The sequence below is a fragment of the Perca fluviatilis genome, chromosome 14 (assembly GCF_010015445.1).
Source record: "Perca fluviatilis chromosome 14, GENO_Pfluv_1.0, whole genome shotgun sequence".
NCBI lineage: Eukaryota > Metazoa > Chordata > Actinopteri > Perciformes > Percidae > Perca > Perca fluviatilis.
The window spans coordinates 10,496,372-10,612,495 of NC_053125.1; the positions used below are offsets into that span (position 1 = coordinate 10,496,372).

At 40.6% G+C, this 116,124-nt stretch overlaps 7 protein-coding genes, 1 long non-coding RNA gene and 4 other non-coding genes across 25 annotated transcripts; 3 read left to right on the plus strand and 9 right to left on the minus strand.

The window, feature by feature from the left end:
* Positions 1-17,865: 17,865 nt before the first annotated feature.
* tmem88b (transmembrane protein 88 b) lies at positions 17,866-26,947 on the plus strand. 2 transcript variants are annotated; one of them, XM_039822839.1, is made up of 4 exons: positions 17,866-18,448; positions 22,603-22,723; positions 22,959-23,363; positions 26,638-26,947. In XM_039822839.1, the coding sequence occupies exons 3-4, from the start codon at positions 22,965-22,967 to the stop codon at positions 26,920-26,922; spliced, it is 684 nt and encodes a 227-aa protein (XP_039678773.1). In that variant the 5' UTR covers positions 17,866-18,448; positions 22,603-22,723; positions 22,959-22,964; the 3' UTR covers positions 26,923-26,947. The 2 variants fall into 2 exon arrangements, with proteins under 2 accessions (XP_039678773.1, XP_039678772.1); XM_039822838.1 differs by lacking the exon at positions 22,603-22,723 and having other exon boundaries at positions 17,868-18,448.
* LOC120573244 lies at positions 23,248-26,696 on the minus strand. The gene is made up of 3 exons (XR_005641668.1): positions 26,570-26,696; positions 24,273-24,400; positions 23,248-23,358 (listed from the first exon to the last, which is right to left on the minus strand). It is a non-coding gene; the product is annotated as an uncharacterized LOC120573244 (long non-coding RNA).
* A 3,068-nt stretch (positions 26,948-30,015) lies between the features above and the next one.
* LOC120573725 lies at positions 30,016-30,179 on the minus strand. Its single transcript, XR_005641765.1, has one exon. It is a non-coding gene; the product is annotated as a U1 spliceosomal RNA (small nuclear RNA).
* A 2,638-nt stretch (positions 30,180-32,817) lies between these two features.
* On the minus strand, positions 32,818-33,001 carry LOC120573737. The gene has a single exon (XR_005641777.1). It is a non-coding gene; the product is annotated as a U2 spliceosomal RNA (small nuclear RNA).
* Positions 33,002-35,312: 2,311 nt separating this feature from the next.
* LOC120573713 lies at positions 35,313-35,476 on the minus strand. Its single transcript, XR_005641754.1, has one exon. It is a non-coding gene; the product is annotated as a U1 spliceosomal RNA (small nuclear RNA).
* A 3,256-nt stretch (positions 35,477-38,732) lies between these two features.
* LOC120573736 lies at positions 38,733-38,923 on the minus strand. The gene has a single exon (XR_005641776.1). It is a non-coding gene; the product is annotated as a U2 spliceosomal RNA (small nuclear RNA).
* Positions 38,924-42,007: 3,084 nt separating this feature from the next.
* On the plus strand, positions 42,008-45,762 carry si:cabz01076231.1 (calcium-binding protein 2). Of its 2 annotated transcripts, none has more exons than XM_039822840.1 (8): positions 42,008-42,145; positions 42,556-42,618; positions 42,915-43,041; positions 43,897-43,927; positions 44,143-44,286; positions 44,558-44,667; positions 45,151-45,298; positions 45,457-45,762. In XM_039822840.1, the coding sequence occupies exons 2-8, from the start codon at positions 42,557-42,559 to the stop codon at positions 45,483-45,485; spliced, it is 651 nt and encodes a 216-aa protein (XP_039678774.1). In that variant the 5' UTR covers positions 42,008-42,145; position 42,556; the 3' UTR covers positions 45,486-45,762. The 2 variants fall into 2 exon arrangements, with proteins under 2 accessions (XP_039678774.1, XP_039678776.1); XM_039822842.1 differs by having other exon boundaries at positions 42,021-42,136.
* Positions 45,763-45,828: 66 nt separating this feature from the next.
* Positions 45,829-68,820, minus strand: tdrd7b (tudor domain containing 7 b). Of its 2 annotated transcripts, XM_039822836.1 has the most exons (20): positions 68,644-68,820; positions 66,764-66,970; positions 66,364-66,508; positions 60,876-61,083; positions 56,239-56,321; positions 54,953-55,161; positions 54,239-54,607; positions 53,825-54,132; positions 53,076-53,268; positions 52,760-52,871; positions 52,379-52,581; positions 52,156-52,290; positions 50,633-50,716; positions 50,266-50,400; positions 50,008-50,118; positions 49,690-49,838; positions 49,345-49,577; positions 49,078-49,261; positions 48,781-48,941; positions 45,829-47,639 (listed from the first exon to the last, which is right to left on the minus strand). In XM_039822836.1, exons 2-20 carry the CDS (start codon positions 66,968-66,970, stop codon positions 47,419-47,421), a joined length of 3,450 nt encoding a protein of 1,149 aa, XP_039678770.1. In that variant the 5' UTR covers positions 68,644-68,820; the 3' UTR covers positions 45,829-47,418. The 2 variants fall into 2 exon arrangements, with proteins under 2 accessions (XP_039678770.1, XP_039678771.1); XM_039822837.1 differs by lacking the exon at positions 66,764-66,970.
* Positions 68,821-69,625: 805 nt separating this feature from the next.
* LOC120573171 (dynactin subunit 1-like) lies at positions 69,626-82,986 on the plus strand. 6 transcript variants are annotated; one of them, XM_039822686.1, is made up of 33 exons: positions 69,628-69,778; positions 70,468-70,585; positions 71,545-71,610; positions 71,728-71,922; positions 72,123-72,204; positions 72,309-72,340; positions 72,664-72,684; positions 73,742-73,765; positions 74,218-74,304; positions 74,751-74,900; positions 75,171-75,194; positions 75,841-76,038; positions 76,250-76,454; positions 76,570-76,648; positions 76,810-76,969; positions 77,132-77,236; positions 77,460-77,651; positions 77,818-77,934; positions 78,017-78,169; positions 78,282-78,442; positions 78,642-78,810; positions 79,117-79,185; positions 79,375-79,587; positions 79,728-79,889; positions 80,364-80,495; positions 80,624-80,749; positions 80,875-81,017; positions 81,103-81,269; positions 81,564-81,682; positions 81,762-81,957; positions 82,056-82,129; positions 82,220-82,309; positions 82,414-82,986. In XM_039822686.1, exons 2-33 carry the CDS (start codon positions 70,550-70,552, stop codon positions 82,549-82,551), a joined length of 3,885 nt encoding a protein of 1,294 aa, XP_039678620.1. In that variant the 5' UTR covers positions 69,628-69,778; positions 70,468-70,549; the 3' UTR covers positions 82,552-82,986. The 6 variants fall into 6 exon arrangements, with proteins under 6 accessions (XP_039678622.1, XP_039678620.1, XP_039678623.1 ...); XM_039822688.1 differs by lacking the exon at positions 70,468-70,585 and having other exon boundaries at positions 69,626-69,778; XM_039822689.1 differs by lacking the exon at positions 74,218-74,304.
* A 151-nt stretch (positions 82,987-83,137) lies between these two features.
* On the minus strand, positions 83,138-93,746 carry fam113 (family with sequence similarity 113). The gene is made up of 9 exons (XM_039822692.1): positions 93,391-93,746; positions 93,071-93,149; positions 92,703-92,782; positions 92,288-92,520; positions 90,619-90,769; positions 89,640-89,886; positions 89,002-89,058; positions 86,650-86,796; positions 83,138-84,403 (listed from the first exon to the last, which is right to left on the minus strand). Exons 1-9 carry the CDS (start codon positions 93,391-93,393, stop codon positions 84,255-84,257), a joined length of 1,146 nt encoding a protein of 381 aa, XP_039678626.1. The 5' UTR covers positions 93,394-93,746; the 3' UTR covers positions 83,138-84,254.
* Positions 93,747-94,626: 880 nt separating this feature from the next.
* rpgrip1 (RPGR interacting protein 1) lies at positions 94,627-106,125 on the minus strand. Of its 4 annotated transcripts, none has more exons than XM_039823260.1 (31): positions 105,756-106,125; positions 105,017-105,145; positions 104,731-104,784; positions 104,427-104,547; positions 103,878-104,083; positions 103,690-103,792; positions 103,371-103,511; positions 102,394-102,499; positions 102,193-102,216; positions 101,946-102,092; positions 101,779-101,852; positions 100,438-100,658; positions 100,089-100,195; positions 99,925-99,975; positions 99,656-99,835; positions 99,401-99,518; positions 99,068-99,231; positions 98,641-98,971; positions 98,312-98,472; positions 97,847-98,079; positions 97,512-97,627; positions 97,214-97,422; positions 96,965-97,015; positions 96,667-96,851; positions 96,458-96,512; positions 96,203-96,302; positions 95,923-96,017; positions 95,576-95,765; positions 95,398-95,482; positions 95,149-95,276; positions 94,627-94,976 (listed from the first exon to the last, which is right to left on the minus strand). In XM_039823260.1, exons 2-31 carry the CDS (start codon positions 105,102-105,104, stop codon positions 94,750-94,752), a joined length of 4,071 nt encoding a protein of 1,356 aa, XP_039679194.1. In that variant the 5' UTR covers positions 105,105-105,145; positions 105,756-106,125; the 3' UTR covers positions 94,627-94,749. The 4 variants fall into 4 exon arrangements, with proteins under 4 accessions (XP_039679194.1, XP_039679195.1, XP_039679196.1 ...); XM_039823261.1 differs by having other exon boundaries at positions 104,427-104,544; positions 105,017-105,270; XM_039823262.1 differs by having other exon boundaries at positions 103,371-103,508; positions 105,017-105,270.
* Positions 106,126-106,370: 245 nt separating this feature from the next.
* btr33 (bloodthirsty-related gene family, member 33) lies at positions 106,371-111,052 on the minus strand. 3 transcript variants are annotated; one of them, XM_039823266.1, is made up of 8 exons: positions 110,640-111,052; positions 109,643-110,215; positions 109,447-109,542; positions 108,209-108,442; positions 107,918-108,065; positions 107,770-107,796; positions 107,055-107,200; positions 106,371-106,976 (listed from the first exon to the last, which is right to left on the minus strand). In XM_039823266.1, the coding sequence occupies exons 2-8, from the start codon at positions 110,210-110,212 to the stop codon at positions 106,545-106,547; spliced, it is 1,653 nt and encodes a 550-aa protein (XP_039679200.1). In that variant the 5' UTR covers positions 110,213-110,215; positions 110,640-111,052; the 3' UTR covers positions 106,371-106,544. The 3 variants fall into 3 exon arrangements, with proteins under 3 accessions (XP_039679200.1, XP_039679199.1, XP_039679198.1); XM_039823265.1 differs by having other exon boundaries at positions 109,643-110,249; XM_039823264.1 differs by lacking the exon at positions 110,640-111,052 and adding an exon at positions 110,570-110,593.
* Between the last annotated feature and the right edge of the window lie 5,072 nt (positions 111,053-116,124).

Consider the following 116,124-nt stretch of genomic DNA (forward strand, 5'->3'; position numbering starts at 1 on the left):
AACGCAAAGACAATGTCGGACTCTGTAGTGTTCTCTGGACCCCTGCCAAACCTGACCAGTGATGAAATGTACACCCGTACTTCATCCTTCCACCGCTGGTTGTCGGGGTGGTGCCCAGCTAATGATGTGGGCTATGTGAATAACTGGAGGGCGTTCTGGGGAAAGCCTGGTCTGATTAGGAGAGACAGCCTCATCCCACCTGGACGGAGCCGGCTCTCATATCAAAAATCTGACTGAGTCTATTATCGGTCATAAACCATGACAACCCAAGTTTGATATTAGTAATCAGAGGTGCAGTGCTACACGCCCTCTGTGCTTGCGTTAGAGCAGTCGCCCACTCATAGTCTAATAAGCACGGTGTCTGTCCCCCGACTCAGATTGGTTAAACTGCGTAAAAAAAAAAGATGCGCTATACTTAACAACCTAATTACAATTAAAACGACTGCAACGATAGAACAAAATAGGAAAATTAGATGTGGACTATTAAATATTAGATCTCTGTCTTCTAAAGCAGTATTGGTAAACGATTTGATATCAGATAATAAAATTGATTTATTTTGTCTTACTGAAACCTGGCTGGGCCATGAAGAATATGTTAGTCTAAATGAAGCGACTCCTCCCAGTCATATTAATACTCAAATTCCTAGAGGCTCAGGCCGAGGAGGGGGAGTTGCAGCCATCTTTGATTCAAGCCTGTTAATTAATCCTAAACCTAAACTAAATTATAACTCGTTTGAGAGTCTTATTCTTAATCTTCAACATCCAAAATGGATTCGTTGTTATTTACAGGGCTCCAGGTCCGTATTCTGAGTTTTTATCATGTTTAGTCCTTAAATCAGACAAAGTACTTATTGTAGGTGATTTTAATATCCATGTGGACGTTGACAATGATAGCCTTAGCACTAATTTCAACTCATTATTGGATTCAGTCGGTTTCAGTCAGAGTGTACACAAGGCGACGCACTGTTTTAACCACACTCTCGACCTTGTGCTGGCATAGGGTATTGAAATTGAGGATTTAATAATATTTCCGCAGAATTCGGTATTATCAGATCATTCTTTAATTACTTTCGAATTCTTACTACCTGACTATACTAAATTAGATAAAAGCTTCTACACTAGATGCCTATCTGACAGTGCTATAGCTAAATTTAAGGAAGAGATTCCAACAGCATTTGACTCTTTGTCATGCCTTAACAGAACAGAGGACCTTTATGTTAACCTCAGTCCCTCTCAAATTGATACATTTGTAGACGGTGCTACGACCTGCCTACGGACGACTTTAGACTCCGTTGCTCCCCTCAAAAAGAAGATGATTAAGCAAAGGAAACTAGCACCTTGGTATAACTCCCAAACTCGCAAATTAAAACAAATCTCGCGAAACATCGAAAGTAAATGGCGTTCCACCAAAGTGGAAGAATCTCGTTTGGATTGGCAAGAAAGTCTCAAAACCTATAGGAAGGCCCTAAGAAAGGCCAGATCAGACTATTACTCATCACTAATAGAAGAAAATAAGTTATGTATGTTAGAACAACCCAAGGTTTCTTTTCAGCACTGTAGCCAGGCTGACAGATAGTCACAGCTCTACTGAGCCATCTATTCCTCTAGCTCTGAGTAGTGATGACTTCGTGAGCTTCTTTAATGATAAAATTATAACAATTAGAGATAAAATCTATCACCTTTTGCCCTCAACTTCTAACGGTTCACCTTTAAACGCAGGACCGCTAGAAAGAACGACTAGACCAAGATAAGTATATGTCAATATACTTAGACTGCTTTTATCCTATAGACCTTCAACAATTAATGTTAAAGATATCCTCAGCTAAGCCATCTACCTGTCTCTTAGACCCCATCCCAATGAGACTACTCAAAGAAGCGTTACCCGTGGTTAACACTTCATTACTAGATATGATCAATATGTCCTTATTAACAGGTTATGTACCACAGTCATTTAAAATAGCTGTGATAAAACCTCTTCTGAAAAAAACCACCCTCGAGCCTGAGGTCTTAGCAAACTATAGACCTATATCTAACCTTCCCTTTCTATCCAAGATCCTTGAGAAGGTAGTTGCTAATCAGTTATGTGATTTTCTACATAGCAATAGTTTATTTGATGACTTTCAATCAGGATTTAGAAAGAATCATAGCACAAAGACGGCACTCGTGAAAATTACTAACAACCTTCTGACTGCTGCAGACAAAGGACTTGTTTTACTAGATCTTAGTGCTGCATTTGACACTATTGATCATACCATCCTGTTACAGAGACTGGAACACTTAGTTGGCATTAAAGGAATCGCACTTAGCTGGTTTAACCCCTTAACGTTCCGACGGCCCGCCCACGGGCCGTCGGCGTCTTTTTAACACGTGATGCTATGTATACAGCTCCTATATTTAAGTAGTTACTCATGCCACACATCTTTAGAAAGCTAAAACTCTTGTGATTTCACTGATACAATCTATTCCAAGACACGATAACAACAGCAGGTACAAGCATCCCTCTGTCTGAGTAACAAACAACTACAAAATTGAGGTAACTCACCTTTGAAGCCTCATTGTAATCCACAGATCCGTAATATTCTGACAAAAACGGTCTTGTTACATTGACAAAGGTCCAGACTATCAAATCCAGTAAACTATTTAGTCCAAACATATTATGACATTAAAATATATCCACGGACAGCTGTTTTTAAATTTCAAATTTCGGGGCAGTTATTTAATATTTTACTGTATTTCCTGGAGTAAATCTTGTTTGCATATATTTCCTTGCCGGTATCTGATATCAAAATGGCCCCTGCACTCTGACCTTGTTTCGATTGACACCTCACTTGAACCAATAGGACCTTCCTGGCCTCGTCTACAGCCTTGAATAGCCAACGAGGGCCCGGTGAAAGAAGGTGTACTGCCTTTTATTTTGTGCCAATTGCAACTGGTTGTGCCGATGACTGACGTTTTGCATAGCCAATCAACTTTTCAATATGGGGAACTGATGCTTTCGCGGGTATTTACAATCCTAAACAAAGGAATGATCTGTCTAGTGCAAACACCGGGCAAAATATCGTCCCACTACTTTCTGCATCCTAAACGAACGGAAGTTGAGAATGGCGAAAATTAGCAAGTCAAGAAGATATACCCTCCAAGAGGCAGTGGAAGAGTGTACTCGGCCAGCGGAGTGAATCCGAGTCAGAGGAGGAAATGTCTGAGAAAGACAGTGAAATGTCTTGCATCGACTGCGTGGCAGAGGACATGTTTTTACAGGGAGGAGACATTACTCTCGACAAGTGAGTATTTTACGATATAACGTTACTGTATATTTAGACAGGCTGTGACCTGGAGCTCACCGTCTGCTTCAGTTTGACTGTTGAAGAGTGTTTAGATGATTTAAATGTTTACTAATTTAGAGAATGGACAGTTCGCTAAGCTAACCCTAGCTTGCTAATTTCACCAAACTATCATGCTAACGTAACACTAAATGAGCCAGACAAAGTTGTCTCTCATCTAAAGGCAACCCTGCTCTCTACTCTTTCGCTGAGAGCTCCACAGCTAATGTTACACATTTATGTTGCTCCACATTTACTGCAAGAAGTGTTGCAAAAGAAAACGTTTGAGTAAATACTGCATTACAAGTTTGGAGCTGTTATTGTATTTATGTAAATATCTATGGTAATATCTACACATTTGTTAATATTTTTGGTGGCTTCGTTCAGAACATTAGTTGTAATTACTGTTATTTCTTTATTTTCACATTATAGGAAATGTGATGTAGATATGGATTGGGAGCCAGCTACATCTGCACCAGTGAGCAAGTGGCCACATGGATTGGAGCAGCAGGACAGTTCATCAGGTGAGGAGCTTCCTTTCCACAGAACAGCAGGAGACCAAGAGGTAGAGGACAAGGTAGTGGAAAAGGGAGAGGCGGAGACAGCAGGACAGTTCATCAGGTGAGGAGCCTCATCTTCCAACTCCCCAGAACAGCAGGAGACAAAGAGGTAGAGGACGAGGAAAAGGGAGAGGCTGCAGTCAAGCCAGATCAACCAGCCCATCTGAAGAGAGGTGGAATGATGTTGACGTTCCAGACATCACACCACCACAGCCCACCTTCAGACCCAGAAATGTCCCAGGACCCCAGCTCATACGTACGCTACGTGCATACACAGCCCTCCAGTTGTTTCAACTATTTTTACCAACTCTGTTTTGAAGACAATACTTCAAAACACCAACAACTGTGGATCAACACACCATTCAACACCCTCTATCCCGTGGATTGATCTGACATTGCAGGACATGTTTGCATTCATGTCTTTAGTTGTTTACATGGGTGTAGTCAAATGCTTTTCTTTCACTGATTACTGGCGGGGGGGTCATCTTTATAGCTTGCCGTTTCCCGGACCGGTAATGACTGGTAAAAAGTTCCTCAGGATCTCCCAGTCCCTTCACCTCAGCAGCTCTGTGGGGGATGCTGCTAATGATGAGAGGAGAGGCACGGGACGCCTACCGACCGCCTGGGTAAGATAAAGCCGCTCTACGAGGAGATGAGGGACTCCTGTAGAAGAAACTATCACCCTGGCCAGGAAATCGCCATTGATGAGCGAATGGTTGCTTCAAAAGCCCGCACTGGTCTGAAACAATACATGAAAAACAAGCCTGTTCGCTGGGGTTATAAACTCTTTGTTCTGGCAGACTCCAGGAACGGTTATACATGGGACTTTTTGTTTATGAGGGAAAGTGTCAGGGGAAACAGTGGTAAGGGACTCAGTTATGAGGCAGTGATGGAGCTAATTGATGTACAGTTGCTGGGCACTGGCTATAAGGTCTTTGTGGACAATTTTTATACAAGTCCAATCCTGTTTCGTGACCTCCTTCTTAAGAGGATCTGGGCATGCGGAACCATCCGCACAAACAGAATCGGATTCCCAAGGTCAAAGGTCAACATTCTGGTCTCAAAATCTCCCCGTGGCAGCATACGCTGGATCAGGAATGGCTCCTTGCTCTTTGTTCAGTGGCGAGACACAAGGGATGTTTTTCTGTGCTCAACTCTCCACAGGGCCCGCAGAGGCCACAGTGCAGAGGAGGATCAAAGGTGCAGATGGGCAGTGGCAGCTGAAGGACGTCTCCAGTTCCACCAGTGGTGAAGGACTACAACCGGTGCGTTACTATATATTCAACTACATTTTCATGTATGCTCTTGGAAGTGTTATTTGTGTGCTGTATACATTAATGTTTTTGTATATTGTCTGTTCATCTACTGTAGGTGCATGGGTGGAGTGGACCACTCAGATGCCCTCATAGGGTATTACAAAGTCCTGCAAAAGACCCAACGGTGGTACAAGACTCTGTTTTACCACTTCATGGACATCGCAATTGTGAACGCCTTCCTCCTCCAGAAGGACCTTGCAATTGGCAAAGGAGAGGTACCTCTGCATCAGAAGGCATTCAGAGAGACGGCTTGCAGTGGAGCTGGCAGGCGAGGCGGGTCTTCCTCCACAGCCACACCGAACCACCTCCTGCTCCACGTGGAGCACATCACAGGCCAGTGTATATCAGTGGGCACAGCGCGGCTGGTCGGCTTAAGTGCAGGCAGTGTCATGCAAAGACACCAGTGAAGTGCTCCACCTGCGATATTCCTTTGTGTTTTGTCGCTGGCCGTGACTGTTATAATGACTGGCATGTTGCCAGTAACCTGTAATTGTAAATACTAGTACAGTGGCTGTTGAAAATGTGCCTGCAGCACATATCTGCGTTCATCAACCACCAGATGCGGACCGTGTGTGTCTGTGTGCGCGCAAAGAGAGAAGGAGAGATTGTGCTGTCTTATGTCATATGATCATTAACTAATTTAACACATCAGCACAGGTGCTCATTTTCCATACAGGTTTATTTAGTGGCTGCGCGGTTAACAGTGAAGTATGGATTTGATTTGCTGGGTTCCTGCAATTTATAGATATGTGTATGTAAAAGTTATATAATAGTACCTCGCAATACTTTTCAGCATAGCACTTGTTTTACTTTGTTGACCATTTTTACCAGCGGTTCCTTTATGGGTCTTCAAATGTCCTTTGTGCTTTGTCACTTGAGATTTTTACAATGTCTGGCATGTTGCCAATAACCTCTAAATATGTGGATTTAGATAATATGTAAATAGTTTTATAGTAATGCTTTTTTTGCACTACTTTTTCACCATAGCACTTATTTGAAATTTTTTACGAAAGGGTCCTTTTTGTGTCTTCAAACGTTCTTTGTGCTTTGTTGCATGTAGCAGATAACCTGTACATACATAATTGTAAATATGTTTATTTAGATATGTTAACAGCTGTAAATATTTTGTTACCTTTTTATACAGTACTTTTCCACCTTACCACTTGTTTTGACTTTTTTTACACACAAAGTTAGAAAACTGCAATTGATTGTGTTTATGCTTCTGTTACTCTGTGTCAGAAATACTGATAGTGATTCTGGATATGAGAGAGGATAGCTCTTAATGTAACCTTTCAATAGAGCCCTGAATGATGACTGTAATGTCAAATGTTCATGGGTAGCAGTCTTTTTAGTCTAGGTATGTGACCATCATTACCAAGGGTCCTTTTTAGAGTCACTAAAATGTCCGTTTTCGTGAACGCCTAGACATATACCCCTACAAAAACGGGTGTAGAATATTCATTTTATGAGATATTGATATGAAATTTCAACTGGGACTGTGTAAGACTTCATGCTATAGCCCCATTGTGTTTTCAGACTAATAGGTCCCAGCAAAAGTCATCTACAGGCATTTTGCTATAAAAAATAATGCAGACGGACATAAAAAAAATATTTTCCAGTATATTCAAACTTCTATTACTCAAAGCCAATAGCACTTACATTAATTCTAACTGTTGGGAAAGAAGCCTCAGAGTGTTACCTTTCAAATGAAACCATAGACATGCATGTAGAACAAATGGTTCAAGAACAGCTTCCAATTTACTATGGGTATGCCTTGGATAGGCGTTTTTGGCTAATTTTACAGGAGTGTTAAGGGGTTAAGTCCTATTTCTCTGAGCGATCTGTTTTGTTAACATTAATGATAAACCCTCCAAGCACGCTAAAGTTAGCCATGGCGTTCCTCAAGGCTCAGTGCTTGGACCAATTCTATTTTCCTTATATATGCTTCCTCTAGGAAATATTATTAGGAAACACTCAATTAACTTTCACTGTTACGCAGACGACACCCAATTATATCTGTCAATTAAGTCAGACGAAAGTGGGCAGTTAGCTAAACTTCAAGCGTGTATTAAAGATATAAAATCCTGGATGACCCACAATTTCCTGATGTTAAACTCAAACAAAACTGAAGTTATTGTGATGGGACCAACGCACCTCCGTACTTCATTATCTAAAAGATATAGCTACTCTGGATGGAATTACCCTGGCCTCCAGCACTACTGTCAGAAATTTAGGAGTTATTTTTGATCAGGATATATCCTTCAACGCCCACTTAAAACAAACCTCAAGAACAGCCTTTTTCCATCTTTGTAACATTGCCAAAATTAGGAATATCCTGTCTCAAATCGATGCTGAAAAACTAGTCCATGCATTCATTACTTCTAGACTAGACTACTGCAATTCCTTACTATCAGGTTGCTCAAATAAGTCCCTTAAGACTCTCCAGCTGATCCAGAATGCTGCAGCACATGTTCTGACGAAAACTAAGAGAAGAGATCATATTTCTCCTGCATTGGCTTCTCTGCACTGGCTTCCTGTAAAATCTAGGATTGAATTTAAAATCCTCCTCCTGACCTACAAAGCTCTAAATGGTCAAGCACCATCATACCTAGAAGAGCTCCTAGTACCTTATTGTCCTAGTAGAGCATTACGCTCCCAGAATGCAGAGCTACTTGTGGTTCCTAGAGTCTCTAAAAGTAGACTGGGGGCCAGAGCCTTCAGCTACCAGGCTCCACTCCTGTGGAACCAGCTCCCACTTTGGGTTCGAGGGGCAGACACCGTCACCACATTTAAGAGTAAACTGAAAACCCTCCTCTTTGATAAAGCTTATAGTTAAGGAGTGAGGAGTTGCAGCGTCCGCCTAACCGGCCCACCTGCTTCTCTTCGTAGTCATCAGTTTTATTTATTATATAATCAATAATATAGCGAGAGTAGAGGGAGGCAGGCCAGGGAGGCAGGCCAGGGAGGCAGGCCAGTACAGCGATCCGGTTGGGGAGAGTTCTAGCCCGACCAGGCACCTCTCTTTAACCTGCCTCTCTTAGTTATGCTAATAACTCTACTAACTAATAATTCTAGACTGCCGGGGAAGTTCCTTCCTTCCTGTGACACACTGAGCTGCTCTCTCATCTCTACTTGTTTCCTTTTGTATGCATCCTGTCCCAGAAATGCTTGTTACTAACCTAGCTCTGGGGAGTTTACTCCCCGGAGTCCTTATGTTTCTCTGCAATTCCTGGCTGCAATTCCTGGCTGCATCCTGCTGCGTCCTGCCGCATCAGACATGGCATGAACTTCCACGATGACCTTCGAAGTCACTGTTCCATTATCTTTAATGTGACTATTATGTGCCACTGTTCATCACACCCCCAACCGGCCCGTCAGACACCGCCTACCAAGAGTCTGGGTCTGCCGAGGTTTCTTCCTAAAAGGGAGTTTTTCCTTGCCACTGTCGCAATAGCCACTGCTAATGCTTGCTCTTGAGGGAATTACTGTAATTGTTGGGGTTTTGGAATTTATAGAGTGTGGTCTAGACCTACTCTATCTGTAAAGTGTCTCGAGATAACTCTGTTATGATTTGATACTATAAATAAAATTGAATATGCCGTTTTTATCACTTTTTTCGACATACTATACTATGGCTTTTTTATCCCTTTTTCGACATACTATACTATGTCATTTTCATCATTTTTTTTCGACATACTATACTTTGACTTTTTTTGACAGACTATACTATGACTTATCCACTTTTTTCGACATACTATACTATGGCTTTTATATCACTTTTTTCGACATACTATACTATGGCTTTTATATCACTATTTTCGACATATACTATGGCTTTTTCAGGAATTGTTTCGACATACTATACTATGGCGTTTTAATCACTTTTTTCGACATACTATACTAAGGCTCTTTTCGACATGCTATATTATGGCTTTTTCATCACTTTTATCGACATACTATACTATGGCTTTTTTCAACATAGTATACTATGGCGTTTTAATCACTTTTTTCAACATACTATGGCTTTTTTTAACATACAATACGATGGCTTTTATATCACTATTTTCGACATACTATACTACGGCGTTTTTATCACTTTTTTCGACATACTATACTAAGGCTTTTTTATCCCTTTTTCAACATACTATATTATGGCTTTTTTCAACATACTATACTATGGCTTTTTTCGATATACTATACTAAGGCTTTTTTATCCCTTTTTCAACATACTATATTATGGCTTTTTTAACATACTACACTATGGCTTTTATATCACTATTTTCGACATACTATACTATGGCTTTTTCAGGAATTGTTTCGACATACTATACTATGGCTTTTTTCGACATACTATACTATGGTATTTTTATCACTTTTTTCGACATACTATACTAAGGCTCTTTTCGACATGCTATACTATGGCTTTTTTATCCCTTTTTCGACATGCTATACTATGGCGTTTTTATCACTTTTTTCGACATACTATACTATGGCTTTTGCATGAATTTTTTCGACATACTATATTATGGCTTTTTTCAACATACTATACTATGGTTTTTTTCGATATACTATACTATGCCGATTTTATCCCTTTTTCGACATACTATACTATGGCGTTTTAATCACTTTTATCGACATACTATACTGTCTTTTTCATCATTTTTTTCGACATACTATACTAGGGCTTTTTTATCCCTTTTTTGACATATGGCTTTTTTTAACATACAATATGATGGCTTTTATATCACTATTTTCAACATACTATACTATGGCTTTTATATCACTATTTTCGACATACTCTACTATGGCGTTTTTGTCCCTTTTTCGACATACTATATTATGGCTTTTTTTAAACATACAATATAATGGCTTTTATATCACTACTTTCGACATACTATACTATGGCTTTTTCATAAATAGTTTCGACATACTATACTCAAGCTTTTTTCGACATACTATACTATGTCTTTTTCATCATTTCTTTCGACATACTATACTATGGCTTTTTTCGATATGCTATACAATGGCTTTTTTTCCCCTTTTTCGACATACTATACTATGGCTTATTTCAACATACTATACTATGGTGTTTTTATCACTTTTTTCGACATACTATGTCTTTTTCATCACTTTTTTCGACATAGTATGCTATGGCTTTTTTTCGACATACTATAGTAGGACTTTTCGACATACTATGACTTTTTATCCACTTTTTTTCGACATACTATACTATGACTTTTTTTTCGACATACTATACTATGACTTTAATCCACTTTTTTCGACATACTATACTATGACTTTTTTTCAACATATACTATGACTTTTTTTCCGACATACTATAATATGATTTTTTTTCGACATACTATACTATGACTTTTTTTCGACATATTATACTATGACTTTTTTTGTCCTCTTTTTTTCGACATACTATGACTTTTTTCCCCGACATACTATGACTTTTTTTTCCTCTTCTTTCGACATACTATGACTTTTTTCCCTCTTTTTTTCGACATACTATAGTAGGACTTTGACATACTATACTATGACTTTTTTTCAACATATACTATGACTTTTTTTCCGACATACTATAATATGATTTTTTTTCAACATACTATACTATGACTTTTTTTCGACATATTATACTATGACTTTTTTTGTCCTCTTTTTTTCGACATACTATGACTTTTTTCCCCGACATACTATGACTTTTTTCCCTCTTTTTTTCGACATACTATACTATGACTTTTTTCCACTTTTTCGAGATACTATACTATGACTTTTTTCGACAGACTATACTATGACTTTTATCCACTTTTTTCGACATACTATACTATGACTTTTTTCGAGAGACTATACTATGAATTTTATTCACTTTTTTCGACAGCCTATACTATGACTTTTTTCCACTTTTTTCGACATACTATGACTTTTTTTGACAGACTATACTATGACTTATCCACTTTTTTCGACATACTATACTAGGACTTTTTTAGAAATGCTATACTATGACTTTTTTTCCCTTTTTTCGACATACTATCAAAATTTTCGACCGCACGTGAAGGCAGCATGTGAAGGCAGTGGAGAAAAAGAAAAAGAGATGAAGCGAGAGTTGAAGCGACTGGTTTGATCACACTCAAAAAACACAAAAAGCACCACAGCAACTTTTCTGTTCCCTCTCACTTTTGGGAGCCAGTTCACCACCCTGAAATGTGTCAACAGCCCACCTTCAATTCATTTACACTCAACTCCTACAATAACAAGTCATATCCCTCAGCTGTGCCAAACATGTGTCACTCACATCTTAAAGTTGAGCTTGCTATTGTTAGATATGCGTGTGAAAAAATAGCAGGCTGAAAACCATAAAATAAGTTTCCATTCAGACATCAGCATCCAGGGTAAACCAAGAAAGGACACTGTCCTAGTGGGAAAAACTTCAGATAGCAGAGCAGGAAATAGAGGGAGTAGTACTGCTCAGACTTTAGATTCCTCACTAATAATTTAGCATTGGAAGGTCACTGTGTACTCAGGTCAACTTAAGGGCCACAGGGCCGGCAGAGGGTTAGAGCATTACTGGATAGACTAAAGGAAATCCTGCTTCAAATCCCACAGGAAGACCACCTCCGTCCGTCTATCTGTCCACTCTGCTGCAGTCAGGTGATCATGAGAGGATGAACGCTCTTTCCTCCGCAAAACAAATTTTTCAGCGGTCCAATCAACACACACAACACAAAAACTTTGAAGTTTGTTTATGCTGCTTTTGTTGAGCATGAGGAAATATTATGTAGTAACAATTTCATCAGTGATGAGTTAAAGTTCCCCAAAGGAGAGTTCATGTGAACTCCTCTGACAGCAGTGACTTAGTGACAAAGACTGCAATGCCAACAATGAAATGATTAAAATAACTAACCTCACCGGGTTCCTCCCTTCTACTGTAAACTATCATGCTGGATGTTGATATCAAAATACCGCATTTCAGACCAATATCTTGTAAGGGCAAGAAGAAACATCAATATCGTTATAGTTTCTAGACTTACGGACGCACACGCACATGCACGAACACACAAAAGGATAGCATGGGGACCAAAGGACTGTAAGTAAACAAACATTGCAGCTCAAAGCAGAGGAAAAAGGCTAGAAAATCAGGATCAGACAACACAAATTATTTAGTTCATGCTATGATCTTTTATCATTTAACTTTGTACTTCTTACTTCATCCTCCTTGTCTGATCCTGTAATTCCAGAGAATCCAAGCTTTTATCAAAATCTAAAATAAACATTTCCTGATAGCATGTATATGTCATCATACATTGTAAACAGTGCAGACTGACGTCTCTTGCTTGGCTTCACAACATCTTAAATCTTTACATCCTGTATCTGCTGTTAAACCCAAGGCTTGACTTCTGCTATAACGACTCACCATCTGAAGCTCAAAAAGTTTCTTAGCCTCGAGACTCTGCTTCCAAACCACTACGTAAAAGTTTCTGACAACTTTAAGCAGGATGTAAACCTAATATTGTTATACAGTCTTAACTAAATAATCTCTACACAGAATTTCCATGAAAGTTACATGGATGTTGGTCATTTATGCTTCAAAGCTTAAGGTTTGTCAAGTCCTAACAGGATGTTTTTAGAGCAGTAAGGGGACGTAGCGTTCAGAGACAATGTCCTTCAAGAGGAGGAAACAGGCTTAAAACATAAGGGTGGGAATCACCAGAGGTCTCACAATACGATATCATCACGATACTTATGTCACTATACGATATTATTGCAATTTTATAAATATTGCAATATTCTGCTATTTATCACAATTTATTACCTTTTTCCCAAATTCAAATTTTTCCCAATTTCAAAATATGTCCCCAAAAGGAAATTTTGTCAACATCTGTTTTATCTAAAAAGATACATTTCTGTTTGTTCATCTCTCTTCAATTTTGTTGCTGCAAAATGGGATTGTCAAACAGACAAACTGACCAACACATATATAATAATAGATCGATACTTGGCATCTGTGTATCGATACAGTATTGCCACGGAAAATATCGCGATACTATGCTATATGGAGTTTTTCCCCCCACCCCTATTAAAAACACGGTTTCCTCTTCTTTAAATTAGGCGAAAGTTTTTCAGCTCAGGTGCAAATTCGGTGCAATATTTGTTTTCCTAAAAGAATGACTAATTAGAAGATAAGAACGATAATTCTATTATTCAAAAGATGCAACTATATATGCACTGTATCATCTTAGAATTAGTTACTTTTTTTAAAAAGATTTTTGGGGGGCATTTTAAAGCCTTTATTTTCACAGGACAGATTAAGACCTGAAAGGGGAGAGAGAGAAAAAATACTTTTTGAAGACCAAATCTTGTTTTTATAAAGAAATAATTTTATTTGAAAATAATTCTAATAAGATGTAGATGTTTTTAACATCTTTTAAATAAAATTATATTTTCAATATCTTTTTAGATGAAAGTGTCACATTTAAATTAACGGTAAATATTTCCAAGGCCTTCAGCTGAATGACTGCTCTGGTAATGGTCATCCCATCATTCGGTTTTTCAGTCACGTAATCACACACTCTCCTGTCAATCTCTTGGAAGCGGCCTCTTTGAGGACCACAGTAAGATTTTCTCTGGCGGTTTGCATTTTTAGACGGTGTATCATCTCCATGACAACGCCTCGTTGTAGTTCCGTTCTAACTTCCGACTTTTAGGCTTTTTTGTAGCTGGATATATAATTTGTTGCGTCTAAATATGAATGTGGATAATGTTACTGATAGTGAGATGCTTGCTACAGTTACACTTCTAGTGATGAATCGGCAAAAACACGTTTTATTTCTCTGAGTCACGGCTTTGTTCCATTTAATTTCTATAGTTTATAGTTGACTTTACCAGCTGACTTCTCTATTAGCTGTTGAAACAGGTGACGTCCCTTACGTTCTAAAACCAGCCTCTGCGACTTGAACAGTGCGACCATCAGCTGGCCTGAGTCGAGCTGAGATTTAGTTTGAGACGATCGCTGTGTCTCCATGTTTCAGGCCCTGGCACTAGCTAGCTGTGACAGGTGATTGGCTTCAGGAGGGCAACATGCGTTTTCCTCGTTTCGTCTTGTTGGTGACATCTGTTGTTGTGGGTGTATTAACACAAAGTCTAGACCCCAAATATAAGATGACCCCACTTTTTCAGATGTATTTCCAGAAAAAAAATAAAAAAAACGTCATATATTCAGACCAATACGGTAATTGTTCATTTCTTACACTGCACCGTATCTTTTATTCTTGTATTTGTATCGTATTCTATTTTAACGGTTTTTATTTTCTATCTCTTTTTTAATCTGCTCTTTAATGTTTTATGTAAAGTGTTTTGAAGTGTCTTGTTGCTAAAATGTGCTATGGAAATAAAGTTGCCTCCCACCACAGCTCTGCGTGTGCGTGTGTGTGTGCGTGCATGTGCATGTGTGTGCCAGAACTGAGCCCTGCTCTCTGTCAACATGCATCATAAACTTTAGATCGGAAATTATTCTGATGAAGAAAAATGGATTAGACATGAACCCGACGTACATCAATGACGTTGCATGTGCCCAATTTATTGGAGTAATAGTAGACACATTTAAAAATAAAAAAGATGACTGTTGCCATCGCAAATTCCACATACATGTCATTTATGATCGACGGTGACACAGACATTTCCATGAAGGGAGAAGCAACGCACAGTCACTCTGTGCGTTGCTTCTTGCCCCTTGAATAGGCAGCTTGCTGATGTCTGGGCACATTAATCAGAGTGTCATTACAGCAGAAGAGTTATGAATAGGCTACAGTATTGTTGGACATGGGGACCGCTGGGACATGTATAAACCTGCTGCTACCCATGTTAGGTTCAGGGAAGTACTTTTAAACAGTAGTGCTTTCTATTTTGAAAGGTTTTATTTTGCTTAAAATGTTTGGCAGCTCAGTGAAGCAGTTTAAAAATTTTTTTTATTAAAGTGATGGTTCGGAGTAATTTCACCCTAGGGTCCTTTGCACCATGATCTCGAGCCAAACACCCCCCCAGAAGCTTTTTTCACCTGGGTCGAACATTGGGAGCGTTAGCGTAGCGTAGCGTTATCACTTGAATAGCTTAGCGCAGAGGCTAATGGATCCGAAGTGTCTCTTAACATTACCCCCACTAATAATGCATAGGTTATGCACTCATAAAACGATGGATTGTAAAATTTGTAAGTACACCAGAAGTTTATGTAAATAACACTTGCCTGCTGGCTTCTGCTCTCTGCTGCTGCTGTTACTACCGGGCAGTAAGAGTGCTTAGGGACATCTACAAATTACAACACCGAAAAGAGATGCAACAAAAATATTTATTAATTTAATGATTAAATAAGGTAATGTCTCCAAACTTACCTCAATTATTACTTGTCTCCTGCTAGTTATACTACAGCACTTACTTTAAAAAATAAGTTAAATTAAAAAATATTTTTGTTGCATCTCTTTTCGGTGTTGTAATTTGTAGATGTCCCTAAGCACTCGTCTTACAGCAGCAACAACAACAGCAGAGAGCAGAAGCCAGCAGGTGTTATTTACATAACCTTCTGGTGTACTTACAAACTTTACAATCCATCGTTTTATGAGTGCATAACCTATATATACACTAGTGTAGACCTTTGGTATCATTTCGGGCATTATTAGTGGGGTAATGTTAAGAGACACTCGATCCATTAGCCTGCTATGCTATTCAGCGACTAACGCTACTCTACGCTAACTTTCTCCAATGAACAATTAGACTCGGTGAAAGCTAATTTTGCTCGAGGTCATGGTGCAAAGGACCCTAGGGTGAAATTACTCCGAACCATCACTTTAAAGATTTTTATTTTTATATACAGTATAATTGTGCTTCAAATTAAAAAAAGTATTTACCTACACCTTATTCTTGTTTAAAATCATTTACATAATATACATGAATTGAGCTTGATAAAAAGGTGACCTTGAAATTGTGGCGTTACAGGCAACGTGAGGAAAAATTTGGGTGCATCTAAATTTTGTGCTGGTGCACCTAAATAAAAAAAGCAACCAAGGCAAAAAGTTAGTCTGGAGCCCTGCAATTATTGCTCTAGCACTGGAGATTCTCTCTCTCTGCATAATGGAATAATTTATAAAATCTGTATTTAAAAACACCATTGCATTAAAACACCACTGGAAGCAAACCCAACATGTACAGTACAAAACAGACTTGAACTCTCAGGTGCACACTACATAAACTGAAGTAAATGTGGGTCTTATACATATATTACCTTACAGCATATAACAGGAGGAGGGCCCTGTTCTTCCAACGCATTTTCCTATTATTCTGGCTGGTGACAAATGCATGAGAGACATACCATGTACAGCAGCTGGGCGATATGGAGAAAATCAAATATCACGATATTCTTTGACTAAATACCTCGATATCGATACCGCAACAATATTGTAGTCTTGGCTATTGGTGCTTTCACAAAATATGCACACAATAAGATTTTTGAGAAATAATCATCAGTTATGTTGATATAATAACTAAGTGGGTAAAGGCAAATAATGGAACAGCTAGAACAGTCTGGTGGGTTCAGAAAATGACATCACTTTACTGTAATGCAGCCTTTAAAACCAGGAAAAGACAACACTTACGCCATATTACGATATCCAAAATCTAAGACTATATCTAGTCTCATATCACGATATCGATATATCATCGATAAATTGCCCAGCTCTACCGCTCAGTTATATGAAGCACTAACAAATAAGATGAGATGAAGACTACAGACAAACCCTCAGCCTGGTTTTGATCATGGTAACTATACCTGGAGATCACGTAAATAGTTTCAACATCAACAATCCCATGTCTTAAAAACAAAAATGCTCCTTTAGTGAAGACAAACATAAGCTAATTCAAGGCTATCTGCAGGTAAAGCAGTAAAAGTCTGAGACATGTGCACAGGTTCATTTTAACTCATGGAGGTGAAGTCTTTTGATTTTGTTAGGGCACGGACATGTGACACATGAGGGGGGTGCGTTTGTGGAGGCTGATTTAACCCAGGCAGCTGGAGGTGTGTGGGAGACTTGTGGAGGACATTCAGATTCAGAAGGAGGAAGACGTAAGCAAGCACGCTACAGCTGCCAGCTAGGTCTCACTCTCCCATTAAATGCAGAGATTAATGTTATGAGCTAGGTTAGCCTTTTAGAAGTTGTGTTTTGTTGTTCAACGAGGCCAGGTTAGCTTAGCGTTGTAACAATCTTGAATTCTCTTCCTTACTTATACAACTAAAATAAATAACCATGTTCCAATTTGTTCAACACTTATACTAACCCTTTTGGACTCATATACAACCAAACGTAACAAAATAGACAACCTGAATAATGTGTTGAGCGCCATGGTACCTCTTCTCTACTACTCTTAACACAAGTCTGTGTCTGCTGCCCTTCCCCCTCATATTCTGCTCTCCTGAACCTTAACTTATCAGGCAAGCCGCCTCACTCTGACCCCCAACACACAACACCCAGCCCCCACTGCAATAGGGACAGGGTAAAGGGGGGTGTAACATGTCCTGGATATGTGAGGTGGAATGCTTATGCTGAGAGGATTTGCTGGAGAAAGGCAGGGGTCTGATAAGCCTGGTGGGTGGAGAGACTGTGGGATGGATGTAGAGGAGGGAGGGAAGGAGAGACAGCACTGTGGACTCAATCAAATGGGGAGGTACAAAGGGGAGGGCAGACAGACAGAAGTTTGACATACTTAAGACAAAGACCACAGCAATTGGGAGTTGTTTTCAGCCAATGATGAAGGAGCATCTGTGTGTAACTACTTTATCACAACAGCATAGGAGTTAGATTTTGCATGTGGAAAGAAAACGGAGACTCTGGGGCATAATCAGATCCACTGACAACTCTGGATAGTGAAGAGAAGAAACAGCAGGAGACCAGAGCTGCAGGAAGCCAACATACCAACATACCACTACGAAATAGATAAGGCTTTAGGAGGGAACCTCCAAAAACACACCAAACGCTCTTTCAACTTCACATAAGGACAGGAGGGTGAAAAGTAACCCTGTTTCCAGAGAGAGGAGTTGAGAGTTGAAGGGATAAAGAGATAACTAAAAACGTCTTTGTTAAAGTGTAAGGGGAGAACGTGTGCGTGGAGGACTGACTGGACAGAAGTGGTCTTGAGAAGAAGTGAGAAAAGCGGTAACAATCTGGAGAACGAACACCAAGAGGTCTACCGGGCCCCACAGCACAATGTGAGTACAAGTGCAGCTGCATCACTCAGACACTTTTAAATCATTTCATTAGGATATAACCGCTGAGACATGTGAGACAACTGATACAGTGAAAAAGAGCAAAAATATCTTATTTACTACTAATAAAGAACATAAAGCAACAAGTCTAAGAGGTTTGAGAGACATAGAATTAATTATTGCAGCTGATAGAATAAATAGAAACCATTCTTTTTTAACAATACAAAATCTCTCTGCAGCATCCAGCATGACAACACTGCAAGAACTAGCTGAGCATCTACATTATGGCGTGCAAACTATGAAGAGTTTAGAATCAATCAAGAAGATGTACTGGGTGACTACATGCCACGATGTGGCAGCTACCTTACCTTAGTTGCACAATAGTCCCTGATTTAGAATTCCTTAATTAAAACAACGACATGACGTATTATTTAAAAAATGCTATTCAAACAATAGCAAGAACAGTGAGTAAAATGGGTGGAGAGCCTAAATGTATTTTCAGTAAGGGGCACAATGAGTCACCTCACACACACATGCATGTGCGCATACACACTTTCCTGCCAGTCCTTCCTACGTGACCCTCCACCTTAAAACAACACTTGGGACAACAATGGGAAAGAGACGTGGAAAATAAACAACGCTCAAGCACCCAGGACAGCATCGTCAAGATTATCTTCCACCATCAATTCTGATGTGAAAAAGAAGCACAATCTGAGGAGTCATTTTACTTACAGTGGCTTGCATAACACACCCATGCTAAAGTTGACTAAAGTGAGGAATAAAAAAAATAAATAAAAAAAAAACATCTTTTGAAAATTGATCTTAATGTCTTGATTAAAAAAATTAGGAAAACTCCAACCTTTAAGGACACCAATTTTCTTTGTGAATGAATAATGTATCGTAAATAAATAAATGTTCTTCCTTAAAATACAGGGGGCATAAGTAAGTACACCCCTATGTTAAATTCCCATAGAGGCAGGCAGATTTTTATTTTTAAAGGCCAGTTATTTCATGGATCCAGGATACTATACATCCTGATAAAGTTCCCTTGGCCTTTGGAATTAAAATAGCCCCACATCATCACATACCGTTCACCATACCAAGAGATTGGCATGGTTTTATTTCAGTTAGCCTAATAGCTGGTTTGATTTGCATTGAGAGATGATCTTATGGAAAGTACCCCATGCCAATCTCTAGGTATGGTGAATGGTATGTGATGATGTGGGGCTATTTTAATTCCAAAGGCCCAAAGGGAACTTTATCAGGATGTATAGTATCCTGGATCCATGAAATAACTGGCCTTTAAAAAATACTGCCTCCTCAATGATTTTAACATAAGTGTACTATACTTCTCAGCTTAAGGAAAACATTATTTATTTATCCTGGATCCATGAAATAACTGGCCTTTAAAAATAAAAATGGAGTGTATGGCTGTTCTGTGAAGAAAATAACATTAAGTTGAACATGGCTTCATTTAATTTTCCGGAGCTAGCCATTACAGGCTTTGTAACTGTTTTAATAATCATAATCCAATTCTCGTAATTTATAAAACGGACGTCAACATTGCACATAGTTCTGATGCAGGGGATGCTAGCATTAACCCAGCCACATTATTCTGAGTCTGAACTGTAACGTTACACAGGGTGCGATTTGTGAATGCACAACAAAATAAAACATGCAAGAATAAAATCCCTCTTTCAATACCATGAAAATAGGGCCACTTTGCCAGCCATGCCAAAACACTTATTTATGCACTCCAATATTCAATGTAAAATAATCTCAAAATGAAATAGCACAACGTGGTGTCAACATAAAACACAGCGCTCTCAAGCCAGAGAGCGAAGTTCACTTTATGGCGAAAAAACATTCACACGGAAAACGCTTGTTTGTTCCTCAGGAGTGTTTAAATCCAAACCACAATCTTTTTTTCTAACCTTAATTTGTCTCGCCTCATGACGCTGACTTTTCCTGGCACAACTCAACTAACGTTACCATGTACGGTGGAGGACATGGGCAAACACACTGCAACTTAATGAAACACACAAATAGACAAAACACAAGCATATTAAGAAAACATCTTCATTCATTTAACACAGACGCGCAGCAAATACACACAACCAATTACAGAAATGCGTTGCAAATATAGAAAAGATGCAAAAAGAAAAGCACACAAACCCCGAAAACAAATGCAACAAAAAAAACACTGCATCCAGTTTACACAACGGAAGTTCTCCATGCCTCTAGGGGGAGCGCTAAGTGGAACAGCTGAAATGATACGTTGCGCATAGGGATGGCCGATATAGACGATATGCAATAGAAACGATTCAAAATTGGCCTACGATAGAGATTTTAATTATATTGCACTATCGCGATAATTCATGTTGATGAATCTACCCGCGAAGTTTAGAGCCACGAGCTGCAACGCGTCATCGTCATCTTGAGTAAACATGACTAAAAGCGAAACAAGGAGCTGGTGAAAAAGGCCGGTGCAACATCCATTATTTGGACTTGGGTTTGGATTTAAGCTGCTACAACGGAGCTGTGGTCGAGCCGTACCATGGAGCCTTTCACCAGCCTGATCATTCACTATATGACGGACGATTGGAGTCTTGGCAGCCGGTGTTTGCAGACGTTGTATTTCCCCGCTGAACATACAGCCGTGAGTGCGTGTGCACAGCGGCGGAGTGGGACCAAAAAATTTACCGGGACGTTTATGGCCCCCGCTGTACGGGTTGAGCAGAGGCTGCACCGTTTGACCAGCCAACTTGCAATGTATAACTATTATCAGACCGGCCCACCAGGAAAAGTCCCAACTCGTGTGTGTGTGTGTGTGTGTGTGTGTGTGTGTGTGTGTGTGTGTGTGTGTGTGTGTGTGTGTGTGTGTGTGTGTGTGTGTGTGTGTGTGTGTGTGTGCCCGCGTGCTAAAATGCGTTACATATAAGGCTGCAGGTGGGAAACTTTGTTTGAAATATGTTTTTATTTAAAGTATCTGTGCATCTTTGCCTAATACTGAAAGTATTTTCAGTACAGTGTCTGTTCCTTAACTAAACAGACACCAGTTTTTCCTGTTCTCTGCATCTCGGGTGGCATTTAAGAACCAAGGACTTAAACTTACTAAGTGTAGTGCCTTTTAGAATGGTTTGCACTAAAGAGAAGACACCCAATACTTTAAGCTTTTTCTTTGTCAAAGTCTCTGCAACTAGTGTACTTGAATTTTATTCATCTGCAACATTATGTTGTATAATTACAGTTTTGAACAATAAATGTTCTCAAAACTACATATTACGTTTCTTTCTCTTTTAAAAAAAATAAAAAAAAATACATTTAGCAGTTTTCCTTAGGGTCTATGGAACCTGGTCTGAAATGGTTTCATTATAATTTATATATCGTGATATATATTGTTATCGCAAGAGGCTGCAATGTATATCGCAATATGGATTTTAGGCCATATCGCCCATCCATAGTTGCACATGAACATAGTGTTTAAACTTTATGGAGACAACCAAATAAAATATTGACTACTTTTGAAATAAGAATTTTCAGTTTTGTAAGTTTTGATTTGTTTTTATATATATAAAAAAAAAGGAAGCCTCAACGTCAGAGCATTTTGGTGTTGCACACGTACAATAAAGTATACCAATATGGTACTTTATGATACGTCTTGAGCTATCAAATTACCTTGAGAGTTACCACCATTGAAATTTAACAAATAATTCATGCGTCCCCTTAAAAGCAAAAATATTAACAGTAAAGATTGCTGAACGTCAAAGCACCCAGCATTCATCGTTTTGGCTAAAAGGAAAGACAGACAGGTTGACTATGTCATCCTTACTGGGATTTTTCCAAAACTGGTTACTCAGAGATGGCCCCTGTCTAACTGGGACCTTTGAGAAGTAAGGATATCCTGTACCAGACACAGAACCACATAATCGGTCATAAAATTAAATGAATGCAAACTACAAGGTGCTTGTATCAAAGAATTTACATGGAGGACTTCTGTCTTTAATACCATCTCTACTTAACCCACAGGCATGACAGCACAAATAAACACAAACGCATGGTTGTACACAAATAGACTTTGATGCAAGTTAGCCTTCATCTCTCTACTACACAAACTACATTTAGCAATTATGTCCCCTTTCCTTTTGGACAATCAGCTCTCTGATAATCATCACCTCACAGAAGACATCACACAAGGCTTGCTTCCGGACAGATAAAACCTTCAACCTCTTTGTGAACCCAGAGCCACTAAGCCTCTGAAGAGTGGAATTTAATGAGGTACAAAAGTATTGTGTAATTATGGCACCAAAACACTGTACTCATCCAGTCTCTTAAGACATGTTTTCCACAAATATAGCCTCCAAACATGCTAATTGGGACTGACCAACAGTTTCAAAACATCTGCAGTAGCACGTGCAATTCTGTAAGCTCTGTCATTGATTCTGATAACATTTCTATTTCCATCTCACACTCCATCTCAATTTGTTTATTTGTCTATTATTCTATATTTTAGTTTACTATGAGTATGACTGGTACTCTAGAAAAGGGGGCCCACCACCAGGCATTGGACCTGTCCGAGGAACTGCCGCCTCATCACTACCATCACCATAACAACCACCACCAGCATCTTCACCACTCCAACTCCCTGGCCTCCACTACCGCTGTGGGTGGAGGCAGAGAAACACCTTCACGTGTAGTTGTACCTCCTCCTTATTCTGCAGCGGAGAGCGGCGGTGGGGGCAGTGAAGGTCCTCTGGAGCTGCGGGGGTCCCTGGACTGCTGGGCCTGCTCGGTGCTGGTGACGGCTCAGAACCTGATTATTGCCACGATAAACGCCTGCCTCGCTGGACTGGTGTTCGGGACCATCCTGACACCGGCAATTGTCATGGTGGTATTTGGCTTCCTCTGCCACTCTACAGTAAGAAACGGGGAGATAGGGGAGAGGGTGGATGAGTGAGCCTGAGCACTGTATGTATGTTGAAGGATTTCTTTTATTTATTTATTTTTATTAAAAAATTATGAGTCTGGGGGCTCTTTTTCTGCAAGGCTGTCATCTACAACTGGCCAATTAGCAGTCACACTGTAACTGGCTTTGTTTGGACAATTTTAATCTCAGCTCTAGGCTTCCCATTTATTCCGTGGGAGAATTCATTTAACAGAGCATATGGACATTTGGTGCAAACTTCTGTGCAGAAATTCGTTGTTTTACTGCTCTGTTGCAATTGAACACAATTTACCACTGGTTAATACTTCCATACTATTTTATCAGACACATAAATCATCTGTTGAGAATAAGTCTAATATTTTCCCTCAGAAAAAAAAAAAAAAAAGGATAAATGTTTATACACACATTTGCTACATCTAAACAAAAAATGAAAGTAACTGGGAGATGGCTACATCCATCTTTTTATAAAAGATCTAAACACAAAAAGTCCTAATCTCATAACTTTGATCCAAAAGTTTGAAATAGTTCTGTGGGGGGAACTAGGGTGGGGTTTGGCTCCGTCAGCGATGAGAGATTCTATAATCAGATAAGTCTGACGTTGTTTCAGATGTTGAGGAACTGGAAAAACTGGAGGGGGCGAGGGGTTAGGAGTCTAGGGAGCCAGACGTCAAAACCCAAAACTTTCAAAGACTGTTTGGTAGCTAGTTGAGAATTAAAGCATGCTTTGGAACAGACAAAATATAAAAATGCATTTCAGAACAGCTGAAAAAATAAAAGAGACATGTAACTCAAACAAAACCACCTACTTGACCCATTAGTCAGTAAGCATTAATCTGGGCTACCCTCAAATATCATCACGGTTCAGAGACTTTTAATGCATACCGATGGCATTTCTGTAGGCCGACGACCTCTTTAATGACTGGAGAGACCAGGATTCTGTTCTCCTGCTCTTTCACAATTAGGCCTCATGTGACAGCAGCTTAGAGAGGGATTAACCAGGACCTGGGAGGCTGGAGAGAGGGTGAGAAATCAAAAGAAAAAAGGGGTGAGAATAAAAAGCATAGAAAGAAAGATGGGATAAGTATTTAGGGTTCTTGGAATTGAACAGGCAACATTGAGAACACTTACTTGAGGGAATTCTGTTTGTCATCCAGAAACACACCAAACAATATTTCACATGAGCAAAAATAAACACACTCTAAAGAGGGTTTTCTCCATAAAACCTGGCTCAGATCTGGAGCAATTCAGGAAGCATACATGTCTACATCTTATCTGTTACAACCCTCAAAGCTGCCCTGCACCGTGTACTGCAGTTTAAACCATCTCTCTCCAACTCGCTTGTACTTACCCCCCAACTCCCTCAATGTTTTGCTTTCTCTCTCCAGCTGGAATTTCTTTCTGATCAGCTGTAACTCTACATCTATCAGGATATCATCACAATATAGATGCAACTATCAAGATCTGGAAATTACCATTTTAAGTCTTTTCACAAGTCACAAGTCTGAGAGTCCTTATATTATATAACAACTAAATTACTGCTTCATTTTCTCCTAAAAAATTAATCAAACCAGCTTAATCTTAAATACAGAAATGTTAAACTTTTTAGCTTATCATTACCTTATCAGCATGCCATCTACTATAATAAATACTCTTCTCCCCCCTGAACTACATCAGTCCTGAAAACTTTTACTCTCTGCACTTTCCTAATGCACTCGAGTGTTCCCTTCATCCTTCATTGGGCGATAAGGATGATTCAGGCCTGCTGTCTCTCCATTACTCTCCCACACTCAAATCCTGACCCTTTTACCTCCTCTCCCACTACCCCAGTGTTCGGCTCAGCAACACGTAAACATGCTTTAACATACAGTTTATACTGATCAACAGTAGTTTCTACCAAGTTCCTAAAAGTTTGATTCATTTTATTCATGTCAAAACAAAATTTAGTGGCCTACTGATTCAGTGCATGTGAGCATGTGAGAGATCTCCGACTACCAACTAGTGTCTGTCCTCACCTCAGACACACATACCACATAGAGCAGGTCTTCTTTTGTACTGTTCTTCCCTGCACTTCACACAAGTATTTAAAGAATAAAAGAAAAAATATCACCCATTCTGTGCTACAACTGTATCCATTTTAAAATATGACATGGCAAATTTTAAATATATAATGCCATTGCAGTAGAGGGCCCAAACAGTGTATCCATCCTGCCCAGCTGCTATGCAGCTGGACCTGACTATTGACCTCAATCTGAAAGTTTTTCCTCAGCATGAATAAACACAAGATCATAAAAAATTCAGTTTACAAGAAACAGGATTATTACTGGATAGTAGGGGTGGGCGATATGGACAAAAAATATAGATATTTTTGCCGATTTTGACGATAATTAGAAGATATCCTTTAAAAATGTGTTTTTGAGTTACTTAATCACTGATGATAATAATCGGCACAATGTTGAAGCAAACAGTTCTTATTTATTTTCTTTAAAATGTAAGTATTCAAGTAAAACATAATACTAATACTATACTAATTGACATAGTGTAGGAACATTGAACTCTTTAGTAAACATTCCGTTGTACACCTCTGCTGTAATGTAAATTGTGTTAGATGCCGACAACAACCCACAGAGCGCCCGGTCTGGCTATGTCCTCTGGGATGCCTGGAAGGCTCTCATAACGACTGTGTTGTATCGTAGTCCTGCATTGATTAGTTTAGTGTAGCTGTACTTGTATAAATATACACCGACGAGCTAGTAGCCGCTGCACAATCGCGCGCCGCCATCTTTGTTGACATGAGTGAATGTGTAGCGTTCCAATGGGTGTTTAAGTGTTTTTAAGTGTTTTTTTTTTTTTAAGTAATTTAAATACTCGATAATGTCAATTTGCACATCGTTAACAACAATGACGATATTATCGTAGACTATATATATATCGCCCACCCCTACTGGATAGAAACCAGTTTGATACCCAGACAGAACACAGTTCTGACAGTTATTTGGAAAAGCGAAATAGTACCTTTTTTTTTTTTTTTTTAATTGGACAACTTCCATGTATGAATGTGCAACTGTGTGAGAGTAGCGGATCCCTGAAACTGTATTACGCTCAGTGAAGCTACCCTGGTCAAATAAAGATTTATAAAACTTGTCGACACAAGTGGCACACTGATTAAATAACAAACTTACCTCTTATCTCTCCAACATCCTGCAGCCATATCATTACAACTGCTGTCTTTCTTCTCACGGCTCCCCAGGTCCGCCCTCACGGGACGACCCCCTACTGCTCAGACCTGCTGACTGACGGAGGCTGCGTGGCTCTACTGGTAGTGGGCTTCCTCTTGGTCACCCCTCTGCTGGTCCTGGCACTGGCTGCATACTGTCGCCTGGCCCGACACCTTCAGCTGGGCCTGTGCTTCATCCCGTACAGCCGGGCTGTGTACAAGAACCTACCGGCCACGCGGCACCGTGGCCTGGGCACAGGCTGCTGCGGCGGCCAACATGGAACCAATAGTAGCGGGAAGGGAAAGGTCTGGGTGTGAGATGAAGTTGGGAGGAAAGCATAAAGGAGAGACCATTAGATAAAGAATATGAAGAGAACTTGAGATACCAGGGTGGGGGGGATGACTACAAAGGACATGATGTGAGGAATAGCTAAGTGTACACCAGAGAAGGGAGGGCAATTACGGTAACAACCAGCTAAACATCCTGGAAGACAAGCTACCCATCAGTTAAAACCATCAAAAGGAACTTAACTGCTGGTGTTAAAGAAAGGAGCAAATTATACTTAAGTTGTCATAGAAATATAAGCATCTAATCAGACCTGCATACAACCTTACAACCTTGTTCCTGAATGAAACAGGAAATAGAAAAACTGAAAATATCAGCACACATCACAAAAGTTGTATTGACACTAAACATAATTGTATCTTATCACATGTATGTTATGAAAAAAATATTTTCCTTATGTAGTTTTCTGTTAAGTTGTTCAATTTCCTGTTATTTCCTTTTTATAAATAAAGTTTTTGGATTCAACTTGAGTCATGTCTATCCTGTATTAACATGGGGTGGGATGGGTTGAGTCTACTACTAGGAAAAGGAAAGGACTGTTCCCAGAACAAGTATCAGCCAACACCAATGTGAATGTAGTACACACAGTGCACTTTTCTGAGTGCCACCAGAGCTACAACGCACTTGGAAACACTCACTATTGTTAGAAAATGTCCCATGAGAAATAAGGTCTTAAAAAAATTATTACAGTGGAATTTATAAAATGCATGTAGGTAAAGCCAGCCTTATGAGCACACAAAACCTTTACTGTGATAGGCCTAACAGTGTAGTCACTGTCTCCCCCAAACTTTGAAAGTGTGACAAAACAAGACAAATATATTGGGAAAACTGGTCTCATTAAATCACACATGTACTATAACTATAAATAGTAAGTTATATGAAGAAAAAAAATTGGGGATGTTTTGGCTGATACCAAGTTGCAGTACTGAGATGAATACAAGTATACTATAAGCCTGTGGTTCCCAACCTTTTTGGCTTGTGACACAGTAATCCACAAGGGAAAAGATCCACAGGAAGTAGGCCCAATCTCCCTTTTAAATTTAGATGGAAAATTATTTGCCAAAGTCTTAGCTAATAGGCTCAATCCATTAATGACATAACTAATTCACATAGATCAAACAGGCTTCATACCCAATAGAAACTCAACTTTTAATCTGAAACAACCCTTTAATATTATTTACACCAAAAGACGAGGAAATGAAGATCTGGTCATACTCTCCCTCGATGCTGAAAAAGTATTCGACCAGATTGAATGGCCGTATCTCTTTGAGGTCCTCCGAAGGTTTAATATTGGAGGCAGCTTCCTAGCGTGGATTTAGCTTCTTTATAAATGCCCAACAGTGCAAATCCTTACTAATCAAACAATATCCCCTTCTTTCAAGTTACTCAGAGGAACAAGGCAAGGTTGCCCTCTGTCTGCATTAATATTTGCACTAGCCATAGAACCGCTTGCCCAAAGTATAAGACTGGATCCCTGGAAAGCATAATTAGAGAAGTCTTTCAGTATAATTTTAACTTGCTTATCATTCTACCTGGGTAACATGGACGCTAAATTACCAAAGAAAGACAGATACCTCCTAAAAATCTTCATGGCTGCGAGCAAAAAAGCCATAACAAGAGGATGGCTCATCACAGAACCTCCCACGGTTAACCAGTGGAGAGTCATAATTAAAGATATCCAAACTATGGAACTACTGACTTTTAGCCTCAGATTACAAAAGGGACAAAGGTGATGCCCTCTGTGAAAAATGGAACGCCTATATTATAAGATGGGGGGATAGCCTGCCTTGATGCCTAGTATATTTTGGCTAAGGAAAACATTGACCATATCGCTGTAATCAATGGCGACCCATTCGCATCCCCACAGTTCTCTCATGTTTCGTTCTTGTATATGTGCGCAAGTGTGTGTGTGTGCAAATAGAAGTATGTTTCGACTTTTTGGACATATGGGAGCAAGTGAACACGTGCACGTCTGTGTTCAGGTGCGCAGGCATGTGTGTGCCTCTTCTGTTTTTGTTTCTCGCTTTTCCCTTTTGTGTTGTTTCTTTTATTTCAATAAGGGCACTAGGCCTACGTGGCTAGCATTTGATTTATATTGTCTCATCATATTGTAACCATACTTACTGGCATTCACTGTATTGCTGCTACCCGTGCTTTGTACAAAGACTTGAAAAAAAAAAAGAAAAAAAAAGTGAGACTGGATCCCCAAATTCACGGCTACAATACAAAAGACACAAATAAAATGTTGTTATATGCAGATGATATTCTTCTGTGTGTGTGTGTGTGTGTGTGTGTGTGTGTGTGTGTGTGTGTGTGTGTGTGTGTGTGTGTGTGTGTGTGTGTGTGTGTATATATATAGCCATTTTTATTTTCTTTATTTCTACCCTCATTCTTTAGTTGTTTTTCGGTTTTGCACTGTAACCTTTAATTCTGTTTTTCTGTAACGAAGATTTTACGTATACAGATTAATAGTTGTAATTATACTTTCACAGTTCTAAAAAAATAAACGAGCGCTGACTTGACTAATTCACTGTCGGTACAATAATCTGTAGCTCAATAAAAAAAAAAAAGTGAAACTAAATGTTGAATGAATGTGACCCCATTCAAATGTATGTCTATTTGAGTTGTTAAATTAGGCAAAATGTTTTTCCTACTACGATTGATTTGGTCAGAATGTTTTTAAAGGCCTGATAATTTAAATGTGTCCAGTAATTGAAATTGAAAAGATGTTTTGCTTTCCTATTCTATCAATCATCTCAAGACCCACATGAGATTAATTATGGGAACCACTGCTATTAACCATTGGTTAATTGGCTATTTTCATTGGGATGGCCTTATCAATCGAAGATGCAGACTGCAAAGGGACTAAAACCCAATATCAATTACTTTACCTTCAGTAAATTCGTGAATATGTGGCACACAACACTATATACTTTAAACATGTCTGTACATCACAATCATTTTGTGCAACAGTATAGATAATTTATAGGTAACCTGGATTAATCAATCACCGAATTCTCAGGCACAAGTACACTATAATTTAGTTATTTTCTTTCACACATCATCAGGGGAGAGCGCGAACGCAGTCCCCCACTACCAGAAATTATGCAGTCGAGATTCCCACATTTGGGGAATTCGCAGAGGTCAGCTCAGCCGGAGTGCAATGGCCAAGCCTCACCCTGGGTGAACCACCTTCTTGATCATGGCATCTCCCCTGCCAGGTAAGTATGAGTTGTACAGATCAGAGACGGGGGAGTCTTTCACAGAAACACCACGCTGACTGATGGTGCTGACAATATAGAAATGACCAAAACCACTGACTGACTATGAAAGGGTGAGACTCTCCAGGAATTTAATACATAAGAAACAGGTTGGTACTAAGGCTGGCAAAGATTATTTAGATCAGTGTTTCTCAACGGGGGCGGTACCGCCCCCCAGGGGGCGTTCAGAAGATGATGGGGGGCGTTGGAAGCAATATTTTGGAAAAGGGGTCGTTGAGGTGCCGTTGGGGGGCGTTTGTTTGAAAGCTAGTTTAAACCAAAGATTCACAATAACAATACATGTTTACACTTAAAAACTACTAAAGAATAAGTAGTCTGCAACATTAAAAGCTGCCAGTTTACAGCACTGCGACTGGACCAGACGGGTATCTTCTCTGTGCTTCTGTCAGCTTTGTTTGGTGCAGCTCCGTGCTGCCTTCATGGAAACGGGCCGTCAGAGTATCGTCTTAAATGAGCTCTGTAGCTACTACGTGAAGCTGCGTTCAGATAAAAAAAAGCAATCGCTGCGACGTCCTGTTGTATTCTTTAACCCCCAATGTAGCACACCACAGTAACAGTTTTTGTCAGATGGTTTACACAACGTTTCCTACTGTACCTGAATGCAGCTTCATTTCACGGAGAAAGAGAGAAAGAAAAGAGACGTCGGAGATATATCGACTGTGCTTTGTTGTTTGGCAAACAGTCAGCTGTTCCATAAACTCGCGGGCAGTTCAGGGCTTATATTTGGTGTTTTAAAACTTTCTTATGGAAGCGATAGAGGAAGTGATGTCACTGTTTACTGTACGGGACTCTCACACCTCCACAAAACATAGCGCGATGTGGGAGTGCGTTTTCTCCAAACGTTTTTTTCTGCTATTTACTCCCAAGACAGGCGATAGCAAACATAGCTAGACTCTTCTAAGCATTAAAAAAACGCCTCTCACTAACTTTCAAAGGTTGTAAACTTATTTCCATTCGGCAGTAGGTGTCGTTCTTCAAGTCGTTGTCATCACCAAAATACGTGTGTGTGTGTGTGTGTGTGTGTGTGTGTGTGTGTGTGTGTGTGTGTGTGTGTGCGTGTGTGTGTGTGTGTGTGTGTGATCCTTCTGCTTTTACCCCTTGATAAGTGCCAGCTTGTTTTCCGTTGGCACAATTCGATTTTAGATTTGAATGAAAAATAGATTTGAATGTTAAATTGCTAGCTGTTTCTGATTGGCTACTGTTAGTGTTTGTAATAATAATAACAATAATAATAATAATAATAATAATATAATAATAAGCATAATACATTTTATTTAAAGCTAATTTCATGACACCCAAGGTCACTTCAAATTATAGTCCTCTTCTAAAGGTGCTGAGGTTCACACCATGCAGCAGGTCTTTTGATAATACCTATTTATAGTTTGAATGTTACATATCTAGTCGTTCTGATTGGCTGCTGTTATTTAATTTGAATGTCAAATGGTTGCATTTGACATTTAAAAACCGTAATAAATATATTTAATTTCTATTCATGTGTTGATTGTCATTCAATGATTTGATTTTTTTATTATTTTTGATAACAATAGTAACAACAATAATAGGCCTATATTAGGGCGTAATCATTAATATTCGGGGCATTTAGCCTACATAATATTTGATGGGGGGCGTTAGGGACCTGGATAATGGATAGGGGGGCGCTGGCACAAAAAAGGTTGAGAACCACTGATTTAGATGATCATTTTACTTGAGAAGAACTGGGACATCCCATCATGCAACGCTGTATTTCCATATCAAAAGCTTACCTAAAATCACCAGTTGTATTTATTTCACTCCAAAATAAAACCACCAAATGAGTAACAGCCCAACAGCAAGTTTAAATAAACATGAAAGCATACTGTAATCACAAGTTGTTTTATCCACATTTGAAATTCAGAGGAAAGAATAAAAACACGTGTTCCCTTACATTACAACCACTACTCCCCGTTTCTTTCTTTACTGCTGGTGGTCAACTGTCATTCCTGCTACTGCAGTGCCACCTGCTGGTCTGGAGTGTGAACAACACTATTTATTAAACATTGGTCTATGTGCTTCTCTGTATGCAAGTACAGAGACACAAAGAAATCATTTAGGTAACAGAAAATAAAGTGCACACATATTGAAAGTCTTTTTGACATGTAACCAGAAAGCAGACTGGAAAACAACAGTAAACTGAAATTATGCAGAGATTATTTTCACTTTTGGGGAATGAGCTAGCCTAATAATCAGACTGAGCTGTAATAAAGCTAAACAACACAATCCAACAAGACCTGTTTGAGGATCTACCAAGACATTTTTTTTTTTTTTTTTCACATTTTCCTCACATGTAGAGATTCATTTTACAGTGACGTGCATATAACATGTCTCCACTTTGCAGCCTCCTGCTCTTAAAACGAGAATTATAGACATTGTAGAAAAATGAAAACATACCATATACAAAACAAAATAGAGTATGAACAAATGTAAATATATAGTAATTATATATTTATTTAAGCAAAATGCAGCCCATAAATATTATTAAACGGAATTAATTAATTGAACCAATTAACAGTGTAATAACATGAATGACATTTATATTAAACATTTAGAGGGGGGTGCACCGTTCCTGGACTGTAATACCAGATTGATGCGTGGAGTGGACGGCGCAAGCCCCTATTCCATCTCCCAGTTCTAAAAATCTATTTATATACATTCCCTGGGTAGAGGACATATCAGATATTGAACTGATAAGAAACAGATACTACACATTCAACTGTGTGCATTTCTCATTAATGTTAACATTTTAAGACTGATCATGACAGAGTCCTCTGGGGGTGAAATATTGACCATTATAACATTGTCTCAGTTTTCAAAACAAATGGAGCTCCGACAGTCTCTAGTATGACCATCCTGCTGCAAAAACACAAATACTGCACGTTGTAGTGGCAAAGATACAGTGCCTTGCGAAAGTATTCGGCCCCCTTGAACGTTTCGACCTTTTGCCACATTTCAGGCCTCAAACAAAGATATAAAACTGTAATTTTTTGTGAAGAATCAACAACAAGTGGGTCCCAATTATGAAGTGGAACGAAATTCATTGGCTATTTCAAACTTTTTTAACAAATATAAAACTGAAAAAGTGGGCGTGCAAAATTATTCAGCCCCTTTACTTTCAGTGCAGCAAACTCTCTCCAGAAGTTCAGTGAGGATCTCTGAATGATCCAATGTTGACCTAAATGACTAATGATGATAAATAGAATCCAGCTGTGTGTAATCAAGTCTCCGTATAAATGCACCTGCTCTGTGATAGTCTCAGAGGTCTGTGTAAAGCGCAGAGAGCATCATGAAGAACAAGGAACACACCAGGCAGGTCCGAGATACTGTTGTGGAGAAGTTTAAAGCCGGTTGGATACAAAAGATTTCCCAAGCTTTAAACATCCCAAGGAGCACTGTGCAAGCGATAATATTGAAATGGAAGGAGTATCAGACCACTACAAATCTACGAAGACCCGGCCGTCCCTCTAAACTTTCAGCTCATACAATGAGAAGACTGATCAGAGATGCAGCCAAGAGGCCCATGATCACTCTGGATGAACTGCAGAGATCTACAGCTGAGGTGGGAGACTCTGTCCATAGGACAACAATCAGTCGTATACTGCACAAATCTGGCCTTTATGGAAGAGTGGCAAGAAGAAAGCCATTTCTTAAAGATATCCATAAAAGTGTTGTTTAAAGTTTGCCAAAAGCCACCTGGGAGACACACCAAACATGTGGAAGAAGGTGCTGTGGTCAGATGAAACCAAAATCGAACTTTTTGGCAACAATGCAAAACGTTATGTTTGGCGTAAAAGCAACACAGCTCATCACCCTGAACACACCATCCCCACTGTCAAACATGGTGGTGGCAGCATCATGGTTTGGGCCTGCTTTTCTTCAGCAGGGACAGGGAAGATGGTTAAAATTGATGGGAAGATGGATGGAGCCAAATACAGGACCATTCTGGAAGAAAACCTGATGGAGTCTGCAAAAGACCTGAGACTGGGACGGAGATTTGTCTTCCAACAAGACAATGATCCAAAACATAAAGCAAAATCTACAATGGAATGGTTCACAAATAAACATATCCAGGTGTTAGAATGGCCAAGTCAAAGTCCAGACCTGAATCCAATCGAGAATCTGTGGAAAGAACTGAAAACTGCTGTTCACAAACGCTCTCCATCCAACCTCACTGAGCTCGAGCTGTTTTGCAAGGAGGAATGGGCAAAAATGTCAGTCTCTCGATGTGCAAAACTGATAGAGACATACCCCAAGCAACTTACAGCTGTAATCGCAGCAAAAGGTGGCGCTACAAAGTATTAACTTAAGGGGGCTGAATAATTTTGCACGCCCAATATTTCAGTTTTTTATTTGTTTAAAAGGTTTGAAATATCCAATAAATTTCGTTCCACTTCATGATTGTGTCCCACTTGTTGTTGATTCTTCACAAAAAATTACAGTTTTATATCTTTATGTTTGAGGCCTGAAATGTGGCAAAAGGTCGAAAAGTTCAAGGGGGCCGAATACTTTCGCAAGGCACTGTAATATATCTATTTATATAACTTTGATTTTTTTAAATGCAACAGTGCTGGTGTGAATCAATTAAGATGTATTCCATATTGTTGTTTTGTGTCTGAATGAATAAATACAACCTCTGCGTAGTGTTTCACAGTTACTAAGGTGCCAGAGCAACGGGTAAATGCCATGCCATTTGTGAATGTTAACATGTATCTACATTAGGTTATCTTTAATAAGATTGTCAGAGGAAAAAGCAAACGCAGACCTTCAGAATTCTGAATCTGAGTTAACTTGAACAAAATATGTTTGAGGGTATATTAACACAATCACAGGGACTTCTTTAGCTTCTTAAATAGTGGCACACAAGTTACATGGCATTGATTAATCTAATTGTATTGATCCGTACTTTAATTGAAACTTGAACAGATTCACAGCAGCCAATATAAAACATTTTGATACACTACAAACACTACACCAGTACATGTAATTCAGCCTCTTCTAAAAGTTCTTCCACTGTTCCTTCAGAATTATGTTTTAATTTCACACATCATCAGGGGAGAGCGCGAACGCAGTCCCCCACTACCAGAAATTATGCAGTCGAGATTCCCACATTTGGGGAATTCGCAGAGGTCAGCTCAGCCGGAGTGCAATGGCCAAGCCTCACCCTGGGTGAACCACCTTCTTGATCATGGTATCTCCCCTGCCAGGTAAGTATGAGTTGTACAGATCAGAGACGGGGGAGTCTTTCACAGAAACACCACGCTGACTGATGGTGCTGACAATATAGAAATGACCAAAACCACTGACTGACTATGAAAGGGTGAGACTCTCCAGGAATTTAATACATAAGAAACAGGTTGGTACTAAGGCTGGCAAAGGTTATTTACTTGATTATTTTACTTGAGGAGAACTGGGACATCCCATCATGCAATGCTGTATTTCCAAATCAAAAGCTTACCTAAAATCACCAGTTGTATTTATTTCACTCCAAAATAAAACCACCAAATGAGTAACAGCCCAACAGCAAGTTTAAATAAACATGAAAGCATACTGTAATCACAAGTTGTTTTATCCACATTTGAAATTCAGAGGAAAGAATAAAAACACGTGTTCCCTTACATTACAACCACTACTCCCCGTTTCTTTCTTTACTGCTGGTGGTCAACTGTCATTCCTGCTACTGCAGTGCCACCTACTGGTCTGGAGTGTGAACAACACTATTTATTAAACACTGGTCTACGTGTTCCTCTGTATGCTAGTACAGAGACACAAAGAAATCATTTATGGTGTTTTTCCATTACATGGTACCTGCTCGACTCGCCTTTTTTGGTTTTCCATTACAAAAAAGTCCCTGGTACCTGTTTACAGGTACTGTTTTTAGTACCACCTCCATCGAGGTTCCAAGCGAGCTGAGGCGATACCAAAAGGTGACGTGAAAACCTGCAGACTACTGATTGGTCGGAGAGAAATATCACTAATCACTGCGTCATCATTGCTAGCAACAGACGGGGGTGTCCTGAACAAACCTGCCATTTTTAAATAGTTTAGCCAGTGGTGTTTTTTTTTTTGCTGCCTCCAGCTTCTTTTGAAACAAAGTTTGTCTTCTGGCTGTCGCAACAACCACATGCCGAGAGTCAAAAAAACACACCTTCGACGTTCTGTGTGTGTGTGTGTGTGTGTGTGTGTGTGTTGCTATGACGACCAGCCACGCTCCCCTCAGGCATGAGGTGGTACTAAATCTGCAATGGAAAATGGAGGACGGGGCAACGCGGCTGAGTAGAGTCGAGCAGGTACCATGTAATGGAAAAACGCCATTAGATAACAAAAAATAAAGTGCACACATATTGAAAGTATGTGTCTCTCTTTTGACCAGAAAGCAGACTGGAAAACAGCGACAGATATTATGCAGAGATTATTTTCACTTTTGGGGAATGAGCTAGCCTAATAAGACTAAACTGACAGGTCATTTCAAAACTACAGTGTAATAAAGCTAAACAACACAATCGGACAAGACATGTTTGAGGATCTACCAAGAAAAAAATATATGTTTCACATTTTTCTCACATGTGGAAAGAACAGTAAACACAGCACATTTTCTTTTTACAATCCCATTGTCTCTCTCAACAGTTTACTGGCTTGATTTAATTTCCACTTTGCAGCCTCCTGCTCTTAAAACGACAATTATAGACATTATAGAAAAGTGGAAACACACTATACATAACAAAATAGAGTACAGTTTAATGTTGTAACATTTAACTACACATTGTTTAAAGCAGTGGTTCTCAACCTTTTTTGTGCCAGCGCCCCCCTATCCATTATCCAGGTCCCTAACGCCCCCCATCAAATATTATGTAGGCTAAATGCCCCGAATATTAATGATTACGCCCTAATAGAGGCCTATTATTGTTGTTACTATTGTTATCAAAAATAATAAAAAAATCAAATCATTGAATGACAATCAACACATGAATAGAAATTATATATATTTACAGGTTTTTTTAAATGTCAAATGCAACCATTTGACATTCAAATTAAATAACAGCAGCCAATCAGAACGACTAGATATGTAACATTCAAACTATAAATAGGTATTATCAAAAGACCTGCTGCATGGTGTGAACCTCAGCACCTTTAGAAGAGGACTATAATTTGAAGTGACCTTGGGTGTCATGAAATTAGCTTTAAATAAAATGTATTATGCTTATTATTATTATTATTATTATTATTATTATTATTGTTATTATTATTACAAACACTAACAGTAGCCAATCAGAAACAGCTAGCAATTTAACATTTCTAAATTTTTTTTTCATTCAAATCTAAAATCGAATTGTGCCAACGGAAAACAAGCTGGCACTTATCAAGGGGTAAAAGCAGAAGGATCACACACACACACACACACACACACACACACACACACACACACACACACACACACACACACACACACACACACACACACACACACACACACACACACACACACACACACACGTATTTTGGTGATGACAAACGACTTGAAGAACGACACCTACTGCCGAATGGAAATAAGTTTACAACCTTTGAAAGTTAGTGAGAGGCGTTTTTTAATGCTTAGAAGAGTCTAGCTATGTTTGCTATCGCCTGTCTTGGGAGTAAATAGCAGAAAAAAACGTTTGGAGAAAACGCACCCCCACATCGCGCTGTGTTTTGTGGAGGTGTGAGAGTCCCGTACAGTAAACAGTGACATCACTTCCTCTATCGCTTCCATAAGAAAGTTTTAAAACACCAAATATAAGCCCTGAACTGCCCGCGAGTTTATGGAACAGCTGACTGTTTGCCAAACAACAAAGCACAGTCGATATCTCTCGCACGTCTCTTTTCTTTCTCTCTTTCTCCGTGAAATGAAGCTGCATTCAGGTACAGTAGGAAACGTTGTGTAAACCATCTGACGAAAAACTGTTACTGTGGTGTGCTACATTGGGGGGTTAAAGAATACAACAGGACGTCGCAGCGATTGCTTTTTTTTTCTTTATCTGAACGCAGCTTCACGTAGTAGCTACAGAGCTCATTTAAGACGATACTCTGACGGCCCGTTTCCATGAAGGCAGCACGGAGCTGCACCAAACAAAGCTGACAGAAGCACAGAGAAGATACCCGTCTGGTCCAGTCGCAGTGCTGTAAACTGGCAGCTTTTAATGTTGCAGACTACTTATTCTTTAGTAGTTTTTAAGTGTAAACATGTATTGTTATTGTGAATCTTTGGTTTAAACTAGCTTTCAAACAAACGCCCCCCAACGCCCCCCTTTCCAAAATATTGCTTCCAACGCCCCCCATCATCTTCTGAACACCCCCTGGGGGGCGGTACCGCCCCCGTTGAGAAACACTGGTTTAAAGCAACATACAGCCTATAAATAATATTATTAAACGTATGAATTAATGTACCAATAACAGTGTAATAACATGAATGAGATTTATATTAAACATTTAGAGGGGGGTGCACCGTTCCTGGAGGTACTGCAATACCAGGTCGATGCGTGGAGTGGACGGAGCAAGCCCCTATTCCATCTCCCAGTTCCAAAAATCAATTTAATATATGGTCCCCGGGTAGGGGACGTATCAGATATTAAACTGATAAGAACAGATACTACACTTGATCTTAGCCAAAAGGCCGAGAAGCGATACCCTCAGTGGGTCGCCGGTAAAGGGGTGATTCGCTGCACGGTTACTCTCACTGACGGGTCTAAAATTTGAAGTTACAGTTTTGAGACAGTCGAGGAAATAACAGTAAAGTATGACCAACGACATTAAAAAGAAAACGTCACAGAATCGCTAACAGCGTATTTTTAAAGAAAGAAAAGTAACAAATGTGGCTCGCCGACTCTTCCTGGTCACGTGGTGTCTTATAAACCAATAGGAAATTAAAAGGGTGAATCACAATAAATAAAGACGCTACAGTACTTACAACTGTGTGTATTTTTCATAATGTTAACATTTAAAGGCTGATCATGACAAGAGTCCTCTGCGGGTGAAAACATATTGGCAGTTTATGACATCGTGTCTCCGTTTTCAAAAACAAATCGAGCTCCGACCGAGGTAAGGCATCACAAAAAAAACACAGAAAGATCTACTTCATGTTGCTAGGGTTGTTGTACGAAGGTAAAAGGAATTTAACAGTATTAGAGTAAAAAGCAAATGCAGTCCCTCTGAATTTGAAGCGAAAGAAAGCGGAATAAAGCAGAATTAGCAAAGCAGTTGGTGTACTGGTCCAGCAGACCAAAACATTTGCAACACAACAAAAACATGAGCTTGGCTCCATCTGGTGGAGAATAAAATTAACTACACCAGTTAAGCTACCGAGATCGAAAAGTGGCTGATGGTCAGCCGCTGTGGTAGCTACATAAGACATAAGCCGATCCTCTGGCAGCACATGCCCCTCACTACAGCAGCATTTGCCTTAGCTAACAGTCTGACCAACCCATAACAGATATTTAAAACAACTTTAGAGCAAACTAAACTATTACTTTACACCATAATAAAACGAAAAATAAAATTACCTTTGGCATGTTTAATAGTATAACGTGATCCCACAGACATTCCATCATATAAAACTCCACGTCGTGGCACATTAACCAGGAATAAGTATGGCATAACGTTTATTATTAACCAAAAGGCCATTTTGAATGAATAATGTAGCTAAACGTTACACGACAACGTTTCGTTCGTGGGAATCAGCCACTACGATAGCGAGGCTAACAATAGCCATGTTAGCTTTAATACTTTGGGTACATCGGCAAGGATATGAAATTATTTAACAGTTTGTCACTGACAGACCGTTGCCTAACGTGACCACTTCCACCTGCCGTTAAACGGTGTGCCGGTAGAACACAACCGGTAAAGGTCGGTGTAGTACGATTTATGTCGCTGTAGGCCTAGCTACAACAGTGGCATATGCGATAAGGGCAAAAGCCGCTTTAGTGAGCAGCCGCCAGGGGATTGGAATGTTAACCACTTTTCGGTCGGCGCTACTGCATTTAATGACATTTAAAATGGCTAGGCTAGCGATATAATTGACTAATCATTGCATTCGTTGAATGACAGTTTAAGGAATAGCCACAAGTAAAGTGAACGTATTTTGGCGACCCAAAAATTAGGCTACGGCCCATTGAACTGGGAAGGACATGCTATTTACGTCAATTATGCTATCGTTAGCCTAAAGTAATTTTCTTCACTTTAAACTGTAACTGAATACACACAAATGCGTTAAAAAATAAACTACTTTAATAAGCTAGCTACACAGTTTTTAAAAAGATTTTCGAGGCAGCAAACTCACCTGGATGACCATGCGCCACTGATGGCTAAAAACTCGTCCACGCAACTCCAAAGTTATTTCCAAAGTCATGTCACGGTCATTCCTACTGTCGTCCACTACGTATTCCACAAAGGTCTTAATAAACATAGTAGAGAGCTACATATTTACTAATATATTCAAGCTATCATTAACTATATCGAGCACATTTAACGACAAGCGAAGAAGTCGGGTAAAAAGTTGTTAACTAGTTGTCGAATAACACCTGCGCCAAGCCGCCGGTGTTCTGTGGATATGCCGCCTATCAATGTGACACTTAGCGGTCCGTTCTGCACATGCGTGGAAGCATTGATATTGGTCTATCAAAATCAAAATCCACTACAACTGGAATCTTAAATAAGGGAATACGATATTAAATGCATATATTCTTACCGTACACTTACTCCTGTCTGTAATCAAAAACATATAGCTATGTCATAATACTTACGGAAATAGGCCTACACAAAAAACACAAGGTAGCATTTTTCGACAAGGCACCATTTATCTTCAGAGCACTTAAATTAACCGGAACCGGAGTGCAAGTGTCAATGTGCGTTTGGTTTTATAAATGCCTGTATGTTGTTTTTTAATTATTCTTGGCTAATTTTATCCTTAAATAAATAAATAAAAAATAAAATCCTTAATATAAAAATATAATAGCAGGTCTACAAGAGCATATAGGCTATAGGCTATATAAAAAAAGATATAGGCCTATTCACCAGTATTAACATACGTTTTTCAGGCATTCTTTAATAATGGGGTTAAACACAAACTTTGTAGAGCAAAATAGAAAAGTATGACGACAATAAAGTGATAAAAGTCAACAGCCTTTACATAAACCTGTTTGTTGCTAAATGTCCTCATCCTAAATAAGTTATAATATACAGTACACTAGTTTGTTGACTAGACTACATTGTGAGTTGGTAGAGGTGATGAGCCATAAACAATAACATGACCATTGTCCAACAGTAAACCTGCTCTGCATATCTGCTTTGCAACTCTTCTTCAATCAAATTGTTGGATCGCCACTGGTCCCAAAAATCTCTGATTGGTCAGGATGTATTTAACATGCATTTAGTTTTTACATCAACCTTGGATGAAAGGCATGTATTGACAGGAAATATATGTGTGATCAAATATTGTATTTGTATTTAAAATGTCTGTCTGTATGAGTCCTCACAATGATTATAATCCCACAATCTAAAAATCAAGTCATCAGCCCAGAACCACTATAAAATGCATTGTGTGAAAACTTTATAAAAAATTGGAGCATTGCAATTGCAAGAGCCTCTGAATAAAGACATTTAAAGTTAGTTTTTGATTGAACCAAGAGGAAACTGAACACATAAGTCACACTGCTGCTCCACATTTTGCTTTCTAATCGTTGGCTGCATGTTTAGTCAGGTAATTACCTGTTAAGCCTCTGTGATCAAAGGAGGTCAAAAGGAGAAGGAAAAACAGGATGGACAGGATAGTGTGCTGCCATTCACAACACAAGGAGGACGAGTAGGACTTCTTGTTCTTTTCTTTCCTGACCATTTAGAAAAGGTAATAAAGGTAAGAAAATTGCAGCAAGTATTTGCATTCATATCTAAGATATAGAAATCAAAGATTGGCAGTGCCTACTACATTTGATCCTTGGTCTTTTTTTTCTGTTTTCTGTTATGTGCCTTGTACTGTTTTTGTCTGTAAAATGTACAAAAATTCCAATAAATACATGGTTTAAAAAAAAAAGATTGGCAGTGCAACAAAAATACTTTTACATTAAAATAAATTGGGAAACATGATTTTGATCCTCTTGCAACCTTTCCTTTTGCATCCCATAAAGCATTTATGAAAATATTTCTTCAGCATTTTGAAATATGCGTGTATATACTGCAACTGCACTGTAAGACATGCAGATGTTTTTTGGGGGGAGTAAATGTTACAGTGTTACACAGCATAGGCCTATGTTTCTGTTTCCACAGTATGTCCAAGGCAGGAGATAGGACACCCTCTACAACTTCTGTCGACTCAGCCGCAATAGATGGGTAAGTTTAGATGGCATATGATTCTTGCAGCATTTGTGCAGTTTTCTGATTGTGATAGACAAGCCAATATTGTGGAGATGCAGCTCTCTTTTGCATAGAACCATTAGTTGACCTACCACCAAATATATAACTCAGGGGAAAAAACATGGTAAGTGCAATAGTACAATGCTAACTATGCTGATGTGGTTGAGATATTTTCACTGTATAATAAAGGTGTCTTTAAATCTTGGTTGACATGTAAACACATGCATTTGCCCTTTCTCCCATTTATTGTTTGATTTATTGTTTCCATGTAGTAGCAAAGATGGTTCCACATCGGGTTCAGTCTCAGAAGCACCCAAGAAGTCATCGAAGAAGTCCAAGAAAAACACTGAGAGCATGATCAAAGTCTACAACTCTGTGCTCAACAGTGTTTTTGGGGCGGTAAGTAGCTGACATCCACATTTTGTGATTTTAATCTGTACAGTTTAATTGGATGTGTTATGGTACTTGAACTCTAGTGCAAGACACTGTTGAAACAGTTTAAGTTGTAGCTTTCTACTTTCAACACCAATTTCTAGATTTCTGCCATATTTAGACACACTTTTATTCAATAACGTGTTTGCCTTAATTTTGTTTGTTTTGTTTTCCTCACTGACAATTTAAGGCAACTTCAAATTGAATACACCTTTTTAATAGCCATGGACTGAGAAAGGCTTGGGGATTACTAACATTTTTAAATGTATGTGATTAAGACCAAAAGGAATAGATCTCCACAATACAGTGGATACTCATAAGCAGGCACTGTGTGTCACACATTAAAACATCAGAGTCAGAAGTGAGGTGGAAGTCAGGCAGCGTACAGTTTAGTGCCTGATCTTTCTCGAGCTGCTATCACTAAGCCTGACGTGTCTACAGTATTAGCGGCTCATTGGTTGAGGCTTACTGCCACACTTTATTAGGGTAATCCAAATGATGAGCACTGCCAAACACTTGATTCACCTTGAAAATACTTACCTTTTCCATTGTACATATGGAAACTGATTTACAAACAGGGTCATACCTGAGACATGTCCTGTATGGCTTTTGTCATTTTATTGTGTCCATATCCGACATTAAAGTGCATAATCTTAATACACATGCTTATGAATTACAAAGTACATACACATCTTTGACATTAAACACAACACAGGAATTTAATCAAAAGTTGATACTTTGGTAGTATTTGCAGTTCACATTTATCTTCCGAACTATAAAAATAGATTAACATTCTAAACATGTGTTTTACTGTTTCTGCAGGAGAGAGAATTAGCTCAGGCTGAGTTGGACGGTAAGTGTCCCTTCCACAGCTCATTGTCCACATTATAGTAGATTACAGACTTGTTATAATTGTTAATATATTAATAGTTCCATCTTAAGTGGCATATATATATATATATATATATATATATATATATATATATATATATATATATATATATATATATATATATACCACATCTGGGACTGTTCTGATTTCTTTGTGATTCCTGACCTTTCTTATAGAGTTACAAGAGGCCTTCAAAGAGTTTGACTACGATCAAGATGGATACTTGAACTACAAGGATGTGGCTGAATGCATGAGGACCATGGGATACATGCCCACAGAAATGGAGCTGCTGGAGATAGTACAACAGATCAAGATGAGAAGTGAGCTGATAGAAGACCCTTCAAAAATAGAATACAAGGAGGCCGGGTTGAATCAGTGGGTAGAGCAGGCGCACATATACTTAGAGGTTTATGCCTCGATGCAGAGGTCCAGGATTCGAATCCAACCTGTGACGATTTCCTGCATGTCTTCCCCCTTTCTCACCTAGCTGTCCTGTCAAATAAAGGCAGAAAAGCCCCAAAAATTATCTTAAAAAAAAAAATAGAATACAAGCATACAATGTCTTTAAACTGGCATGTCTCCTCTCCACAGTGGGCGGGTTAATGGATTTTGAAGACTTTACTGAGTTAATGGGACCCAGGATGATGGGAGAGACTGCTGACATGCTGGGACTCAAAGAGCTCCAGTCAGCCTTTGTACAGGTCAGTCATCTGATAATAAAACAATCCACGTAGTAACGATATTACAGCAAAAGGAAAGAAAGGGTCAGTCAGATGAGTTTTATTAACATGAGCGGATATATGCAACCTAACAAAGACCTTCAGTCAGGTTGTATACATCTCAGAGAATATATGTTTAAAAAAAGTAGGGTCCCATATTGTAAAAAGAAAGATTTTTATTATAAAGCAGGTCGAGGTGCTTTGTAAGTACTGTAATGTAAATTACAGGTATATTCAGACAGACAGTATGAGAAAAATAATGTTTTTTTATGAACATTAAAACATGTTCTATAGTAGAAACCCAAAATACAAGTATGAACCTAAAAATGAGCATAATATGGGGCCTTTAATAATTGGACACATTTCAACAAATGGAATTCTACTGTTAATTTGAGCAATTTCCTTGCATTTTTAAAACTCGGAAAGTTGTCAACCAATTTTCATCACTTTGTCCGTTTTGAAAAGTTTGACCTTGATGGAGATGGAAAGATCAACCAAGATGAGATGAAGGAGGCAATCAAGTCGATGCTGGGGGAAAAACTGAAGAAAGGAGAACTGGAGGAGATCTTAAAGGAGCTGGACATTAACGCAGATGGAAGCATTGACTTTGAAGGTGAGAATAAGAAATTCAGGAACATTTATATATTTGACTTTTTGGCCAGAAGTGTGCATTTCATGCATGTGTACTAAACATCATTGGCACTTTGGTGTTTAGTCAGATAACTCAGCACTGACTCGACCTGCTCTGTTTTGTCTTCTCTCTCCTTTCAGAGTTTGTGATGATGCTCTCAATTCGCTAGCTGCTATAAAGACGCTTCTGAATCATTCTATAGATGGTTGGACACACCCAACTAAAACCCAATATTGACAATATTTGTATATATATATATATATATATATATATATTATTTTGCCTAACTGTAATAATGACATGAATGATGGATTGTTGGGAAAGATGCTGTATGACTCTTGTGTAGCATCAAATATGGTGCATGCATGGATGTTTTGCAGTGATATAACATGTAAATAAGACTGATGTTTTACTATTTTAATAAAGCAATCAAAATGTTTTTAAAACGCGCCTCTTAATTAAACACAAGACCGTAATATACAATTTAATAAGTAATTAATGGACTCATCACATTTAAACCTCTCAAACAGACTTTATTCAAAAAACAAGTCTTTTATTACCTCCAGGTCATTGTCAAACAACAAAATGGTTGAAGTAATTATCATCTTCTAGAGAATATAAGTTATATATAAATTAAATTCATTTCACATGTCAATTGTTAACAACAATGCAGCTTTGAGCTTTGTCAGAATTGGAGTCTTCAGAAATGGAGAAGCATTTCTACATCCAAAACCATGGTGCAGGTGTGTCCGAAAAAAAAGTCACATTTTAGAATAAAATCCCACATCCGGGCCAACATTTGATGGTGGCACTGGAACCAACCATGAGAACAACTTATTTCCTATTTGAAAATCTAAAACACAACTGGTAACTCAATCTGCTTCTTATTATAACATCCAACTACTGTATATATGCACAATTAAGAAAGATCTGCAACATGCAGCATGTGATCTGGTGAAATCAAAGTCTCAGTGTCAGAAAACAGAAATCAGGAGAGATACTAAACTCAGTGTTTCACAGGAGGAGAAGAGATAGACGTGCCACTGCTATCACAGGAGTCAGGAAGTGGGCTTTAAGGAATGCACAGTCAGAAGTCTGAGGAACTGTCTGTCTTATTCTTTCAATTCAATGGAAAATCTCAATCTTCTGCCAGGATGTACCACCACTAAAAAAAAAATAATAATGTTGGGATAAAAACATATCTTACATCAAGTATATCCCTCCTCACCAAACCCAATTAACTTCTGTTTCTGTGTCTTGCTTGGTCAGTAAGTACAGTACACTCTGTGTCAGCATGTATATGCAAAAAGTAGCAACTGCAAAAACTAAAACGGTTTATTCGAGCATATACAAAAAGTGTAAACTACCTACTGTTCTCTCTGCATTATGCATGTCTCCCATGAGTCACTGACTCGTCTATTTCTTAACTTCTCTGTGGAATGCTTGCTCTAACGTTTAGACATTTTATGACAATCAGAAATACCACCCGAAAAGCAGATTTGGTAAACAAATGCATATATGTCGTCCTAGCATGTGAGCAGAGTTCATTTTAACATTTTGTGCACTTTGCATGGTGCAAACATTGGCAGGTTTGAGGGTATTCAGGCGTCCCCAGGATGACACACACTAAAACTGACGGTACTGAAGATGCCGCTCTGGATTAAAGCCCCTACCGAATGGTATAATAATGCATGTTGTATCATTTCAACAGCTTTGTGAGGATATTATGGATCGATTCAGCAGTTTGTTAATGTAAGCTGAAGGCATGTTTTGAGTATTTGTGGCAAGTTTGGACCAACATCATGCATAGTCCATATGTCCAATGGTCACACTGCAGTCACTCAAAATCACATCACAACATCCTTCGATGTACAGCCCAAAACACAACGAGCAAAAGGCTACAACACCTACCCCTCTTGTCTTTCTGTTAATGCCAGTCCCTACATGCTATCAAACCTCTCAATCTCACTTCTTCCTGTAACTTCTCCTTCATTTTTCATACCTTTGCGTCTTCTATTTTGTCTATCCACAACTCACAGTGTCTTCATTGAGCAACAGGACAACTGCTAGGCTAGTAAGACTTGTCAACGGTCTTCTGTTGTCTACAGCTCTTTGGTCAGCTCATCAGCAAATTCAGTCATGATGTCATGCACCCAGATGTCCCTTTCTTCCTGTGAAGTGTCAACCAGGAAGACCATCAACTTCCTGTCCCATGGGTTTGTGGCTTCCTGTACGGCCTCTAGCTGGGCCACAAGTGGTTTCTTCTCCACATGGTTCCTGAAAACGATGGACGCTTCCTCGGACCACTGCCTCTGCTTCAACCCTGCGAGGAAAACAGGTGTGAAGGTTAAGCTCACTTTTATGGTAACGAAACAATGCTAACATTGAATGATACATAAAGGAAACGCCTGGCAGGCACTTGCTTGCTTGGTCATAACCATTCTAATGATGTGCTTACTAAATACATTGTGTTTCACTGAGGAACATTAATAACTTAATTTTTTTTAACTTAATTCACAATTCTTTTATTTTTTTATTTTCTAATTAAATTGTTGAAGCACATGGGCGCCCGGATAGCTCAGTTGGTAGAGCGGGCGCCCATATACAGTATAGGGGTTTACTCCTCGACGCAGCCGGCCCGGGTTCGACTCCGACCTGCGGCCCTTTGCTGCATGTCACCGCCCCCTTTCTCTCCCCTTTCAAGTCTTCAGCTGTCCTGTCACATAAAGGCCTAAAAATGCCAAAAAAATAATCTTTAACAAAAAAAAATTTGTTAAAGCACATGTGGGATGCTTCCCCTTTAATCAAGAAAGTGTTATGTTTAGTGAGTTTATATTGATTGAATTTTAGCTAAAATAAGAAAGGCAATAATTTATTGTTATGGTATCCCTCCTGGCAGGTATTGGAGCTAAGGCTCAGGCAGAGTTTGGCAGTCGTGAAAGATGTACTCAGATCCTTTAATTAAACCTAACAATATAATCATGTAAAATACAGAAAAAGTCCACCATTCAAAAATCTTACTTAACTAATAGCACAGAATGTAGTTTTATCAGCAAAATGTACACCATGTATCAAACACAAATGTACTCATTATACAAAAACACAATAGTACATTAGAGTAGGCTGAGGTGAAGCTAATTCTAAATATTTGTAAAAAGTAGTTAGAGTTAACAAGTAGTATAAAGTACAGTTTAATTTATAAAAATGAATCATATTTTATAGGATCATCATATGCTTTATATGTAAACTATGAATCTTTAAGGTAACAATTAACTATTACTGTGTCATAGTAATGTAGTTATGCATTTAGTTATTGTATAACAAGTACAATATTTGCCTCTGATATGTAGTAAAGTAGAAATATAAAGTCAATCCACCACTGGGAGTTTGTATGTTACCTTAGTGACCTTAACAACAACAACCATCAGACTCTGTTGTGGTGGAGCTCCGTACTCTCTACTCACCAGCCAGCTGAGCAGTGATTCCCTGGAACGGCAGCTGTCTGAACTCTTTGATCAGAGGCCTGAGCTGTGTGCAGCTGACCAGCTCATGTTTACCATAGTCCAACTCGTACACAGACACCAACCCATTGGTCAGAACTCCCTTCACTAACACACGGTGCCAGCTGAGAAAAGAGAAGGAGGAAGAGTGGATCTATTTAGGCAACGCACAGCTGCTTCCATTTGTTATTGAATATCTACAACAGACAGAAACAAGACAAAAGCCCCCCCAAATACTCAGTGGAAATCAAAGTAACTCGCCTATTCTCCACTTTAGCAGCATATATATGATTCTTTTCTACGTTGAGTGGTTTCTGCTCAGTTTTACTGTAGTAGAGAATCATCTCTCCCATCAACACCACCAGTTTGTACATATCTCTCCAGGGCTGCAGCACAAAGTGGCCTGGATGGCACGCCACTGATACATAGACGTCTATGTTGTTTCCTGAGAAGAAAAAGACTTACACGTGAACACATGATTTTCTAGGCTATAGTAAGGCCAGAAGTGATTTCCACTATCTCCATTACCTGCTGGGGGCAGCTCTAGCAGCGGTGGCAGCTGGAGAGAGGATGAGGGGGCAGATGGTGTCTCTGGTGGGCTGGTGGTGGTCATGTTGCCTCCTCCACCTCCTCTGGGTCCTGATAGAGCCTTCCTGAGATGAGGCTTGGCTGGGACAGAAGTTGATGTTGGACTTCCATTAGTGTAGTCACTGGTGCTGGGAGTCTTGGAGGATAAAGTCGCTGTGGAGATCTTGGCAGGCCTGTGAAATTAAATTAAAAAAACAAGTAATTTAGTGTATAAGTTACATAAGTTTTTACTTAATTAGCTAGATAGTGAAGGGATAATACAGTGAATAAAAAAGCAGCAGAAACCTGTGGCTCGTCAGGAAAACATCTGGTTGCTGTTTGAACAAGTCGGACTGGGCCATCTGATGGTTGAGGCTGCGGGCCGGGTCGTGGAAGTTCTTGTCGGTAAAAAGGTGGACGTAGATGCAGCGCTTGGTTTCATCTACCTTGGCAACCTTGGTCAGGATGTCAAGGTCAGTGGGAGGTACATAAGGAAGAAAAACAGAGGTACTGAACCAATGAGGGCATAATTTGAGTGATTTTTAAAACAAATAACTATCATCACTGTGGTTTAAAAAAAACTGAAGATGTTTAGATGTTAAGGAAGGGCGGCCAGCAATTTACCTTCATGCTACAGTCTGTGGTGGTAAGCACTTTCTCTCGAAGCCACTGGACAGCCTCTGGACTCCAGGATCCAACACTGACAGCCAGGTCTGCTAGACAGCACTTCACAGCCTAAAAAAAAGGTTGCTGGAAGTCATTTTCTCAGATAACCAATAGGACTGTATGAGGACTCTGTCCTCAATACAACAGTACACAAAAAAACATTTCCTTTGAGCATTAGCATTGCTCTTGACTGTTTTTCACACTCTGTGCTTTGACCTGTGGAGGGATGGCCATGAGGTCATAGAGGAACTGCGGTGGAATCTCTCTCAGCTCAAACACCTCTACAGAAGCCTGGACACCCACATCAATGAACAGGATGTCCAGCACTCTGCTGCCATGCAGGTTGGTGATCTAAAGACAGAAACATAGACAGGAAAACCTCATTTTTTTATAGTTAAAAATGTGCAGGGAATAAAACACTATTTATGGACGGTCTTTCTTTTTTAATCTCTGCTGTCAGGGTAACTACACCTGCCTCTATTGTGCAGTTGTGACTTTATTCCCTTTGTCAGGCCAACGTCAATCATATGTGGATTTGTTTAGCAATTCACCATCTGTGCTGCAGGGAACAGTGACACCTTACCTCTACGCGGGACCATTTGCCTTTGTAGCGAGCCAGACATCCTTTCCCACAGAAGACTCTGGACACCAGGAACTCTGATGTTACCTGGAACAGAAATTTGTTTCATCAAGAAACCGGTAGTATCAGATTATTGTTGAATCTGACTGTACTTCCTCTGGACTGGCAAGGTTACTGAGTATGTGTAACTGCTGCTTTACGACTGCAATAAAATGATACTGTAAAAGCTCACACAAACATTTCACAGGTCCACTCAGTCTGCTGCAGGTGTACACTGCAATGACATCAGAGATTAGGACTTTAGATCTGTGGTTCCTTGAAATGGAAAGGGGTTGTTGATGTTTACAGAAATTAAAACATCATAAATTGGAATTAGGGTCAAATTAATCGTAGAGGAGTTATGTTCTTACTTCTACATTTACTCACAACGGTTGATTGATGACACCAATGTTACCACACTAGCAGAGGGAGTTACCCTAATAGATAAACAACATACCTTTTGCTTGTCTCAACTATGGATTACCAAACCATTTTGGTTATCAAAATGTGAAAGTCATTCTCTGAACTTCCTTCTGACTAGAAAAACAAAACCAGACCATCCAGTTTGCTACATGTCATGGAAATAATTTGCATAAAGTATGTAATGAAAATGATGTGTAAAGGTCTTATTACTTTCCTGCATGCTTGATGACTTCAAAAAAACTTCTCTGGACTTGCAAGCTTGGTAAAGTACAATAAAGCTTCCACTGTGTTTACATAAACACTGACGTAAAGCATGACTAAGCCTTAGATTACAGCAGTGGCACACCTCTACTGTGCTGCTAACAGATAAAGTGGCTTGGTAAGATTATCAACCCTAATCTCAATCTGTCCACAACTCTGCCTGAAAGTAGCAGCACAACACAAATAAATTCACAAAAGGCTTTCAATGATGAATGTGTGAGTCCTGCGTTTACTCCTTGTGAATATGGAGCATAACTAACAAACATGTTGGAATGAACACATATACACATTGCAAGGAAGTTTTATATTGTTCTCTTCTTGTTTCCAATCAGGAGTATGCAACCCATCTGTGTGCACCCCATGTGTGTTCCATTTACCAACATTTACAACATTTTATATTGTTAAATACAGAATTACTAGTGCAGATGCTAATGCAATAGCTGCAGCTACTGAACTTAAAAATGGTAACATGTGAAGCTACACAAATAAAAGGCTGTAGTTTTTAGCCAACATTACTTATAAACCGTTAGTGCATGGATGGTTCCGTGGATTACTACAGATTTGGTGCTCAAATGAGTATTTAAGGCAGCAGGATGATGAATGCCTCACTGAGTCAAAATAAACTAACATGTCCATAGTTGTTGTAATGAAAGACCTTGTATCAGTGTAGCTCATTGGTGTGATTTTAAAAGTTTGGTCAACAATTAAAATCTATGGCATATTTGCATCAACAACTGAATAAAGAGTGGACATTTTTACAGTTTCAAAAGTCAATGAGACATCAAATGTAGCATGGATTTAACCTGTAATTGGAAGTATGTCTCTATATTCTCCAGTATCACATTCAGCTTGGCAAGGCCTCTTGAGGGCAGCTGACAGTAGATGGTCCCATCTGAGCAGACGCTTCTGACAGTCACCTTCATATAAGCGCTGTTCACCTGAGGAGAGCCAGTAATAAGAGTTTAGTGAGATGTACAAACAAACGCACACTGACACAACAACGCACATACACAAACTCTCCTCTACCTGTAACGGGCTGGCTAGTGTCTTGTCCTGCAGGGCTTTCATGCAGGCAGCGTTGATGTTGACATCATCATCCTGCGACGTGTCGTACAGGACAACAAGAGGGGTCTGCCCTCTCTCTAGGATCTCAGCCAATAGGATCCTTCCACTTGCCATTGTCTCAAACTTTTTCAGCACAGCAGGCTCCTGACAGAATGGCTCCAGGCCTAGACAGATAGACACACACACACACACACACACACACACACACACACACACACACACACACACACACACACACACACACACACACACACACACACACAAACACACACACATTCATCAATTTGAACTAGAGGCCAATAAATGAGGGAGTAGGGAAAAATAAGAAAAAGTCAGACTCACCTGCAAGTTTACATTTAGTCGCCTGGAAAGGCAGTTGGAAAAATTTCTCATGCAGCTCAAACACTTTGGTTGTGCTGATCACCTCTGAGAAGCCATGATCCACATAGTACACCTATAAAAACCACAGGGATAACTGACATTTCCTCACATCACAAGATCTCATAGTCCCCCTGCTAACCTTTCCCATAGCTTAAGCAAATCACCATCTGCCTCCTCTGAGTTTGGAAGGATTTCTACACTTTTTGATTCATTTGTCTTGGATCCGTTACTTGGCCTTCAACAATTAGTGTCCTTAGTTAAGTTTTTGACTTCTCACCTTGGCCTTGTCAGCCATGACCTCGCAGACTTGCGCCCTCAGAATTTCCTCCTCCTCCTCAGCCCTGACAGCAACAAGTTGGCCAGAGGATGGAGATGACAAAGGAGTTGGACTGCTTTGGTCAAGGCCATAAAACTCCCTCATTTCATCTTCCATGGACTCCTGGGCCTGGGAGTAACCTTCACCAATGTACCTAAGAGAGGAGGAAAGACAGACAGTGAGAGATTTATGAACTGTCCTGTCTTATGGTGTTTTTCCATTACATGGTCCCTGCTCGACTCGCCTCAACTCAATTCACCTTCCAAGCGTGCTGAGGCGATACCAAAAGGTGACGTGAAAACCTGCAGGTTACTGATTGGTCGGAGAGAAATATCACTTATCAATGCGTCATCACTGCTAGCGACAGACGGGGGTGTACTGAACAAACCCGCCATTTTTAAATAGTTTAGCCAGCAGTTTTTTTTTTTGCTGCCTCCAGCTTCTTCTGAAACAAAATGTTTCTTCTGGCTGTCGCAACAGCCACATGCCGAGAGTCAAAAACAACACACCTTTCGACGTTCTGTGTGTGTGTGTGTGTGTGTGTCGCGTTAGGTCATGGCAGTTTCCTGCGGCCTCACGCATGAGGTGGTACTAAATCTGCAATGGAAAACGTAGGACGGGGCACCGCGGCCTAGCCGAGCCGAGTAGAGCTGGTACTAGCAGTGGGTAAGCGCCATTACAGTACATTTACACATACAGTTCTCTCCTACCTGAGGATAACTCCATTGGTGTTGGTGGCCTCCACCACTAGCACAGAGGGGTACTCCTCTTTGGGAATCTGCAGAGAAGGCACGGCGTGATTACTGAGCCTCCTCCCCAGCTCCTGCCTCAGCCTCAGCTCCTCCTCGCTGGCTGAGGAGTTCCTCCTGTTACAGTTTTCATCCTCTCCTCCTCCACCTCCACTGCTGCTCCTCCGATACAGGATGGCCCTCTTAGGGTTGTCAGGCATCGGGTAGTCGATGGTACAGATGTCGGAGAGGAGATGAAGGTTCTCCAGGACGTGTCCGGGAAGTTTAAACTTGTAGATATATAAAATTAAACAAATATTTATATTAAAAAAAGTGCACCTGGCTCCTGAGTTTGGCAATGACGTTAATATGATAGTGTTTGAAAATGTTACTGACTTTGTAGGTGTCCTGGAAGAGCTTAGGCAGCGCGTGGGCCCACAGGCCATTGGAGTACTTCACCAGCAGCTCCTCCAGTTTCAGCTTCAGGTCGGGGCTGGGGGTGGCAGGGGAGGAGGGGGGGCTGGGGGACGAGGAGGACGATGGTGGATTCTGGGGAGAGCGAGAACCAGAGCGAGTCAGATGGATGCTAGGGGGTCTCTGCTGGACGGGGGACTGCACGGGTTTGTCTGTGGGGATGTTTGAAGTTGGGACAGGGGCAGAGGTGGAGTTTGGGGTAAGGGTGGGTGGAGGGGAGGATGTGGTGGTCTGTTCCTTGGCAGGGTAGAGTAGCAGCTCTGATGGGTTGCTGCTGCAGGTTTTCTCTACCTAGGAGAATAAATGGAAAGGACTTATTATAAAACCATTTTGTAGGCGATACAGACTGACCATGACTATAAATTCATGAACTAAGCATTTTACAATACACTTTTAAGATTGGTATTAATTTGTTGTTGACAAGAGTGCACAGGCTTGTCAATTAACCTCTGCCAAGCCTCAAAATGCATCTTTGGTAAACTAATTACAGATCATAAGTGGTTCAAAAATTCCTATTTCTCTTGCCCTGTGATTTGTGTTTCTATGCAGAGTGCTTTGGGGGTTTTTGTTTTCAGGATTTTGTGCATAGTGTCTACCTGTGCATATTATATTATATATAGAGTAAGGAGTACACACAGTGCATATGTGTGTCCAGGTGTCCAGGTCTTTGAGGGCCTCAGTGGGCATGTCCTGTTTGTACAGCTCTCTGTAGATCTGAGGCAGCTTTGACACCCAGAACCCATTACTGTACTTCCCCAGGATTTCCGTGATTCGACCCTGGACCTGCTGAGGGTCGTAGGGCTTTCCTTTCCCCGAGCCGAGGCTCTCGTTGAGATTCAAGGCGGCTGGAAGGTTAGAGAAAAAACACAGAAGGGAGATTACACACACATGCAAGCAATTACTGCTTCTACAACTTTGATCTTCTTGCCCCAGAAACTTGTGGATCGCATGGCATGCTTTTTCCCCGAAACAAAGGCACTTGAGTCTTGAAAGAGATGGATGGATTCTTCAAAAAGAAGAATGATAATGAGGCATCTTCACAAACAAAGTCATGCTTCCTTTTGCACCTGGATTGGTCTGTTGCTCTGTTGAGCTAGATCAGAAAATGAGGAAAAAACTCAAAGAAACCAACCCATTGACCTTCAGGCTTCTTTTGCCTTTAATAAAACACTGTCAAAAATTCCATTGAAACATGCCGCTTGAAACTTATTGACAGTCAGTATTCATCCAAATAAGGATATTTGTACTGGCTATTGCCAAAGGCGTTTCTAATTTTCAATATTAAAGTGTGAATCCCTAGAATAATCAAAAAGAGCCTTGTTATACCAGCACTGTAAGGTGTAGGTCTTGCACATTTTCTAAACAGGGAGGGACTCACATGAATATCATTTCCTCCTCACTCAGGGATGTGTCTTTACATACAGGAAGCATCAGCTCTTAAACCAATCAGTATCAAACTTTAACAGTCTCTTCGGTCTGTAGGGGCATGAAAAAAACATCTGAAAAGGCTGAAGCCTTCGAACATACTGTATGTGCCTCAAAGCGATGCAGTTTATTACATTCCAGTGTGTTTCCCCAGACTATGCAGGCCATAGCCCTTCTTCAAACAGGCAACATGACAACAAACACATTCTTAGTTAAAGTAATGGTGGTAAAGAGTAGTGAGAACCAAGTAAAATGGTGTTGCTATTGCTATAAGAGACATGATTCGATACTTCAGCACAGGAGCACAGCATGACACTGAAAAACTGTTCTTTACTTAGTTGAGTGTTAAATGTCCTCTGGTGATGCCTAGAGCAGCTGGCCAGCATTTGAACTGTCTGAAGTTATACAGGTCTGGGCAACATTTCTGTTCGTTCAGAGGACGAAACGCTACACAAAATGTATTTTCAGCTAAATAAAAAGCAGCACGTCCTACTTACGACTGGTCTGTTGGGAGTTTCTGGAAAGGTGAGCATGCACCTCCTTCTGAAACCGTGACGGGAGGGTCATCCTCTTGTCTGACCTTAACGCAAGAGAACGAGGAGCATTAGTTTCTATGGACTCTGGAAGAGTAGGAAATTGTGCAGAAGACAGACTTGAAACAATGTTTTTTTCATCTTTGTGCATGGTTTAGAGAAATTCACTCTGACTACAGTTTTAAGGCTCGGCTTGGCCTGGCTCTGTGCTGCATCTCTGATTCCTAATCTATTAGGCAAAGCACATCTTTAAAAAGGACTTTGGTAATATCTCAAAGTCTAACCAGATAACCAGCTTAAATTCAGCACAAGACCGAGTATTTTTCGGTTTGCCCTCAGTAACACAACCCATTAATCAAACTGCCTTCATCCCCATTGGTCTAGAACAATGGGTCACGAGATACACTGGATACAGCATTGCACTGTAGATGCTACTCCTCAGACCTAGTCAGCGACAAACTGAGAATGCATGGAAAGATTTTTACATTGTGTAAAATATCCATCTCTTTTCGTGGACATAGCTGAACTGATTTTAATTTCAGTAATTGTATCTTGTAGGTCAATCTTTTCCTTCTTTCCACCCCTCCCATATCCTCTTCTTTCCAACCTTGAGGTGCCTGTTGTTCAGATCAGTCACCTCAGTGATACAGTAAATGCATTGTTAAAACATTCCTCCCAATTCTCCTGATTCAGCCTGTCAATCGACTTCTTGTCTTTCTCTTCAGTCACAACCCCTGGCTCATCCTGGTACATGGCTAATAATGGAAGCAAGCAATCAATAAACTGAGCAAAAAGGTTGTTAACTCTGTGAGCCTAAATGGCTGTGAGAAGATTTGAAGGACTTCATTTCCCATACATAGATCACAGAACATAACATCAGCAATCTGTGCACTCCACTGACCTAAATGCTATTTTCAGCAGGATCAACCATCACTGATGGTTCTCTGGACTGAACACAAACCCACTGCTACTATCAGAGACAAATTCTTATTTTACGTATAGTTTAAGCTTCAATTAATCATTTCCTGAAGGAAGCCAATGACCAAAATTGGCCAGTCCAGTAGAATAAATGTTGAGGTGTCCATTGGTAGCAATGGGGAGGAATTTATCTATTGGTAGCCCAATTTGTATTATTCCAAAAAACATTGCAACTTTGCAGTACAAAAAGTAATGCAATAAGATTAAAATTGACACAAACAGCTACTGAGTGCACCTTATGGTGACATTGTTTGTAGTCTAAAGCCCTATTCGCACGGGATAAGTATTACCTGGTGACCTCCAGTCATTTGTAATAATTGCGGAGGTTGTCTGTGATCTTAATCCCGTGCAAATCGGTCATGTCTGTAATTTGTAAAGTAATAATTCCCCCGCAAATGACCTACCATATTTCGCTGAAAACGGAGGTCCTGTGATAATATTAGTCCCGTGCGAATGGCATCTCTGATTTGTCCAGGATTTGGCGGGGCTTTTTTGTTTTTTCAAGGTACCTATTTCCTTCTTTTGCGCCTTTTTATCCATTTTTCGCGAAGAATGGAGGGTGTGTTGGAGTGTTTTGACAGTGTTTTGGGTGCTGGGTCATGTCGCTATACATCATATACAATTTGCAGAAAGAGAAAGATGAAAACCACCAAAGTGCGAAGACAAAAAGAATGATTAGATGGTGATGGATGACATGTATAGCAGCATGCGGTAAGTATATTTTTTATGTTTGTATCATACATTAGAGATAACGACAAGACATCTCCAAGCAATAGCTTATCAAAAATAATGCACAATCAAGCGAGAGGGGCTCACTTCATAATTAGAGGTTAATGTTACAAATAAATCAAGCGTAAAGCTTGAGCTAATAGATTTTAACCTGGTGAAATGTTTGGTTTTATGTTTCTAACCGGACCCTGCTTGACACCACCCGGAGAAAAAAGTGAGAGAAAGAAAAAGGAGAGGTCGCAGTTCGGACGATGACTGACTACCCGGTTGAGATTGTGTGCGTGTGTCCTCGAGATCTGACCACACACAAACACACGTAGCAGAGCTACCCACACCCATGTTTCTACTGTTGCTTAATGTCAGTAAATTTGAGTAAAATCACAGGCTTCGCTTATCCCGTTCGAATGCGCCAGATGAAAATCAGACGTGGGTGGGTAATTTATAATTCACACGAGGTCCCTAGATAATACTTATCCCGTGCGAATAGGGCTTAAGGCCGGCTACACACTGGATGCGTGGCGTGAGCGTGTCAGCTGCGTGGCGTTTTATTTCAGCTCCCATGTTAACAGGTTAGAGCTTGCACACTGCCTGCGTGACACGCACGTCTCAGGCGCGGCTCGAGCCACGCGGAAAACGCGTGCATGCTAGAAATAGGACCAACGCCTATTTTTTTTAAATGATTTAAATGATTGTTATGTATCGTCAATACAGAACGAAATATTCAGTTTGTAGCTGGATACTGCCGACGTTGTCTTTGCTGTAATCAAATCAGTAGATATTTATGTTTAACATGAAGTATACTACTGCTTGAGTGCAGTAAATCAATGGGAAACATACATGTGTACAGACAAAGCTAGCAGCAGCAGCGCCGCGTCAGACACGTTTCTGCTGTGAAAAGACATAGAAAAATCCAAGCAGCCGCCACGCAACTGACACGCAACAGAAACGCCACGCACACGCCACACAGCCAGTGTGTGGCCGGCGTTAGGTCTAGATTGGGGTTAAACTGTTTTCTGGAGCCTGTTAGACTAAAGACTGTACCTTTGTTTTGATTTTGCTTCCATTATTGTAAATTTCTTGACAAAGGAACCTGGGACTTCAGCGTCAACAACTTTGTCGTAGTATGGACACCCAAGAGCTACCCAGCCAGTCACACAAACACGAAGACAGCGTGAACACACACACAAAACCCTCCCATTCAGGTCTCCTCCACTCATTTCTCCTGTGTTTTTAATTTAATAAAATTATTTTGAAAACTATAATTCTATGTTGGATCTTTTTTTTTGATTGTTGAAGTTACCATTTATACTGCCATGTATCCCATAGTACACCTGCAGGCACGCACACACACACACACACACACACACACACACACACACACACACACACACACACACACACACACACACACACACACACACACACACACACACACACACACACACACACACACACACACACACACACACACAAATGATGATAACGCTGGTGTACTGTCCAGTGGAAGATCTAGAGGGATACAGAGAGATGTGCTGATTCACTCTGTGTCGGTTTAGAATTGTTAATCTACCAGAGAATAGAGGGGGGATTAGAAAGGGCTCACATCCCCCCTGCTCTGGGCTTGTGTCCCCTGCCAACACACCAGGCTTCTCACCCTGCCGCCCCATTGTGCACACTGGACACCCATGGTGACACTGAGACACAGAGGTCTGATGTCAGTTGTTTTCACACCGAACGGACAAACAGAGCTGTGGATGGATGAAAGTGAGAGAGCCAGTCTATGAGCTGGATTAAACTTGATTCTTGTTAGAGCAATGCAGATAGATAATATCTCGCAATGCTTCTAGATGGCTTCTTCAATAACAATGAATCAGGTTTTTAACTCATTTCAGGTCATGGTGAATGACAGCAGAACTCTGAAGCCAAAGTCTGTTGAAATAAGTATTGATTTAAAAAAAAGGAAAAATAGATTTGGACCAATCCGGAAAGCATAATCAAAACATAATGAGCCATTTACAAATGAATTTACAGAGAGTGTAAGAAAGAGAAGGAAGAATGGTGGTGATCAAGGTGAACAATGAAAATGTGCCAAACATGTAGATGAGGAGGCACAGAGAAAAGAAGTACAAAGAAGAAGTGGCTAAGTGAAGGGAGGGAATATAAAGACAGAGACAGACAGAGAGAACCAGAATAATCTAGAGAGCACAGCATCAGCCCAGTGCTGAATAAGCAGCAGCAGGGAGGCTGTTGCACTCAGAAACCAACCAGAGTTTAACCAAGCTTCCATTCACCAGCAGCCTATTCTGATTCAGCTCAGACCACACAGGTGGGAGGAGAGGAGGGGGACAGTGAGTGAGAGAGAATGAGAGAGAAAGAAAGAAAAAAAGATGTTTTTCATTGACTTGTGGCTGTAGTTTGGACTAGATGGTTGAGTGACACGAAAATATAAGAAAGTGGTCTATATTGTCTTAAACCATTCATAAAATAGTGAAAGCATGTTGCATTGCAGAGTGAATCTACAGGAAATGTTCTGGCATGACAGCTAGCTTTTCTGATCACGTTGGTCATTTGCACATTCCTCTACTTGGATTTCCCAAGCAGTGTGGAAGCCTGGTTGGTGACTTCCACATACAGTATAATTGTGCTACAAAATCCCACAAATATGTGAGAACCAAGCTTCCGCATTGGTATGTGAGCTGAAGTTGTCTTTTCATAGTAAAGGCCTGCAACAAATTAGATCTTGAATGCAAAATCCATATTTTGTTGTAGAGGGTAAAAAACAGTATTTTGTCACAATAAAAAACAACAATTTGATCACATAAAAGCATCTAAATTTATAAACTTATTTGAAGTAAAGCAACTGTGTCCTACTCCTAACCATTTCCCTCACTCACTTCTCTGCAGGTGGGTTCCCTTTCCTGTTGGGTGTGTTCTGATTGGACAACTTGTTTGGATGTGCCCCAGTCTTGCCCTCTGACTGGCAATCCCTCATGTCCCTCGCCTGTCTGAAGTCTCCATGTCCCGCCCCTCGGCCGCCACCTCCTCCTCGACCTCCGCCTCGCCCGCGGTGGTTTGGCTGCCTCAGAGATGTCTGAGGTTTGGCTGCATAGAGAAACAGAAGGCAAACAAGAGAAGTAAAACTATGGACTTAAAGTACCCCCCACACACACACACACACACACACACACACACACACACAACACACAACACACCCTGACTCAGCTAAACCTGATGCTGAGACAGGGTAGTGTGTCTGTCTGGAGGGCACAGTGTTATAGATAGTTCAATAGCTGTAGACACAGTAGATCTGATGAGCAACAGCATAGCTCCAATCAGTTAGCCAGCCAGCAGCAACGACATCAACAACAACACAATATTGCAAACTAAACATTGAGAAAACTCTCCTGTGCCTACTTTCTTGGATTTGCCTGTTGAAATCCCCAATTGGATTGTGTAATAAATGGTGGATAAGGTACGCCTAATTGCTTTTGAGTGTTGAGATGAGAATATCGATAACACTGCCATGTCACTGCATTAACTATGGAGCTAGAGCCTATGGCTAGAGCATGGAGTTGATTAGCTTTGCTTAGCTTAGCTTAAAGACTGGAAGCAGGGGGAAAACATGAAGCCTACCAGAACCTCTAACGCTCAGTGATTAACTTGCTGGGAAGGAGAGAGAAAACCAGCAGACTCCAGGAAGTCACTGCGTCTGAAGAATATATAGCTACAGCATGTCCTGTAAAACCCTCAACTTGTCATTTTTGCAATACTGTTTGTGCACAGATTAATCAAACAAGTTTTAAAATGTTAATTATTGACCAATAGAGGTGCTGGTATGCATATTTTTAAATGTTGGAGACAGCCAGGCTAGCTGTTACTCCTTGTTTCCAGTCTTTATCAGCCTGGATGCCAGCCGAACTTAGCCCCGCCCACAACATTTGAGGTCGGGAAGTTCGGTCTGGACTTGATCCCTTGAGCTGTTTGGACCAATCAAATTGTCAGAGCGGGCTTTATAGATGATGGACAGATTGATCAACAGTAACGTAATCAACCACTTCACCAAAGAGCGCTTGGGTTGAATTCGGAGAATTGAGATGTGTAGCTAGATTCCTCCATTGCGTCTGTTATAGAAGATATCGACAGCGCATTCATTTTAAAATCCTCAACAGGCCCGTCTCAGCTGATGGTGTCGCTGCGACTCAGCTGTTCAAGTCCGCCCGATAGAGAGAGACTGAAGAGAGAGAGAGCGTTGGAACAAAGCCGTGAATCAGAGAAATAAAACGTGTTTTCGCCGATTCATCACTAGAAATGCAACTGTAAAGCTGCAAGCACCTCACTATCACTAACGCTATCCACATTCATATTCACACGAAACAAATGATATATCCAGCTACAAAAAAAAAAAAAAAAAGAGTCTAAAGTTAGGACCTCTTAATACATCCATGGATAGGACGGAAGTGCAAAGAGTGGTTGCTATGGAGACGATACACCGTCTCGGCCATTGACAGGATATGGTCTCATCTCGTCTGTCTGGTGTTGAGTTCTGTTGACAGTTGAGTTGAGTTCCGTTGCTCTGATTGTTTGTAGTTCTATCCAGTTGAGTGCAGAGGCATTTTCTCGTTCGGTTGAAATCAATACGCCCCATAATCAAAGAGTATAGAAGTAACTTCTATATGTCTATACTCTTTGCCATAATCACAGCAGTATCTGAGTATGACGAAGTCAGGCTTTAAGTCTTTATGCTAAATCGAGCTAATCTACGCCTGGTTCTAGCTGCTCCATAGTTAATGCACAGACATAAGTGGTATCCATTTTCTCACGTAACTCTCGGCAAGAAAGGAAACGTGTATTTCCCAAAATGTTTAACAATTTATTTGAATAATATACATGAGCAACCCTCTAAATGTAAATTATGTATTGCAGTGATTGCTATCAATAGCTTAAGGGAAATAGTCACAATTCAGGAGACTGTGGTTGCAGTCCTAGGAACATTTAAGGCGAATGAACGTATGTGCGTTATTATGAAGTGGGGCTCTGCTGAAAAAGAGCATACAATATAATATAACATACAATATATATGCTGTATACAAAAAATATATAAATTGTGTTTTTTGTTAAAATATCTATTTCAAGCAATTATTGTATGATTGATTTTTCTCAACAATTATATTCTCAGTTTTAAGACTGGTAACATCACTACTAGTGGAGAAAAGTACATGTAACACCAAGTAGCAGAATAATTCTAACATGAGTTAGTAACTGTAATCTGTGATGGTCACTGTATGTTCAGTAAACAGCCCGAAAAGCAGAGTGCAATGATCCCAACACAGCACCTACCAGTCCAACCCCTCATCACTGTGATGTTACATCATTCAAGCACAGCATGGCCGGCATGACATCACATTCCTGCTAATTGACGTCATCAATATACCCTGTTGAGCATAACCCTTAGTCATTTCCACTCCCACACTCCCTCTTTCTCCTAATGTCTCTTCTTTTATCTTCACCCGTTTCTTCCTTTCTCTTTTCCTCAGTGAGATCTAGAACTTTCTCCTGTTTTCTCATCCTCTCTGTTCTGGCTGAATCTCATTATATCTTTCCAGTGACAAAACACTGACAAAAAAAAGTCATTAGTAGGCAAATTTGATTTCTAAATCTTATTATTTTCTCTCTAACTATGATACTGGCAGTTAATCAATCAGCCAATTAATGAATCAATAAAACTTCCAGACACATACACATTACAGAAACTCAGAAGTCACACATGCAGGAATACACAAGCTTAAATCCACATGCAGATATAGGCAAGGACAAACAGATACAGTCAGAGCAGATGCTGCGTCACCTCACCGGCATGGACACACAGTCCCTGATCTGTTTCTGTCTGAATATCAATATCCTGGTGAGGTGGTGGAGGAGAGGATTAGAGAGAGATGAAGAGGTTGATGTGTGAATCAGATGCTCTTCGCTTGCAGCTGAGTCTCAGCTGCTATAGGCTGCATTAGCCTCAAATCCGAACACGCCATCCCGACTTCCTCCTTCCCTGTCATCTGTCCACCCCCTACCTCCTTCCCATTTCTCCATCCCTCTGCTTTTCTTTTCCTCCGACACTCTTGCTGCCACTCCTCTTTTCTATTCTCCCTCTCCTTACTGCACTACCACCTCCTACTTCATCCTTTGACTCTGAGAATATTCTGCAGCATCACAGTCTAGCGGAGGTGTATGCGCTAAAAAGAAATTTGTGTATGTCTGTATGTGTGTGTGCAGGTTTGTGATATTGCATGTTTGCATATGTGCAAGTATGGTTTATGAATGTATTTATAGCAAATAAAGTAGAAAAAGGTTAAGAATTGTGTGTGGATATACAGTAATATTGCATGTGAGCTGACATATTTACATATACACATATGAAACTGATACACCTGTGCAGCCCTGAACATTGTGAATCCGTCTGCTTGAGTGCGCACGTGTGTGATATTCTTAGTGCCAAGGGAAGTGCAGGTCTCCACAGAGCAACAGTTAAAACAGGTCAGTTGTTCATCCACAAACTGTCGGGCTGCACCAAAGAAAAGCATTTTCCCCTGTTGTATTGTCACGTTCTAGTTTTCTCTTGCTGCAGCACAATTGGATTGAGAGGATGGATGGAGAACTAAATATATATTTCCAGGTTTCAGCTTACTACAGCTTATTATACTATCAGTATAATATATTGTCAATAAACATGTGTTTAGTTAGAGTATAAACAATACTGCTCTGTCATCAATATGCAATATATGGTATATATACAGTATATACTCAGTCAGGAGGCATTTTGTGTCACATGTACTGTATATCAGTGCTGATATACATCCAGTGTTCTCTTTACTATGTTGTCAAACATGTTTTGAATAGTGCAGCCATTTAGTCATTCATTCACATCTGAATGACATTCAAGTCCTTCATCAAACTTTTATCAAGAGTGGGTGCCCGGGTAGCTCAGTTGGTAGAGCGTGCGCTCATATATAGAGGTTCGACTCCGACCTGCGGCCCTTTGCCGCATGTCGTACCCCCTCTCCCTCCCCTTTCATGTCTTCAGCTGTCCTGTCAAAATAAAGGCCTTATAATCTTTAAAAAAAAAATAGAAATTTCATTTTCATTTGTGTGCTGGTTTAATGGGTTGTCTGTGAAGGCCAAAAATGGTCTGTTTAACATTTTTAAGGTCTGCTACAAGATCACTGGAGTACAGCAGAAAGACCTCAGCTCTCTGTGGAAGAAACATGTGGTTCAGAAAGCAAAAAAAAAAATAAGTCAACCTGACTATGCACTTTTAAGTGACTTTTTAGTTATGCCGTCAGCCCGGCGCTATTATGTTCCTGTACAGAAAACTAATCAGTATGCACATTCTTTCATTCCTCGTCATTAGGCTACTGAACACAAACCGTTGATCTGATCTATGCTCTTGTTGTTACTGGCATGTTGATATGGATGCTGATTGTTGTCATTACGCTTATTATTACATGGATGGGATAGACTGTAAAAATGAATTGCCCCTTGCCCCCTTTCTGAATCTGAATCATAAACATATGCAGTATTGTTCTATTTCAGTGTTGGATACACACAGTGGCCCAACACACAAAAGATACCCAACACCAGTTTTTTTTTGCAGTTAAAGTGCAACAGTGTTAACCACTGTTCATGATTCACTGTTCATCTTGTAATGTCCATATTTATTTGCACTACTTCAGGCTGCTGTGGACCTTTAAAACTATAACTACAAGCTTTCAAAGATTAGGCATTTATAATCATTTCAAATTCGCTGTAAGATACATACTATAAAGCAGATGTAGCATGTAAACTTACTTTTAGCAGTAAGTGCAATGACATTTAATTCAATACGTAACTGATTTTAAGCCACCTTGTGACTCAGCAAACACCTGTGTAACTGGATAGAGCTAACTGTGTGTTCTTCAGAAGATGCTGATAAATGGGAAAGCCTATAAGATTACAAGTGGTATGTGCAGTGTAACTGGATTATAGTTTCCTATTGAATACTGTAATGGTAAAGCCATTAGATCCAAAAACCACTGCCTTGCCAATTCTGTTTCTCCGTAAATTACTAAATATATTAGCTTGCTGCCTTTCATACAAAAACCGTGAAATCCCACATGCACAAAGGCAACGTGTAATGTTTTTCAAACCCTGCATAAACTGACACTCAGGACTTTAGGTGAGACCAACATAGTTGAGTGACTAGCCCAAAGCTTTGCATGCAAATGAATGCTTGAATGGAGTTAAAAAATATTAATAATATATACATATACTATGTAGAATTGATAATAATTTTTAAGATCAGCTAAAGAAAATGGCAGAGCAGCTGTGTTAATGGTTAGTCCAAAATCTTACCATTGAGGACGAGTGGGGCAGCCGGTTTGACCCTCATCTGGGTGTTGACCAGGTGGGGTCGGCCGGTCTTCTTGGAGCTACGCTGACGAGCCACCACCTTGGCTACATGGGCCGTCTCATTGGCTCCTGAGGCAAAACACACCATCTGCAGAGAAAGAGAGAGGAGTAGACAGACAGCTATAAATAAGTGATTCATCATAAGGTGGAGCAGGGTATTACCTCTTAACCCCTAGGTGTAAATCCTATCCAAATTATGAACACAGTACTTTGGATACTTTGTGGTAGGAACATGTATAATTATTTAGGAATAATCTTATTTTATTATGGCTAAATATGTTTATGCAGCTATCCTTCAAACCAACCATCCTGCAGCCACACACACACACACACACACACACACCTCTCCAGAGCGGCTGCGCTCGGTACGGACTACAGAGGGCATGCTGGCTAGCAGTGCATCCAGGTTGTTGTGTCCCATCTGTTTGTGTGGTATCTGCTCCCCGGTCAGCTCTTTGTACTCTGACTGCAGACGGGACAGGGACACTCCACCTTTGTTGGCCTGGAGGACGGCACGCAGCATCTTCTTCACCAGCTCCACGTCAGCCATCTAAAAAGAATTAAGTGGGACCAATCCACTGCAAGTCTGAGAATGGTGCAGCTGGTGATGATGCAAGCCCATTCAAACTTGCAATAGTCTGCAAGTAGATTGAGTTCAGCCCATGGGCCAATGGCTGACTGGTTAGACAAGTTTTTATTAACTCTTGCATTTCAAGAAATGTTTTTGAATGGAGATTGTATACTCACAGTGGTATTTGTTTTTCGATATATAGTCATAGTATATGATCAAAACAAGCATGTACCTACCACATCTCTTTTTCTCAAAGGAAGCTAATTTTCAATCATCATTCCACTGTTCTGTCTAATAAGCAGGTATTTATTGGTGATTAAACTCACTCCGCAAAGATCTCTTGTTATTTAAAGCAACAAACTGTTACTGTAGCCCCATAGAGACATTATAGTAAAGGGCTTTATTTAGGTTCAAGGTGTTACTAGTAATCCTCCCCCTCCCTGGTGTACAGCCTGTTACAGTACATCTCCCAGTGGTTTTCAGCTGCCAAACCAAACCGCCCTAAAAAGGAATTCAAAAAATTCTGCTAAGTACTAAACAAAACCAATATAATGTCTGTGAAAAGTGTAATAACGGAAATATTTCAACAAATATTCGGTATGATCGAAAAATCTGGACGCTTGCGGACGTGGAGACACACCCTCAACTTAACGAAAAGAGGTCTGTCAGTGCAACAGTGTAGTTTTTAATAACAGGTGGCCAATCTATAATCGCCCTCTAAAATTGTTACAATGTAGAAATTTCAGAGATATTTTTGATATTTGTGCTCTCGGTGTACACGCAGGAATGCACACACCGCAGGAAGAATCCATGCCATGAATTTTGCATGACGTATTTTTTGGAAAGACGCCCTTGTTTATAATACCATTGTATTGTCTTGCTGGACTTTTCTCTATAAAATAAATGCCTTCAATTAAATAATTCAGAAATATTTAGACGATTTCGCACTAGGCTTGGATGGTACTAGGAAAAGGTGAAAAAGCTGCACTGTAAACGAGTAAAATGAACTTGTCAGATTTTTTTATGAGGGAAACGTTTCTGCATTAGATTTCAGCCACTTGTTGATATGGCCACTTTTTGCAGCGCAGGGCAGCAGCCGGGATAGGGAAACTATAAATGACGTAACTCATCACACTTCGACTCCACACCCGCCATGGACCAAACTATTTAGAAGAAGTTTCCATTTCGTTTTTCGTTTTCTATACACAACTATACTTAAATGGTCTTGACAAGATGAATGACGCCGGCAAAATGTACTAGGCCCAGTATACAGTCAGCTCAGGCAACGATACTGCGCGTAATATCGAGTTAAATCCTCTTGCCATCTCAGGGACAGCGGCTCGTAAAGTTGGCTAATGAACGCTATCTGAAGACCGGAAGCACATACTTTTTGGCCTTCATAATAAAATTACAGAGACTCGCCGATTATTTTTTTACCTCGCACATTAGTCAAACAATTTATGATTTTGAAAGTCACTACCGGAAGTACATTGTTGTGCCGTAGCTAGCTTGAAAGCTTTCGAGACATCCCATCCGGGAGTATCGAAGGAGGCAACATAAACACCCGACAAAACTTGCTCAAACTCAGCCAGGACTGAGTGTTATAAAACTCCATGTAAGTCAGAATAAAATCTACAAAAAACATTTTCTACCTTGCTCTAAACAGACGGTACGGTGAAGTCAGGACCTGATCCTCGCTGTCAGTGCTGTCACCACCACAGGGCTGAGCTGCGGCCGAAGCACTGTCCCCGGGGTGTCTGCCAGCCGGTCCAGGCACAGCCTCTCCTCCGCCACCTGATTGGTCGGCTGTGCATGGGCTTCTGGCTAACTACACGTCAATATATTCATCCAGGGGCCGCAGCACAAGACAGAGGACACAGCTCATTGTCCAGCTATAGACAGTATTCTATGCGTTCAACCCTAGTTAGCAGAAGCAACTTTCACAAGTTGGGACCAGAGGGCGTTCAGCATATAAACTAATTGCTGCAGCACACATAAATAGGCCTATATTATTCTTATACATGTTATATTTCTCTAGTTTCCATTTGATTATTTTTAGTTTTGTATTTAGAATTTATTGTGCACATTTATCTATTTGTTTATGTATTTCCCATATTCACAATAATGATCTACATTATGCATTCTCTCTCATTAACGTATTTCACCCAATGCTGTGTTAAAACCGATAGGTAATATTAATTACTGGTAAACATCGTATTGTGTTACTTCTACCCTTTCCCTTCTTTAACTCTTTGCTTTAAACACTGTATTTGCCCAATCATCCTTATCCATAATTGAATTCAAATTCAATTAACCAACAACTACTGAATTGCTTTGAGTCTGGATAATTTTTTTTTGTGTACCTTTACTTATTTTACATGTGTAATTGTAACAATCATGATAGTTGTATATGACCAAAAAAGAAACAACGTCCCAAACTTTAGGTCCTTAAGAAGCTCCCATGAAGACCTTGTAAAAAAGAAAAAAAGAGTAAAATGGACAAAAGGAAGAAAGGCCACCCCATCCCAAATATGCAGTGGGCTGTAAATTTAAGTTGTTTTTTTTTAATCCAAGAATGGCTGCAGCCACCAGGGGCGCTAATTCTCACTAGTCATCTTATCTTTGGTCTGTCAGGCCACCGGAAGTGACCTGTCACAAAACGAAAAAGACTACCGGATTTTCAAGCTAGGTAGCCAAAAAAAATAACAACAGAGGATCATTGTTTAGCTATCTGCATGAACACCTTAAACAGTTACATTTAAAGACAGGAATCTCTGTGTATGCCAGGTAAGCTATATTATTGAATACAGGTATTCTGTGTACGTTTCGTAACTGTAACGTTACCTTTCTTTGTGACTTTAGCTGGCGTGCTAAGCCGAGTTGGCCGGTTTTAACGTTAACGTTAGCTAACGTTTGCTTTTAACTCAGTTCTGATGTCTAAGTAAACATATGGCAAAGTAAAGCGTAAGGTTAAGCGATTTTAAAGTAATTTTGTGTATGGCTATCAGTATTATTTTGAACGTAACTCAAGCTAACAATGCAGCAACAATACAGCAGGCTAGCTTGATTGTCATGGCATTTCTTCTTATCGCACTTTGTTCTTTTCTGTCGAAAAGCTGCTGTTTTTATTGCATTGTGTTTTTTGACAGAATAAAAACAAATCATTCAATTAACCTAGCACCTGACTCTAAATAACAGTACCAAGCGAATGTATCAAAGAAAGGTGGAAGACACAGCAGTTACTCTACACGTTACTACTCCTAAATAAATGTAGGCCAGTAAATTGATTATCTCATCACTATTCAAGTGGCTCAATGTAAAGCATCAAGCTAACACCCATGTGTTGTTTCTGTGGGAAGACAGATAGATATTACCCTCCCTTTTCATCAGTTCAAATCAGCTGTGACGTTTTGTGATGCACCACATATGATCCCTCCCTGAAATAACAGTCTTGTATTGTCCTCTCTCTGGAAAAGAGGAAGCAGTAATATAGCAGAGAAAAATTACCACTTAAGCCCCATCTTTGTACTGGAGGTGAAACCATCATAACTTGCTAATATGGCTTTGAACAGACGACATTCTTATACCCCCCGGGTGAGTAACATGGACACTCATTATTAAATAATATCTAATTTAGTACATCAGTGTTAATTTTGTTTGATGCACTTAATCAGTAGAAATCATTACATTATAATGGCTAAACCTATAAAAAGGTAAAGGTTTGTGGCACTCACCATACAGTTGATGCAGGGTTCACTTGGTTGCAAATTGGGTCCTCACACGAGAAGAATATAATTGGTTAACTCTAGATATCCTGTGGAGAAAATGAAGTTTCTGTCCTTTATGGTTAAGATTTGTTCCCCTTAATCTCAATTAGTATTTATTCTAGAGGGTTCTGCAAAACTCTGCTTCTATCATAAGGCTTTGATAAAGTTTTTCTATCCAGTTTTTTGCCCTGTAGTTTAGAACTGTGAGGCAGCGTGAATTCACATGTCCCTACAGCTTCATAAAAGGATTAGTGCAGTCCTAGTTTGTCTTGAATAAGCATCTTTGTGTGAGCAAGGCAGGGATATGCCTTGTTTATCATGAAGTCAGGACATATGACTGGGTGCATGAGTGTGTTGCTGTGCTTTGTGGCCTTAAGACTCTGTCCTTGAATATTTTTGATTTCTAAGATTGCTCTTAATAGCTGGAGCAGGGAGAATTATGGGTCATTGTTGTTACACATAAAACAATACTGTTTGTTCCGGTCTTTTGCAGGTCTGGTGTACAGTATTAATCATTATTTGTCATACATACTCATACATAGTAAGCTACGTCAATTTGACCGAGATTACGATCTAAAAAGTCACCATGTCTGAAGAATTCAGAAATTAAAACAATAAATTCTCTGGTATGTAATGACCTCACCTCACCTTTCCTCTTCCCTATCTCTCTACTTCTCCCACCTTACCCCTCGTTCCCATTGGCAACCAACCTTCCTATACTTTCTCTCTTCCACATTTCCTCCTCTTTCTTTCTACTTCCCCACGTGTATATCCCAAATCCTCCAGCTGACCAGCCAACTGATCAGCAAAATGAGCAGCACAGGAACAGTGGAGAGTAGTAAACCTCCAAAGGTAGGTCACTTTTCAATACAGACAAAAGAAAGGAACACATGAATGGAAATAAACAAATTACTAGTGTGCATAATGACTCACAGTCTTATCCTCTTGTCTCTGCTCCTCTTCTCATAGATTGGCTCTACAGTTGAGGTGATAGGGAAGGGTCAGCGTGGAACTGTTGCCTATATCGGTGCCACCCTCTTTGCCTCTGGGAAATGGGTGGGTGTCATACTGGATGAGGCCAAAGGCAAGAACGATGGCACCGTGCAGGGAAAACGATACTTCACCTGTGAGGAAAATCATGGGATATTTGTCAGACAGTCCCAGGTTAGTGACAAAAAGAATTGTTGTGATGTAAGGATGCATGTATACTTTAATTAGAATGAAAAGTGTCAATGGTTTTGTTGGTTGTTGTTTGAGGACCTTTTTTTTTGAATTTATGACCACAAATAAACATTTGTTCCTGCTCCCATTTCATGTCCGTGTTGTCCTGATCACCACCTATGTTTCTCTGTCACTCTGTACAGCTCCACGTGGTGGAAGACGGCTCCAGTGCAACCTCACCAGATACTCCTGAGTCAGGCATTGCAAAGATACCCAGGCAAAAAGGTGAGTGTGAACCACAGCTGTGTTTGAAATTCATACTTTTGTACCTTAAGTACCTCCAAGTTAATAATAACAGTACATAATAATTCTTAATTTCTTTTCTCCAGACATTCCTGAGACTCCCAGAACAACCAAGCAGGTAGGCAACAATTATATGCACCACACAGCTTTTTTAAAGTCCTTTGTCAGTTTAGTAAACTTGGATCTTTGTATGTAGTGTGGATTTAAGAAAGATGTCCATGTACTCACTCTTTTAAAGTTATTTACTTACACTTTAATTCAATTCCTGTCCTTTCCAGAGCAGTTAGGTAGGTTCAAATGTGTTAACCAAGATGAATCAGACTTCTTAACCAGACTAGAGGTGCTTTGTTTCAAAATGTTCCCCCCATTTTTTCTGTACAATGTTAATCGGTTTCTGTTTTGCCTCTCAGTCATTTTTGTTTTTCTGAAAACCTTTTGCAGACACCTGTGAACGTTAAGAAGGTAGAACTATTTAAATTAAACACATTTGCTTTTGCCTTGGTTGTTTTTAATCACACTAATGTGGAAACTCGTCTTTTGTATTTATTTGATTCTTTTACGTGTTGAATTTTGCACGGGACATCTCTTGTCGTTGATAGATGTCATTCATACTGTATTTTCTCTTGCTTTTCTGTGGCTGCCCTCCGTTCTGTACACCAGATCTGTTTGCTCATTTCATTTTATTTTTTATTCTGGTAAAGGCATTCAGCACAAACATTTAGATGTGAAATTACGACTGTTGTAAGGCGTATATCATAATATGTAGGTTTGGGCATTGTTTGGATATTAACGATTCTGATTCCAATTCCGATTCTTCCTTTCGATTCCGGTTCTTATCGATTCTCGATTCCGATTCTTTGAGTGGTGGATTTGAAACGGGTCATATGCTTATTTCACAAATAAGAGGAAAGTTTTATTTTTATTCAAAGGTGGGTGGCAGTTTGACAGGGCTTTTTCAATGTAAAATAAAGCCACACTAGAGCACCGCTTACTGTGCTCCATGGCTGCAACACAACAAGCGCCTGGCCGCTACGGAAACCACAACTTGCACATGTTAAATTTGGAACCCATGATCAGATTTGAAACCAAATCATCCAAACGATTCCAATAAAGAAACAATTCCGATGGATTCCAAGTAGGAATCGGTTCTCGATGCCCAACCCTAATAATATGTGTATCATAATACGTTGTATTATGGTGTCTTTGTCATTCCTTTTGGCCCCACAATTCAGTGATATCTTTTTTTAACACCATTGCATGAGTTCACATTTTATTCTGCTCCTATGGCTCGAGTCATCCAGAAGAGCTATTCTTTAAGGTGGTTTTAAATGGTGCATGCAGCCGTCACAACTATGATCAGTGGACATGAACTAACAGTGGGTATGCCTCTTATATGCTGCTAATCTATTATCTTGCTTCACCACTGGATGTATGTGTGTGTATATCTTTGTGCGTGTGTGTGCGTGTGTGTGTGCCCATTCCTCCCTCTTTCTGCTACTCACCTCCTCCTCTCCTCCAGTCCTCTACCCGCCGCTCTGCCAAGGTGAGCTTGTCTACAGCAGACAGGGGTGAAAAACAGCAGTTGATTCTGAAAAGTTTTGTTATTTTATTGTTCCAACTTTTTGTGGGTGCTTGGCAAGTTAAATCAAGGGCGCAGCTTCAAATGTTTGAAATCGTTTCAAAGGCCATGCATTTTTGTGTTGTATGATAAGTACATACTTTGTCTGATAATAGTGTCTTATTTAAAGAACAGGTTTTTTTTATTTTTTATTTTTAAACCTGTTTTTAAAACGCTGGTTGTACTTCTCTGCACTTGTACAAATGTCATATACAGTGGGACCATAAAAAACAGGATGTTTGTATAACCGTCTTGCTAATTCTAATGTGTACGAATAAGAAAGTGGTTTCATTTTGTACCGTCAAGCTAACTTTGCAGCTGAGTTTTACAAATAACTCTTGAGTCCTAACACAGTCTCTATAATCACACTGTGGCAGTGGACCACTCCAAGTCGTCTTACGCCTGCCATCTCCCTCCCCTCCCTCTTGGTACGTTCCTCCGGACGCTCCAACCTGCCGCGCATGGTACGCTCTGTCATATCAGGGTAACTCACCTGTTACTTCACTGGGAGTGGTGATCTGTTTTGTCACAGAAAACTGGTGGTTTGTTATCCTTCGGTGCACAGGTGCAGCACTCTACCAGATAAATGAACTCAAAGTGGTGTCTGTGTGAACTTGAACAACATCTCTTGCGAGGGACACTGGGAGGTGAAATGTTTGGTTTTGGAAGACTCATAAAGTCAGGTAGATTATTGTATTTTAGCCCATAAGCTATCATGAGATGAAACCAGCGGCACAGCATGTAATACTGGATGTTCACTCTTCTACTAGGTTCGTCAAAGTTATGTGGGTGAAGCTCTTTACTGACATTCAAATACTTAACACCACACAGTACTTCCTTTTCTTCCTCCGTTTCATTCCTCATCTTCTCCCTCTAGCAACTCTCTAACACTACCTGCCTTGGTCAACAGGCGTCTCGTGAGAGCCTGTCCCATCTGTCTGGTGATGTGAGTGAGGTGGGCCTGTCCTCCCATCAGGGTGCCCTGGGGGCTCCCGTTATTCCTCAGCCCAGCGGGTCGCCTGCAGCAGTGGCAGTCCCGGTCCCAGCTACTCCAAGCAAGGTGGGTCACTGACAATAAGAAGAGGCAATTTTAGTGTCTGCACAACAAAAAAAATATGCTCATTCAATATGTTATACGTTTCATTTTTCATATGGAATTCATGACCATATCAACCGCACAGGAGATCAACATTTGCTCTTTTAAAGATTGATTCATTTTTTCGGTGCTTCCAGCTTTGTCAGTATGTCACATCTCCATCATTTTGTTCCTATTTGTCCATTATATCTGGCATTTTGTCCTATTACATCCATGTTTTTATTGTTTGACCAGGTGGAACCTGCCATTTCCAAGCAGGTAGAGTTTTCTAATGGCTACATGCATGCTGATGATACCCGGCATGACTTTACTAACAAACTCATCAGATGACCCTCAGCACACTTTCCTTAATACTTGGATTTTGTAATGTCATCACAATGAATTATCTCAGACACCCAATTCCATCATTGTGTTTGTAGGGAATGGATTAATCTTTCTCCATAGCTCTTAAATGTTCGGTTCCTGTTGAGGTGGTGAATTCAGAGGTTAAAGTTAGTTAAAGCTACATATAGTGTGTGGTTTCTGTCTCCCCCATGACGAATTCTAAGTAATGACAACAACACTGTCAGTGTATCCACATGATACAAGCCTTCCATGATTTGTATCAACTCATTTGGCAATGGCTTGAATGTAACGGACGTTCATTAATATCAAAAAGTTACGCACTAAAGCTTTAATTGACGAACTTATTGGCAAATTAATTTGGAGCAGCATTTACTATCTTGTTCTCGTTTTTTGGTGGTGGTACTTGATAAATTTTTTTTGTTTCTTTACTGTCTTAAAATAAAATCTTGGGACATAAATTAAGTCAAGTTAATACTATAATATACTATACTACTATACTATAGGCGGCAGATTTAAACCGTCCTCTTGCTTCTCCCCTCCACCCATCCATCCTTCTCAGGAGGAGGAATCCATGCGAGCTCAGGTCAAGGACCTGGAGGAGAAGCTGGAAACACTGAAGATGAAACGGACAGAGGACAAAGCCAAGCTGAAGGAGCTCGAGAAATACAAGATCCAGCTGGAGCAGCTTCAGGAGTGGAAGAACAAAATGCAAGAGCAGCAGGCTGATCTGCAGAAACAACTGAAAGAGGCTAAGAAGGTACACAGGAAAATTAAGTACTAACAATTTCTCTTAACGCTGAATTATACCATTATCGATATTTGCAATATATTGCAACAAAGATTAAATTAATGCTAATTTGTAGGACATGAAATGATTACTATGTCTAAGACTGTAGAATTTAAAGAAGCAGCTCCGCTCTCATCATACATGATTTTCTAGAGTTGTATTTTGTACCTCCTCTTCCCAGGACGCCCGCGAGGCACAGGAGGCCAAGGACCGCTACATGGAAGAGATGTCCGACACTGCAGACGCCATAGAGATGGCCACACTGGACAAAGAGATGGCTGAAGAGCGGGCCGAGTCACTGCAAGTGGAGGTGGACACGCTGAAAGAGAAGACGGAGGAGCTCTCCATGGACCTGGAGATCCTTAGACATGAGATTTCAGAGAAAGGTGTGTACTCTTTTCACTAATCCGCAAAGGCCTTATATCAGTGTCTCTCCTTTCTTTCTACTTTATTCATGCCCTGCTTTCCCTGACTGTGTTGCCTTTTCTTTTTCTTCTGCAGGCTCAGATGGAGCCGCTTCAAGTTACCATGTCAAACAGCTGGAGGAGCAGAATGGCAGACTAAAGGAGGCACTGGTTCGGTCAGTCAAATGTCATTAAAAGCTGTTTGTGTATAAATAAATAAACTTAGTCCTAAAAAGAGACCATGAATACAAGGCCTGGAATGGGCATTTGGCAGTTTTAGCTGTCAACATTTTGGTCTGAACCCAATAAATAACCTTGTTTTAATTTTCCTCCTCAGGATGCGTGATCTGTCTACTTCGGAGAAGCAGGAGCATGTAAAGCTGCAGAAGCAGATGGAGAAGAAGAACTCTGAGCTGGAGACTCTGAGAACTCAGAAGGAAAAACTGCAAGAGGATATCAAGCAGGCGGAGGCAACTATTGATGAACTAAAGGAGCAGGTAAAGTCAAGAAAAGAGAAGGAACAGGATTACAGAGAGGAAATGTTTTTATGAGTCTCTGATGATGCTTTCTGGAGGTTGACCATTAATATGGTGAATATAACAGAACAGGTTTAGGCTGAGCTATATTTAAAAGAAACAAGGACCGTTGTTTGTTACCAGGTGGATGCTGCTCTGGGTTCAGAGGAGATGGTGGAGACCCTCACAGAGAGGAACCTCGACCTGGAGGAGAAAGTCAGAGAGCTGAGAGAAACCGTCACCGATTTGGTCTGTACAAATGCATTTATGATTCCTGTCTTCAGTATTAAAGTACAACAATACAAACTATGTTATACTATGCAAGTATTCACAATTAGATTCTCTTTTTAAGGTAAATTCGTAGCAACATAATGGTATAAGTAACCAGGAAGTTAGTACAAAGGTTGAAAAGAAGTAGAGTAAGGTAAAAACGTAGGACATTTATCACTGAATTTATTTCCTGTAACAATAGGAGGCCATTAATGAGATGAACGATGAGCTCCAGGAGAATGGCCGGGAGACGGAAATGGAACTGAGGGAGCAGGTGGACTTGAGTGCAGCAAAGGTCAGAGAGGCTGAAAAAAGGGTGGAGGCTGCCCAGGAGACTGTAGCTGATTACCAGCAGACCATCCGCAAATACAGAGACCTCACCACCAGCCTACAGGTGGGTGGAGAGGAGGGAAACACGCATGCTCAAGGAAATAATCGGAGGATTCATACCATTATTGCCATACAACTTAGTTGTTAGGAATTTGCCTCCTGTACACTGGATGAGGAAGCCTACAGGACGGATGCTCTGACACTGTATGTGCTTTTCCCCTGTGCACCAGGAGGCCAACAGAGAGCTGATCAGCCAGCAGAATGCAAATGCTGAACAAGTTCAACAACCGCCTGCTGAACTATTTGACTTCAAGATTAAGTTTGCAGAGACCAAGGCTTATGCCAAGGTAGGAAACCTTTGTGTGTTACCGTGCCAGGAATGATGAGTTTACACCTTTAACAACATTTGCTTATAATCTGTGTTCCCAGGCCATTGAGATGGAGCTGAGGAAAATGGAAGTGGCTCAGTCAAACAGACAGGTATCCCTCCTCACCTCCTTCATGCCGGACTCCTTCCTCCGTCATGGTGGAGATCACGACTGTATTCTGGTCCTTCTGCTCATCCCGAGGCTTATCTGCAAGGTATGTGGACAAATGAGTACAAGCATCTTTTTGTCTAATCCAGATCACTATGAATTTATTTTGCTGTGCCTAGTAATAATTAATGCTTTTGTGTGTGTCCCTTACTTGGTAGGCCGAGCTGATCAGTAAACAGGCCCAGGAGAAGTTTGACTTGAATGGGAACTTGGCCCAGGGGACGGGGCTCAGAGGGCCTCCAGGAGAACAGCGCAGTTTTGCCTCAGGACTGGTCTACTCCCTGTGCCTGCTGCAGGCCACTCTGCACAAATATGAAGAGTAAGCACTTCATCACGAATGTGTCAGAAATAAAATATGGTATTACTTCCAGAGAATTGTGTATAGGCTCCCAGCAATTATTGTTTTTTACTAAAATAAAATAGTAATAATATAATAATTCTAATCTTGCTGTGATATTGTGAACCTAATTCAGGAACAATTTGTCTGTTCTTTTCACTCCTCTCTGCTCTGATTCTAGGGCTCTGAATACCTGCAGCGTGGAGGTTTTTAAGCGCATGGGTACACTCTACTCTGAAATGAGCTTCCACGAGCGCTCTCTGGATTATTTCATCGACCTGCTGCACAAAGATCAGCTGGATGAGACCGTTCAGGTGGAACCTCTGACTAAGGCCATCAAGTACTATCAGGTAACAAAAAAATGTGGTTAAAGAACTTACCAGAGTTGTATCCGTCTTTTAAACACACCCACTTAATCAAACCCCTGAAGGAAAAGTGTGCAATCCATTTTCTTATCATGATTTGTTAGGATCTTCCGATGTTCATGTAAAACTATTATGTGATTGTTTTAAATGAGTCTCTCAGCTGCTGAACATGTTTTACAACTACTATAAAATAAAAATATATACTAAACAACTGTGTTTATGTATTTTGGAGCAACCGCCCCATAATCCTTTCTTTAACCTAAGGTTTTTCACTGTTGTTTTGTCTTCCAGCAACTGCACAGCGTCCATCTGGCAGATCATACTGAAGACTGCACAGTGCAGCTGGCCGACCACATTAAGGTATGTTAAGTACAGCGTAAACAATTTCAGGAGAAATCCCAACAATTTAGTTGTTCAGAAAGATTATTAATCTTTCAATTGTAATACATACTTTTTTCCCTCCAAGAAAAAAAAGTCCTATAATAAACAGAAATGAGAGTATAGCAATAGTGTCTCCTAACATCACTTATCCCCACCTCTCACCTCCAGTTTACCCAGGGTGCACTGGACTGCATGGGAGTGGAGGTAGCTCGCCTGCGGGTGTTCCTGGCAGCAGGTCAGGAGAGCTCAGGCTTTACTGTTCTTCTAAAGGACCTGGACACTTCCTGCTCTGACATCAAACAGTTCTGTAAGAAGATCCGCCGTCGCATGCCTGGAACAGATGTAGTTGGAGTTCCCGCTGCTCTTAACTTTGGACAAGAGGTATGGGATACAGAAACAAACCTATAGACAAGTTAAACACACACACACACACTCTAATGACCATTGACTTACTAACGCTCACAGTGAAATGAGTGATCCACAGTATGTATTTGACTGACACGTTGTGTCTGATCTGGGAGGTGTCGGAGTCGCTGACGGAGTGCAGGCGCCAGCTGACCCGTGTGGTGGCTGTGCTGCAGGAGGTGGCTGCAGCTGGAGCTCAGATGGTTGCTCCGCTGACAGAACAGGAGGGGCTCAACGCTCTCAAACTGGAGGATATCGCCTGCAAGGCCGTGGAGCAGGTAGTTTGACTGTTAATAATCATGTTCCATTGGCCCGATTCTCTTGGGACAATGGGACATTTATCACTGACCGTTTTAGTATCAGGTATTTCTGTTTTGTTTAAATTGAGAATCAGTGGTGATGGTGCAGTGGATATGACACATGCCTTTGCTGTGGGAGACCTGGGTTTGATTCCCACTGCAATACATCAACCAATGTGTCCCTGAGCAAGACACTTAACCCATAGTTGCTCCAAAGACGCGCAACCTCTGACATATATAGCAATTTTAAGTCGCTTTGGATAAAAGCGTCAGCTAAATGACATGTAATGTAAAGAATCAGTAGGTACAGATGTTCTAAGCATTTTCAAATGCTGTTAGATTCATGTTAAACTTAACTTTTAAAAACACTTCCTGAGTATTGTTGTTGTTTTGGGACAAGTAGTAGTAGGTTGCAGTTGTGTTGTTGTATTAATCTACACTCCTTTTTCTAAGGTGTATGGCTCTCAAGGCCTGAACGGCCCAGAGAGTCTGCGTCAGTCCTGCACCTCCGTCATCGCTACCATGAACAAGATGGCCACGGCCATGCAGGAAGGAGAGTATGATGCTGACAAACCACAGGGCAAGGTGTCTGTTTGCCTTAACTTTTTTCTCGTTAATGAATCCCATAATTCAGACATTGCAATTCAAGCAATATTTCTGCCGTTTAGGACTTAATCCCAGTTCCAATTCTTACTATTTGATCATGTCCTCAGCCTCCTCCAGTGGAGATTAGAGCGTCCACCGTCAGGGCCGAGATGACGGACGCCGAGGGTCTAGGAGTTAAACTAGAAGACAGAGAGACGGTTATCAAGGAGGTCAAGAAGTCCCTCAAGATCAAGGTGACACCTCCAACAAAAATCACTAACCTTTCTCTGTGAAGTGTTTTACATAAGTCTGCCAGTTTGAAATAGAAAAGCATCCGAAACAGGCATAACTGATGTGGCTGTACCTCACCTCTTCCCAGGGTGAGGAGCTGAGTGAGGCCAACGTCCGTCTGAGCCTGCTGGAGAAGAAGCTGGATACCTCCACCAAAGACGCCGATGAACGTGTGGAGAAGATTCAGACCAAGCTGGATGAAAACCTCGCCCTGCTGAAGAAAAAGGAAAAGTAGGAACGATGGAGAAGCACACAGAACTCATTTCAACACAGCTTATTTTCCTGCTCGCTCACCTTCCTTTCTCCTCATCTTCAGGGAGTTTGAGGAGACAATGGATGCCCTGCAGGCTGATATCGACCAGCTAGAGGCAGAGAAGGCAGAGCTGAAACTACGTATTAATAACCAATCCAAGATGACCATAGAAGGCCTGAGAGCCACACCTGCCTCTGGAATCGCCTCCATAGTTCAGGGATCTGCAGGAGGTGAATTTTTTTTTTTTTTTAAGGAGATCACAATAATTTTTGATTAAAGGTGTGGCCTCTAATTCAACCTCTTGAGACGCTATTTCAACCCGCTGGTAGTGAGATATATTTTATGCCTGCAGTTGGACTACTGCAATAGCGGTAAATGTGTTAATTCAAGACAGCAATCCAATTTTAGGAATCACAAAAATAGTCTCTACATTTTGGGGGGGGGGGCACAACACTGTTAAAGGAGAAGCACAGGCTGTCATAGTGATTGAATGTCTCACCATTTTCCCTGTCCCTCTCCAACAGGTCTGACTCCATCCCTGGCAGGACAAGTACAGGTGGTGGACTCCCCCCTCCTCAGGCAGCAGGTTGAGACCCAGAGACTGGGTATTAAACACCTCAAGAATGAAAACAACAGACTCAAGGTACACTGGTGTTGGAGTAAGTATTATAATATTGTGCTATTGTGCTAGATGTCTAAAGTCTGAGTATATCTACTTACAGGCAGAGAAGATGAGAGCCCAGCTGGCCTCCCTGCCTCCACTCTGCCCTCCCAAACTACCAAAAGTGTCCAAAGAAAGCTCCATGCCACCAGAAGGACTAAACACAGGCATCTATCGCAGGACTGACCAAATGCTGTCAACACTGCTCAAGCTGAGTTCAGAGGTTAAAGTGGTGGACATCAGTGGGAAGACAGCAGGTGTGTGTGTGTGTCAGTTTCCAAACCTTCCTCTCCTGTGTGCGCCCCGAGTGTCCTGGTTCATTGTTCGTCTCTCTCTCTCTCTGCGTTTCTCCTAGTTAGTGCCGGTGCCCAGCTGCTGGAGCAGACAGCTCGACTGCAGAACCTCAGTGATGCTCTGGACAAACTCAAGGTGACAACTTCAGAATCATATCTGTTCTCCTCACCATGTTAGTAAATTAACAATACAAAAACCAAACATTTGGACCCTTCTCCATTTCAGGGAGAAGTAGCCGAACATGTTGTCTCCTACCAGCCTGGAGCTAAGGCTTCCTCGGACTTCGCCACCTTCCCCGTCTCCTCTTATGTTAAGGTAAAACAGTACTTACACACACCATCAGCTACAATATTTAACATAGTTTGATCTTTTCTAGTCAGAATGTGTCAACACATGTACATATATGCATTGTTTCCTAGGCAAAGGAAGAGAAGCAGGGAGGAACAGTGTTTGTGGGTCGTGTTGCCATTCCTTGCACCCGTGGACAGGAACAAGTCCACCGCCTCATCCTATCACAGCAGCAGCTGCAGAAAGTGCACCGCCTCCTCATGGCCTAAGACAGCGTGCCATTGGCCCACAGATATAATTAGCAGTACATCAAGAAAAGCTTTTGTTCTTTATTCTCATTCCAGCTTCCACTTTACTCCAACATTCTCTATTTATCACTTTTGCTTTTCACTATTCTCAGGAAATTGTATCCAATATTTGTAGACTATAGCACTAATAACATTAAGGCACAGCAGTGACTTTATATTGACATAAAACTGGTGTTTTAAATGAAGTCCAAATGGATTTGACTCCTGAATGTCACATTATGAAGGTGTCCTGTTTTTACTGAAGTTGTTGGTATGCCCCGATTTTACCAACTCTGTGGGAAAAGGAGAAAGCTAAAGTCATTTTTACTGTACTTGCACCTAGTGAGTCTTTTCCTTTGTATCTTTTGTACTTGTAGTAATTCAGACAATAAAAGCAATTCACTTCAGAGCAACAAACACTGTGTCAATGTCAATTTTGAGATATTGTACCTGTATGTCCTCTGCAAACAAAGAAATGAGCTGGCCCAAAAAGTACAGTCTAATATCATGTTCCACTGTCTGGGCCCAAGTGTACATTGTTGTGGAGTATACACATTACATGCCAAGGTATTGTTATGGAGTTCATTTTATTAAATGAATACATTAATAGTGTAACAACCAGAACTTGGTATAACATGTGGAACATGTCCTCTAAAGTGCCACAGCACAGGTTGATTTACATCTTAACAGGCCTGGGCAAACGCCAGAGCTTCTCTCTCTCCATATGTCTCACACTTGTTTCCTAATCAGTGTTCATCTAAGTGATGAACAAGAATTACATTGTAAATGTTTTGAGAGGCTCTACTCGATATTCAGAAAACAAGTGGAGACAGACACACACACACAGGATGCAATTCCTCCGCTATATTAAAAAAGGTTCAGAATATCAAGTACAGCACCTGTAAGGCTTAAAGGAAACTAAATCTTTATACCATACTTGATCCGTGTGGGACATTGAGAAGATTCAGAAGGATCATTAATTTAGAACTTTAATAAAGGATTCATGTTAAAACAAAATAAAATAAAAAAAAAAACAACAACACTTGAAATCTTAGCATCAACTTGAATAGAAAACATCAACGGACATTTAAAGTGCAGAATTAAAAAGGCTTTGAAATGTAAAATATTGCAAATAAATTTTTGGTGGCAAAGAACATACTAAAAAAGAAAAAAAAAAAAAAATTAAAAGAAAAAAGGACCAATATGTGAATGTGAGGTCATTAACAGTCTTGAGCGTGAACTAAGCCATTTGAGGATTCATGTTGGCTCCTGGTTACGAGCATGTATAGTTCGGTGTTGAACAAATGGGACGGTTCTGTGATAAGCAAAGGCAACTGGACTTGCTAGAAATTCTTCAAGACGGCTCTCATCCAAAAGGCTTCTTTAAATCTGACCAATACATCCATGATCCGGACTGACTATTAGTGAGTTCCAGATACCTCTGGTGGGTTGTGTGTAAATATCTGGAACTCCCCACTAGTCAGATTTGAAGAAGCCTTTTGGATGAGAGAATTTCTAGCAAGCCCAGTTGCCTTTGCTTATCACAGAACTACCATGACCTGGACGACTTAGAACCTTCACAGACAAATGGGACTGTTGTGAAACAATGTACTGCAGGTGAGGCAAGAGTCTGCAGTAGATAAATGGAAATTGACCATATCTGAATCTTGTAAAAACTCCCTGCCTCAGTAGAAGCCACCATTGTGGTTGTTCAATCTGGGTCTGTGATGGGTGTACGGAGCATAGTGGCGCCTGGCATGGCGGCTCTTCATCACGTCCTGATGATGGTGCTCGTCGTAGGGCTCAAAGTGGTGGGGAGGCTTGTAGTCGAAACCTATAGAACATACAGGACACTTTCAAAAAGGAACTAGATCAGAAGACCAACAGATACATTGGTCTTTAGGGCTGGGCACCAAACGTCGATACTTTTATGGCACAGACCGAAACTACTTTACTCTTTCGGTGTCAAAAGCGTCTGAGCCCATAAGCACAAGCTTATCTGTCCTCTCTGCATATTGACAGAGAGCGGAGCTCCGACACACACATGCACGCACACACGGACATGGAGTAAACTCAAGTAAACTACGTGGACTCTGCAGTTTCACTGAAGTCACGGCGATGACTATAAAGTGGTTTCAAGTGTGGTTACAGTTTTTCAAATCTTCACGCAGACCGCAATATTAATGGCGAGGCGAAAGCGGTGGTGCCATTTTACATTTCCTCTGAGACAAGCAGGCACAACAGTGGTTTCTATACCCTGGTGGCTGACTGACAGGCTGAGGTTGTAAGGCAAGGCAACTTTACTTCTACAGCACCTTTCAGCAACAAGGCAATTCCATTACATTCATTTGCAAGTTAGTTCTCCATTAGTTCAAGGTTAACAGGGCAGTCACCAAGTTTATTGTTAAAGGTTTGTGTCATTATGCAGTTTGACCTAAAAGTCTGTTTACATTCCTTTGCATTTTAGTTAGCTCAATATTAGCCTGTACACTATGTCATTTGTTTAGTTATTTATAATATGTTCATACTGTGGCAAAAAGGTTTCTTTTTTGTTGCCGCACCGCTATCCAAAAGCACAACCAGTGTTATTAATGTTACTCTGAGTGAGTAGTGTTACCGGAATTTTATTTTGATTCACAATTAAGGTGGAAAAGAAAAGTTTTGTGTTTAATGTGTTTTTGTTGATGTTGAAATGGATTTTAAAAACATACGGTATTGAAAAAGTATCGTTAAGGAACCGGCATCGAAACTGAGGTATCGAAATTGTCACCGGATCAAAAGATTTTGAACGATGCCCAGCCCTATTGGTCTTGCACGTAAAAACAACAAATGTTTACCCTTCAGTGCAGGGGCCCGTTTCAGAAAGCAGGTTTAGTGAAAACTCCGAGTCTGTTAACCCTGAGATGAGGGAAACTCTGGGTTTTCTGTTTCAGAAAGGGAGGTTAATCAAACCAGAGAGAGAGAGAGAGAGAGAGAGAGAGAGAGAGAGAGAGAAAAAAAAAAAAAAAAAAAAAAAAAAAAAAAAAAAAAAAAAAAAAGAGAGAGAGAGAGAGAGAGAGAGAGAGAGAGAGAGAGAGAGAGAGAGAGAGAGATCCAGCCTGTTTCAGAAAGAGAGGTAACTTCACCTCAGAGTCTGTGAACCTAACCTGGTCTGGAGCAGGTTTTCCTCAATAAACCTTGAGTTTCTCTCAGTCTCCTCCCTCTGACACAGCGTGCTCTCATTCATTCATTCATTCATTCATTCATTCATTCATTCATTAATTCAGTCAGTATCAGGCGCATTTTAGCACAGTTTGTTATCTGCATGAATAAAAAAAAAAAAAAACAGGGTTGTTTATCAACTGTGTTAGGCAGACGAAAACGTGTTTTTTCTCAAAACATGGCACTTCCTTTTGTCGACGATCCCATTGATGAAGAAGCTGACACACATACGTCGGGAGATGATATTGAGGCCCCGACTATAGATTTTTCATTTCTAGATAACTACCTATTTCTGTTAATGACATGGTGCTGCAGCCTCAGAATAGGACTAGGACTTTTTCGCCCGCAGGATTGCACCTAAATGAAATAGATTATAGGTTCAATACCATTTCACCAGTAATATTATACTTATAATTAAATATGATATTAATACACTATATTGGAACTTAAGCATTTAATCTAGTAGCAATTTTCTCCCACGCAAATACTCTTTTGTAGCAGCCGCTGTTTTTATTCCCCCCCCAACGAAATATATGCTCAAACTCGCTGTATGTGCGCATGAGTATTTCCACCGACCAGTTTGTTTGTGGTTGTTACCATGGTGAATCGTAGTATCATGGCTCTATTCATGCTGCCTTTTTATTGTGGTGGTGCACGCACTTAACTGTGAGTGAACCTACTCTGAGTTGATTGAACCAACTCAAATCAGCTGTTCTGGAATCAAAAACTCAGTTTCCCATCTCAGGGTAAATCAACTCAGATCAGGGTTAGACTCAGTTTGTTAAACCTCCTTCCTGAAACGGGCCCCAGGGGGTCTAGTTGATGGAAAACGCATCGGTTAGGTCACTCAGCCACATTTATATCAGCATACCAACTTACCATTTCTAACCCGTCTGGTCTCATGGTATGAAGTATGTGGCTGTGGGTAATTCTCAAAGTTGAAGTAACCAAAAGAGGGGTTATCACTGAAGAACTCCTCCCTGTAGCCGTCATAGCTGTTGTAATTTCCCTTTGATGGGTGTCGCTCTGTGAAATGGAGACAGGGGAGGTGGGGGTGTTAATAAAGATAGATAATACTTTGCTATGCTCCCGTCTTTGGAAATTACTCTACTGCACAAGAACCTGACATTTTTATTTGATTTATTTATCTCGAACAAACACTGTCAATAACAAATAATGCATATACAAAAATGCAACAACATCCCCCCTCTCTATCCTTAAACAATTTTAATTTTTATCTGGTAAGTCATTTTGTTATCGTTTAAAATTTGATGTCGAACAATTAACGATTGTCAATTCAAAAAACAGATAATGTGCCAATGATACCCCGCATGATTTATTATCCTGATGGCTCTTTTTTTGCAATGTGCAAATCTTTTGTAAGGTGCTTTTGTAGGCGCTTCCCCAAACTTCCACACAATAGATCAGATATGGTAAAATACCCCCCCATCTCCCCGCTGTAAACACTGGCCGTTGCTGGTTTTTCGGGGGTATTAAGTACCATCAATGCTGTCAAAACTACCAGATCGCGGGCGCCCGGATAACTCAGTTGGTAGAGTGGGCGCCCATATATAGAGGTTTACTCCTCGACGTAGCGGGCCCAGGTTCGACTCAGACCTGCGGCTCTTTGCTGCATGTCATCCCCCCCCCTCTCTTTTCATGTCTTCAGATGTCGAATAAAGGCCTAAAAATGCCCAAAAAATAACCCAAAAAAGTAAACTACCGGACCGTCCTTCACAATAATTACATGCTTCAACAACTCTGAATTATGCAATAAAAGCTCCTTAATTTCCCGTACAATAAAAATAGAAACTCCTTAGGAGTAAAAGTTTTGTCGCCCGAGCGTTCATACTTCTTTTCATCAAAGTCACTTTCATGTACTAATTAGACATCCAACTGTCAATGTACATATAGGAAAATTCATACGTAGATTGTTAGATGGGTATAGATCAATTCTTCTAACATTTTTGGTGATGATCGGAAATGTAAAGTAACGCGAAAAGACCGGAAAGTGTGTCAGGTCGGAAGTGTCCGAATATGGCCAATAGCAGCGAGTGGTGTCTAAACGTGGACACAGTGACGCTAATGTTTTCTATTTTTACTTAATATTCCAATGCTCCTGGCCATCTTAGTGCACAGATGTTTAATGTGGGGCTTCCAGCACAACCTGTGGTCAAGTAGGACACCTAGAAATCTTTCGATAATATATTCTCTTTCAATTATTTCATTAAGAATTACTATTCCTATTACTATTGTTTTTCCAACTCCCTTCAAACACGAAAACCGTGATCAACCAAATATGAATCATAGATCATTCTATCCAATTATTAATAATACATTTTGATGTTTGTCAACTGTTCTGTCCAGTCCCGTCTTGTCAGTTCTGTTATTGTCCCGTCTCACTTCCTTCTGTTGTTCTGTTTGCCACCTTGTCGCGTTTCATGGGTTATGTGTTACACTCCGTACGTGGTGCTTCAATCCCCCCTGCCCTTATATGGATCCAGGGTCTCACTAAAACAGGATGAATGGTCACGGTGGGGCAACTGTTAATGCACTGAATGTAATTCTAAATCTGAATGTAACATACTGTGTATATATATAAAAAAATAAATAAAAATTACTTTTAGTTTTGTTCAAGTTTAAATTTGATAATTTCTTTAGTGATAATTTAAGATGTGCTGTAAGGCATCCCCACAACACAATTGTGTCATCTGCAAAAACTGTTGTAAATTTGATACTCGTTGACCAGCGATGACCCACTTGTACAAACTGACTCCTGTTTTCAACGTAGCTTTAAACCACTCATGGGCCACACCTCCGTTCCATTTTTGTAGGAATATTTCATGATCAACAGTATCAAATGCTTTTTTAAGATGCAATCCTGAAAAAACAGCATGACATGCATCAGCAAACAAGAGCTGAGAGAAACACTTCAGTTTACAAGCTATAATTAAGATCTCTCTCCCCCCCTCCTAATTAGATGCCATCTAAAAATTGAAAAACATTTTTCTACATTTGACTGTAAATGGGACAGTTAATCCTGATGGACATCAAGTATACAATTTAACAAGTGACAAACCCAAACATGTCTTCTATCCAGTGAATTCATATTAGAAGATAATAGTTTGTGATTTATTGTACCCATATTTGCTTGCTTTTTATTAAATCAACCAATAGAAATGATCCCAATCAACACATCATCATCATCATCATCATCATCTGATGTCTTACCTGCAGGTTTGGTAGCATTTGCATTGGCTGCCTGCTGAGCAGTAACCTCAGCATGATCTAAAAAGGACAAACTCATGTCAGCCTAATTTATTTAATGAAATTATTATTGTCATAATATGTCATAAATGCATATTTTAGTTGAACGACTAATGCCGCTTAAACATGATCCGCGGTAAAACCGCTCTGCGCTAACCATTCCATTGTTTTCCTATGGGGAAATCAGTGCCGTGGGATGCACTCAAATTCCAGCGTTGTGCTTTGGCTCTTGCTCTCCCTTACCGCACACTTTTGCCACGGATCACGTGTAGGCAGCTTAACAGTAAAGCTTGATTTATGGTTCTGCGGAGATTCACTCAGAGCTTTCGCAGTAGCCTACGTAAGTGGCCTGAAGTTTATACTTGTGCGTTGGTGTGTGCGTCAAGCCGGTGTGTGTGTGGTATAGCGAGGGAGAAGTGAGAGAGTGACTGTGATTAGCTTAGGAGCAAGTCGCAACTCTAGAGTCAAAGTGGGAGACACAAAGTGTATACAGTATATTTACTCCTCTGTCTGTGTGTGTGTGTGTGTGTGTGTGTGTGTGTGTGTGTGTGTGTGTGTGTGTGTGTGTGTGTGTATATATATATATCTCATTTCCTTCTCACCAACAGCAGTCAGTGGACAGGGCATAGTAACCCCCCAGGCCTGTGCAGAGTGCTGTAACAGCAGAGAGGTTATCTTGCGGTGTGCAAGGGCGTTCCAGTGGACGCCGTCATTCGTACGATGGTGCAGGGAGAAGCGGAACTGAAAGTGAAGGTCCAACACATCCATCCCGTAGGCGTCAGCCAGAGTCCCGCTGTAGAAGTTGGCTTCAATCACATCATAACGCAGCTGGGGAACCTTGTGCTCGATCTGAGGTGAAGGAGGGAGGGGGACAAAGTTTTAAGGTTGGTACAGTAGAGCAGCAGTAGTCAGAAGACAACGCAGAGAAATAAGCCTACCCTCCATTAGACAAAGTGTGGGGGGAAAAAAAAGAATCAAAATGTATTTGAATATAACCAAACTAGTTTAACACCTTACTATGGTCTTCACAAGCCAAGACATTTTTTTTTTTGTAATCTAACCCAATTTAGTGACTAGTTTGAACTCCACCGATACCTCAAACCATACATATCTCCTGCTCTATGTATGCCGGGAGTGTATTAACATTTATAATCATCCCAGTTAAAGCTTACAGTGTGACAAAGAAAAAAAAAAAAAAGAAAAAAAAAAAAAAAAAAAAAAAATCAATAAATAAAAACTAATTTTCTGAGTTCTTCTAATGGAGTCTTAATTATTTTCTCTGACTTTCTGATGTTCCTAAGCCTGGTGAACTTTGTTCACGGCCATCCGTCCTGCTCCCAAGGAGCTGTGCTACATATAGGACAGCTGGTTATGTGAAAATTGACGCCACTACTGAGGTAGGAGAGGATGTGGATTGAATGAATGTACGCCTCCGTAGTGCTTTCACAACAATCATGTCTCTCATGTGAATTCCCAGTAAGGTGTAAGAGGAAATATTTTATGACAGATGTGTGCTAATTTGACCCAACAAGACATAAATTCACTGTTTAGTAATTATGCAGAGGTTTGGCAATGACATACCTCTGGGACCAGGAAACCACCTTTAATCCTCTCTCCTAAGGGCATGGTGAGGTTCCATACGACCAGGGTTTCCTTTGGCAGAGTCACTTTCAGCTCATCAAATAACTTATGTAGGTTCTCCTTGTAGTTATCAAGCCAACTGGAGTTGTATCTACAAAACCCAACACAGACGTACCTATAAAGAACGGTCACTTACTATGCACAAACTAATCAAGAGAGATTCAGGGACACCTTACACCGGGGAACAGGTTAGTCAAACAGCATTGACTGCTTATTTCAGGAAAACTTTTTTAAAAATTTGAGCTAAACAGTGCTTCGTGCCACTGCTGTCCACACTTGCACCAACAGAATTGACCAAATCTGATCACTTAAGTGTTGCAGTAACACTGAGTCTGTAGAAAAGCACAGCTGTATAGTTGTAGAGAACTATTAAACTTCCACCCACAACTTCCTTACCCTAGCTGTTAGATCAAGAGGCAGGCGTGAGGAGAAATTAATAAATTAGACCTCAGCCACCCTTTTAGACATCTTAACACAGGTAGCATTCCAAATCACACACTTTTTGTGGCCCCTTAATTACCAGATGTTTACATTAACAACAGCTCACAAAAAGTAAATAGTGCTACATCTAGTTTCTAGATCTAGTATATCCATGACGTTTCACTTCCGGGAATGTTCAGGTGCCGCAGGAAATTCGCCGGATGCCCCTCATTTTCGGCCAGATGTCTGTCACCTTCCGCTTTCTTTGTGTTGTAATTTTAAACTCCGGTGGATTTATGAGGTAGGGTTGCATGATATTGACAAAAAGTGATATTGCATTATCAATTATGAATATTGCAATATCAATTTCAATATGTTTTTAATATTTCTTAAAAATAACAAAAGTTACGGGAAAACACACCAAAATAGATTCATAACAAATTCAACAAGTTTTCTTACAACAAGGGCCTTGTCTACAGAACAGGACCTGTTTTACTGGTTTGACAGTATAAAATAAATAAAGAGAACAGGACACACAACTTCTCTTTGGCTTCTCTGATTCGTTCCGTTTTGTTGTCTCCATTTCTTCACTTACGCCGTCACTGTTGAAATATGCACACTCGTGGTACGCTCCGTAGGGTTTGTCACGGAGTGGATTCAAGCTGGCGCTAAATCAAACAACTAAGCCACACAGCCAACGGACGGGACGCAGAGCTCCACAAAAAAAAAAAAAAAATATTGCATACTTATCGCGACACTTTCGATATATTGTGATAGCAATATAGAGTCGATATATCTGCACCCCTAGATATAATGCGCAACGTGATATTGCGATAACGATACTGAGTTGATATATCTTGCACCCCTATTATGAGGACTATGGTTAACTGCTCCTCAGATCTCTGCAGGGTAAATCCAGACAGCTAGCTAGACTATCTGACTAAAACAACATCTGAACATACACATTCCACCAAAACAAGTTCCTTCCCGAGGCTATTTTGCAGAGGCAGCGTTGCTCTGTCCGGTGCTTAGCACCGCCCAAGATGATTGTGATTGGTTTAAAGAAATGCCAATAAACCAGAGCATGTTTTTCTTCCATCCCAGAATGCTGTGTGGACTAGCCAGAGCCTCCTCTGTAGCACTGCGAAGGAAGGTCTGGCATTGCAAGACAACTCCTTCACCTACCCACCTTGAGATATCCCAAACGCAGGAGTTGAGAATTACTACATCAGGTTTCAAGCCTTGGCGGAAGTCTTCTAGGATGCTCTGCATGTAGCCAGAGTAGACGCGCGTCACAAAGTAGAAGCGTACGAGGTGGTGGGCGGACTGAAACTGCCGAACCTCCCGGTACCCCGTTCCATTGTGCATTTGATTTAGGCAACCTCCTTCCACCAGGCAGTCCTGTTCAAAGCTCATCTCACCCTGAAGGTCAAAAATAGGAATTATTATTAGTGGAGGAGGGTTGCTATATTTAACTTTTTGAGATCACATATTATGACAACAGTAAACAAAAACAATGTCATGAATATGGAATTCCTTTCATGCACCTTTTTAAATCAGTAAGTGCAAACCTGGTGAATATTAGCCCTCAACACATCACTTGCCTTGCTCCTGAGTTGTTTTGCAGTGAGATACTTGTCCTTCTGCAACAGCACAACAAGGTCCTTGTACACAGACCTCTGAACTAAGGGTGAGATACAGAGAGTATTAAAAGTGGCAGTGTAAAAATCTGACCCATGCTCACAACCAAACCATCCAGGGCGCACACAGATTTCTTCTGACTTTTGGAAGCTGGCAAATGGACAGTCAACAAAACATAGATGGATTAATCTTGCCTGCCATGCAAGAGAAATGTGATGATATTCACTATTTTGTTTTTCAAATGAAATGGGCTGCTGTAAAACTTTTAAAATGTATTCCTTTTCAAAAGATTATTTTGAAAACGAGAAAGTGAATTTAAGTGACTACTCACTGGAGTCTCCCATCACCACAATGAACTTGTTATGGAGCAGCTGGCTGGCCTGCTGGTGGCTCACACACTTCATCATCTCCTGTTAATTACAAAGCCAAGCCATGTTTTTTGTTCATCAACATACTGTGAAAGTGAGAGTAGCATTTACTCACGAAATAAGATGGTTGAAATTAGGCTTTACAAGTGCAGTTTACTAAGTTACAGAATTTCTTTGCCACAATTACGTTGGTAACGTTAAAGATGGCTCACACTTCTGGTAGCCTTAGCTAAGCTAAGAGTGGCTGGCTTTAGACTTAAATTAACATAGGAAACATACTTACCATTGTTGAGTTTAGGGGCAAATATTTAAGATTTGACTCGTGAAAACTCTTTGTTTGTTGATGTTTTGAATCTAGTTAGCTAGCTAGCTAGCTAACATTAACGTTGGCTAACTTTAACGTCAATGGAAAGTGAATCATCACAATCTGGACGTTTTTAGTTCCAGGACCTAACGTTAAACACGCAATGTCTTCACCAACTGGCCCCTCGCTCCACTTTTAAAGTTGTTTGACAATTAGAACAAGTTCAAAACTCTGCCATTGTCTTATTTTGTAGCTTTAACATACAGATTTTAACTTTTAACTCGACTCTACCGTTTTTTTTGTTCGACAACAGGTGTCGGCAATTTGATGATGCTTTTAAAGACCAACGGAAGTTTCACTTTTTCGTACGCGCCATAAATCAGTCTCGCGATGTTAATTTAGACAAATTAAAATGAGATGTGGTTTGATTGATTTACTCTGAGTAATAACAGTCTATGAGTAATAATCAAAATATAAACTGCATGATGGATAAAAAAAAACGTAATAAAATGACAATTTGCTTCATAGTTCGTATTCAATCTTTGTGATTAATTAATAATTACATTTTTAAATTATAATGCAAAAAAAAAAATCTTGAAATGTAACTCGCCTACATATTTAGCTAGGTCTACTTGTGTAAGCCCTCTGTGGATGTCCGCTGTTGCCCAAATTCCCTTTACACTCAAATACCCAGAGACCAATGCTCCTGTGCTGGAATAACACAACCTGGTAGACCTAGCCTACTTGGTTTTGCATGTAGGCTATCAGTTAGTGGTGAGTTCATTAAACACAAATTTAAAGGCTAAGCAACCATTTTAAATATGTTAAAGAACTCCATGTGTGATGTCAAGCCCTTCAAAAAACATATCCCTGAAAAGGCAAGTTATCAGTTGTAAGATCATCATCAGCTTAAAACCACTCTGTTAGGGGAGACCTTTTAAAGAGGGACAATGCCTTTACTAATAGTCGGCTTTCAAACAAAGTCTAACGACTTTACACACAACCACATGAAACTTTTTTGATAGTTCTTTGCTCCAAATTTGGGGGATAAACAAATGGCACTCAGAAAAATGTTGCACAAGTCTACTAAGATAGCCTACTGTCAATCAGATACATGATAAAGATGTACTGGATACACTGGGAGATTGAAAGACTTAAACTTAAAAAGACAAAACTTATAAAATCTATGAAATAACTTCAAAGAACAGCATCAAATGCCTTTCAAAAATGACTTTTTATTTAATTGCTTGGGAAAACCTGAAGAAGAGACTAGAAACAGTGAAATAAAACGGTTTCATACAGAACACAACCTCTCTGTTAATCTCATACTAATTGCTTTCAGAAGTCACTATCATCCTCATAATCTATCACTATTTCATCTGTTTTCTTCTCTCCCTCTTGCTCCTCTCCTTCTTTCTCCTCCTCTTCTTCCTCATCTGTGTCATCTTCTTTCTTGGTCTCTCTCTTGTGGTGAAACTCCTGGTATATCCCAGTCAGAGCTTTCGCTGCTTCCAGAGACACTTTCAGATTTCCTATCACCTCCTTGTCTTCATCCACACTCACCACTGGAGGAAACAGAGACACGGGGACAGACAGACTGTTAGAAAACTCTATGTTTCAAACATAATCCAAGAAAGGGTTTAAAAAGGATCCTAAAAAAATGCATACGACAATGTGCGAAATCTTTACCTAAATAATTTGAACAGTCTTGGTATCAATCACAAATGCAACACCTACCATCAATTTGTTGGTCGCTGACATCATTTCCAGTGAGGAGAAGTTCCTGTAGGTCCAGAAAAGCATGTCCAACGTCCACACACTCCTCCTCATCGTCCATCGGCTCACTCACTACTGTGAACTTTAACCTTTCCGTGACACACAGACGTACACACTTCAATTTGGTGGTTTGGGTCTAGAGACATCCATAAAGTGCAGAGACATAAACTGTTCTACTGACTCATACTTTAACATGTGAAATGACACTACCTGCCCTGGTTGGGGTCCGTGCCCTCCAACATGGTGTAAAGATACTGTCTGAGTGGAGCTGACTGTGAACCATCCACATAAATCACTGCGAGAGACAAACAGAGCGATTTGGGGGTTAGAAATAATGTAGATGTTATAGAAACAAACACACAAAGCTACAAAGCTCACCCACTCTCACCTCGTGTGAAGTTGTAGTGAATCTCCTCCCCATTTGTGGGTTTGCGGAGGGACATGGGCGTTTCTGTCGTCTCCATGGGGACACCCAGCAGCCGGTATTCCACATATACACGCTGCACTGATTTGTCCAGCGCCACGTGTGAGGACGGTTCAAACGTCAGGGACATAATCTCGACTCTCAGCTTGTCTCCCTGAAACATAAAACAAAAGATAGTTATCTATTTATATCATATTATCTCATTTATACTAGATTCACACATTTACAAATGACAATAATAGCTAAATCTGAGCTTTTTTTCTCTTTCATTCATACATTTTCTCTCACTAACATGGTTACTTTGTTCGTACCTTCCTCATTTTCCGTTTTGGTGGCATGATAATAATGTCACTTTGTGAGGAACTTGACTCTGAAGACTCTGGGGCTTCACTGTCTCCTGCTGCAGCTGTATAGTCCGACAAATAGCATGCAAAAGCTTCAAATGGGTTTCAGGTATAGGTCAAATCGGTTCTTATTTATAATCCTTTTTTGCATATTATGTATAAACAATGGCAGAGTGAGACTTCAAATTACTGCAAGAAACTTAAAGCAGGTGTTAGCCTTATTGTGTGTATAAGAATAGTTAATTACCACTCTCACTCCTCTTCTCCTCCTCCTCCTCCTCCTCCTCCTCTTCCTCCTCCTCCTCCTTCTCTTCCTCCATTGACGCCTGACCCACAGAGGGAAAGTCCTGAGAGGAAGAAATGCAACATAAGCCCATTCACCAATCATCTAATTCTGAATACTCCTGTTTCTCCTTCCACAACATTGTTTGAACTAACATTAGTTTCCTGTGAAAATGACAGATATTGTTTTAAGCCCTGTTGAGAGAGAATGAGCTCCTACCTGAGTCCTGGCAGCGCTGGCAGAGCTTCGCCTCGATGATGTGCTGGGTGAAGAGCTTAAATGAGAATAAATCAATTAACAGTGATAGCTGGCTACAAAGTTCCTCTTTCCCTTTCACACAAAACCTAAAACTCCTAGAACTTTGTCAAGACCATCAACAACAAAAAAATTAAGTGGATTTTTAAAAGAAAACTGAATCTGCACATTACTTTCTTGTTGGCAAACGAGAGTGTGTGGTCAGTCTTGGCTTGGGCGTCAGATGTGCTGTGTCGTGGTAAAGGTCAGGTGACCTCTTGGTGGATCTCTTCCTGTCTGTGGCCAGCGGTTTAACGGCGGTGGGTTGCTCTGGTCGTATGTTCTGTGATCTTTTCTGTTTCACAGGTGGAGGCCGAGGCTGTAAACAGGCGAATACACTAGTAAACACAATCGTTTTTTTATGCTTGAATTAGCATGGAAACACAGTTAATCCATGAATTTGCTACTTTTGTTGGCGCTTTAAAACCTTACCAAAGTCTCTTTCTGCACTGCTTTGGTTTCTCTCGGCTCAAATAGCTGAGTCTGTGGTAAAGCCACAGAAGACCAGGTATTAAGCCAGGGAACAGGAATATGTCTTTGAACATATCTTACATTTCAGCATTTACACATTGATTTCTGATGACTTCTTTTTGGAAACAAATGTACATAAAATACATGTATAGTTCCCCAGAGCACTACTGGTAATTCCTAAATCTTTTGACACACTAGAACAAAGATCACCTTCACTCTGGGCTTGGCTATAGGCCTCTGTGTTGCTTCAGGCTCCTCTCTCCTCCTCTCCTCCCTCTCAGTGCTTTCCATTGCCCTGTCCTGTCTTCCCTGTCCTCCCAGCACAGTGTCCACTGATGGTTGGAAGGGGTACTTCCATTTTATCCAGACCCTAGCCATTCCCCGAGGTCCACCAGCTGGATCCCTGAGAACATAGTCACCTGGCAGGACAGAGAGAAAAACTCTGAATACATGCTTCATCTAGTAAGAGATGAATAATGTAACTGTTTTACTGTTCTCTATCCCTCACCTCTGATCTCTCTGCCTGTAGCCAGGGCTTGCAGTGGGATGGGGGTCTTGGCCAGATAGGCTGGCGGTATCTGGTCATCACTGTCATCAAACACATACACCCACAAACTGCTGGACCTGGACAAAAGAGGAGTTCAATATTTTGCAAAGATAAGGATTATCAAAAGGACTAACTTTATAAAACCCGATTGAGAAAGGGATACTCATTAATTTGGCCCAAGAGTTAATTTATCTGCAAACAACCTTGAAAATGTAAGAAGGCTGTGTCACAACAAGTGAATGCCCTCTTCAGTATAACCTACATTTCTGACATTTTTTGTTTCCAGACCATCATACCTCAGGTAGTGCAACACATCAGCTGTTACTGCGAGTGGGTAGCTGGTGATATCACTGAACACGGGGTCAGCGCTGGACTGGACTGTAGGAGAGACGTGAGGCGGCAGGTCGTAGAACCTGTATGTCAGGTAGGCATCAGGAAGAAGTCCAGGCCAGCGAGCATTAAGGCCCACACAGCGTTCCAACATAACCACCAACTCATTGGGGATCCCCCCACCGTAGTCATGTAACTCCTGCAAACAGCATTGAAAAGTGGACACTTAAAAACCATATCCCTGTGACACTATCCACAGACCTCACTGTGAACAGTTTTCTCACTGACTATTTCTGTGGTAGAAAGTAGGTTATACACAGTAAGGTAGAGTAACCGTGACATTGTCTCTACAAAGTCACGGTCTGGAGAAATAAAACCAAAACAACCTGCATGGCTACACACCACTAGAGGTAAGTGAGACCCTATTTTACCTCCTGGCCAGCATCTTGCCAGCCAAGCGAGATCTGCACAGGACTCCTCCATGTCGCTGGTCTCCTGTCAGCTCTTCTCTCTGCCACAGTGTCTATCGGCTCTGCAGCATGAAACAGGCGCACCCAGAAATCCACAACACCAACATGTTCACCCGCGGAGCCTTGGAGACAGACAAAATTGAAACTTAATTATCAAAGTAATGGGGATAACCACACATGGTGCATTATGTAATAAATAGGAGCATTACAATGGCAATCACTGCATTTCACTAGATGTCAACAAACTGTGTGCAAGAAAAAAAAAGCATAAAATCCAGCACATTACTCACCTGTGATATTGAGATGTCCACCGAGACGCTCCCCTCTCCTTTCCATAGCACCCATGAGGGACATCTGCCCACTTCCATGCGTCACAAACTTGACCCCTCCTATCGCCTGGTGGAGCTCCACTCTGACCCTTGACCCCTGGCCTCCCAGCCTGCCCAGGTCTCTGGTTGTTAGAGCGTAGCGGGACGTGAAGCCGTAGTTGGGCTGACTGCCTGACACCAGAGGGGTGGAGTGCACCTCGAAGTCCAAGAGGCTGTAGGTGCAGAAGGTCACAATGTCTTCATGACAGACGCTGCCCATAGTACGAAGCCCTGCTGGGGTGAAGGTAGCGGCCTGGACGTGCAAAAAACACGATTTTAGCTTCATGGGAAACTTGCTCCAAAAGACTTTGAATGAAAAAACATCAACACAATAATAACGTTTTTGGACCTTAAGGTGGATCTCCAACAGTGACTCCCCAGCCCTCAGCTGAGAAAAAGGCAGGTCGTCCTCAATGGGTTGTACCACCTCCTGGTCTCCAGCTGGCCAGGTGTACTGTACTGGTATGGTCCGTTTGTAGTTCCTGGGGCTGTATGCTAACTCTTTTAACTGAGCTTTAGGGTATAAATAGAAAAATAAAGAGTTTTGAGATTCTGATGCTAACTACCCACTTGTGTTTTTTTCTGAACAAACTGCAAACACTTGACCTGCATGTCAATCAGTGATAGACAGCATAATCTATCTGATTAGGAATTATATATTATATATTATGTTACTTCATACCTTGTAAAGCGTTGATCTGAAGAGCTCTTTTTGATAAAAGTTTGTCTTTTTCTGCCATTCTCCTCCTGCTCTCCTCCTTCTCTCTGTCTATCTTCTGGTTGACTGTGTTCAACTCTTCCTTGGGGAGTAAGCAGAGTTTGATCCAAGACAAGTTCAGTTAAAATAGGAAGATGGACAATTTAAAGAAAGCTGAGAATGACAGGAGTGTTGTGTCCATGTATGGGACAATTGTGATTAGTGTGTATGTGTGTGTACCTGCAGGTCTTTACTGATACGGTGCTCCAGCAGCAGAAGGTTTCTGGTTTTCTGTAGTTCCAGGACAGTCTCAGCATGCGACGCCTGGATGTTTACCAGCTCACGGGGCGAATCCTCCGCCTTCTCACTAGCCCAGAGGAAATGCAGCTTCGATCTGCTCTCCTGCTGCATCCTAAATGCCTGTAGTTGCACGGAAAGCATGACGTTTATGTGCAATTTATTTTGTCTTTTGAAGCAGTCCTAACTGAGGTAAAAAAAAAAGTGCAAACCTTGATCTGTATAAGAGTTTCACTGAGATCCTCAACACTCATGTCAAACTCCTGGAGGAGAGGAAAGAAAAGAGATGACACGTTGACACACAGATCAAATAAGAGACTGATGTGTGAAACAGCTGTTCAGCAGTATATTATTATTATTTTTTTTTATCTCTGACCTTGGTGACAGAGTCCAGTCTGTCCTGCAGAGCAGAAACCTGCTCTTTGTACTGGAGAACCTCCTTTTCCAGATGCTCTCGTCTGTCTCTCGTTGTCACTGAAAACGCTACACAAAAGAACAAAGCACACAGAAATAAATGGCCGGGATTGTAAATGAATGTACTGTTGTTTTTGTTACTGCAGAATATGTTTGCCTTTGGCACCGGATGAGTTGAGGTTTCAGGCGTTAGGGTCTAATTTAAATAAAATGATATGAAATGAAATGCATCTTCCTTAACTAACTTCAAATCCATTCCTTCTCATTGTCAAACTGCAGCAGATGCAGTGCCAACATGCAGAAACTCCTACCTCTTTCTTGCTCCCACTTCTCCTCTAACATCTCCTTCTCTCGTCTCAGTTTCTCCAGCTCCAGCTCCAGCCTGCCTCTCTCCCCCCTCTCTGCTTGCAGCATTTCCTCCAGTCTCTGGATGTCCATCCCGCTGATGTTTTCTCCCTGTTCCTCCCTCCTCGGATTCGCTTCTGTATTTTGTTCACCATTGCCTTCGTAGTTGCTTCGCACAGATAAAGTACTAGGAAGGAAAAGGGTAATATAAACATACAATGAGAAAAAAAATTACTTTCAAAAGTCAAATGTTAGGACAACTTGAATAAATAAAGACTTTTTCATATGGACATAAACCATATCTCATAAACCATAGCTCCATGACATTTTAGAAATTGTTTTGTCTGGCCTAGAAGACTTTAAAGGTCCCATGGCATGAAAATTTCACTTTATGAGGTTTTTTAACATTAATATGAGTCCCCCCAGCCTGCCTATGGTCCCCAATTGGCTTGAAATGGCGATAGGTGTAAACCGAGCCCTGGGTATCCTGCTCTGCCTTTGAGAAAATGAAAGCTCAGATGGGCCGTTCTGGAATCTTGCTTGTTATGAGGTCATAACAAGCAAGATTACCTCCCCTTTCTCTGCTTTGCCCGCCCAGAGAATTTGGCCCACCCATGAGAGAGAGACATCATGGCTTTCAAACGAGCAAAGTGGCAGTTGGTCAAGGCCACACCCCCACCCTCCACCTTGCCCCGCCCTCTCCTCCTCAATAGCTACAGACACAGAAATGGCACATCCTAAGGAAAGCTCATTGTGGGACTGGCTCTAGTGGCTGTAATTCTGCACCAAGGCTGAATTTCGGGAAAGAGACTTCAGATACAGTATTAGGGGACCACTAAGGTCTATATAAAAGAGACTTCAGATACAGTATTAGGGGACCACTAAGGTCTATATAAAAGAGACTTCAGATACAGTATTAGGGGACCACTAAGGTCTATATAAAAGAGACTTCAGATACAGTATTAGGGGACCACTAAGGTCTATATAAAAGAGACTTCAGATACAGTATTAGGGGACCACTAAGGCCTATATAAAAGAGACTTCAGATACAGTATTAGGGGACCACTAAGGTCTATATAAAAGAGACTTCAGATACAGTATTAGGGGACCACTAAGGTCTATATAAAAGATACTTCAGATACAGTATTAGGGGACCACTAAGGTCTATATAAAAGAGACTTCAGATACAGTATTAGGGGACCACTAAGGTCTATATAAAAGAGACTTCAGATACAGTATTAGGGGACCACTAAGGTCTATATAAAAGCATTCAAAGAGCACCATGTCATCGGACCTTTAACTCTCACCTCTCTAGCAGAGTGTCATAGTTTTCTTTTATTAGATCCCTCTCTCCCTCCAGGTCTAATATCCGCTCCTGTAGCTGAAAGGGAAAGAAGGAAATCTTTGACATCACGTTACGTGATCTCTAGTGTTTCTTTGTCAGGATTTAAACATGCAGATACAGATGCGGTACCCTGTCCAGGGTCTGTAGAGACAGGGTAGAGGTGGTAAGTTGTCCCTCCAGTGCCAGCGCTCTCTGTCTCTCATGCTTCAGCTGCTCAGTCAGCTCCTCCACTTTCTCCAGCAGAGCTCCCTGACTTTCCCTCAGTGATCTCTGACTCTGGGAGGAACACACAACACACTCAACGTTAGTAGAGTAAAGCATCAGACTATTAGTTTGAGCAATTCATAAAGCTTTTTTTGTGTAAGGGGCCATTTACCTCCTCCAGCTGATTCTCATATGCCTGCAATGAAAGAAGAAAGGCATATTCACATATTTGTCTTTTGAGGATCATTACTTAACAGATATAAGTGTAAATGACTAAAGTACTGAACCCAAATTCTTAAGGTGATGTAATCAAATTATTACCGAATAACAAAAGAACAAATGAATGATTTATAGACAAATAAGGTCATCGAACCTCTTGCAGGGTGTTGAACTTCTCCTGGGTGACTCTCAGAGCAGTGCTCTTGTCTGAAAGCTGCTTTTGTAGACGGATCTGATCCACGTTCTCTCTGATAGTTATTCTGACAGAGATAACAACAGGATTCATTATTTTTATTGACATGGTTGCTGTACAGGCAGTTATAGTGGTAGCTGCAAAAAAAAAGGTGGCTAGTTGTGGAACGAGCACTACAGTGTTGACTGTAGGGCTTGAACTCATCTTTGAACTACATTGCTTAAGGAGGAAAATGGACAGTAGTCAGATTACTGACTGAGCATTCACTGTGAATGGTCCAACAGTCCAGTTTCTGAGTATCATTTTTTTTCATCAACTGTAGCAAAGTTACAGTAAGTAAGAAAAGAAAAATGCAGTGATCCATTTTCCAAGTCTGATCCAAATAGTTTTCTCTCCCGTGTTTCTAATTTAAGAACAGGCGAAAAAAAGTTTTGCCAGGATCGTTTTTCTAAGTTTTTTTTGTGAAAAGAGGCAAAAGTTTGGCAGAGGAAATCGTTTTTTGTCTAAATCACTTTTGATTTGTTGTCGTAATACTAATTTAGTCCACAATAGACTGAAGTGCACCACTACCCTATTCTAAATAGGACTAAAAGCATTTATGTTTTCTTCCAGGTGAGTTTTAATTTCTTCATGCACTCTAAACAACTGAAAGAAAACATAAATGCTTTTAGTCCTATTCAGAACACGGGGTAAACATGGGGTGCACTTCAACCTCTTGTAGTAAATTGACACTGCAAAACCTTTTCCTCCCACCTGTTTCACAGATGATTTTTTTCATTTTTTAAAGGATCTTAGAAAGATTATTCTGGTCTTTAAGTCTAAACAGAGGAGAGAAAATCTATTTAGATCAGACTTAAAAAATGGATCCAGAATTTTTTTTCTCACTTGCTTCACATGGCTTCCCTACAAGTACTGAAATGTATTCATGCTGTAGCCACCTGTGTCTGTCAGCCTGTTGCTTCCTTATGTCTCTCACAGTTCCCTCTATCTCTTTCTCTTTCTCTCTCAGCGTGTCTCTGAGCACCTGGGCAGTCAGCTCCAGCTCTGCAGCCCTCACCTGCTCTGTCACACTGGACCTGCTGGGAGGGAGAGACATGAGGGGCAGAGGGAGGTCAGCGTGGAGTCATGTGGGGGTTTGGGAGTAAGGGTGGGATAGAGGAGAGAAAAAAAGAGTCAGGTAGTATGAATGAAGCGGAACAGTGATGTGATCGTGAGGTTAGAAAAACATCTTCTCAATGTTCTACATCACACACTTACAATCTCTCCATCTCTGCCCTGGTGTCTTCCAGCGTGGGTCCGTAGCGGGGCGGGGCAGTCTGGGCGGCCCTCCTGACTCCGCCCTCCACTTCCATACTTTTACCTAAAGAGAGGGAGAGAGAGGGAGGTCAGAGATGGAAGAGAAAGCAGTTATCACCCTGGCCTACATTCATGTGCAACATACACACCTTTACTGAACTTGTATGGCGTGCGTCCCCCAATGTCCATAATGTGCTGCTTAGCCAGGCTCAGCTTGTTCTGCAGCACTGATTTGTGGCTCTCCAGCATGGCCACGCGGGCTTCCAGCTCCTGTATGGTGTCCTCCATGTCCCGCTCCTTCACAGCACTGGACCCAGGACGGGCCTGACGGAGACGAATCAGTCTGGTGGACATCCTGAGCCAAGGAGGAGGAGGGAGAGGTTAAATCAGCCATATTAGGGGACTTATACCAGTTTTTTTATTTATTTATTTCCTCAACAGAGATGGTATTCTCTGTTTCCTGCCCAGGGATTACAGACATAAATAGGTTAACAGCTAAGTCTGGTACTGCTAAGAAGTTGTGCAATGTCTTTGTTACCAAATAAATACAATACTGTATCTCTTTAAATCACATTTTGGGGCTGCAACAGAGCTTTTGTTTCCACGCTACTCTGAGATGCCACATTAATGTGCCCAATTTCGCCCAAATGTCTAGTGTTAGGTACAGTCATTTGGGTATGTGTCAATGTTTCTATTACCTGCGTAGCCTCTGCTCCTGTATACGAGTGTGTTGACCTAGCACACTGTTTTCCTCTTGCAGTCTGAGACACAGGTCCTCCAGATGCTCTCTGGGAAACCGAAACAGGCGCTGAGGATCTGCTGAAGAGAGCGACAGAGAGAGAGAGAGAGAGGCAGCCAGAAATATAAATAGCCCTTTCTTTGTATGTTTGACACAAAGACAACTGAAAAGAGAGTTGTTTTAGCAGGAAATTTACTTTCGTATGCTTTGTAGAGTCTGAAAATTTGGAAATCTGAAAGGATGAGTACTTTAAAGTGGTTTACCTTTTATCTTCATGACATGGTGCTTCCTCCATGACTTCACATCACGCAGGGTATCTGGAGAAAAGTGACATAGTGACAGATTTTGTCAAGACTAATGTAACTATGTAATAAAGAGCTAATTTTAAGGCATATTTGGTACGCATAACTTAGATTTAAAAAAATAAAGTAATGGGCCAATCTAGCACAACTCTGAAGAATTTTCTCTATTTCTGATCTTAGGTGTTAATCAGTGGAACTTTTAAAGTACATGTGCACACAGATAATGGCATAAGCTATACACACAAACCTGGGACAGTTGGCATCAGTCCCCCCCTCGTCGGTCCCACGTCTCTGACCGGGAGATCCCCGGCTGTCTCATCCATCACTGGCGACATCACACCTCTCCACTCAGGCGCAGCCAATCAGAAAGCTCCGGCTTTTCAAACATCATAAGAGCAAACTTGTCATATTGATAGCCGCTGCTGCTTCACTGGCCTCCATCCAGGTGAAGTTACAAACTGGAATGTGGACTAAAATGGTTGCATGAAAGGGTTCTTTGGACTGCAGCAAAACAGAGAGAAACCAAAAGTATAATTCAATCTTGTGACCATGACTGGTTACGTTTACATTTGTGTAATAAATTAATAAAGCCTTAATAAATTATTCTTTCAGGCTTATCCAGATTCAAACTGCTGGAAGCAGTGCTTGCCATCACACACATACACTACATACTGTAGTTACTGATCTACTTTTTCAGTGACTCAAGACTCTGTACACTGTGTATAATCTGCTCAAGCCTCGAGAAGCTGTCATCCCCAACAGTTTTAGCTTCGCTATACATTTTCAATGAAGTTATCGACCTAATGTGGCAACTCCTAAATGTATTTTCTTAGTTTTGACATTGCCACACAGTTAGTGACAAACACCAGAAATCCTACCGGTACAGTTACTGGCACTGTAGGACAGTGGTTTGCATGTTGATATTCCCTCTTACAGTAACAGACATTAACATTTAAAACTAATTTGAAAAAAGATATTTGACTTACCCTTGTTTATTGGTCATCCAAAGAGGTTTTTTATCCGGTACAGAAATGTGTAGTGTTCTTGCATTATCCCAGTGTAACCTGTCGGCTCTCTACGTGTGTGTGTGTGTGTGTGTCTCCGCCCTGTGCTTGACTGATATCAGTTTTAATCCCTCGTCATCCCTTCCTTCTTCCCCAAACCCTTTTAGCCCTCTCTTTACAGAAATGTTTCCTAATTCCTAAATTATTTTAGGAATTCACAAGTGTTACACGATTACTTGCAATCACTGTGTTTGTGTGTATACATCTAGCTCAGTGACATACCTGTGAGTATACAGTGCTCTATGTGTGTATAATGCCTCCTCCCAGGACTCAATCCTGAAGTCTGTCTCAGTGCTCCATCTGCCTTGAGGCTAATCCCATCTCTGTGCTAATCTGATTATCAACTGACAGGTTGTACAACCTACGACTTGGTCTGAAGTCAGTTTTATGGGTTAGTCTTTAATGACTGAGCATGGTTATTATTGGAGTGAGGCAGGTCTAAGATCTGTGCTTAAGTTGTTACTTTTTAGGAGAGCATGAGTGAAGGGAAGAATAAAAAGCAGGAGGAAGAAAAGAGGTAAGCACATACAACAGATACACCAGTTTACAGTTTATTGAGGGAGGGGCAGAGTCAGAAACATGATCCAAGAGGGAAATTATTGTGAATGGAACACAAATTGTCCACTTCAAAAACTAGTGAGAGAGAAGAGAGAACAGTTACATGATGTTTAATATAAAATACCATGAAAAGCAGACACTGAACATTTCCCATTATATTGTAATGTCATCTATATCCCCTCCTCCACTGACTCCACTAACAGGGCGGATAATAAGTGGTGATTTGTTGCTGCCGTTGTCACACATATCTGGGTTAAAAAAGGGAAACATGGCCTCAGTGAATTGGACCCGTGTAAAGGAATAGATGTGTGACTTGGCCTCTGCGTCATAAAAGGACATTGTTCCGTCCTCGTAATCCAAGAACACCCCAACAACCCGCGGCCTCTGAGAGAGACACAGCAGCTCTGCCTGTCCTGCACACGCCCGGTATTCTCTGCCCTTCCTCAAACAAATAGCCCAATAACCGTCCTCTGGACTCAACGTGACCAAACCCTTCCTGTTGACTGACTGTCGAGCCACACCCAAGTCCCACGCTGTTTTGTCTCCCACGTCTACCTCCCAGTAGTGCCTCCCTGTGGTGAAACCCTGCAGTGCAAGAGACGGTCAGGTCACTGACAATGAAGCAGAAAGTCACAACATCCTTAAACATATGTCTTTATTTACCCTGGTGGCGAGGACACATGGTGCTGTGTCATAGCGCTCTGGTATGTCCACCAGGTTCTGCTCAACATCTCCATCCCAGATCTGTCTCCCATCCTCTGACAGAACCAGCCAAGGGTTGGCTGTCCTGGGGTCCAGATGAACATCGGCTGGTAGACAGTGGACAGTTTAGATGGAGTTTTAGCTTCATTATACTCTTTATCCTGTGGCATGCACTGTCTTCCCTTTAACAAATTGTGCACAGATGATTTGGAGTTTTGTTGGTTGTCTCATGGCAATAAACCTCCTTAGAGCTGAAGCAATTAATCAATTAATTAAAGCAACAACAACAACAACAACAAAAACAAGGAATAAGGAGAGGTCACCTTAAGCTTTGGGAGCTTGTTATTGAAATCATACAGACTAAACTATTAATAAAAAGAAGCAATTAATCAAGTGAAAACTGTTTCATGTTATTGCAATTATACGATCAGATTTCCAGTCGATTTCAGTTGTTTTTTTTAACATTATTCTCTTATTTTGTCCACTCATTGATACAGTATTTTATGGAGTCCTTCAAGGTACATCATATTTTAATTTTATTCAGAAATAGGACAAAACATGAGAGAGATAGAGAAAGAGAGAGAGAGAGAGGGAGAGAGAGATGCTGATGACAGATGCTAAAGGATGTGAGTCTCTTTACTGACATTGTTTTACTGTCTTTAAAGTCCAACTGTACCTGCATACTGCTGCATCTTCTCATGCTCTGTAAGTTAATGGGAACATGGAATAGAAAATGAAACAAATGTTCATGTAACATGACATGCAAGTGGCTGTTTTGTCATAGAATGTAGTAATGCTGATAAGTAATCTTTTTAGAAGATTACCTTGAGTGGAAAGCTTTTTCAAAGCAGACTGAAGCTGCTCTTCAATGTTGGCCACCGCTCTCCTCACAGTCCCCAAACATGTGTCTGAATGGACGATGATGTCAGAGCAGGCTTTGGCAGATGGAGGAAAACTCAGAGCTGGAAAGCTCTGACACAAAGAAGTCAAATAAGAGAGGAAAAAGCAGATAAGAGGCCAGACAAGATGAGATGTTTTTGAATTCCTATTTTTTAGAATGCTCTTTGGCATCTCTGTATAACTATCAAATATGTTGCTGTGAGACAGCTCCTGACCTGCAGAAGATGGAGGTGGTCCTCAGTGTGAGATAGCTGTTCCATCTCACTTCTCTTCCTCTCCAGCTCAGTGATTTCCAGCTCCAGCTCTGTGATAAGCCTCTCCGCTCTCTGCTCTGCTGCTGCCTGCTTCCTCTGGATCACCTCGGCCAGCTCAGCCTGACATCTCTCCAGTGAACCAAGCAGAGTGGAGAAGACCTCCATGCTTTCCACTAGGTCCCTCTTTGAGTTTTCCTAAAGACATTGGACAAAACAAGTGGTTTGTTTAACCCTCTGGAGTCTGAGGGTGTTTTCAGTTTAAAGTCCCTCTCCACTCAAAAATGTGTTTTGCTTCTTGTTACTTCACCTGGATGTTTGACCCTCACTGTGCAGAATAGAAAAGAAGTGCACAGTTTGACACTTGAGGATTTCTCTGTGCGCACCTTAAATCTGAGTTAATTAGTGGACGTATGAGTAGGATTCTGTAACATCACAACTAGTGTGGAAGCCAATCATGATCCAGTACAGTATGCAACTTACACATGTGCAATGTGAAAACTTGAAACCTCCAAAGCACACATACTGAAAAACAGACTTTATGTAAAGTAAGGCTCAATGGTGTTTTTTGCCCCCAACTGCTCCTTCCAGGCAGCGCTGCGACCACTGCCTTTAAGGCTCCTAACCTTAACCTTAACCTTAACCTTAGCCTTAGCCTTAGCCTTAACCTTAACCCTAACCATAACCAGTGCCTCCCAACGGTGCCTTCCAGGCAGCGCTGCCTGGAAGGCACCGTTGGGGGCAAAAAACACCGATAAACTAAAGTAAGAGACAGCAGTTAAACTAACAAAATAAAAAAAATGTGCACATTCATATATTCCGGATTTCTTTTAATGAAGGAGGAGTAGATGTAAGAATGTTTAACTCTGTAATTTAACTTTTTTTTTTAAACACAAAAGATAAATTAGTTTTTAAAAGAATATTTCCATGTGTTGTAAGCAATACTTAAAACAAGTGATCCTCATAGCAATGAGTTTAAGTAGTAGTACTGTATTAAGTAGATACAAATAGATTTAAAGCAGGACAATGTTATATTAATAAATATTTTTTGATGTTTTGGGACCATTACTGTAGTAGTACCAATACTTTTTCTGTTATGCACACACTCTTGCACATGTTGGGCCTCTTTGCTTACATTCTTATACGTAGGCTGTTTAAACTGCTGCTGCAACAGCTCAGGCTAATAATCTATGTCAACTTACTTTGCCGAGCTCCATGGTGTGTTTGATCTCCTCCACTTTCTGCAGTCTGGCCTGAATCATCTGCTCAACATCAGCCTCGATCCTTTTCATCTGAGCCTGAACATCAGAACAGGAATTAAACCCCAAACTGAATCAGTGGCGGCCAATGTATTTGACGGGATGATGGCACAACGATTATAAGGAATTCAGGACTCACCTTCTTCTCCTGACTCTCTCGCTCCACTGGGACGGTGTCGTGAGAGCGGTGGTCGGTCTCGGTGCACAGCACACACACGCACCTCTGGTCGCTCCTGCAGAATAGCTCCAGGAGCCTTTGGTGCCTTTTGCACATCCGGTTCTCCAGCATTGCCACAGGTTGGATTAGCTTGTGAATCTTCAAGGTGGTAACTCTCAGGTGTGGCTCCAGGTGACTCTCACAATATGAGGTCAAACACACAATGCAGGACTTCAGGGCCTTTGTTTGCTTTCCCACGCACACATCACAATATATTAATTTCCCTGCCTGTGGCATCACACCGTTTTGCTTTCTCGCTCGGATCTGCTCTGACATTTCCTTGGCGAAGGAGTTTTCACAAAGCTCTGGGCGGCCCTTAAAGACTGTCTGACATTTGGGACAGCTGACGGCGAGGCCGTGGTCCCAGTGGGATGTGATGCAGGTGAAGCAGAAGCTGTGACCGCAGGGGATGGAAACGGGCTCAGAGAAAACCTCCTGACAGATGCAACACTGAAACTGCACCTCTGACAGGAGAGCGCTGGGGGAGGCCATGACCTCAAAGAAGAAGATCAGCGTTAACTGATTATACCTGGGAAATTAATCATTTACATTCTGACTCACGAGGAAATGTGTTTTAGTAACATTAACAACCACTTAAAAATAAAGATATTTACAAAACATACAGTCTAGGCAAACTCATTTCTCAGAGCTGTTGTCTTTAATGCAGGCCCTGGTAGAACTCTACAGCTAAACTTCCATATCATAAACTCTAAACAGTTCAAAGCTGCTCACTGGCCAAAGTCCAGCTGCACAGTTACGACTCAGTCTCTCTCACAACTCTATTCTATAATTCTATAAATTCAGCTTGAAACATGGATTGGATACACCAATTAAATTCCAAATACTAACATGCATCATCCTGCAAGTTTTCTTGTACCACATACAGTAAATCACTGCACAACACAGCAGGGGATCTTACCTTGTTAATGAATGTGAAACCTGATCTCTGAGGCAGCAAAGGCAAACACTGGCACTGCAGTTGTGAAGCCAAAGTCCTCCCAGTTTCACTGTTACCACTCCCTCTGGGATTTTCTTTTTTTCCTCCAGAGCTTTTCAACCACCATGTTGTTCCGGGGTGGGAGGAGTCATGCCTAGATCAGGTGCCTTACTGGGTTTGTATTGTGTAGAATTGCTTTGTATTGTATTATATAATAGTATTGTATTTGTGTCGTTTTCTATTGGACTGAGCAACAACAAGGAAGTATACTTGAATAAAGCTTGGTCGCATTTGTTTGTTTCAGATGGACAGAAATATATAAGTATATTCACACACATTATCACAATACGGTAACAATAAAAAATGTAACACTGCCAAACAAAAATATCACTCAGATGTAACAAATTTCTAAGCAGGGATGAAGTGACTATTACAGAACAGAAAAGTAGATTTGCTTTGGGAATGATGTTACGTCTACATGAACATGATGTCATGTGAAGGTGAATGGGATGGAGGCAGCGGCAGAGGAGAAAGGTTTAAAAGTTTGACAGCAACGATATGATTGGCTCACGGAGACCGTGGAAAAATCTGGTTGGTTTAACTGAAAGAGTGAACGCCCATAGTCAGCTGATTGAGTAGAAGCGGGAGAGAGAGAGAGAGAGACAGAGAGAGAGTGAATGAATGAGAGCATAAAGAGTCTTCCTGACTGAACCTCTGATAAGCTTCATTAAAACCTTGCCAAACTATAAGTCAACGGAAGATACAAATTTAAGTCTAGAAAACACACCTACAGTAAGAGATGTGGTTTAACTATAAATCCATAGTTCCGCACATTCATACGTTTTTATATAACATTTGACTCACACAGACCATGCTACTTATCAAAGCAAAGTAGTTTTAGTAGTAGTATTAGAAAGATAAGTAATTTCGAGAGTTGAGACAAAGAGGAGAGAGAGATTTGACTCACAAGTCTGGAAAAGTTATAATAATTCCTTATAAACAGTCAAACACAATGTGGAAAGTTATAGTAAATCTCTAACTTTTATTGTAACAATACATACTGTTAAAGTTATTTAATTTACAACTATAACCAGGGTTTCTGCGGGTCCTTAGATTCTCATTTAACTTGTTGAAACCTGCAGAAAACCTGTATAATATAAAAATATCAAATGTATTATATATATATATATATATATATATATATATATATAAAATGTATCTATATTTCTGTTATCCTATAAACAAATCTCTTTAATACATTAAATAATCAAGTCAACAATATGTTTTTACGCCAAATATAGAATAAGATATTCTAGGAGGGATAGTAGTTAGTAATCCTAAAATGATGGTGACACCAAACATCCTGAGACCAATTTAAGAAAAGTCCAATTAGAATCCAAAGTCGGAGGTCAGATTGGTGGAGTTTGGTGTGTGTATCCCACCACAGCATCCTACATCAGATACACCGGAAGTCTGAAGTTGAGCTCTGAGGCGGACTGGCACGCAGACTTCCTGGCTCCTGGGCAGCATTGAAGACCGGCCTATCATCATCGCACTCTGCTGTCAGCAGCCACTCAAGCTCAAAGGAACAATGTTGAACAAGCGTCGGCTTTGCCTCCACACAGCGACACATGATGTCACCATGCAGGGCTTCAGGGGCGGGCTGAGTCTTCCCACAGCCCAAACACGCCCACCATCAGCAGAGGCTCCGAGAAGCCAGGGTTACCCCCTGAGAGACGGCCTTTGTCTCCCTAGAATGCAGTTCACCAAAACAGCTGCAGGACACTCCCCAAACAGCTCAAAACACAGTGAGCATGAATTTGTCAATGTGAAGGGGTAACACCCGGCTGGAACAGGTTAAAGAGTCAGACTTTTTTCAGACGTCTCCCAGTAATCACTCACTCGGTGACTTGCAGCTGTCTAGACAGGTTAAAGCTATTTTTGGTAGAAAAGTAAAAAGACTTCTGGACGTCTAGGTCCCCACAGTATAACATCTAGGTAGGTACTTAGATGTTAAAGGGACCAGGATGCCTCAAAGACTTCCACTTTCAGACCGATTTAGCCTGGTTTTAACCTACCGGTGGTGGAGGAAGTATTCAGATAGTTTACTTTGGTTAAAGTAGCAATACCACCATAAGTAGCATGAACTACTCAAGTAAAGTAAAAGTACCCGAAATCTGTACTTAAGTACAATACTTACAGTAAATGCACTAGGTACAGACTATTCCACCACTGAACCTAGCCACGGCCCTCCAGCCCCCAGGGGGGCCTTTTGGGGTTTGGTTACATACAGTAGAACTGTTTTTTCGTCATTTCAGTGAAATATGCTGTAGAAGCAGAGTTAAATATGTAACCAGTAGACGTCTGAAGAGCGTTGCACTTCTCCAGCCCATCAGCCAGATGATCGGCCTTCACATCAACAGTATACCATCCCAGCGCAACTTGGACGGGCGGGGAGCCCCACAGGAAGCCTGACCACAGTCGGGGAAAATAAGATGAAAACGAAAGGAAATTAGCATCATGCATGTTGTCAGCCTGATCTGTGTAATCAGTATGTATCTGAGGGTCTGCACAGCTTTGACCGGTGGTTTTGCGCGCCCAGCCGCCCTCAGAGCTTCAGAGCTGTCCAGGTGTCCTCTGTGGAAGTGTGGAAGATACTGAGGTGAATTTTCTACAGGGACTGCAATTTGTGCACGAGATAACACCTCAACATTCTAATTTATTCACACATACTGGTTATTGCATCATTGTAGAACCCATAGCTGTGATCATCTAATTCCATACTGCATTCTATTCTCTCCTTCTCAAATTCAAATAAGCTTTATAATACATATATTATATAACACACATATATATGTATATATAGTTATACACAATACAGTACAGTACATATACAACTCTGTCCCTAAAGTTCGTACTGTACTGAAATGGGCATTTAAGTATGCTGATCCCTCAAGGACTCTCAAATTTGATTTTTCTGGGTGAATTGTTTTTACTGTGTAAGCTGTGTAAGTTAAATGTCAATGCAGATTCAATGATTGAATCAAATCATTGAATCTGTTGGATCCCCATCAAACATATTCTAGTTTTACAGTAGTGTTGAGTTGCTGTACTGCATAGTATTGAAGTATCTTACCAGTAACTGCAGTAATGCTAACTCCACTGCTTCTGATGCTCTCAAACAGAGAAGAGAGTGAATGTGTATTTAGTTCCAGCAGTGAGAGAGATGAGGCTGTGTGAGTTTCTCATCCATCCCCATGTGCTGCAGAGATGTTTATATCTGTATCATTAAACTGGAGAATGAAGCGGACATTGCTCTTCACTTTATTCCACTGCAGAGTAATACTGGTCTCATTTCGTCCTAATGATCCAATGATTCCTACATTGGGTGGAACTGAGACAGAAACGACGACTTATGAGACAGAAAGGACATAAAATGACAAGAATTGTTACGTTGATATTTTGTTATCCATCAGCTGTTAACGTTGCCTGTTGGTCCAGTGTCGAAACAGAGAGGAGCTTCCATCAGACCACAGTTTTTCCTGGTGCAGCAGACCCATCCACACAGAGTCCCCAGCTGTCAGGTTACTAATTATGTAATTTTCTGCACACCACACACACACACACACACACAGGAATGATGGAGCGTAAGTGAACACACGATAAATACGTTTTTCAGACTTCCAAATAGTGAACTAGACAGTGTGACCATAATAACTGTACGACAATTCAGTGTGGGCTGTCTTCAGACCGAAGTGCATTTCATTGTTAGCAATTCTGCTCCATCATGCTAGTATCCCCCAGCACTGGCATGTTACAGGTGCCTGTTCAGTAAACTACCACAGCCCATCTGCCAAAATCAAACAATAAAAATATAAAATATAAATATTGTGTGTCTTTATGAAAACTTGCATCTGTTTTCACTGTTTAACTGACCAGGTCTCCACTATGAGAAAAGAACCTGATCTACTAGTTCACCCTCTGATGTGGCATTCATTGGTGTAATTTATTTTAATTCCAAGGGGTGCTCAGAATCAGATTTATACAGTAGCCTATTCATTAACAATGATGTGACAACATAGTAAATGTACAAAGGTGTGATGCACATTTGTATTTGCGAGTCTTCATAGATTATTGTAATACAAAGGGCAGAAAGTAAGACAGCATTTTACCCTAGTCCTTTAAGAAATCTACAGTTTTAGGCCTATAATCCTGATAGTTTTCGAAAAAGTAAAGTAAAAGTATTTTGTATATAGCAGCATATATTTTTCAAGCATCCAGAACACAGACACAGACCCACAGACACAGACACAGACACACACACACAGACACACACACACACACACACACACACACACACACACACACACACACACACACACACACACACACACACACACACACACTTTGTGCGCAGTGTGGACTGGAGACTGGAAGCAGATGCTGCTTCACGGCTACCGGAAAAATCGGAATTATGAGAAAAAGCATTGAAATGACAAATAGAAATTGTAGGTAAGTGAGCAAGTCGGCGTTTTCACTAAACAGGAAATGGTTGAGACCGCTGCAACAGAACTGTAAAGTAGCATTATTTTCTTAATACACTTTAGACACAGACTACTTATAGCTAGCTACATTTATTGATATTATGAACTATGTGCGAAACAATATTGTATGTTGAACGTCTATTTGAAATGCTATTGGAATCAAGTTATTTATAGAACTTTTTTAACAAGTTACTGACAAATCTTATTTTATTTTCAATTAAAATCGTATCTTGAATGCAAATATTTATTTATGTTAATTGTCACGTTGACTTTGCAGTTTCCTTCTGTTTTTTTTTTTTGCTTTATCCTACATGTTTTTCATATTATTACAAAATGTTAAAAACAATTAAATACACTTTTACCTAAACACGTTCTAGCGGTATATTACGAAAATAATAAGCTAACCTAAAGTAGGCCTAGACTAGACACTGATTGAAGTTCATGTAACCTAGCTAAGTTACAGTAAAACGGGGCTAACGTTAACTTGTTGGAGAAATAATAATGTTATAACACACTTACACACCTTACCAGCACTAAATGGGCCGGTTGAAAGAACAAGTTAGCAACTAAGCTAACGTTTGAATATTGGACTTACTTGTCAAGTATCCAGAAACACAACTTGAAAGGGGATATAATGTTGTTCTGTGTATGCTGGATGTAAGGTCACGTTGGCAGATAACAGGGCTGTGTCTGTCTAGACTGCAGTGTGTCCGCTAGTTTTTATTATTTAGTTATTATGCCCCCTGCTGGACAAAAATAGAGAAGCGCAGATGTAATTAACTCTCCATTATAAGTGATCCAGTAAGCCAGTCCAGACAGTATACAATACCAGCGGCCGTGGAAGTAACTCACCTAAATGGGATAGAGCCTTTATTATCAACGTTGCTAGATACACCCATTGACATATATATGGATACACCTGA

Coding starts and splice junctions, on each gene's coding strand:
- tmem88b (XM_039822839.1), top strand. CDS start 22,965: ATGAGTATGACTGGTACTCTAGAAAAGGGGGCCCACCACCAGGCATTG. Junction 23,364..26,637: donor GCTTCCTCTGCCACTCTACA/GTAAGAAACGGG, acceptor ACGGCTCCCCAG/GTCCGCCCTCACGGGACGAC.
- si:cabz01076231.1 (XM_039822840.1), top strand. CDS start 42,557: ATGTCCAAGGCAGGAGATAGGACACCCTCTACAACTTCTGTCGACTCA. Junction 44,668..45,150: donor TCCAGTCAGCCTTTGTACAG/GTCAGTCATCTG, acceptor CGTTTTGAAAAG/TTTGACCTTGATGGAGATGG. Junction 45,299..45,456: donor TGGAAGCATTGACTTTGAAG/GTGAGAATAAGA, acceptor CTCTCCTTTCAG/AGTTTGTGATGATGCTCTCA.
- tdrd7b (XM_039822836.1), bottom strand. CDS start 66,970: ATGGCTGACGTGGAGCTGGTGAAGAAGATGCTGCGTGCCGTCCTCCAG. Junction 50,119..50,265: donor TCATGGCCATCCCTCCACAG/GTCAAAGCACAG, acceptor CCTTTTTTTTAG/GCTGTGAAGTGCTGTCTAGC. Junction 49,839..50,007: donor CCACAGACTGTAGCATGAAG/GTAAATTGCTGG, acceptor ATCCTGACCAAG/GTTGCCAAGGTAGATGAAAC.
- LOC120573171 (XM_039822686.1), top strand. CDS start 70,550: ATGGCTTTGAACAGACGACATTCTTATACCCCCCGG. Junction 77,935..78,016: donor AGACCAAGGCTTATGCCAAG/GTAGGAAACCTT, acceptor CTGTGTTCCCAG/GCCATTGAGATGGAGCTGAG. Junction 81,958..82,055: donor CATCAGTGGGAAGACAGCAG/GTGTGTGTGTGT, acceptor CGTTTCTCCTAG/TTAGTGCCGGTGCCCAGCTG.
- fam113 (XM_039822692.1), bottom strand. Junction 89,887..90,618: donor GTGGTTTCCTGGTCCCAGAG/GTATGTCATTGC, acceptor CCTTCACCTCAG/ATCGAGCACAAGGTTCCCCA. Junction 86,797..89,001: donor AAATGCTACCAAACCTGCAG/GTAAGACATCAG, acceptor TCCATTTCACAG/AGCGACACCCATCAAAGGGA.
- rpgrip1 (XM_039823260.1), bottom strand. CDS start 105,104: ATGTCGCCAGTGATGGATGAGACAGCCGGGGATCTCCCGGTCAGAGAC. Junction 98,972..99,067: donor TGTTGGAGATCCACCTTAAG/GTCCAAAAACGT, acceptor TTGCACGTCCAG/GCCGCTACCTTCACCCCAGC. Junction 95,766..95,922: donor CAAAACGGAAAATGAGGAAG/GTACGAACAAAG, acceptor TTTATGTTTCAG/GGAGACAAGCTGAGAGTCGA.
- btr33 (XM_039823264.1), bottom strand. Junction 109,543..109,642: donor GAGAGAGTCAGGAGAAGAAG/GTGAGTCCTGAA, acceptor TCTGATGTTCAG/GCTCAGATGAAAAGGATCGA. Junction 108,066..108,208: donor ACCACCTCCATCTTCTGCAG/GTCAGGAGCTGT, acceptor TCTTTGTGTCAG/AGCTTTCCAGCTCTGAGTTT.